General features: G+C 42.3%; 2 protein-coding genes across 5 annotated transcripts; one reads left to right on the forward strand and one right to left on the reverse strand.

The window, feature by feature from the left end:
• Nucleotides 1-49,107: 49,107 nt before the first annotated feature.
• LOC100196459 (adaptor-related protein complex 3, sigma 1 subunit) lies at nt 49,108-80,588 on the reverse strand. Of its 4 annotated transcripts, XM_014160060.3 has the most exons (8): nt 80,212-80,588; nt 60,641-60,732; nt 59,365-59,476; nt 59,148-59,219; nt 58,401-58,508; nt 56,938-56,979; nt 50,068-50,081; nt 49,108-49,688 (listed from the first exon to the last, which is right to left on the reverse strand). In XM_014160060.3, the coding sequence occupies exons 1-6, from the start codon at nt 80,278-80,280 to the stop codon at nt 56,944-56,946; spliced, it is 489 nt and encodes a 162-aa protein (XP_014015535.1). In that variant the 5' UTR covers nt 80,281-80,588; the 3' UTR covers nt 49,108-49,688; nt 50,068-50,081; nt 56,938-56,943.
• A 15,982-nt stretch (nt 80,589-96,570) lies between these two features.
• LOC106580183 (cysteine dioxygenase type 1) lies at nt 96,571-108,149 on the forward strand. Its single transcript, XM_014160955.3, has 5 exons — nt 96,571-96,848; nt 98,506-98,583; nt 99,187-99,341; nt 106,319-106,488; nt 107,815-108,149. The coding sequence occupies exons 1-5, from the start codon at nt 96,679-96,681 to the stop codon at nt 107,842-107,844; spliced, it is 603 nt and encodes a 200-aa protein (XP_014016430.1). The 5' UTR covers nt 96,571-96,678; the 3' UTR covers nt 107,845-108,149.
• Nucleotides 108,150-144,179: the final 36,030 nt, after the last annotated feature.

Here is a 144,179-nt window from a genome sequence, read left to right on the forward strand (position 1 = left end):
ATGTGTCTAACTGCTATGCTTTATCTTGGCCAGGTCGCAGTTGTAAATGAGAACTTGTTCTCAACTAGCCTACCTGGTTAAATAAAGGTGAAATAAATTTTTTTTTAAAAAACCTTCTTGCCCTTTGTGCTGTTGTCTGTGCCCAATAATGTTTGTATCATGTTTTGTGCTCTTACCATTTTGTGCTGCTGCATTGTTGTTACCATGTTGTGTTGCTACCATGCTGTGTTGTCATGTGTTGCTATGTTGTTGTCTTAATCTCTTTATGTAGTGTTGTCTCTTGTCGTGATATGTGTTTTGACCTATATTTTATTTTTAATTCCAGTCCTCGTCCCCGCAGGAGGCCTTTTGGTAGACCATCATTGTAAATAAGAATTTGTTCTTAACTGACTTTCCTAGTTAAATAAAAAAAAATTCAAAATGGTTGTAAAACATCTCACCCATCTAAACACAATACCCCATAATGACGAAGTGAAAACATGTTTAGAAATGTTAGCAAATTTATTGAAAATAAAATTCTGAAACATCTAATTTACATAAGTATTCACACCCCTAAGTCAATACTTTGTAGAAGCACCTTTGGCAGAGATTACAGCTTTGAGTCTTTCTGGGTAAGTCCAAGAGCTTTCCACACCTGGATTGTGCAACATTTATCCATTATTCTTTTCAAAATTCTTAAAGCTCTGTCAAATTGGTTGTTGATCATTGCCAGAGGTGTAAAGTACTTGAGTAAAAATACTTTAAAGTAGTTTTTGGGGGAATCTGTACTTACTACTTATATTTCTGACAACTTTTACTTGACTATAAGGGCACAAGGCGAGACCCAGATGCAGATGGTTTGAGTCTTTGATATTTATAAATAATCCAAAAGGGGTAGGCAAGAGAAGGGTCATGGACAGGAAAAAGGTCAAAACCAGTTCAGAGTCCAGAAGGTACTGAGTGGCAGGCAGGCTCGAGGTCAGGGCAGGCAGGCGGGTACAGAGTCCATAAAACAAGCAAGGGTCAAAACCGGGAGGACTATCAAAAGAGAATAGAAATGGCAGGAGCACGGGAATAACACGCTGGTTGACTTGGAACATACCAGATGAACTAGCACAGACAGACAGAAAACAGAGGTATAACCTGTTAGGGCTAGGGGGCAGCATTGACACGGCTGGATAAAAAACATACCCGATTTAATCTGGTTACCACTCCTACTCAGTAACTAGAATATGCATATACTTATTACATATGGATAGAAAACACCCTAAATTTTCTAAAACTGTTTGAATGGTGTCTGTGAGTATAACAGAACTCAAATGGCAGGTCAAAACCTGAGAGATTCCTTTACAGGAAGTGGCCTGTCTGACCATTTGTTGAACTTCTTTTCCATCTCTATCATTTACTAAGGATCTCTGCTCTAACGTGACACTTCCCACGTCGTCCATAGGCGCTCAGAGCCCGGGAAAAAACAGAATGTCGTCATTCCAGCCCCAGGCTGAAACACATTATCGCCTTTCTCAAGTGGCTGATCAAGAGACACTAGCTTATGCGCGTGACCCCGACCGCCCCCGCCTTTGGGATTTTTTCCTCTGTTTGCCGAAAAGGAGATTCCCTGTCGGAATATTATCGCTTTTCTACGAGAAAAATGACGTAAAAATTGATTTTAAACAGCGGTTGACATGCTTCGAAGTACGGTAATGGAATACTTAGAATTTTATTGTCACGAATTGCGCCAAGCGCGTGACACTTCTTTACTATTTCGGATAGTGTCTGGAACGCACGAACAAAACGCCGCTATTCGGATATAACGATGGATTATTTTGGACCAAACCAACATTTGTTATTGAAGTAGCTGTCCTGGGTGTGTATTCTGACGAAGACAACAAAAGGTAATGAAATTTTTATAATAGTAAATATGATTATGGTGAGTGCTAAACTTGCCGGGTGTCTAAATAGCGAGCCCGTGATGCCTGGGCTATGTACTTAGAATATTGCAAAATGTGCTTTCACCAAAAAGCTATTTTAAAATCGGACATATCGAGTGCATAGAGGAGGTCTGTATCTATAATTCTTAAAATAATTGTTATGCTTTTTGTGAACGTTTATCGTGAGTAATTTAGTAAAATGTTAGCGAATTCCCCGGAAGTTTGCGGGGGGTATGCTAGTTCTGAACGTCACATGCTAATGTAAAAAGCTGGTTTTTGATATAAATATGAACTTGATTGAACAAAACATGCATGTATTGTATAACATAATGTCCTAGGGTTGTCATCTGATGAAGATCATCAAAGGTGAGTGCTGCATTTAGCTGTCTTCTGTGTTTTGGTGACATTATATGCTGGCTTGAAAAATGGGTGTCTGATTATTTCTGGCTTGGTACTCTGCTGACATAATCTAATGTTTTGCTTTCGTTGTAAAGCCTTTTTGAAATCGGACAGTGTGGTTAGATTAACGAGAGTCTTATCTTTAAATGGCTGTAAAATAGTCATATGTTTGAGAAATTGAAGTAATAGGATTTTTAAGGTTTTGAAAATCGAGCCTCAGGATAGCAGTGGCTGTTACGTAGGTGGGACGAATTCGTCCCGCCTAGCCTAGAGAGGTTAACTACACAGGGGATAATGGGTGACACCTGGAAGGGGTGGAGACAAGCACAAGGACAGGTGAAACAGATAAGGGCGTGACAGTACCCCCCCAGAGGTGCCACCTGGCATCCTACCCAGGTGCATACCTGATTGACCGGGTGCCGGCGGTGGAAGTCGGCGATGAAGACTGGGTCCAGCATGTCTCTAGCAGGGACCCAGCACCTCTTTTCTGGGCCATAACCCTCCCAGTCAACCAGGTACTGGAAATCCCTGCCCCATGGTCGAACACTCAGGAGGCGTCTCACTGTGTACGCCGGATGGCCATCGATGACATGGGGCGGAGGGATGGGCCTGGAAAAAGAAGACAAAGGGCTGTGAGACACGGGCTTAATCCTAGACACATGGAATGTAGCGTGAATACGGAGAGTCTGGGGTAACAAAAGACGAACAGCAGAGGAACTAAGGACTCCAGAGATGGGGAAAGGGACAATAAAACAGGGGGAAAGTTTGCAGGACTCCACCCGAAGGGGCAGGTCCCGTGTGGATAGCCATACCCTCTGCCCAATGCGATAGCGAGGAGCTGGAGTCCGGCGGCGATCAGCTTGTCGACGATACCTGGAGTTGGTCTTGTAAAGCACCACCCGGGCTCTTCTCCGGGTACGCCGACAGCGGTGGAAGAACATCTGGGCCGATGGTATGTTGACTACCTGCTCTTGTTCATGGAAGAGCGGAGGCTGATACCCCATGGAGCACTCGAAAGGGGAGAGTCCCGTGGCCGAACAGGGAAGAGTGTTCTGGGCATTCTCCACCCAAACCCGTTGTCGGCTCCAGGTAGTGGGGTTCGTCGAGACGAGGCATCCTAAGGTTGTTTCCAGGTCTTGGTTTGTCTGCTCTGACTGGCCGTTGGATTGGGGATGGAATCCGGAGGACAGGCTGGCCGAAACGACCCAATAAGGGTGCAGAACGCCTTCCAGAACTGAGACGAGAACTGAGGACCCCAGTCGGAGACCATGTCCACCGGGAGTCAGTGGATCCTGAAGACCTGCTGCACCATGAGCTGGGCCGTCTCTTTGGCAGAGGGTAGTTTGTTGAGAGGAAAGAAATGGGCGGCCTTGGAAAACCGATCCATTACTGTCAGAATGACGGTGTTGCCATCAGATGGAGGGAGCCCAGTGACAAATTCCAGGGAGATATGGGACCAGGGACGATGAGGGACAGGTAGTGGCTGAAGGAGACCGGAAGGGGCTTGCCGTGGAGTCTTATTCTGAGCACAAACGGTGCATGCGGCGACGAAGGCAGATGCGTCAGGAACCATTGTGGGCCACCAGAAACGTTGTCGGAGGAAGTCCAGGGTTCGACGGGAACCCGGATGACAGGTAAGCCTGGAGGAATGAAGCCCATTCCAGGACCGGACTGAATTAGGGACAAACCGGTTAGCCGGGCCCCCTCCTGGGGCAGGCTGGGAGCATTGTGCCTTGCAGACCAGGGTCTCAATATCCCAGCACACAGCAGCCGCAAGGCATGAGGTAGGGAGGATGGTCTCGGAGTCAGAGGATGTGGCAGTGGGACTGTACAGGTGAGAGAGGGCGTCAGGTTTAACATTCTTGGACCCTGGGCGATAGGAAATGGTGAATAACAGAGCCCACAGGGCCTGCTTGGAGTTAAGGCACTTGGCTGTGCGGAGATATTACAAATTCTTGTGGTCGGTCCATACCAAAAATGGATGTCCTGCTCCCTCCAGCCAGTCTCTCCACTCCTCCAGTGCCATCTTGACCACCAGGAGTTCTCGGTTACCCACATCGTAGTTTAATTCTGAAGAGTTGAGACGATGGGACAGGAAGGCACAGGGATGGAGCTTTGGGTCCTGGATGGATCACTGGGACAGGATAGCCCCCACTCCAACGTCAGAAGCATTGACCTCAACCACAAACTGATGGGATGGGCCGGATGGACGAGGATGAGGGCCGTAGTGAACCGCCACTTCAGATCATGCTGGGTCTGTACATACTATAAGGGAACAAGGCGAGATCCAGATGCAGACACGGGAGGCCGATGGTTTGAGTCTTTGATATTTATTAATAATCCAAAAGGGGGAGCAGGCAAGAGAATGGTCGTGGACGGGAAAAAGGTCAAAACCAGTTCAGTGTCCAGGAGGTACTGTGTGGCAGGCAGGCTCGAGGTCAGGGCAGGCAGAATGGTCAAGCAGGCGGGTACAGAGTCCATAAAACAGGCAAGGGTCAAAACCGGGAGGACTATCAAAAGAGAATAGAAAAGGCAGGCGCACGGGAAAAGCACACTGGTTGACTTGTAACATTCGAGACGAACTGGCACAGACAGACAGAAAACACAGGTATAAATACCCAGGGGATAATGGGGAAGATGGGTGACACCTGGAGGGGGTGGAGACAAGCACAAGAACAGGTGAAACAGATCAGGGTGTGGCACTTGACTACATTTCTAAAGAAAATAATGTACTTTTTACTCCATACATTTTCCCTGACACCCAAAAGTACTTCAATGCTTAGCAGGACAGGAAAATGGTCTAATTCTCACAGTGTGTGAATTGAATCATTTTCCTGCCTCTGATCTGGCGGACTCACTAAACACACATGCTTTGTTTGTAAATTATGTCTGAGTGTTGGAGTGTGCCCCTGGCTATCCGTAAATAAATTTAAAAAACAAAGATAATTGGGCCATCTGGTTTGCTTATTATAAGGAATTTTCATTATTTATACTTTTACTTTTGATACTTAAGTATATTTCAGCAATAACATTTACTTTTGATACTTAAACCAAATACTTTCATACTTTTACTCAAGTAGTATTTTACTGGGTGACTTTCACTTTTACTTAAGTCATTTTCTACTAAGGTATCTTTCCTTTTAATCGTATGACACTTGGGTACTTTTTCAACCATTGATCATCGCTAGACAACCATTTTCAGGTCTTGCCATAGATTTTCAAGCAGATTTAAGTAAAAACTGTAATGCTGCCACTCAGGCCCATTCGCTGTCTTCTTGGTAAGTAACTCCAGTGTAGATTTGGACTTGTGATTTAGGTTATTGTCCTGCTGAAAGGTGAATTCATCTCCTGAAAGGTGAACACATCTATACATAAATTGTCATCAGGCAGTAATCATTGTGGTGCCTCTGACGCCTCTTAACTTCCATGACCAATCTTCTCTCTCTGGCTGCTGTGGCTGGGTGCTGTCTGTCTTAGTCTGAGCTCATTTTGAAAGGCTGACTTTGGTAACTCTCCACCGCATGAGAAATCAACTGGCCCTTGTGGTAATGACTGGGAGCTGCTTTTTATTTGTCTGGAAACAAGCGTGAGTGGCTGCCATGTGCTGTGGCCTTAAATGACCATGGGGAGATTCCAGGGTTTCAAAGCCTGCAGTGTTTGAGGGGAGAGCAGATGTCAGAGGAGAGTCTGAGGCCCTCCCTCTGTTTACTCAAGGAATGACACGGAGCTGCAGAGGCTGTAATAATACTCAACACTGATTCAAATCTGTGGTTGAAGAGGCCTGGCCAAAATCAGCATTTCATATGTGGTACATGAGCTGGCCTAGATACATGCAAATGAATCAAGTGGTATTCTTTGATAAAAGTCTGGGAATAAGGATTATACATCTGTTCCTGGTTTAAATCTGGTTAAAGTATTTCCCTAAATATAGCTATATATTATAATTATCGTCACCATATATTATGCACGGCAGGCTCTGACATGCTTAATAGAACATGCTAATTGGATGGAAAATGTTAATCCAAATTGATTCCTTTTTCAGCCAAGTAATTCAACATATACAGTGCCTTCAGAAAGAATTCATACCCTCGAATTTCCCACATTTTCTTGTGTTAAAGCCTGAATATAATTTTTTTTTTACTTTTTCTCTCACCCATCTACATAAGATGCCCCATGATGACAAAATGAAAACATGTTTTGGTGTTTTGGGGGAAAATTAAATACAGAAATATCTCATTTACATAATTATTTACACCCCAGAGTCAATACATTGTAGAAGCACCTTTGGCAGAGTTTACAGCTGTGAGTCTTTCTTGGGAAGTATGTAAGAGCTTTCCACACCTGGATGGGGCAACATTTGTCCATAATTCTTTTCAAAATTCTTCAAGCTCTGTCAAATTGGTTGTTGATTATTGCTAGACAACCATTTACAGGTAATGACATAGATTTTGAAGCAGATTTAATGTTAAGTCAAAACTTTCACTCAGGAACATTTATTGTCTTCTTGGTGAACAATTCCAGTGTAGATTTGGCCTTGTGTTTTAGGTTATTGTCCTGCTGAAAGGTGAATTCATGTCCCGGTGTCTGGTGGAAAGAAGACTGAAACAAGTTTTCCTCTAGGATTTTGCCTGAGCTTGGTCCCAAACATAACACTTTGTATTCAGAACAACTGCTTTGACACATTTTTTGCAGTATTACTTTAGTGGCTTGTTTTAAACAGCATGCATGTTTTGGAATATTTGTATTCTGTACAGGCTTCCTTCTTTTCACTCTGTCATTTAGGTTAGTATTGTGGAGTAACTACAATGTTGTTGATCCATCCTCAGTTCTCCTATCACAGCCATTACACTCTGTAACTGTTTAAAAAGTCACAATGGGCCTCACGGTGAAATCCTTCAACAGATTCCTTCCTTGGCAACTAAGTTAGGAAGCACACCTGTATCTTTGTAGTGACTAGGTGTATTGATACACCATCCAAAGTGTAATTAATAACTTTACCATGCTCAAATGGATATTTAATGTCTGCTTTTTAAAAAATGTACCCATCTACCAATAGGTGCCCTTCTTTGCGAGCCATTGGAAAATCTCCTGGGTCTTTGTGGTTGAATCTGTGTTTGAAATTCACTGCTTGACTGAGGGACCTTACAGATAATTGTATGTGTGAAGTACAGCGATACGGTAGTCATTAAAAATCATGTTAAACACTATTATTGCACAGAGTGAGTGAATGCAACTTATGTGACTTTTTTTTACTCCTGAACTTATTTATGCTTGCCATAACAAAGAGATTGAATACTTATTGACTCAAGACATTTTAGCTTTTCATTGTTGGCCAGGTCACAGTTGTAAATGAGAACTTGTTCTCAACTGGCCTACCTGGTTAAATAAAGGTGAAAAAAAAGATTATTCATTTGTAAACATTTTGAAAATCACAATTCCATTTTGACATTATGGTGTATTGTGTGTGGGCCAGTGACCAAACAATCAAGGGGTGTGAATACTTTCTCAAGGCACTGTATGTTCCACTGCATTAGGTGTAGAACAGGATATATATAGAACAGTGCCCACGTACACTAGTCATTTTAGAACAACAAGTCGAAGCACATCATGGATGGTGCTTGGATGCTTCTCTAACGGTGGCCTATTTACCACCATACTTTGTCTGAAGCATCAGACCTCACTTGTGAAGTCTTTCCAAGCAAGTCATTACCCAGCTAACACATTTGGTTCCTTGGAAGCTGTGGGAACGTATGTTTTTGGTGTCACATTGGTTGTGGGAACGATGCCATGCGTTTCCTGACCGGTAAAACGGATCGTTCTGAGAATAGAAATGAAAATGTATTTTTAAGTTACAGGGAGGTTCTGAGAACGATTTACTCTGATTCCTTGAAAGTTTTCGTGGGAGGTTTTATTAATGTTCTGAGAACAGAAATAATAGGGTATTAGGCGGTTTTTGAATAAATTCCTTAAATCTCTCACTGAATGTTTCAATACAATTTTTAATAACACTGATAGCTTAATTTGGGTTAACTTTTTTCTTACTCCAAGCACAGATAGGGCTCATGGAAATTCATTTCCTTTAGGCATTAATCATGCAAACACATATCTTTTTTACTGTGACACAGCATCAGTGAGATTCAAACCTATAGTCTTCTGTTCTCTACCCATGGAATTAGTCCACTGCGCCACCAGGATGGAGATAGCATTCCATGTTTTACGCATACAAAGTTGATAATTTTAGTCTATTCAAACAGACCCCATTTCAAAGGAAACAAGAAAGGTATAAACGCCGACGTTCTGTACATATCTTTTCCAACTGTCCCGTTATCTGGTTTTTATGTCCATTCTAGAATGCCCTTCTAGCCAATCAGAAACGAGTATTCAACAATGCTGTGGTATAAGCACTCATTAAAGGTGCACTATGCAGAAATCGATCCGCCATTTTCTGGTTGTTAAAATCAAAATAGTTAGCTTAATTTCAGTTTATGTGACAAAACTACCAAGTATAGTGTAGAGAATCATTGTACCATCTAAACCGCTGTGAAATATATTTTCCATTATATATATTGTATTTTCAGCTGTTTGAAGCTGGTGTACAAAACCGAAAGCCAAAGATGCAAAAAATAAACTTTGAAATAGTGCACATAGAACAGATTTCTATGTGAATTTGGTTGGGTCACCAAAAAGTTACACATTGCAGCTTTAAGATCAGGGGTGGCCAATTAGGGGGCATTGCCAACACGCCTGAATATACTTAACAAGATAGAGGATAGAGAGTTTTGTTGATGCTAAAAACAGAATGTATATGTTTTTAAATAACATTCTCAGAACGTTCTGTGAAAGTTACTAAAGATTTCTTGTGGTTTTTATGGAAAGTTTTCACAAAGTTCTCTGAACAATTTGAGAACGACTTTAAATAGAACCATGAGGAAACATTATGCTGAAGTACTGAAATTCCCACAGAAGAACGTTGTTTCTTAACGTTCTCTGAACTATTTGAGAACATTCTCAATGTCAAACCAGTTGGAGAATGTTCCTAGAACATTACCAAAATTCAAATTAAATGTAACCATGTCTGAACTTTTAGGAAATGTTCTATTGAAGTAATTAAAAACCAACAAAATAATGTTTTTTTTGTCAGATTCCTTAACCTTTCGAAGAGTACGTTCTAAATACTAATAACGGCCCTTACAGCATGAGTTGTTTTTGCACGTGATACCAGAATGCTATGCTGCTGTTCTAGAAATGTTGTAGCTATTCTCTGCACCCCTCACTGTATCAAGATCACATTGCCTGCTTCATATCGGGTTTTATAAAACAGTCATTTTTAACCACTCAATCTCTTATGATTTCTTCCTATAGGAGTAGTTGCGAGTATCTATTGTATTATTGATCATTATATCATTGTTATTATCATCTATATTCAATTTATTATTATCTGAAAGAGGCTTTGTTATTAGCCCATCTGAGGGGCTGCGAGTGTGAGACAGGGTGGGAAACCTGAGGTTCTAAGTCCATTATATTTCATACAATAGTGGCAATCAAACAAAGTGAGAATGGGGTATGAGCATATGGAGTGCATTCAGAAAGTATTCAGACCCCTTAATTTTGTCCACATTTTGATACGTTACAGTCCTATTCTAAAATGGATTAATTTTATTTTTTTCACTCAATACAAAAAAATTGAAATATCACATTTACATTCAGACCCTTTATTCAGTACTTTCTTTTTTTCTTTTTCTTTTTTTACCCCTTTTTTTCTCCCCAATTTCATGGTATTCAATTGGTAGTAGATACAGTCCTGTCTCATCGCTGCAACTCCCGTATGGACTCGGGAGAGGCAAAGGTCGAGAGCCATGCGTCCTCCGAAACACAACCCAACCTAGCCGCACTGCCTCTTGACACAACACATATCCAACCCGGAAGCCAGCCGCACCAATGTGTCGGAGGAAACACCATACACCTGGCGACATGGTCAGCGTGCACTGTGCCCAGCCCGCCACAGGAGTCGCTAGTGCGCGATGAGACAAGGATATCTCTGCCGGCCCTCCTTAACCCGGATGACGCTGGGCCAATTGTGCGTCGCCCCATGGACCTCCCGGTCGTGGCCGGCTGCGACAGAGCCTGGGCTCAAACCCAGAGGTTCTGGTGGCACAGCTAGCACAGCTACCTGCGATGCAGTGCCTTAGACCACTGCACCACCCGGGAGGCCCCTATTCAGTACTTTGTTGAAGCACCTTCGGCAGCGGTTACAGCCTCGAGTCTTCTTGGGTATGACGCTACAAGCTTTAAACACCTGTATTTGGGTAGTTTCTCCCAGTCTTCTCTGCAGATCCGGGTTGGATGAGGAGCGTCACTATTTTCAGGTCTCTCCAGAGATGTTCGATTGAGTTCAAATCCGGGCTCTGGCTGGGCCACTCAAGGACATTCAGAGACTCATCCCGAAGCCACTCCTGCGTTGTCTTGGCTGTGTGCTTAGGGTCAATGTCCTGTTGGAAGATGAACCTTCTTCCCAGTCTGAGGTCCTGATCGCTCTGGAGCAGGCTATCATCAAGGATCTCTCTGCACTTTCATCCGTTCATCTTTCCCTCGATCCTGACTAGTCTCCCAGTCCCTGCCGCTGAAAAACATCCCCACAGCATGATTCTGCCACCACTAGGACTGTGGTGGTCACAAAATTGTGTCTGCCGGTGATTGTCAAGCAAATAACTGTCTCACGTTAGTTCACACAAACACATTTAGCATCTCCTGGCTTCCACAAATAGCCTACAAGCCACTGATGCAGACCTTCGGAACATCTACATTTTAAAAAGTTGAATAAATCCATGTAAATCCTGCTTCTTGACACACTGCTCGCTTAACACGGAAGGTAGCCGCATCAATGTGTCGAAGGAAACACTGTCCAGCTAGTGACGGAGTCAGCTTGCAGGCGCCCTTCCCGCCACAAGGAGTCGCAAGAGCGCAATGGGACAAGGAAATCCCAGCTGACCGACCACTCCCCTAACCCGGATGATGCTGGGCCAATAGTGCGCCGCCTCATGGGTCTCCTGGCAAATACACTGCTCAAAAAAATAAAGGGAACACTTAAACAACACAATGTAACTCCAAGTCAATCACACTTCTGTGAAATTAAACTGTCCACTTAGGAAGCAACACTGATTGACAATAAATTTCACATGCTGTTGTGCAAATGGAATAGACAACAGGTGGAAATTATAGGCAATTAGCAAGACACCCCCAATAAAGGAGTGGTTCTGCAAGTGGTAACCACAGACCACTTCTCAGTTCCTATGCTTCCTGGCTGATGTTTTGGTCACTTTTGAATGCTGGCGGTGCTTTCACTCTAGTGGTAGCATGAGACGGAGTCTACAACCCACACAAGTGGCTCAGGTAGTGCAGCTCATCCAGGATGGCACATCAATGCGAGCTGTGACAAGAAGGTTTGCTGTGTTTGTCAGCGTAGTGTCCAGAGCATGGAGGCGCTACCAGGAGACAGGCCAGTACATCAGGAGACGTGGAGGAGGCCGTAGGAGGGCAACAACCCAGCAGCAGGACCGCTACCTCCGCCTTTGTGCAAGGAGGAGCAGGAGAAGCACTGTAAGAGCCCTGAAAAATGACCTCCAGCAGGCTACAAATGTGCATGTGTCTGCTCAAACGGTCAGAAACAGACTCCATGAGGGTGGTATGAGGGCCCGACTCCACAGGTGGGGGTTGTGCTTACAGCCCAACACCGTGCAGGACGTTTGGCATTTGCCAGAGAACACCAAGATTGGCAAATTCGCCACTGGCGCCCTGTGCTCTTCACAGATGAAAGCAGGTTCACACTGAGCACGTGACATACGTGACAGAGTCTGGAGACGCCGTGGAGAACGTTCTGCTGCCTGCAACATCCTCCAGCATGACCGGTTTGGCGGTGGGTCAGTCATGGTGTGGGGTGGCATTTCTTTGGGGGGGCGCACAGCCCACCATGTGCTCGCCAGAGGTAGCCTGACTGCCATTAGGTACCGAGATGAGATCCTCAGACCCCTTGTGAGACCATATGCTGGTGCGGTTGGCCCTGGGTTCCTCCTAATGCAAGACAATGCTAGACCTCATGTGGCTGGAGTGTGTCAGCAGTTCCTGCATTGATGCTATGGACTGGCCCGCCCATTCCCCAGACCTGAATCCAATTGAGCACATCTGGGACATCATGTCTCGCTCCATCCACCAACGCCACGTTGCACCACAGACTGTCCAGGAGTTGGCGGATGCTTTAGTCCAGGTCTGGGAGGAGATCCCTCAGGAGACCATCCGCCACCTCATCAGGAGCATGCCCAGGCGTTGTAGGGAGGTCATACAGGCACGTGGAGGCCACACACACTACTGAGCCTCATTTTGACTTGTTTTAGGGGCATTACATCAAAGTTGGATCAGCCTGTAGTGTGGTTTTCCACTTTAATTTTGAGTGTGACTCCAAATCCAGACCTCCATGGGTTGATACATTGGATTTCCATTGATTCTTTTTGTGTGATTTTGTTGTCAGCACATTCAACTATGTAAAGAAAAAAGTATTTAATAAGATTATTTATTTCATTCAGATCTAGGATGTGTTGTTTAAGTGTTCCCTTTATTTTTTTGAGCAGTATATATTTTCTCTATTTTCTCCAAACGATTTGAAGGAGTGCGGACATGCGGCTATTCTGTGTTGAGCGGTTAACAAAGAAATAGATACTCCTATATGCTTAATTTAGAGTTATTAATGTAACTTTAGTTGTTCTTCATACGTTGGGCTGAATGTTTAGATTTTTAATACATTGTAAGGCTGCATGATGCGACTCTAATGATGATTTGAAAAAGGTTACTTGAACGGCATGAGCTCTGCTTTGTTTTTTGCGCAGGCTGTACAGACTTCATCAGTCTCTCATTCACAATTTGACAAGCACTTGATAATGCCTCAAATTTCCCATCAGCATCCCCTTTGTGGCTGTAATTTACCCTAAAAGAATCCATGCCTTTTGCGGCCAGTGACCGTTGTGCCCTTGGCCCGGAGTGCTGCGTTGTGCACTTTTCCCTAAGTGCTGAGCGCTCCTAAGCACCTCTCACTCGCATGGCTCTCCATCACATGATTGGATCTTTCTCACATGCTACAATTGAAGGCAGACACATCGGGGACGTAACTGTGCGCGTCCTTATCCAATTCCGAGGAAGAAGATATTGGAAGAACTGTCCACGTTTACTTTTCATCAGCCAACAAGATAAGTGAGCCTATGAAGAACAAAAGCACTAGCCTATGTCAATCTCCTATCCCCGATCGTACAAAAGTCGACCTATTCTATTCTGTGTGAGAAATAAATATTCCAAACCTAGTCTGGGACAGTTGTGGGATGTAATAGATCCCTAATTAATACAACCACTAGCATTAAAAAAACTTTTTTATGCAATGTGGCTGACTCAACAGGTCAGAACATTTAGCTAAAAATGTTGAAAAACTATTAGGCTATTTCTTCACATTATAAGCGCAGCAATGCACACATGGCAGTAGGCTATAAACGTGAATGTTCCTTTAGTGGGAAAACACCGTTATCAAAAGTGACCGCAAATACGATAATGCATGTAATGCTGAACTGAAACAGTTTTGTGAAAAGGAATGGTCCAAAATTCCTCCTGACCGTTGTGCAGGTCTGATCTGCAACAACAGAAAACGTTTGGTTTAGGTTATTGCTGCCAAAGGAGTGTCAACCGGTTATTAAATCCAAGGGTTCACATACTTTTTCCACCCTGCACTGTGAATGTTTACACAGTGTGTTCAATAAAGACATGAAAATGTATAAGTTATTTAATTTATTTAATTAATTGCATTTATTCTCCCATGGAAAAACGAGGCTACAGCGGTGGCTACATTTCATCATCATGTCAATGTATTATCACCACTGGACATGTAGCCAGATACCTGCCTCGTCAGCAAGCGGGGAAGATATTTCGCAATGATCAAATGCGGTGAGTATTATGGCTTGGATAGGTTTTAGCCTGGTCGGGGCAGAGGAGAGTGACGGCAGGGTGGATCATGTCACGTAAGCAACAAGTGAGGTAGTTTGTGTGTGTGATCAGATTGAATGGTGTGTGTATGCAATAAGCTATATCAGTGGAGGCTGCTGAGGGGAGGACGGCTCATAATAATGGCTGGAACTGAGTAAATGGAATGGCATAAAACACATGGAAACCATGTGTTTGATGTATTTGATACCATTCCACTATTCTGCTCCAGTCATTGCCACGAGCCCGTCCTCCCCAATTAAGGTGCCACCAACCTCCTGTGAGCTATATTGTATGCAGAGACCATGGCAACTGTGGGGCGAGGTTGTAGATATAATGGGTTATGATTAGTTTATGATTAGATATAATCATAAACAAAGGAGCTAGACGGGATTATCTAGGTTTATGCTTTGGCGACATCAACGGGCTGAATGTTACGTGGACCAGTTATGGCTCTTCTTCCAAAATGTGGTTACATTTGTCTAAACTTCAAGTATTACGAACTATATTCCTAGAAAAAATCTTTGTAATGTAACAACTCAAATCATGCCTTTTAATCTACAGTAGTAGCCAGCTGATGAAACATGCTAGACTAAAGGTTGTTGGCTTTAGTATGAGGAAAATATGATTTTGAAAAGCTTTCTTGAAATTGCTAAATCATGATTGTGAGAATGCATTACAAATCAAGGAATATCAAATTAATTACATACTTTTCTTTTTCTATGTTTTATTTCAGCAATGGTGACCAGGAATTAAACAAAGTATTTCATTTGAGGTAAACAAACATATGTTAGATTTCAATTTTTTGTATTTTATTTGTTATTTACTTTTTACACTTCCCCAATCCCCCTCACCCAGCACGCATCAAACACCTCAAGTCATGTATTTCAATACATTTTACAATTACATTTTTTTAAAGATCAGCATAAAACATCAGTTGCCACCCCCCAGATGTAACTACTCCTTCTCCTATCAGTCATTATATACAGGTCATAGGTCAATCAGCTATTCTTGTCAGCCACTACAGGCCTACTTTTCACTCAGTGGTACTTGAGGGTGTGGTACTTGCCAAAGCAAGGGACTGCACACAGGGCTGTGTTACAAGTAATATGTTATTGTTGTACTGTATGTGTGTTTATAGCTTTGTTTAATGCTGTGTTAGTGTATGTAAGTTGTTTTGTCTGAAACTTTGTTCCCCCTGCTGCTATTGGACCAGGTCTCTCTGAAAAAGAGATGTTATCTCAATGAGAAAAACCTGTATAAAGGTAAAAAAACAACAACAAAAAAACAAGGCTCACACATGTACTTGTACTACACACATTTACTGGAAATGGGTAGGGCTGCTGTAGCAGTTGTTCACAAAGACAGTGTGCCCCATTTTGATGCTGGTCATGATCACTGATCCAGATATGCCAAGACCCTCAACATGCCTTATATACAGCATGTGATGGTACCGGTGTAGATGATCTGGTCCTGTCAGAGTAACATAAAACAAATAACTACAGTCCAAATCTTTGGCACTTTGATGGGATGCATTGGTGGAATGCAAGCCTCCCTTTCCAAGCCATGAGAGACTCCTCAATGCACAAGTACCTGTGAGGCAAAAACACACTTCCAAATGCCCTGGTCAAGCTGCCCAGGACATTCCACATTTTGTGAAGGGGGTCGGTGTGCTTGGCAGTGGCGTTGTTCAAAGTGGATCCCTCTCAGCAAGACAAGAAAGAGGTCCTGGGAGAAAAGGGTTGGAAAAATGGGGTCTGCAGCATTGGGTGTGGTCCAGTAGTCCCTCACAGAGCCCTTCTTCACTAGCCACATCATCAGCACCGTGATCAGGAAGGTATTCATTTCACTGATGGTAGTGTAGACCGATTTTGAGACTTTCCCTTTTACGCCAATGGCAGTCTTCTCTTTCAGTTTAAGAGCATACCTGCATATTTAAGTAGGCTAAAATCATTCTGAATTTTTATACATTTTAAAAGAGAGCCTTGCGTTTTTCTCTAATATGATAATGGGCATACCTGTTGTTTTTTTGCAGCGCACTCCACCAATTCCTCATCAAGGAAGAGTTTAAAACACTCTGCCTCTGAGGGGGTAGGCAGGGTGCTCTGTACGCCAGACAGGGTGTCATCGACATCTATCTCTGATGGTGTGAAGTGACAGGATCTCCAGCATCCTCCTCAACTTCAAACTCTTCTCCCTCACAGTCCACAAGATTGGCAGTGCACCAGCATCTTGGGAAGGTGAGGGATGCTCATTGCCTGCAGGGTCTGTCAAGAGTTACGTTTTTCTGTCAGGACTGAGCTCAGGCCCCACCAAGGGTTTTATTCTTATTCATTTGATAAACTTCTCCTGTTTTTCCCCCATTTATTGATAAATCCCGCATCATAGTAATATTTCCTCCTTCATATCCCCCAATGATACATTTCCCCACTTCTACCCCCCAAAGATTTGACCCCCCCCCCCCCCCACACACACACACACACACACACACACACACACACAAATGACCCCACCTAAAATTGTTTCACCCAATTCTGGCAACCCTGGTTAGCTTTCGTGACAAGTTGTTTACAGTTTTTGACAAATCACAAAGCAAATAAAAGGTTATCACCTTACATATTATCACCTGTCAAAAACTGTAAACGACTTGTTAAATCATGTGCTTCTGTCAGGGGTGCGTAACTGGTGGCATGGAAGTCAAACGCAGGAGAGCAGAACTTGGTAAATAGCCGGAGCCGTTTAATGTACATAACTACCGGCATACAAAAGTAGCAAAACACATGGAAAACAAAACCCGTATCGCACCAGTCACATAAAGCACACGTACTTACAATAAACAATTCCCGACAAGGACATGGGGGAAACAGAGGGAACATATACAACATGTAATTAGGTCATTGAAACCAGGTGAGTGTGACAACCAGACAAAACAAATGGAACATGAAAAATGGATCGGCGATGGCTAGAAGACCGGTGACGTCGCCCACCGAACACCACCCGAACAAGGAGAGGAACCGACTTCGGCAGAAGTTGTGACAGCTTCAGTTTTACGTTTGTACGTCCAATACCAGATGCGGAGGTCCTGGGCTGGCATGGTTATACAGTGGTCTGTGTTTGTGAGGCCGGTTGGACGTACTGCCAAATTCTCTAAAATGACATCGGAGGCAGTTTATGGTAGAGAAATTAACATTTAATTCTCTGGCAACAGCTCTGGTGAACATTCCTGCAGCCAGAATGCCAATTGTACGCTCCCTCAAAACTTGAGACATCTGTGGCATTGTGTTGTGTGACAAAACTGCACATTTTAAAGTGGCCTTCTATTGTCCCCAGCACAAGTTGCCCCTGTGTAATGATCATGCTGTTTAATCAGCTTCTTGATATGCCACACATATGCTCACTAACAGAGATGCTCACTAACAGGGATGTAAACAAATTTGTGCACAACATTTGAGAGAAATAAGCTTTTTGTGCGTACAGAAAAGTTATGGGATGTTTTATTTCAGCTCATGAAACAAGGGACCAATACAAAAATGAAGATTTGTAATATGCTGAAAAGTGCCCAAACTAAGTTGATCTTATTCGGGCAATGGCCTGTAACGGCTGTCTGAAGAGAGTAGACCAAGGTGCAGCGGAGTTAGTGTTCATCATGAATATTTAATTACGTAAGAACACGATACAAAAAACAAGAAAAAACCGACAGCCAAACAGTACTGACAGCTAACACATTGAACAGAAACAATTACCCACAAAACCCGAAGGAAAAACATGCTCCTTATGTGTGACTCGCAATCAGCAACAACGAGCTTCAGCTGTGCCTGATTGGAAGCCACACACGGCCCAAAACAAAGAAATACAAAAACATAGAGAAAGGAACATAGAATGCCCACCCAATGTAACACCCTGGCCTAACCAAAATAAAGGACAAAAACCCCTCTCTATGGCCAGGGTGTTACATGGCCGTAGCTATCTTTGACATTGTTTATTTGCATGTTATAGTGAATGGCATTCTGGGATTAGGGAGTGTTCGCTTGTCAAACATAAACAAACGGCTGCCATCATAAAGAATTTAGCCGCTGTTAGGTTAGCTGACACGTATCTGTTTTCTAAACAATATTACATTTCTCCCTTGTGCTCACCAGAGATGTGGTACATTGTAAACAAGTCTAGCTGTTAGGTTGCGCTGAAAGAAAACAAAACATAAGTTAGCGACCTGTTATTTAGACTGGCTTATAGTTTGGCTGTGGATTTGTTCCGTGTGATCAAATCAAATCAAAATGTATTTGCCACATGCGCCGAATACAACAAGTGTAGACTTTACCATGTAATGCTTACTTACAAGCCCTTAACCAACAGTGCCGTTCAAGAAGAAGAAAATATTTACCAAGCAGGCTAAAATAAAAAGTAATAATAAAAAGTAACACAATAAGAATAACAATAACGAGGCTATATACAGGGGGCACCGGTACCGAGTCAGTGTGCAGGGAGGGGTACAGGCTAGTTGAGGTAATCTGTACATGTAGGTGGGGGTGAAGTGACTATGCATAGGTAACAAACAAACAACTAGTAGCAGCAGTGTACCTGATGCTTGGATGATGAAGTTCAGTTTTATCTTTACAATAAAAGTTGTGAAGACCATTATTTTCCATCAGTACAAAACGTTGTTTAGATGCTTTTCATACAACAACGCTATTTAGACGCATTTGTTGCATCATATGTAGACGTTCTGTTGATACTGCTCCAATCACATATTTTTGCGATGGTACGCTGCAGGGACCACTCAACAATGATCACTATATGTGATCGTATGCGTCAAAAGGTTAAAGGTTAAAAGCCAAGCAACTACTCTGCACCATTCCCAGAAAGTTGTGGGAAGGGTGTTTGCAAAATAACCAGAGGACAACCACGCTCTCACCAAGCTCTAAGAAACATATGGTTCTCAGAACGTTATGTGCTAGCTGGGTACTGTGTTTTGTTTATCTTCACCTTGTGGCCTCAAAGGACAACATACCTTGTTAGGGAAGCATTAAAACTGGAAATAAGCCATACATTTCTGCTGTCCACAAAGCTAGTTATTTACATGGTGCAGCTCTCACAGAGGGCACATCACCCTCATTAAGACAATCGCTCAGGACCAGATTAGCACTGCATTAGCATACAGGAGGTTCCTACAATATAATTACTTTCCATTTCACTGTAAAGTGCAGAGATGGAAATAATTGTGAGAAAATTGATTAATTTCAGGGTGAAATAAAATCAATTCATATCCAGAGTTAGTGACTCACTACAATGGCACCCTGAAGCTTTTTCGTGAAGCGAAACGTCGGACAGACCTTCGTTAACCAACTCAAAGGAGCTCTGGCCTGGATATTGTTTTAATGACGCAGGCTACAGCAGACAGGAAAGAGAAACTTCCCCCCTTCTAATTAGTGAGAAGTGAAGGGAAACAGAGTTCCAGTAGGAGGAACGGTGGAACAATGAGTCTGTACAGAGAGAGTACCACGAGGCCAGGCACCTCCAGCAGCCTCCGTAATAGTCATGTGCTGCTCATGTCCCACTGCTCTCCATTGAAATTCCTCTCCAATTTGAGCTCCTGGGGCCAAGTGATGATTAGTTAAAGGTTGGCCAGTTCATTAGAAGCCAGTCCATGCTCATACCAGCCAGGTCCCACTCGGAGAGTGTGAAACCTAACTCCTAATGAGGTCTACCCCTCTACGTGCTCAACTCATGTAGTTATTCACCTTTAATCGGTTCTTAAAGTATATCTTTCAGATATTCTTTGAGATAAGAAATGATTGGTTGATTTGGATGAATTTGGAGATGCAGTGCTATATACAAGAATCACATTAGGTTTGATCGTTACTATGATAAAGAAATCAAGCGAACCGCACTGAGTTCACAAAAATGTCACTTTGCTGGAATTCATTTTCAAAATAATATATAATATATGCATCATGTACAGTGGATTTGGAAAGAATTCAGACCCCTTGACTTTTTTCACATTTTGGTATGTTACAGCCATATTCTAAAATGCATTAAATTAGATTTTCCCTCATCAATCTACACACAATACACCTATAATGACAAAGCAAAAACAGATTTTTAGAAATTTTAGCAAACTTAAATACCTTATTTACATAAGTATTCAGACCCTTTGCTATGAAACTCGAAACTGAGCTCAGTTGCATCCTGTTCCATTGAGGTCAAAGGAATTGTCTGTAGAGCACCGAGACAGGATAGTGTCGAGGCACAGATCTGGGGAAGGGCACCAAAAAAGATTCTGCAGCATTGAAGGTCCCCAAGAACACAGTGGACTCCATCATTCTTAAATGGAAGAAGTTTGGAACCACGAAGTCTCTTCCTAGAGCTGGCCGCCTGGCCAAACTGAGCAATCAGGGGACAAGGCCCTTGGTCAGGGAGGTGACCAAGATACCAATGGTCACTCTAACAGAGCTCCAGAGTTACTCTGTGGAACTCTGGAGAGGACAACCATCTCTGCAGCACTCCACCAATCAGGCCTTTATGGTAGAGTGGCCAGACGGAAGCCACTCCTCAGTAAAAGGCACATGACAGCCCGCTTGGAGTTTGCCAAAAGGCACCTAAATACTCTCAGACCATGAGAAACAAGATTCTCTGGTCTACTGAAACCAAGACTGAACTCTTTGGCCAGAATGCCAAGTCTGAAGGAAACCTGGCACCATCCCTACGGTGAAGCATGGTGGTGGCAGCATCATGCTGTGGGGGATGTTTTTCAGTGGCAGGGACATTAGTCAGGATCCTTGATGAAAACCTGCTCCAGATCACTCAGGACCTCAGACTGGGGCGAAGGTTCACCTTCCAACAGGACAACGTCCCTAGGCACATAGCTAAGACAATGCAGGACTGGCTTCAGAACAAGTCTCTGAATGTCCTTGAGTGGCCCAGGCAGACCCCTGACTTGAACCCGATCGAACATCTCTGGAGAGACCTGAAAATAGCCGTGCAGCAACGCTCCCCATCAAACCTGACAGAGCTTGAGAGGATCTGCAGAGAAGAATGGGAGAAACTCCCCAAATACAGGTGTGCCAAGCTTGTAGCATAATACCCAAGAAGACTCGAGGCTGTAATCGCTGCCAAAGCTGCCTCAACAAAAGGGTCTGAATACTTATGTAAATGTGGTATTTAGGTTTTACATTTTTAATACATTTGCAAAAATGTTTTGCTTTGTCATTGTGGTGTATTGTGTGTAGATTGATGATAAAAAAAATATTTATTCAATTTTAGAATAAGGCTGTAACGTACACTGTAACAAAATGTGGAAAAAGTCCAGGGGTATGAATACTTTCTGAATGCACTGTATAAACCTATTAATGAGATTACTAAAAGACTTAAAATGAAATAATAATAATAATACTGTCAGAAAGTTTAAAAAAAACTCAACTCTCAGCAATATTACAAAAGTACTCTTCAGCCTTTCATAACCAAATCAAAAAAGTTCAGTAGTTGACTTCTGAATGTAAAGCAGCACCCCTCTGGTCACCTTTGAGCTGCTCCGTCTTTCATACCTAAGTCGGGACAAAGACAGAGACGTGATCGAGGAGACCTGTGCCCTTGCCAAGATGTCAGAATTGCTTGAGTTGTTTTTCTACCCTATTTCTCCATCTCAGGCCAGGCACAGTCACATCAGACTTGTCATGCAAACTCTGTAAAGGTCTAAAAATGTTGAGGTCTGATGGTTTCTCTCAGAAATTGATGACTTCAGGTGACTGTTTTAAATAGAAATTCACAGTGCTACAGTGTATAGGTTACACTGCAGACTGGCATCTGACCATAAACAGAGCGAGGGATAAGGTAGACCCTAAAAGTGAAGGCGAAATTGTCTCCTTTTGAGTACTTCTTCCAGCACAGCTGTGACTAAAAGGATTCTGGGGCTTTTGACGTAATGGTGAGGAAACTGCCTTGTTGGAGTAATTGCCAAAGGCAGAGAGGGCTTTTTTACTCTCTTCCCCATCTTATCTCCTCATTCTGCTAGACACCAATGTGCCTTTTTAGGGGCTGCAGAGCTTGGCGTCTTATCAACGATTCCCAGGTCCCTGCAATGCAGAGTCGAATCCACTGTCAAAACCATCCCGTATCATTCCTTCACCAGTACAATTAAGCTGAAATACACATTTCTGGTTACAGATTTATCGCGCTCAACAAAAGTCTGACGTCTACTGGATTCCATTCCTACAGAATTCCAAGAGTATATGAAACCTGTCAAAGGAACTGACCCAAGAAAGTCACTAGGAGTGGGAACATCTCAATCTAGACAGGAGCCTTAATGAAATTAGATTTGAAACACATACTGGTCATTACCATACAGATAAATGATTCATACAGAGGCAATAATTGGGAGAGATGGAGTGTTAATTTATGAAGGTAAATGACACAACATGGCAGACCAGGGTTGAATATGCATCAAAAATATTTGAAACACCTGGTGGCATGCAGATTAAGCACCTGGTTCCATTGCGTCAGAAAACCTAAATCATATAAAATAATGCATATCGAATACTATTTGAATAACACACTAGATTGCATGGTCCAAAATATTACGCATCTTACATGTATAAAAACGCTCCTGTTTACTACAGTAGGTCTCACATCGTCATCTATTCACCATTGCTTATTTTCTTATTTCATACATTTCACATACTGTGAAGTGACCAAAAGAGGCAAGGTATTTTGAGCAGTGTAATCTAGTACGTGCAGTAGACAGAATTCGTCAGATACTGACAATGCAAAACAAAAGCAGGGAACTTCCTGTAAAAGTGCTGCTATTTGATGCATGACTGAGGCAGATCCATGACAAGAAAAGACAGGCAGGAGTGTTCGTCGTCCATTGTTCACAGGCTATCCAGATATGCATGCAATCAAAATACCCATATTGTGTTATCATCTCAACCTGCTCAAGTTTAGACAAAGTTGTAATCACAGTGTTGCCTAGAGAGACTTTTCCACTTCCTTGTAGCTCCCCATTGCCATGTTTTCCATCCTGTTGGGAAAGTGACAACCAAATGAGAAGGTGATAGTGTGGGGGGCCAGATGGGGGTGGGATTAGAGCCAGAGAGAGGGTGTATGCAGAGCCCAACTCTTGGCCAAAGACCCAGGATAGATGACCTGCAGGATGCATTACACCTAGAGAGGCATCCTGTCTAGGCCACAGCCTTGGAAATATCACACGCCTACAGAAAGAGCATGGTTTGACAGTTGTAATAAGCTACTGAGAAGAACAATAGATATGAGACCTCCTACAGCATGTTTTGTCTTGTAAAAAGCACAGTCTGTGTAGAATACAATAATAGCACACAAAAATGTACCTAAATCCGAGGAGCTTATGTAGAAGCCAAAGTCCTCATATAGAAACGAACAATTCAGATATAAAATATTTGGCTTGCCTGCTTACCAGTTGGAAGAATCAATGTTGAAATGAATTATCAACACATAGCCTATTTATAATACCAAATGTACTTTAAAAAAACATGTTTGCAGTGAACAAACAAGTAGCTAGGAGCTGCTTGGCGTGGTATGAAACTTTCATGAATCTACCATTCATAGCTGTAGGGATTTGAGGAGTACATCATTAGTGTGAGCAGAAAAAGGTCAGTGTGACACTAACATTAGCTCATAAATAATAATTAAGTGATACAGAAATTAGAATGTATAATTACACTTCTCAACAGTATTGTGTGACGAGCTGTAATGTAATTTTCTCATGGAGAATATATATTTTCAGAGTGGTTAAAGTCTAGGCAGAGGAGCGTAGTGCGTGCGTGCGTGCACGTCTGTTAGTCTTTCAGGTTAACTGCAGTTCACTTCGCTATCACCCATCTTCAGCAGCGCATGATATTTGGTTGCTGCTCCGATGACATTTAGGAAGGACCAAGAGGGACCATCACTCAGACCATTAAACAGATGCGGTATTACACATTAACTACAGTAGGTAGGAGCAGTTTTAAACAGCCTCCCTAAAATGTGGGGTGCATAATTAAAGAGGGCACAGCAGAGCACCTTGCGGAGCACCTTGATGAGGCAAACACATTTGCCTGAATGGTCAAAAACAAAAGTCAAAATGTGAAAAGTCATGCTATATCAGCACCTTGGGGCTTAACTCATCCTTTGTGAGTCTACTCCTTAACACACAACTCTAAAGGTTAGGGTTTCAGGGGCTACACACCTCAACATAGCTCAAGCAACGGCAAGCCTGTCCTGTATGTCCTATGGGAGGTAAAAAAAAGGGTCACTTACTCTGGCTTATGAAGACAATGGGTAGTATTCTAGTACTGTATAAACCCTTGAATGGTACTTCAGGACAATCAAAGAAGCAACATTATGTAATATAATCTTGGCTAGCCATTTGCGGTTCAGTCTGTAAAACCAGCTGTACTGACCACTGTGGAGGATAGTTTTCATGAAGCGCAGAATGAATGTACAGTATTTGACTTTGAGTGACAACTTTATTGGGACTTTAAAACGGGGAGGCGTGAATGTATAAGACGTGGTTCTTAGTCTACTGCTATTCTAACCGGATCTGTTTGAAAGGCAATGACACTGACAGACTATGGGAATGCAGTCTAGTTCCCCAGGCCCCTAACCTACAAATTGTTTTGGCATGATTAAAGTAGAATTCATCAAAGAACGGACTGTTTTACTGTTTTAACGTTCAGGTTAAATCCTATGCATAAAGCACACAATGTATTTAAAGTATGACAGGCCCCAGTCAGGCAGCAGCCCCTGAGAAAGCAAAGAGAAAACAAAACAAAACTACCTTAATTCATTCTTTCTGCGTTAAAGCTAAGGTCTATTGATTCAAATCCAGTATCAATGTCATTGCTTGAACAGCGTAATGTCCAAATAATCTTCCTCTTAAATACAGTAAATCATAAATAGTTGATCCGTCATGTTTATTTTACACTATTTTTAGAGTTTAAATGAGAGGTGTTTGATACAAACCTTAGTTGTTGAGTTCGAATCACTGGATATTAGCTGAGAGCTTCACACTCTCTACAATATGGGCCTCTTATGTTATGCCTCTCTCCACGTCATTAGCTAACTAGCGACGCCACAACAATAAACAAGGTTTCCCTCACATCTCAAACATCTTTCATTTAGCTTTGTTTGCGAGAGCCATATCTCAGCGCCACCTATCTGCACTACCTTCGCTATCTAGCTCGCCCAAGAATGCATTGGAATTTAGAATTGCTTTGATGAAGCATTGATGCAATAAAGCTATCTGGTCTCATCATGCAGAGCTTGCTTGCTTTTCTAAGCCCCGTCTCTGCCGAGCAGATCCTAGCGGATAAACTCCAACAAGGAGTGGGTTCCAAGTATTGTGTCCACACAGCCTTTGTGATCCAACAACCGATAAGAACCCCTGCTATTAATAGAACAATAATGGAGACCTTTGGCAGAGCGGGGAAAATGACAGGGAATGTAAGTAAATTGCTTACAAGTTAATTACAACCAATCCCATATATTCATTGAAAAGGTGCAGTGCAGCAGAAAATGAACGCTTAATGCTTTTAGAAGTTCAGTGCCACTGTAAGCAACATTGCCATTACTCAGATTTGATGATGTTAAGAGTAGATACACAGGGGCCAAGGACAAGAGAGCTGAGCAGGAAAGAGATCCGTTTATAGCTATGGATGGATGGAGTATTCCTAATCGGTAATACAGTACTGTACTGACGTAGGCATGCTTTCATTAACCCAATGTTGTACAAAAATATACAATTATCAAACTGATGAGAGCTGAAGAGAGACCTGAAAAGAGCTGCCACAGTATTCTTCAAAAACTCGCCTAAATTGTTTATGACAAGGGGGGAAAAAATACATTTAGCTTAACCAACCAACACACATTTCAGAGCTCGTTTTAACAAAGCTTTTCAAGCACATCTTATGTGCTGTCCCAAATTTAAACGATGAAGCTTTGATGTCGAAAACGCCTTGTTTGTGTTATGGTGGGGATTCAACACTGACGGCACACAGACATGAAACAAAAATGGCTTCTAGAGAGCGGGATGCTGTGGGCATCTCTTTAGGCACTCCAGTGAAGCCTGCCGAGCCATTTCCCATGGAGCAATCTAACGGGAAGAGCTGAGCATGAAAGTGACATATTGATGCTGCTTCCTGTGTCTATAATTCATCTGGATGCTCTAAACAAAGGTCTGAGTGTGGGGTTTGATCAGACATGCAATGGGGATTTGCCACTGAATAAAACAAAAACAACACCCCTTTTGCTCCTTTGGACATATATCGAACACAGTATATTAGAGCGAGAAGGTTATGCATACACCGCCCACTAGTGCCAGGTAAATAGTGAATCGTGATCAAAGAAAGGTAGGTACACAGGTAGGAATAAAGCAATCTATTGGTTGCTGTCACGCTCGTAGAAAAGGTCGGACCAAGGCGCAGCGTGATTTGAGTTCCACATTTTTTATTACTGTGAAACTTAAGCAAAACAATAAACAAACTACTACAAATGTGAAAACCGTAGTGCACAAAACACTAACAATATCCCACAAAACACAGGTGGGGAAAAAGGCTACCTAAATATGATCCCCAATTAGAGGCAAAGTTTACCAGCTACCTCTAATTGGGAACCATACAACTCACCAACATAGAAATACAATGACTAGAACACCCCCCTAGTCACGCTCTGACCTAAACACCATAGAGAACCAAGGGCTCTCTATGGTCAGGACGTGACAGTTGCATGTAACAAAACAACATATTTCTCAGATAAAACTGTCTTAACATCACTTCATCTTTCTGTATATAATATTAGGTTATTATTAGATATATAGATCTTCTCACGTGTTACATGCGGCTGATAATGTTAAGCTCAAACATTTTTAGCACTTGTGTGCGTCATAGGGCGATTAACAAGAAGTATATTGTTAATAATTCTCAGGCGAGCAAAGCAGATGCCTGTGATTGTGGAGATGGAGAGAGAGAGAGAGAGGCGCCTTTCTAGCCAATGCATGGATTCCCTGCATCTATTCATATGTCATGACTCATCTTCTGAATGCCCCAAAATAGCTTGGCACAAACATTATTCAACCCTTTCCACTCACTCCATTTCAGATCTCTCATTGAGCCCATTCGGAAGCCACGCTGTGGATAAAGGTCTGTCTGAGGATGTTTTCACATATAGTCCTTTTTAAAATATCCAATCTCAGTCCTCTTTAAAATTAACTTTGGGGTAAAAAAAAAAAGCTAAATAAGTCAGTTCTTTGTATTCACACTTCCCTTGCATTTGAATGAGGACTCAACTCTTTGCCAGTACACTTCAACTATTTTGTGCTCCGAGTCCCCTTTGCATTCACATTACTATGTTTGGAAAGGAACCAAGATCTTTTCCCGACATTCACTCAATGCACTGTACACCCAATGTAGGCTACTGCCCCTTTAAGAGAAAGAACTGATTTTGTACCCTATGTTGTGATTCTCACAAAATATGTTGTAATCTCACATTATTCAAACCCCACAATCGAATAAACAGTGTATGAAGATCTCTTAGCCTATAGAGCACATATTGCAAACAAATAATCTGAGCTAAAAACTCCACACATATATTGTGCAATTTCTGTGCATCCATGACAATCGCTAATTGATATCCAAAAAACAGCACCCATTTTTTCCCCCGAACCTGCACATAATCATATTCTCTCTTTTGTGGCACCATTGTGAGAGTTACGGCAGAAGAAACAGTGTTGCAGTAGTCTAGTGTGTGGTGCAGGAATAATGACAAGCAAACTTGGGGAGCTTTGTGTTCACATTGCCCTAAAAAAGGGAACAAGACCATGGAATACAAGCGAACCGAACTCAGACCACCTCTCGAGATGGTCTCAGTTCAGTTCGCTTCAGGGGCTCTTTTGAGGGGTCTGAGTTTCTTTGGAGTGTTCACGCTGCACACAAAAAATGTGAAAACACCCTGACACCGAATCCATTGTGGCTGTAGATCGTGAGTGATACATTAACTTTGGGATTTTTGGTAGTGAGGCACTTTATCTACTTCCTCAGAGTCAGATACCCATAGACTTCCAGTCATTAGCACTGGCTCGCAAAACCACCTCTAACTTCCTTCATACTGGACATTGAGACATAAAAATGGTATCCACGAGTTAATCTGACTCTGGGGAAGTAGATAAAGTGCCTCATTGCCAAAAAGTATCCTTTTAACAACAATAGCACACACTTGGTGTGCTGTTGATTAATATTCAAATACACTTTCATCAAATATTAATGTTCTACAATACATTTTTAGGATGTGAAAATTAGAGAATATTGCCTTACAATATTGCCTTGTGTCTTACAGCCTCGCTACAAGTGGTTCAGGATGGAAAGCATGGTAGAGACAATTTACACTGAACAAAAATATAAACATTGGTCCCATGTTTCGTGAACTGAAATAAAAAGATCCCAGAAAAGACCATACGCACAAAAATCTGGGCACAATAGAAGGTGACTCTAAAATGTGCAGTTTTGTCACACAACACAATGCCACAGATGTCTCAAGTTTTGAGGGAGTGTGCAATTGGCATGTTGACTGCAGGTATATCCACCAGAGCTTTTGACAGAGAATTTTATGTTAATTTCTCTACCATAAGCCGCCTCAAATGTCATTTTTGAGAATTTGGATGTATGTGCAACCTGCCTCCCAACCGCAGACCATGTGTAACAATGCCAGCCAAGGACCTCCACACCGGTTTCTTCACCTGCGGGATTGTCTGAGACCAGCCACCCTGTCAGCTGATGAAACTGTGGGTTTGCACAACTGAAGACTTTCTGCACAAACTGTCTGAAACCGTCTCAGGGAAGCTCCTCTGCTTGCTCAACAAGGCAGGTCCTACAGATTCTAGTTTAATCGCAACTGGACTACTGTTCAATTGGCTCAGAACAGGGCACGGAAAGCTAACATTAATAATATGCATGTAAATATCTCATGGCTCAAAGTGGAGGAAAGATTGACTTTGTTATTACTTATTTTTGTAATAAGTGTTGACAAGCTGAATGCACCGAGGTGTCTGTTTAAACTACTAGCACACAGCTCAGACACCCATGCAGACCCCACAAGACATGCCACCAAAGGTCTCTTCACAATCCCCAAGAGCACACTTTGGGAGGCTCACAGTACAATATAGAGCCATGGCCTATATGGAACTCGATTCCACATCAGGTAACTGATGCAAGCAGTAGAATCGGATTTAAAAAACAGATAAAATACATCTTATGGAACAGCGGGGACTGTGAAAAGACACACACAGGCACAGACACACATACACATGACACGCAATCTACACACACGTGCACATGGATGTTGTATTGTAAATATGTGGTGGTGTAGTGGTGGCAAGAGGGAACACACTGAATGTGTTAGGTGTTATGAAATGTAATGTCATGTAGTATTTTAAACTGTATGTAACTGTCTTATGTTGCTGGACCCCAGGAAAAGTAGCTGCTACCTTGGCAGCAGCTAATGGGGATCCATAATAAATACAAATACCAGGGTCTAGACCTGACTGCAGTTCAGCATCGGAACCGAATTCAGTGGGCAAATGCTCACCTTCGATGGCCTCTGGCACGCTAATGAAGTGTGCTCTTCACGGATGAATAATGGTTTCAACTGTATCAGGCAGAAGGACGAGCAGTTTGCTGATGTTAACGTTATGAACAGAGTGCCCCATGGTGGCAGTGGCTTTATGGTATGGGCAGAAACAAGCTACGGACAACGAACACAGTTACATTTTATCACTGGCAAGTTCAATGCACAGAAATACAGTACCGTGATGAGATCCTGAGGCCCATTGTCATGCCATTCAACCTCCTCCATCACCTAATGTTTCATCATGATAATGCACGGCCCCACGTCGCAAGGATCTGTACACAATTCCTGGAAGCTGAAAATGTCCCAGTTCTTTCATGGCCTGCATACTCACCAGACATTGAGCTTGTTTGGGATGCTCTGGATCAACATGTAACCACAGTGTGTTCCAGTTCCAGCCCATATCCAGCAACTTCGCACAGCCATTGAAGAGGAGTAGGACAACATTCCACAGGCCACAATCAACAGCCTGATCAGCTCTATGTGAAGAAGCTGTGCCGTGCTGCATGAGGCAAATGGTGGTCACACCAGATCCTGACTGGTTTTCTGATCCACGCCCCTACCTTTTTTTCAAGGTATCTGTGACCAACAGATGCATATCTGTATTCCCAGTCATGTGAAATCCATAGATTAGGGCCTAATGAATTTATATAAATTGAGTGATTTCCTTTTATGAACTGTAACTCAGTAAAATCTCAGTCAAAAATTGTTGCATGTTGCGTTTATATTTGTTGTGTAATTCTGCCAAGATAAAACAGTCAAAAACAGGACTAGTGTAAGTCATAACAAAATGATTATAGGGAGCTTTGCCTGATACGGACTAGGCACTATACACTTACACCGGTGCCAACAGCCAACCCCACAGCCCTTTCAAGAGCAGCTCACGCTGGAAACAATGCGCTCAAACGAAATGACAGAAACAGCAACATGCCAAGTGTCTGTATACACATGGACCCACCGCGGCCTCCATTTTGAAACAATATACATTTAGTAGCATGTATGCTTTGACCCAGGGAGGAGGGATAGGGGAGGCTGATGGCTGCTATTCATAACTGTAGAGTCTCTTCTGTGTGGCAAGCCTAGTGATTGCCTAGGCAGCCAGCTTGAGCCCTTTGGTATGCAGACACTGCGGCTGTGAGAGTTGGAGAGCCTTGTCCGTTTTTACAGTATGGTTGTTGGAAACAAGCATCTTCCAGGTCAAACATCTACAGCTGCCTCCCTCTCCAAATCCAAAAGGTTTAATCAACTTAATATAACCCATTGCTGGACATAAAGGTGTGCCGCCAACAAACGATATATTGTATCCAACTGCAGCACTGTTATCGTCGCATTTATTTAGCAAAAAATACAGAACAAAGAAAATAGGCTACATATAACAGTTCATGACATAATAAATCTTGGCTGACAGCCCTGAAAATGCATTTAATTTACATGCAGTTATAATATTATTCATTATATACCTGTGGCATGTCAATTTTAAGTAGTGAGGTAAATCGTGTGCATGGCAAAACGCCAAGATTTTATTCCCTAGATAACATGCAGAATCATTCAACAGTATCCTCTAAGACATTAAAATGTAGTAGGTCTATGCTATAAAAATATCACACAAAAAAAGATATGCATTGGCAAGAAAAAGTATTTGAACCCTTTGGAAATACCTGGATTTCTGCATAAATTGGTCATAAAATTTGATCTAATCTTCATCACAACAATAGACAAACAAAGTCTGCTTAATACTAATAACACACAAGCAACTAATGTTTTAATGTCTTTATTGAACACACCATGTAAACAATCACAGTGCAGGGTGGAAAAAGTATGTGAACTGCTTGACACTCCTTTGGCAGCAATAACATCAACCAAACATTTCTGTAGTTGTGGATCAGACCTGCACAATGGTCAGGAGGAATTTTGGACCATTCCTCTTTACAAAACTTTTTCAGTTCAGCAATACTCTTGGGATATCTGGTATGAACTGCTCTCTTGAGGTCATGCTACAGCATCTCAATTGGGTTGAGGTCAGGACTCTGACTGGGCCACTCCAGAAGGCGTATTTTCTTCTGTTGAAGCCATTCTATTGTTGATTTACTTCTGTGTTTTGGGTCGTTGTCCTGTTGCATCACCCAACTTCTGTTGAGCTTCAATTGGCGGACAGATAGCCTAACATTCTCTTGCAAAATGTCTTGATAAACTTGGGAATACATTTTTCTGTCGATGATAGCAAGCTGTCCAGGCCCTGAGACAGCAAAACAGCCCCAAACCATGATGCTCCCGCCACCATACTTTACAGTTGGGATAAGGTTTTGCAAACTTCAGACGTGCATCAATGTTTTTTTTGGACAGCAATGGCTTCTTCCGTGGTGTCCTCCCATGAACACCATTCTTGTTTAGTGTTTTACGTATCGTAGACTCGTCAACAGAGATGTTAGCAGGTTCCAGAGATTTCTGTAAGTCTTTAGCTGACACTCTAGGATTCTTCTTAACCTCATTGAACATTCTGGGCTGTGCTCATGCACTCATCTTTTGCGGCCACTTCTAGGGAGAGTAGCAACAGTGCTGAACTTTCTCCATTTATAGACAATTTGTCTTACTGTGGACTGATAAACATCAAGGCTTTTAGAGATACTTTTGTAACCCTTTCCAGCTTTATGTAAGTCAACAATTCTTAATCTTAGGTCTTCTGAGATCTCTTTTGTTCGAGGCATGGCTCCCATCAGGCAATGCTTCTTGTGAATAGCAAACTCACATTTTGTGAGTGTTTTTTATAGGGCAAGGCAGCTCTAACCAACATCTCCAATCTCGTCTCATTGATTGGACTCCAGGTTAGCCGACTCCTGATTCCAATGAGCTTTTGGAGAAGTCATTATCTTAGGGATTCACATAGTTTTTCCAACCTACACTGTGAATGTTTAAATGATGTATTCAATATAGACAAGAAAAATATAATAATTTGTGTGTTATTAGCTTAAGCACACTATGTTTGTCTATTGTTGGGACTTAGATGAAGATCAGATCAAATTTGATGACCAATTTATGCAGAAATCCAGGTAATTCCAAAGGGTTCACATACTTTTTCTTGCCACTGTATAAGGGAAAACTGTCATTACATGGCTGTTGACAGTACCAGGTCTGGCAAAGAAAACCATACCGTAATTATTATTAGAAGGAAAGAATGGTTAACTACCCTTTCACAACCATTATGTGTTACCCAAAATAATTCTACAAAAAAATAAATAAACGGTTATGGTATATCAATACAGAAATATGCCTTTGTTTAGATGAAAATTTCTGATTTTTCTTCCCATTCTGCAATTATCAGGGCTTGTTTGAGATGTCAGAAAGCACATAAATGTGTACTAACAGAGAGAGAGAGTCCTCCAGAATACCTAATACAACACCTCTAACAAAAACATTGGCTAACACCTGAAAATCACGCTTTGCTACTGCAGTAAGAAAAACTGTCATTTGGTAATTTACAATCGACTGAAAAAAACGTGTTGTATAGTGCAATAAAATGAGCTCAGATGTGAGAACCAAGATCTGACACCAAACAAGTCAAACAAATGGGAATTAAATGCCACCTTCCCCGCTCATGTCTGCATGTCAAACGTGTATCGTGGGTGTGCTAAACACCCACAAATCCCCAAGCTCTTTAAAAAGCACAGAATTGGGGGATAAAAAAAAAGAGGAAAAGGAGGAAAGAGGGGAAACAATGGTCCCCAGAGCAAGTAAAGCTGTGACATCATTGTATGGGTAAGAGGACTATTATGCCACTGGGCTGTACACATCACCAGAGGAATGGATAATCACGGAACAATGGACGCCCTGAATGGGATCCCAAAGGAGAAAAACAAGTCACCAAGGAGAAAGGAGCCCAAAAGATGGCTGCACAAAGCATCCTGGACCATGGAGAGGAAGACAAGCCTCAGACAGGGCTTTATTGTGCTATGTGACGGGAGGGAGTTTGAAGGGATTTCAGTCTGTCTGCCTACCACCATTTTGGTTTAAGCTATCCAATGTATTGCTCGCCTAACATATACCGTCAAATAACAGGAAGAGGTTTTATTTCTAAGACTGCTTGTTAGTTCTGCATGTTTGGGTCGGGAGGGACGGGGGAAGATGGAAACAGAGCTTTGTGCAACTTTCGGGGCTGTGTGTTTGAAACTTGTAGTGATCGTCTGTGGCAGAGACATGTGTGGATGTTTTGAATAGGGATGATCACAGCGCCTCTTCACAAGTCAAAATGTGATGTTTAATTGCATTATTTATCTCTAGGTGATAATAAATGAGGTCACAGCCTTCACTGGGAAAATTCCAACAAAGAGCTTCCGCTCCTCAGTGGCTGAACCCAGAAAAAATAAATTAGAATCAGCAGTCTTTCAAGTCAGACGCTTTGATACAAAACAAGTAGGTTCGATGAAATAGAATTAGTTAGCGCTCACTGGCTGGGAAAAGCATTACAAGGAAATGGAAACCAACAACACCTCTCATTAATAAGTCACAATGAAGTAATAGAAAAATACAAGTAGGCATCATCTATTTATGGAATCTATACCAAGTAAGATGCTAGAAAAGGTACACTGTAGAGGTAGGATGCAGGATTAGTAAGGTGGGCAGAGTTTTGAGGAGGCGACAAAACAGTTCCGAGGAAGAGATGACCACATGTTTGGCTAAAAGTCACCCAAATTCCATCGTAATCAACTTAATACACAATCAACCTAATATACTGTACCTTAGACCATCAGATCAAAGACCAGTAAAGGAATAGCCAATCGATGACTACTGAAGGTTACATTATATTATCACACTCACAGGTTTACAATAAATATTTAAATGAGCTATGTCTACAAACACATATGTATAATGAATGAACTAGTCCCCCAAGATAGTCCATTTAGAGCGGTGAGCCATTGAACACTCTAATGCTGAGGGACAGAGAGATGACAGCGAGACCACCAGAGTTCTGAAGGATTTTACTTTCTCAGAGTCCTCCAAGGTACATCTGAGAGACTGTTTGTGTGTGTGTGTGTGTGTGTGTTAGAGATAATGTATATTCAGCTGCTCACTGACTGGCTTACATTTACATTTTACATTTTAGTAATTTAGCAGACGCTCTTATCCAGAGCAACTTACAGTAGTGAATGCATACATTTCATTTCATACTTTTTTTTTTCTGTGCTGGCCCCCCGTGGGAATCAAACCCACAACCCTGGCGTTGCAAACACCATGCGTTGCAAACACCATGCTCTACCAACTGAGCTACAGGGAAGGCTGGCTTGGATGGAGAGGAGACGTTTCGTTCTGTACACTGGAGGTCTGCCTGCTTCACCTCGGGATTGGGCTGACAAAGCACGACACTGATCAGGTGGGAGTTCTCTAACTCTGCTGCTTGGCTTCCAAATCAATAATGTACAGCTGTCTTCATCCACCACCACCTCTCCTCCTCCTGTTTCTTCCCTCTCTACTGGAGACACTACTGGAAGATTATGAGGGTATTATCAAGCCTTCTCCTTTCAATCAACAATATCGCTACATTTATTTCTGAGATAGTCCTTATTTTGTTATAACGTGCATGCAGAATAACTTCAGAATTTAATTGCATGAAATATTTTTATTTGTTAATGATATTGTGATACTGTGGAGCCAAACAAGACATACAAGATCTACAACAGAGAGAAAAATTAAGTAACTCAACTTAGAAGAAAAACAATGTGTGTAGCCATACACTTGATCTCCAGGGTAAATTTGAACCAGTAAACCATTCCTCTCTGTAGACAGGAGAGAGCCTGGGAAAGCCAGTATATGTTGTGGGGCAACAGTGCCCCCTCTTGGGTGTTAGAGGAACCGCCTCTCAACAGATTGGTGAACTGTGGGCTGGCTGCTCCCATTAGCTTGGCTTGCCTCAGGCCTGTAGCAATCTATTCCCAACAGGGCCCATGTAAGTGGATTTAAATAAATTAATTCATGTTTTACTTGCTTGGGAGAAAAAAAATAATTGTATCGTATGCATGTCAGAGAGACAGAATACTAAACAATACATAATAAACAACAATTGATAAACCTGGTGTTACCATAACAACCAAGGGAACCATTAGGTTAATGTTTTTTGATGAAAAGCTGCAGATGCTGTCCATTTAGATGGACATGTACGGCCTGCTGATACTGTACAGATACAGACTCCCGTAAGACCAAAAGGAAAACTGGCCCTCGAGGCCATCGTTAACAAGCTACCTGCTCTCTGGTTTCAGGTCTACTTCAGTGTCAACAGGGACAAATGCAGAATTAGCATCCATTTGGAAGCCTGGATGGATCCCCTGAGTAATGCTAAGTAAACAGCCCCTCTGTTTTGAGCAGGTAACAAAGGACAGTATGTGTGTGTGTGTGTGTGTGTGTGTGTGTGTGTGTGTGTGTGTGTGTGTGTGTGTGTGTGTGTGTGTGTGTGTGTGTGTGTGTGTGTGTGTGTGTGTGTGTGTGTGTGTGTGTGTGTGTGTGTGTGTGTGTGTGTGTGTGTGTGTGTGTGTGTGTGTGTGTGTGTGTGTGTGTGTGACAGTGTGTGACAGTGTGTGACAGTGTCAAGTATTTACCTCAGAATCCTAATTTCTGACACCGAGCTCCAGCACTGCATCTGGATCCTTCAACGTGGCTTGAGTGGACTGGGCCATCTGAATGTTATGCTGCCATCCGGCATGCTCCAGCTATCAACCACACAGACGTGACAATAAACAATTAAACAAATAAACAAACACCAAACAAATGGATACAAACTATATGAATAACATCAGGTAATTCATTGTCATTGCATTGCCATCTTAAACAAAAAATCAAAAGAAACGTAAGAAACTATATTAAGAAACCATCTTGAGAAACAATTGTGATTAGTTGGATGGCACAAGACAGCACATTTAGAGCAGAGGCCTAAAAGGACCGCTAAGTGGCTGATTTTTAAATGGACCGTCCAGTCTGCATTAACAGTGGCATATAATAAGTGTACTGAGAGGAGGGAGAGCGCTAACAGTTGTATGATGCAGAGTGGGATTATAAACCAGGAGTTATCTCTGTGTGGTCCCAGGTCGTCACAGCACCAGGTGTGATGACACCAGCCCCAGCCTCCCATGGGGGACAACGCTATGTCCCAAATGGCACCCTATTCCCTACTTTTGACCCTGGCCGATAGGTATTGCACTATATAGGTAATAGGGTGCCATTTGGGACACCCCCAAAGACTGCTGTCGCTGAGGTTATCATGACAACATCACAGGCTATGGCTGCTTTTGAGTCTCTATTCTATGGTTTTAAAGCGGCAATCAGCAGTTGAAACAATAACAAAGTGTTCCCCTCGCCACTGTTTCACTAAAGAGCTGAGGGATGGAGAAATGCAACCAATCTCAAATTCATAGATAGAGCTAGGGACTGACAATCCATGATACCAAAATGATAGTTTTAACAATGTTTTGAGGCTATACAGTGTTTGTTTACATTACCTTTCTTTACAAATATTGGAGAAAACAAGCTTATATTTTTGATTCTGATGGGGGGTACCACAGTTGAACTAAGCTCATGAGGCATTTTTAAGTTATATTCTTCAAGAATCAATGGGTACATATGCATAATTTATAAGTCACAAAATGGATGTAGCAACTGCACATTTTTCCTTTAACCTACACAGGGATTTTTTTATCATCCTTTATGTTCAAATGATCAGTTGGATCTGGCAGTTTCCTATGCATGCCAGTGTTGATCGGGGATCCAGCTCAACTGGACTGGTTTAATGTCACAAAAAAGTGCAAACGTTGGCTGCTTTCATTGCAAGGCCACCAGAAATGTATACCTCACATATGTAAGTACACAACCCAAGAATGCAATTATGTACGCAAAATGCCTGTTCTGCCTTCTTGGGTCGCAAAAATACCCAAATGTGTATGGAGACATAATTTGCAACTCGATGCAACTATGCAGGATTGCCATTTTGCGTAGCTTGTTGCATTCATGCGTTTTGGACATTTTGAAGTTATAATTTAGGCTTTATCATCATTGCAGGAGCATACTTATTGCACCGCCCTTGCAATTTTTTTTGTAGGAGACTCGGGAAGTTTTCCTCACCATTTTGGGGGTGAAAATTCTCTGCCAGACCTTCTCCACGACATCTGGGCCGGCAGTGGTCCAGGCCTGGCAGAAGGCCTCCACCTTCCCTGGGGAGAGATGGATGTTCTCAAACTGCTGCTTCAGGGAGGCTGGCTTAACATTATGATAAACAGCCTGCAGAGGGATAGAGAGAGGATCTGCATAGGACTCAAGGTACTTTTTTTCTTGGCCTTAGCTAAATAATAGCCTGGGTACCACACCTGGTGGCAAGGAGTGGAATAATAGCTGAACAGACTGGTACCTAGTCTAGCTCAAAGCATGTTCTGCATCTTATCTGCATCTTATCTCATGCATGATAGTAGTCACTTGACAGTATTGTTCTGCAAAACACGTATTGTATTGTACTGAGCATTAACCTAAGCTTTACTTCGTTTTACGTGGCCATACCAATACATTGTTGTTTTGCCAATTCTACACATGATACCTCACTTCATATTGCACAATGGAGATACCTACCTTAAGGTAAAGTTTCTGCAGAATTTGTGGTCAATTTAATTGATGAAAGTCAGTTTGGCTGGCAGCTGCCGCTGATAAAACACACTTATCCCAATGATGCTTCTCAAAACATATTGTTACCTCTCTTTAGGCATGACTTCTTTTACATTGTAAAAACCATTATCACCAATAGCGTCATAATAAAGTTGCAGTGTGCATACTTTGGATACTTGTGCACAGTTTATACATAATTCTTTGAATTGCTCTGCATGTGACAACTAGAAATTCTCCCTCAGCTTCAGACTGGGAAACAGTACACTAAAGGCTGGAGTGGAAAGGTAGGTTAACGGAGCAACAATGAATTAAAGATTCTTTGTTCCAGCTACAGTTGAGGCGGACATCGAGGCCCACCTACCTGTTCAAGAATGAAGAACCAGGCAGAGGGCCTGCTTGTCCAATGACAGAGCACTCTGCAGTTTCTGTTCTTCCTCCTCACTGAACATGCGCTCTTCCTGAAGGAAACGACTAACTAGAAACTTCTTTAAAAACGTGCACTGGGCAAATAATGATTAAAGTAAGCTGAAGTAAAATTATTACAGAGCCTGATGTTTGATGGCACTAGAAAAATGGATGATAACTAGAATGCACCATTCTAGACAAGAGCATTTCCATCGAAAGTTCATAGGAGCATATCAAATTTGGTGTCAAATGAAAGCTAAGAGTCAATATTTTTGAAAAAGAAAAAGTCTTAAAAGGTATCAGAAACGCATCAAAACACAATCATGTTGACATAAAGATCCCTACCAACTAATATCAAGACTTTTGGAGAAATTGTTTACCTTTTGTACGTTTAAGAAATATTGCCTTGTGCCTTGTAACTCGTTACCTTAAACCCACATATCTTTAAGATATTTTCAAATTTCTCTCCCTCATGAGGAGGGAGGATAATGCAAGTTCACAGAAGTAATAAGTAATGGTAGACCGACTAATTAGTTAGTGATTTTACTGAAATTTGTTTATGAATTATTAAGTGATTAAACTCGTAATTCCATTACCAAATTGGTAATGGAATTACCAACAAATCAGTAACTAAAATGGGAAATAATAGTCACAAACCATAGTTGGGTCACCTGCTACTGTCCTCCCTTCCCCTGGCATACTGTTATGTTCAGCTGATAACTGCTTTTTTTCTCTTTCTGTTGTCTGGTGGTCAAATCTCTGGACAACCCCTCCCTCTCTACCTCCCTTTCTCACTCTCCAGTTAATGTCACCTCTCCCAGGTCTTACTTACTTATTTACTGCAACCAGCATCCTCACCCACTGAGCACGGACCCATACCGGACATCCATGGACATTGAAAAGTAGTTGAAATTTGGTCAGTCCACCCTGACCTTGATGTTAACGTCCTGCAGATGGACCGGCCTGGACCAAATCTGAAGCTATCATAGAGGTACAGTATGTTTCACAAGTTTGGATTAGTACAGTACAGTACAATGAGTAGAGCACAGTAGAGTACAGTACAATACAGTAGTGAGTAGAGCACAGTAAAGAAAAGTAGAGTATAGTACAGTAGAGTAGTGTACAGTATATTGTAATGTACTCTACTGTACTAAACTATAGTCTACTTTACTAACCTCTACTGCACTGAACTCTACCCTGCTGTATTGTACTGCACTGTACTCTACTGTGCTCTGCTGAGCTGTGAGGTCCAAACTTGTGAAACATGAGGAGATTCATATCCATAATTATGCATTTCTGTGTAGTACAGATCAGGTACCCATGATGTAATTCTGTTACTGTACTTCCGTTACAGGGTGTAAATCCAATTCACTTACTGTAATTCAATAACCAAATTCAAAAAAAATTTAACTCACGGTGCCATGTTATAGCTGCCACCCCATTCTTACTGCAGACATCTGTGAATCTTAATTAGGAACAGATATTTAATCGAGTTTTTGGAAAAAGTGGTCGCATAAAAACCTATGGGAAATGTTACTGCAATTACATTACCAAAGTTTGCATCTGCACAGTTCTTCCACTAAATTCATTTTAGTCAATGGTTTTTGTTTGGCATACATTTTAAAGTGAAAGAAACTGAGTCAAAATGTAATTCCGTTACCGTAGAATTGCCCACAACCCATATGAGGCTTATCATGCATGATGCAGTTTGTCTAGCCTGGGTGCGAGTCTAAAGCCGTTTACTACATACGTGATTTGAGGAGTTAGAGAGGTAACTTTGGTCAACTCGGAGTTCAACTCGGGCTAACCGGCACCACGAAAGTGGCTCACCTTTTACCCAGGTGCATTTCTATGGCAATGAATGGATTGATGTTTCAGCATTGTCTCAATGAAGAGTTTGGCTTTCGACATGCACCTACAGTTACAAGACTGCTAGCCCATACAAGTGCTTGGGAGTATGGCTGGGCGGTTCACTGTCCTTCCCTCAGCACATATCAAAGCTGCAGGCTAAGGTTAAATCTAGACTTGGTTTCCTCTATTGTAATCGCTCCTCTTTCACCCCAGCTGCCAAACTGTCAATTAGCCTATCAGAAGCTTCTAAAGCCATGACATCATTTTCTGGAATTTTCCAAGCTGTTTAAAGGCACAGTCAACTTACTGTATGTAAACTTCTGACCACTGGAATTGTGATACAGTGAATTATAAGTTAAATAATCTGTCTGTAAACAATTGTTAGAAAAATGACTTGTGTCATGCACAAAGTAGATGTCATAACCGACTTGCCAAAACTATAGTTTGTTAACAAGAAATGTGTGGAGTGGTTGAAAAACGAGTTTTAATGACTCCAACCTAAGAGTATGTAAACTTCTGACTTCAACTGTATCTTCATATCAGCGAGAAATAATTTTCAAAAAACAAATGTTTAAAATTACTACACGTTTTATAGGGTTAGGGTTAGTGTTCCCACAGCCAAATCTCCATGTTTTAGCACTTTACGGAAGATAAGAGGCGATCACCAGTGCTAATTAGCTATCTAGTGTGCTCAAACACCTGTGTGTAAGCGTAACTGGGTTTCGAAAAACATATCGCCAGCAATGGTTATTGACGTTTCTGAACATTAAAACAGAGAGTTGGGATTGTAGTTTACATGGTCCCACCGGTAATTGGTGCTTATAACTGAGAACCCTTGTGATAAGACAGAATGCCTTGTTAATGCCTTGGGTTCTCGAGAGCAACAAGCCTGCTAGAGTTAGCAGCAGGCAGGCGAGGAACTCAGTCGGGGTCTCAACTTAATGTTGCGAGTTAAAACAGTACGATACACAAGGTGCAATTTCAGCATCTGGTTGTGCATCAGCAGATTTTCTCTTATTTCAGTCACTGATAGTCGCTCAATTTGCCCATGTCAGCAAAACATTTTTTAGATTGGTATATTAGTCTAGAAGCCAGCTATCTAAACTTGTAGTAATCATGGTCGAATTACCAGCCAGGGGGCCCCCACACATTTTGTTAGTCAGTCCCATTCAGATATCATATTAAAAACGGCAAACATTTCTCTCCACCCTCCAGCAAAATGTGTAGAATTGCAGGAAATTAGCTGTAAAACAGAAAATGTTCCTCTTCACCTCCTTGGCAAAATGTGTAGAATTGTAGCAAACTTGGGGGTGGATGTGGGTACGCAGACTCCAGCGCAACTGCGGCCCCTCATGAGTTCAGATTTTTTGTGGCCCCACCCGCATCAAAGTTGCCTATCCCTGTGGTATGGGTTTGTGACCAACCAGAAACAAGTTACGGCAATTCTACACCATATGTGGAGACAGCTAGCTTCAGGTGAAGTTTCTGCAGAATTCGTGAAAGAAGTCTGGATAATCTATTTTGGTCAATTGTGTTGATGGGAGTGACCGCTTCATTTATGCTGTGGATTTAATAAACATGTCAGCTTGTGCACACTAAACTAGCTAACATAGATGAATGAAACTGCTCTCTGAACAGATGGACATGACTATATTTCTCTTGTAAATATTGCTATATACCCTCGTGCAATTTTGTAAAGATTCACTAGCAAGATTACATTTTTGCACTTCTCTTTAGCTACAATATGTATCTCTTAGACAGCTGGGCTAACAGGGCTAGCTAGACGTTTCTGATCAAACATCAATCAGTCATGTTACCATGTAGAAAAAGCGTGAACTAGCTGCCTACCTTTGTTTCTTTGATGATGGCAGCCATCACTGTCTTCTGTTTGTTTAACAAATGAATGATTCGTTTCAAAGCTGAAATCTGTCACTGCAACACACAGCCCTCTTCCTCTTTTCTCTTCTTGTTGTGATACGGTCGGTGCTATCCGGACTCCTTGGGACATCCCTACCCCATTGAAGTTCAAATTAAAAATGGTTAAAGAGGCATGGAAACACTTTAGGAAGTACATTTACATTTAACATTTAAGTCATTTAGCAGACGCTCTTATCCAGAGCGACTTACAAATTGGTGCATTCACCTTATAATATCCAGTGGAACAACCACTTTACAATAGTGCATCTAAATCTTTAAGGGGGGGGGGTTAGAAGGATTACTTTATCCTATCCCAGGTATTCCTTAAAGAGGTGGGGTTTCAGGTGTCTCCGGAAGGTGGTGATTGACTCCGCTGTCCTGGCGTCGTGAGGGAGCTTGTTCCACCATTGGGGTGCCAGAGCAGCGAACAGTTTTGACTGGGCTGAGCGGGAACTGTGCTTCCTCAGAGGTAGGGAGGCGAGCAGGCCAGAGGTGGATGAACGGAGTGCCCTTGTTTGGGTGTAGGGCCTGATCAGAGCCTGAAGGTACGGAGGTGCCGTTCCCCTCACAGCTCCGTAGGCAAGCACAATGGTCTTGTAGCGGATGCGAGCTTCGACTGGAAGCCAGTGGAGAGAGCGGAGGAGCGGGGTGACGTGAGAGAACTTGGGAAGGTTGAACACCAGACGGGCTGCGGCGTTCTGGATGAGTTGTAGGGGTTTAATGGCACAGGCAGGGAGCCCAGCCAACAGCGAGTTGCAATAATCCAGACGGGAGATGACAAGTGCCTGGATTAGGACCTGCGCCGCTTCCTGTGTGAGGCAGGGTCGTACTCTGCGAATGTTGTAGAGCATGAACCTACAGGATCGGGTCACCGCCTTGATGTTGGTGGAGAACGACAGGGTGTTGTCGAGGGTCACGCCAAGGCTCTTAGCACTCTGGGAGGAGGACACAAGGGAGTTGTCAACCGTGATGGCGAGATCATGGAACGGGCAGTCCTTCCCCGGGAGGAAGAGCAGCTCCGTCTTGCCGAGGTTCAGCTTGAGGTGGTGATCCGTCATCCACACTGATATGTCTGCCAGACATGCAGAGATGCGATTCGCCACCTGGTTCGCCAAGTAAAGCGAAGGAAAGAGATGTATTCCATCCACTAATATTGAACATGTGCATTTAACGTAGAAACATCTCAGTTTTCCATTCCCCTTTAAGGTAATGTTTAAGGTTAGGTTTAAATAAGGGCTATGGTTAGGGTAGGAGTTCGGATTAGGATTTACAGTAGGGACGTCCCAAGGATCTCGGATAGCACTGACCATCAGGGTTGACAGGTCAAGCTAACATTTCTATCACAATGACCACTTAAAACCCGCCCAAAAGGCCTGAAAACTAGCCCACATTTGTTTTCACAGCAAGAGGAGTTGCCATATTTATATAATAAACCTTTTTTCCATAACATTATTGAGCCAATTTAGAAGGAATATCAAATCTATATGTCACATGCGCGGAATACAACAGCTGTAGACCTTACCGTGAAATGCTTACTTACAAGCCCTTAACCAACATTGCAGTTAATTAAGAAAATAGAGTTAAGAAAATATTTACTAAATAAAGTAAAAAAACAAAAATTATAAAAAGTACCGAGTCAATGTGCGGGGGTACAGGTTAGTTGAGGTCATTTGTACATGTAGGTAGGGGTAAATTGATTATGCATAGATAATAAACACCTACTAGCAGCAGCGGGGGGGGGGGGGGGGGGGGTCAATGCAAATAGCCAGGTGTCCATTTCATTATTTGTTCAGCAGTCTTATGGCTTGGGGGTAGAAGCTGTTAAGGAGCCATTTGGACCTAGACTTGGCGCTCCGGTACAGTTTGCCGTGCAGTAGCAGAGAGAATAATTATTGCGAGCTATGACATGACGTAATAAAGAAATTTGAATGTCGCAAGATTAAATATAATTCGCCATCATCAAACTCAACAGATCATTGTCCATCAGTGGATGTCGATTTAACTCGTTTGACTGCTATGGTTAAGCAATAAACTACAAGGGGGCCTTGACGCAATGCGGAGTGACTGGATACATATACCAAAAACCCCTAGGGTGCCTTATTGCCATCATAAACTGTTTTTTTGGCATACCAATGGTATATGGTCTGATATACCACAGCTTTCAGCCAATCAACATTCAGGGCTCAAACCAGGTTTATAATTGAAAATAAATCCCTTTTGCACATGTGCATAACTATACATAAGTATTGGGAAGGAATACTCTTTGGGAAGGAATACTGTCACTTCCAGGTAGATGTTTGTCCCCCTGTGTGCTGACAGTGTCAGGTTCTTGTCCAGTTCTGGCATTTAGGACGCCACAGACTAGTACTATCCATGTCCCTGGGCCTGGAAATGGTTGATCTCCCCTCTAGGATGGAGAAGCGGTCTTCATTAAAGTATGGGGATTCTATTGGGGGGATATAGGTCGAACACAAGGACATTTTTCGTTGTTGAGATAATTTCCTTATTAATTTCTAGCCAGATGTAAAATGTTCCTGTTTTGACTAATTTAATAGAGTGGGTTAGGTCTGCTCTATACCAAATTAGCATAGCCCTGAGTCTCTTCCCTGTTTCACACCTGGTAGTTTGGTGGATGGGACTACCAGATCTCTGTAACCTAGAGGGCAACCAGTGGGTCAGTCTCCTCTATACCATGTTTCTTGTAGGATGACAATGTCTGTATTTCCAAACTCTTTGATGAAGTCTGGGTTCCTGTTCTTTAGGCCAAAGGCAGATGATCTCAGACCTTGTATATTCCAGGATGAGATAGTAAAAGCTTTGTGTTCCATAGTGTCTAGTGTTGTTTTCCTGTGGTTTAGGCCCGGACCATTACAGTAGGTGTAAGCAGAGCATGTTGAGCATCTGATACATACCTCTTAGGTCACAGTATGAGGCTTGGGCCTGTTACTCTGCTCACGGCCTGGGCACATGTGCGGCTATCATGTTGAGGTCTTTGCTGCAGGGGCGGGGGGCAGATGTGGCATAGGTCTGATCTGGGGGGCCTATAATGTGTGGCCAGGGTTTGTTTGGGGTGGTCTCAGCTGGTTGGGGTGTGGCTGGTGAAGCTGTGGTCTGGGTGTAGGTCCTCTTGGCGTGGGTTCTCTCGGTGCAGGTCCTTCGGGAGGGGGTCTTGAAGGACTGAGAGGGTGTCTCACTGGTCTGGGCAGGGTGTCCGTTGCTCCTGTGTGAGGTGCTGGGGCTGCGGTTGAGGTTTGACATCCTTCAGGGTCCTGGCAAAAGTTGGGATTGCTGCCTTGTAGAGGTGGACCTGGTCGTAAAAGCTGTTCCTAGTCAATGGTGGAGTGGTGAGCCAAGTAGACATCAGGTTTTGAGGCACAGTGTTTTCGTGGTAGCAGGGTGGAGATAACCATTTGCGCGTTGGAGAAAGTGGAAGAAGCTTTTTCAATCACTCCCTTGAGTGCTGTGGCCTCCCTTTTCTTGCTGGGCCCTCAGGTCGTTTGTGCGTGTGTGAATTATCATGTGGCTGGGGGACCCTAGTCTGTCCTCTGACAACCGCTCCAGGGCATGCCTAGTGTTTGAGCACCAGAGTTTAGCCACTTTTTATTTGGGAAAGTTCTCTCGTTTGAATATTTTTGCCATTTGAGTCAATGAGGAGCATAATTTCTGGCTTTTGTGTGTCCACAGTGGGTGTGTGGGGGTTGTCAGGAGGGCTATCAGGGGGACTGTTAGGAGGGTGGTGGGGTCTGTTGGGATGGTGGGTCCTGTGTTGTCTGTCCCATTGTGGTTTTGAGGTAGTGGTCCAGGTCTGAGTTGGGCTGTTCTGCTGGCTTCTCTGTGGGAGTGTCCTGCTCTCTGTCACACCTCAGCTTTCTCACCTTCTCCTTCTTAGGGATAGGCGTCCCGTCAACGGGACAGGTGTCAATCACGCAGCGCCTTGTGTCACGATCGCAGATTTTAAAGAAACAACAAATGTCGGTACATACAAGTGTCTTATATTGGCTGAAAGCTTAAATTCTTGTTAATATAACTGCCCAGTCCAATTTACAGTAGCTATTACTGTGGAAAAAAATGCCATGCTAATGTTTGAGGAGAGCTCCAAACAACAAAACACTTTTTTCCCCACGATAGGTTTGATAAATTCACCTCTGAAGGTGAAATGTGTACTTACATTCTGAAATCTTGCTCTGATTTATCATCCAAAAGGTCCCAGAGATTACATTTACATTTAAGTTATCCGTCTGAAACTTCGCACATACACTGCTGCCATCTTGTGGACACCATTGGAATTACAACCAGACTGATGGCTAGATTTGGGACCTTTCTGTTGCATTTCAAAGATGGTGGTAGAAAGAAAAGAAAACTGTTGTTTTTATCTTTGTTTTTCTTCCACCAGATCTATTGTGTTATATTCTCCCACATTTCCACAAACTTCAAAGTGTTTCCTTTCAAATGGTACCAAGAATATGCGTATCCTTGCTTCAGTGCCTGAGCTACAGGGAGTTAGATTTGGGTATGTCATTTTAGGCAAAAATTTTAAAAAAGGGGGCTATCCCTATTAATGCTGTTAGCTGTGCCACTCCCTCCTCCTCCACTGCATTTACCTGTGCCATGTGTTACTCTCCCTCCTCCTTCACTGCATTTACCTGTGCCATGTGTTCCTCTCTCACCTCATTCCGGAATGCAGCCAGCTGTCTCAGACAGGTGTCCATCTCTACCTTCAGCCCTCCGGGTCTTGTTGTGGGGGCTGTTGTGCTGGTCTGTTTTGTGGGGTCTGTTCTGTCTGGATTGTGTGGTCTAGCTCTCTGAGCTCCACCATGTCGCTCCAGCTCTGTGAATTGTTCAATGATGGAGAAGTGCAGTCCAGCTGACGACTATCCTCGTCTGCAGGACAGTTTGAGGAGGTGATCAGACTCACTCAGGATGGGGGAGTCATCACAGAGAGAGCTTTTCCTGCTGTGCTCGCTCTCTGATCCCGTATAAGTCCAGCTGGAACTGCTTGAGGATGCCCTGCACCATTAATGTCCCAGACTTGTTTCAATTTCCTCAATGTCTAGTATTTTGAGTTTCCACCCTGGGCCAATACCCTCTCTCTTGACATAGGGGTAGTGTGCTCCTCTAGCACTGTCCATGCCAGGGGATGGTTTGTGTGGAAAATTAAGTTTCTTACGTTCTCCTCTTTGTAGCAGTCAGCAAATAGTGTTTCTGGATTGTCCTTAAGTTTATTTTTGTAATTATTCCGTGCAGTATATTTAATATACTGTGATGACATCTGCACAGGGTTAAGCCATAGCGCAGGGGGGATTCAAAGACCTCTGCATTTGGTTAGGCTCAAGAGTTTTCATATCTCACTTCAGTGCTAATTTAAGTTGCAGCCAGGTCTGTTCCGTCCTAGCAGCTTGGTAGCCTTATTTACTAGGCTTTAAATAAACTAAATTACCTAGAGATTGTCTTTTACTTTTTCAGAAGTAGGTTCAGACTGAACATTACTCAGTTGTGTGTTGGATGGTATTTCCAGGTTTTGGTTTGTTAGAGTCTTTTTGATAGTCCTTGGTAGTCAGAATCTATTCAGGTCATTTTGTCCAAAATCAAGGTTTAGGTATGGAATTTTGATGTAGAGGGTATAGGTCCTGTATAAGTCCTTGTGGAAAAAAAATCCAAGTTTTTCTACATTATTCCAACAATAATTATATTTTTTTGCAAAGGAACTCATGACTTCTCTCTCTCAGCAACAGCCTGCCTCGCTTCCTGACAGACATCATGGCACAGTGAAATAGTGTTAGAAAGAGAAATGCCTTGGCAGCCACAGTGAAAAAAAGAAATTGCCCAAAATCCTGCAACCAACACATTTTCACACACGACTTCATTTTCAAAGTAGGCCCATTTATTAGGAAAACCAGACATGACAACCCTGCTGACCATTGTGAATTGCTGCATTCGCGACCAGCGTATTGCACATTTCATTGAATCACTTTATTATACAACAAATACGAAATCAACTGAATAGGACATTGTCATCTATGGTCCTATTACTTGTTTTCATAGAACCGGCTATGAAAGAAAGTACATTTTTACTAATTGTGTTGCGCAAGAGCAGAGAAAAGCAGTCACGTGCCATTATAAGCTGTGCTGTCACTGGGACAAGTGATGGCCAAACTGCACCTAATAAGTGTAAACCACAGTACATTGTGAATCAATTATTAATTGCATTGCAAAAAGTCTCAATCATAGGATATTTACTGTCCATAAGATGCAAGCTACTTGGATCAACAGCGGTCCAACTTGCTCTTCTTTCAGAAAACCTATCAGGCACTATTACACAATTGTATAGTATGAAACCAGGTTCACTGCAAACACATAGGCATAAAATGATTCAATACTTTATTGAGTTGCAAAAAGGAGAAAAACTTACATGCACTGATTAAAATCAAGAGAAAATAATTTGATAAGACAAGATCATTTAAAATGTTGTATACAGACAAGACAAAGAAATACAATTCCATCATATTGTATATAAGAATATTCTGTTCAGTTTGCTTTACAAACTACTAAGGTATGAATTTCCAATACTGTAGCAGCCAATACATAATGGAACACCTCCAGTGAGGGTAGAGGAATGTAATAAATAAATACTTAATTTTCTCAAACAAGCCACATCAATGACAGCCATTTAAAACAAGGAAACAAAAGAATGATTTAACACCAAAGGAATTCACACAGTACCTTCCTTCATGATCTTTGTTGATATTTGTTTTGATTTTGGTAAACAAATTGCATCGTAAACATTGGTCAACTTCTGCACAGTGGGTCATGCCGCTATTTGAAGGAGGGTAAGTTTGGCACTTTTATACTGATGTCTCCAATGTTGATGTTTCTGGGCATTTCGGGAAGGTTCATGTTCTTTACGGCAGATACAGCACGAGCAGGTGCACCTGCAATACCAGCCTACACACAAAACACAGTTAAGAGTCACCAGAAACGCTTACAAACATATTGCACATTACAACTTTCCCACCACCAGACCTAATCACAATGGACAGGGACACACAACTCCACAGTACTAAATATAAAAGCACTATACGGAGACAGTCACCAACAGACAAAATGCAAAGCATCAACTATTAACAGACGTGTGCAAATGTACATTCAAATGCCTAGCTTCATATGCACATGCATTATTTAATTCATTTATGATTTACATCACAACCAGAGCCAATTATGAATCAACTTTGAGAACATAGTGCTACATTCATAAATCTTGAAATATTCAATAATATTGACTTTTAAAAAGACGGAGGCAGCATTGCTTGAAAAGTGAACCCACCAAATTCTGGAGGACTGATGAGGATAAAATGCAAGGAGAGAATTGGGTAAAGAAAAAAATTGAATTTGATATGAGAAGGAAATGAAGCTATAGATATGTATAGAATCTTTATTGAATTCCGAAAAACAAATTTGAACATGACTGAAGTGAAATATCTTATTTATGCGTCTTAGGAAAGAGGAACAAACTAGAGCAATATCAGATGGCCTAAAGGAAATTATCACATTGCACTAAGATGTATTTTGCTACATATTTATATATACTGTATTTATGTGAAAAGTTCTCAGATTAAAATTGTTCTCTGTGAAATATAACACAATTATGACAATTCAGTATAGTTTCGTAGTCCTTTTTCTGGCCATTCCTAAAGTACAATAAACAGACTGTTTCACTGAAAGTGGATTTAAAAATTTGAGAACTTTTTCAAGGATATACAGTGCATTCGGAAAGTATTCAGACGCCTTCCCCTTTTCCACATTACAGCCTTATTCTAAAATGGATTAAATATTTGTTTTCCAATCTACACACAATACCCCATAATGACAAAGCAAAAACAGGTTAAGATATATATATATTTTTTTTTTTACAGAAATACCTTTACATAAGTATTCACACCCTTTGCTATGAGACTAGAAATTGAGCTCAGGTGCATCCTGTTTCCATTGATCATCCTTGAGATGTTTCTACAACTTGGGTGTCCACCTGTGGTAAATTCAATTGATTGGACATGATTTGAAAAGGTACACACAACCAGTCTATATTAGGGCTGTGGTGGTCACAACATTTTGTCAGCAGGTGATTGTCAAGCAAATAACTGCTGGTCTCACAGTAATTGACCTTTAACACAAACACACCATCTCCTGGCTTCCACACAGCCTACAAGCCACTGATGCAGACCTTAGGAACATCTACAGTTTAGTCAATCAATGTAATATAGCATACACCTTAACAATAAATCCATGTCTAAAGAAACATGATATGAAGAAAATGTAGTCTATTTCAGAAGAAAAGAATTCCAAACTCTGAGTTGTCCTTATGTTAGGTCCTGATCTGGCTATGCCATATGGCTGTGGGCTACACTAGTTCATTTAGCAGACAAGGTTTGCTTAGAATTCCGTGGCATTATTTTATATTATGAAGAATACAATTGAACAAAGCTGAATAAAATAGAAAGGATATTTTCTCCAAACGATGAGGGAGTGCACATATGCGGCTATTCTGTGTTGAGCGGTTAACAAAGAAATAGGTACCCCTTTATGCTTCATTTAAAGTTAGGTAACTAGTTCTACAAACGTTAGGGTATATGTTTTGATTTTTAATACATTGTAAGGCTGCTTGAAAGGCATGACCTCTGCTTTGTTTTTGGCGCAGGCTGTACACACTTCAGTCTCTCATTCACAATTTGACAAGCATTTGATAATGCCTCAAATTTCCCGGCAGCATCCCGTGTGTGGCCGAAACGCCCCCTAAAAAATATACATGCCTTTTGCAGGCTAGTGGCCATTGTGCCCTTGGGCTATATATAATAATTATAATTTCCTTCTCCCCGAGTGCTCCAAATCTGGGGAAGGGTACCAAAACATTTCTGCAGCATTGAAGGTCCCCAAGAACAAAGTGGCCTACATCATTCTTAAATGCAAGAAGTCTGTAACCACCAAGACTCTTACTAAAGCTGGCCACACAGCCAAACTGAGCAATCGGGGTAGAAGGGCCCTGATCAGGGAGGTGACCAAGAACCAGATGGTCGCTTCAGAGTTCCTCTGTGGAGATTGGAGAACTTTCCAGAAGGACAACCATCTCTGCAGCACTCCACAAATCAGGGCTTTATGGTAGAGTGGCCAGACGGAACCCACTCCTCAGTAAAGGCACATGACAGCCCACTTGGCGTTTGCAAAAAGGCAACTAAAGGACTCTCAGACCATGAGAAACAAGATCCTCTGGTCTGATGAAACCAAGATTGAACTTCTTGGCCTGAATGACAAACGTCACGTGTGGAGGAAACCTGGCAACATCCCTATGGTGAAGCATTGGGGTGGCAGCATCAAGCTGTGGGGATGTCTTTCAGCGGCGGGGACTGGGAGACTAGTCAGGATCGAGGGAAAGATGGACAGAGCAAAGTACAGAGAGATTGTTGATGAAAACCTGCTCCAGAGCACTCAGGACCTCAGACTGGGGCGAAGGGACAAGTCTCTGAATGTCCTTGAGCCCGGACTTGAACCCGATCAAACATCTATGGAGAGACCTGAAAATAGCTGTGCAACGACGCTCCCCATCCAACTTGACAGAGCTTGAGTAGATCTGCAGAGAAGAATGGGAGAAACCCCCTAAATACAGGTGTGCCAAGACAAGGCTGTAATCACTGCCAAAAGTGCTTCAACAAACTAGAGTCTGAATACTTAATGTTGGGGCTAGGGGGCAGTATTGAGAATTGAAAAAAATATGTGCCCATTTTTAACTGCCTCCTACACCAACTCAGAAGCTAGGATATACATATTATTAACATATTTGGATAGAAAACACTCTGAATTTTCTAAAACTGTTTGAATGGTGTCTGTAAGTATAACATAACTCATATGGCAGTCAAAACCCTGAGACAAATTCTGACAGGAAGTGGATACCTGATGTGTTGAATTACTTTTAAGCCTATGCCATTGAAACACACAGGGACTTAATCATTGAGCACTTCCTACGCCATCCACTAGATGTCACCAGTCTTTACAAAGTGGTTTGAGTCTTCTACTGTGAAAACTGACCGAACAAGAGACTTGGAACGTTGGTCATAAGCGGATGGCCAATACTACTCTGGCGCACGAGTGCATGTTTGGGTACTCTCGTTCCAATACGTTTTAAAAGAGAATGCAATCGTCCGCCTTGAATATTATTGAAGTTCTGATTGAAAAAGGCCCTAATGATTTATGCTACACAACGTTTGACATGTTTGAACGAACATAAATATTTTTTTTTCCCTCTTTGATGAAGACAAGTCCGGCGGGCGTCGTTCATGTTTTTGAATAGCCTACAGGACGCGCTAACAACACAGAGCTTTTTGGACATAAATTATTAGCTTTTTCGAACAAAACTACATTTGTTATGGACCTGGGATCCCTGGAAGTGCCTTCTGATGGAGATAATCAAAGGGATTATTTACATTGTATTTTTGATCTCTCCAACATGGCGCCTAGTCTGTATCGCAAAGCCTATTTTTCTGGGCGCAGTACTCAGATTATTGCAAAGTGTGATTTCCCAGTAAAGTTATTTTTAAATCTGGCAATGCGGTCGCGTTCACAAGATGTTAATCTATAATTCTTTGAATGACAATATAATATTTTACCAATGTTTTCGAATTGTAATTATTTAATTTGTTGTGCTGATTGACTGGCGGTATTGGAGGGAAAATATTTCCTCAACATCAACGCCATAGTAAAACGCTGTTCTTGGATATAAATATGAACTTGATAGAACAAAAAATGCATGTATTGTCTAACATAATGTCCTAGGAGTGTCATCTGATAAAGATTGTCAAAGGTTAGTGCATAATTTTAGCTGGTTTTCTGCTTTTGGTGATGCCTGTCTTTGCATTGACAAAACATTACACACAGCTATTTTCAATGTACAGTCCTAACATAATCTAACTTTATGCTTTCGCCGTAAAGCCTTTTTGAAATCGGACAACGTGGTTAGATTAAGGAGATGTTTATCTTTCAAAGGGTGTAAGATAGTTGTATGTTTGAGAAATTTGAATTATGACATTTAATTGTTTTCAAATTTGGTGCCCTTGATATTTCACCTGCTGTTGATAGGGTGTACCAGGGGTGGGACGCTTGCGTCCCACTAGCCCATAGAGGTTAACTGAAATATTAACTTCTCTAGGGCCAGTGGGACGATTTCGTCCCACCTACGTAACAGCCAGTGGAATCCCGTGGCGCGTTATTCAAATACCTTAGAAATGCTATTACTTCAATTTCTAAAACATATGACTATTTTACACCATTTTAAAGACAAGACTCTCGTTAATCTAACCACACTGTCCGATTTCAAAAAGGCTTTACAACGAAAGCAAAACATTAGATTATGTCAGCAGAGTACCCAGCCAGAAATAATCAGACACCCATTTTTCAAGCTAGCATATAATGTCACATAAACCCAAATCACAGCTAAATGCAGCACTAACCTTTGATGATCTTCATCAGATGACAATCTTAGGACATTGTTATACAATACATGCATGTTTTGTTCAATCAAGTTCATATTTATATCAAAAACCAGCTTTTTACATTAGCATGTGACGTTCAGAACTAGCATACCCCCCGCAAACTTCCGGTGAATTTACTAAATTATTCACAAAAAAACAATTATTTTAAGAATTATAGATACAGAACTCCTCTATGCACTCGCTATGTCCGATTTTAAAATAGCTTTTTTTGGTGAAAGCACATTTTGCAATATTCTAAGTAGATAGCCCAGCATCACAGGGCTAGCTATTTAGACACCCAACAAGTTTAGCCCTCACCAAAGTCAGATTTACTATAAGAAAAATGTTATTACCTTTGCTGTTCTTCGTCAGAATGCACTCCCAGGACTTCTACTTCAATAACAAATGTTGGTTTGGTTCAAAATAATCCATAGTTATATCCAAATAGCGGCGTTTTGTTCGTGCGTTCAAGACACTATCCGAAAGGGTAAATAAGGGTTACGTGCCCGACGCGTTTCGTGACAAAAAAAAAATCTAAATATTCCATTACCGTACTTCGAAGCATGTCAACCGCTGTTTAAAATCAATTTTCATGCCATTTTTCTCGTAAAAAAGCGATAATATTCCGACCGGGAATCTGTGTTTTAGTTCAAAGAGAGAGAAAGTAAAAACATGAGGTCGCCCCGTGCACGCGCCTCAGTCTGATGGTCCTCTGATAGACCACTTACCAAAGGCGCTAAAGTTTTTCAGCCAGCAGCTGGAATTACATCATTCAGCTTTTTCCCGGGTTCTGAGAGCCTATGGGAGCCGTAGGAAGTGTCACGTTACAGCAAAGATCCTACATTTTCAATAAACAGAGCCAAGAAGCCCAAGGAATGGTCAGAGAGGGTACTTCCTGTACAGAATCTTCTCAGGTTTTTGCCTGCCATATGAGTTCTGTTATACTCACAGACACCATTCAAACAGTTTTAGAAACGTTAGGGTGTTTTCTATCCAAAGCCAATAATTATATGCATATTCTAGTTTCTGGGCAGTAGTAATAACCAGATTAAATCGGGTACGTTTTTTATCCGGCCGTGTAAATACTGCCCCTAGCCCTAACAGGTTAAATGTACTTTAAAAAAAAAAAATGTAATACATTTGCTAAATTTTCTAAAACACCTGTATTTGCCCCATCATTGTGTGGTATTGTGTGTAGATTGAGGATATAAAAAAATGATGTTTTAGAAAAAGGCTATAATGTAGCAAAAAGGAGTTTGAATACTTCCCGAATGCATTGCACTGTAATATATTAGAATTGTAACAACTCAGTGGAAACACGCTGAGGTAAGGACTTACTAGTTGTATCGGGGGTGACAAGGTTAACAGGACTTACTTGTTGGTAATGGGGGGTGACAAGGTTCAGTGCATGTCATATTTTACAATGTTCAATCTAATGTTTGATTAAAATGTACAGGAAAGTGTATAGCGACATACTATTTCCATTGTATTACCTAATGACATCATCCATTTGGGGAATTGCTGTAATACTGCATCACAGGACCATCTCAATTTAACCAGCATGGCTACCACAGCATTCTGCAGTGATACACCATCCCATCTGGTTTGTGCTTAGTGGGACTATCATGTTTTTCAACAGGACAATGACCCAACACACCTCCAGGCTATGTAAAGGCTATTTTTCCATGAAGGAAAGTGATGGAGTGCTGCATCAGATGACCTGGCCTCCACAATCCCCCGACCTCAACCAAACTTGATGGGTTTGGGATGAGTCGGACCACAGAGTGAAGGAAAAACAGCCAACAAGTGCTCTGCATATGTTGAACTCCTTCAAGACTGTTGGAAAAGCATTCCAGGTGAAGCTGGTTGAGAGAATGCCAAGAGTGTGCAAAGCTGTCACCAAGGCAAAGGGTGGCTACTTTGAAGAACCTCAAATATATTTGGATTTATTTAACACTTTTTTGGTTACTACATGATTCCATATGTGTCATTTCATAGTTTTTGTCTTCACTATTATTCTGCAATGTAGAAAATAGTACAAATAAAGAAAAACCCTTGAATGAGTAGGTGTTCTAAAACCTTTGACCGGTAGTGTATCTTTCCACACTATGAAGTTAGAATAATTCTGTGAAATGGTGAAAATTATGATAATGCCCTTTTAGTGTAATTGCGGTTTGGCCTGGATGGTGAAATCACCAGGTGGTAAATTAGTTGATAGACCAATAAGAAAAAGCGCCAAACCTCTGCCAATAACGGTTATTTTTCAGGTTTTCCACTCCCCACAAAATTCTTGAGAAATTGCTCTTTACTATGAACCCATTTATTTTTTGACCATTTTAATATATACAAAAATATTATTTTTCTTAAATCACAGTGAGGTACTTATGTTACCCAGAAATGGTTTAATATTGGAGATAAAAACAGCTGCATTGGGCATTTAATTAAAAACATCGCAATGAAATACATGGAAGTTTCAAATGATAATTGAAACATGTTAACCAATTTCCGAAATAGCCAAGTCATTTGTGGTTTCAATGCTCCTTTTAAGTACCATTGATACATTTTAGGGTATGCTGTTAGTGATGACATTTTGTTATTAAGTGGTCAGTCTATGGAGAACTACGGATAGTGTAAATAAATTTGGGAAGTTACAGTACTTGTTGGAAATTTAGCAGTACCTGTGTCTACCTGTCCTGTCTGGGAGACTGAAAGATAAATGTCTGTAAAGAGAGAAGAATGGAAAGAACTAGAAAGGGTCAGGGGAAAAGAGGAATGAGGAATGTTGTTAAAGCAGATCAAAGAAATTACAGTTTATATAAATAGAAAGTGATAAGACCTATCGTAGACCGCATTCATAGACTGCACTGAGAGAGGCCTCAACACCTCCAAAGGCATAGCAACACTTCTGATGTTTCATATTGATGAGCATGTGAAAGTGAACTAAATACAGCCGATCATTCTTCACCAATTTGTATTGACTTTAAAAAAAAGTTTTACACACTACTAGGAATTTATTTTGTTTACGTCATTATTTATGGCTCTGAATTAGCGTTGAAGTTTGAATGATCATGACTATACTAACACTGCGGTCTAGGGTAGGTCCAAGAAGGAAAAGACGGAGCACATCTGATGTTTGTTGAGCAGTCAAAGACTTGGCGTACAATACAATAATGATTCCATTTAAAATCAACCACACAATACGGACAAAAGTTGTTACCAAAGCATGGTTTCCATTGTTAGATACAGCCCCATTGCTACAGTGAGGTAATATCTGTAAATGTTAGCCAATGGTGCAGCACCAATTTGATATAAAGATAAGTTAACAGCAACTTACACATCCGTAGGACTTTTGAGTCACACCATGTAACCTTACATTGTGCAGTAAGCAAACAAAACCTAAAATAACTCCTCAAAAGAACTGATAAACATTTGGGGCATTCAAATATTTGGCTTCATATCCATTTATTTAACTGGAATATTTTGTGTGTGTCAATTAAAAAATACACAGGGTCTTGTATTTAGATGGATCAGAATACACCTAGTCAGTCATAATGGCATTGTTCTGCCATTGTTAAATGGCAATGATTCCATAAAATTCTCTGGCTGTAACAATCGGGTTTTCATGAATGATGACATTTAGAAATTGTATTCAAAGAGATCTGAGAACAAAAATGTCTAGGCCTTAATATCTAGACTTGAACATCGAATGTTGTTAATTCAACATCGCTCTCTGACCACAACTAACCATTCAACAGCCATAGAAACACTACCAACATCTCCCCATTTAAGCAAATACGTCAACACGAGATGTCCAGTCTGTAGAGTGGGATGAGCAATGCATCTCATGAGTGTGTGATTGTTGAGGATCAAGATTCCGCAGATGCATTGGACAGTGTGTAAATTTAGATTCCAGAGAAGAGACAATCGGTATCTGTAATGATGATTATAACTTAGGGGTAGGAAGGAAGATAAATGTAATTCTGTGTGGTTCAGCAGTGCAGTAGCGGAGGGCCAGAGAGCACAAACACTCAGAGTCAGGAGCATCACAAGGGCACTGGAGGGGCATGCAGGTTCCAGCATACACACATGCCTACACATACCTGGAGTATGAGAAATCAGAACGAATTACTACTACTCTTACCTCCGATTTCTCCATTTTGTTTTGGGCGTCCACCTGTGTGATGATCTCATTCATGTTGGTCTCCAGCACCATTCCTCCCATCACCATCTCTGCCAGTATATTGTGTACCTACAGGTTCAGTCCAAAATGTTCTATTTATAGGCTCTTCTCAGACTGAGAAAACATCCTACTGCTTTCACCCAAAAGAGATGTTTTAGGGGAGATTATTTTCTGTGCCTTTCATATACTTGGAACCTGCTGTAGAAAAAAGGTTCACACAAACTCGGTCCTCTGTACACATTAATATCAATGGCATCTGTGTGTGAAATGTTGCAACCTGTGCAGAAAGTACTGTAATATCATGCTTCGCTGCCACAGACTTGGCTAGACATTCACAATAGATTTTCTTGTGACAAAAGCCAGCAGGGCCGAAGCATTGTCACAGGGATATCATTAAGATGACGCTGATAGACACAACCACCCTGTTTCTACAAGGATTTTGCTGCATACATGCATTTCGCTGCACCCGCTATAACATCTGCTAAACTGTGTACACGACCAACTTTGATTTGACGGGAGATGAATTCAGACAGCCTTATTAGTAAACAAATGACACTATAACACAGTGAGTTTCTATGGGAAGTCAGACATTCATTGTGAGCATTTAATGCCGCTGTTTGGGGCAAGGTTGACTTACATCCTTGGTATAGTAAATATAAAAATGAAGGATGAAATAATAGGATATAGTTGATAAAATAATTCCTCTACCTTGTCCACGTGGAAAATTAAGTCAAGTTCGCAAACATTCTCAAAGCATTTGTCCAGAGTTTCCACAAACACCTGTGGAGAGACGATCACACTCACTGAACAGTGTAATAATTTACCATCCACCGAAAACTATCTAAAATTGTGGTACCAAATGGTCGTAGTTGAACAATATATATATTTTTTAAATACAATTCCCCTAAGACTTTGGAAACATTACCTGGATAAGGTCAAGGATGCCAAGCTCACTCTCCGAGGAATCGACGCAGAATACGAAGTAGAGCGTAGCATAGTGTCTGTAGATGAGCTTGTTCTCTGACCCACCGATCAACCTAACGACACAAAAACAAAATGAAGGGACAATCAATACTCTGAACAGGGGTGTACTCATTAGTGCAAACCATAACAAAACCTTGAATGAAAAAGTGTTTCTAATTGGGCAAATTCAGGTAGGTCCTGTCCAGCCCGTATGCATGAGTTTGGAGTCTAGTAAATAAACCCCAGTTGGTGTGCGTTTGCCTGGGATCTGTGAAGACTGGCATGCATGTGGAAGTGAGCCAAGGTTGGTTAACAGAGATCAATGCAACAAGACATCTGTCCTGTGTGCTTACGCTACAAACTGACACATCAGCAGCACTGTCTCCTAGTACTTCACCTCTACATCGGAACAACAGTCCACACGACAAGGGGCACACACTCACGCGGCACCAATCAATGCATGGGATAGCCCAGTGTCATGTTAATTACTCAACACTCATTCCATGATGTGAAACACAGCCAAGCATGCTGGTATGATGAACAAGTAAAAGGGTCACGTGTCTAGCGCAAGTACAGAAGCCTTGAACAATCTTTGTAAGGCCTGGTAAAAACATGACCTGGATCTGCTTGAGCAACATCATACTTGCTGATGAGCCTAAACAGTAGCAACAATCATATACCAGGGATCTATTTACTAAGAACCAAAAAAAAAAAAAGCAAACAGGCCAAAACAGAGGGAGACTAAACTGAACTTGTCCAATAAGAAAGGCTCATTCTCGATGCAAAACATTTTGCTACGGTGTGCACCAATGATCACACCCCAATTGTATTATTCTGTTGTGTGAGAGGAGGTTCCATAATGCAATAGCCTGCTTCATGAATAATTAAATATTTAACTATTCATGATGATCCAATTTCTCTCCCCCCCAAGCTGGCCACCATCTGATACCACTCTCCCTCTGTCCCTTAGCTCTCCCATGCAGTGCAATGCGTCATGGGGATGTTGCATCATGAAAAGCTGATTGAACTCGTGGAGCGTTTTGTTGAGCAGCCCACATCATAAGATCAAATCGTTGGTTTGTATCAGTTGTACATGACATTGAAAAGGTGATGCATTTCATTGTTACATGAGCAGGAAATGTTAAGACAAAGCCTTCTATATCAATAGGGTCCAATATGTGGGGGTTATTGTTTTCAGTACTTGTGGACAGTTTATGACGTCTTAAAAGAAATCTTACATTCCACCTTCTAGGAAATTGCACACGTTCTCATCCCTTTTGGATACCAGATGAAATGTTTCTCTGATGATTTGTTGTTCTGTGTCTTCACTCTGTGGAACATAAAGGACAAACAGTCAGTGTGGATGAGAAAACAAAAATGTAAAGCTTTTGGTATAGGTCTGCAGAACATTTGTTTAAAACTATCCATTCTTTTGTTCTGATAATTTACTGATGGCTGAGACTACCATATTTCACACGAATAACCTGGAAAAGTAGCAGTACATCCAAATGGTCACATAACCATGCATTTTTTGTGAAATTGAAAGCAGTAACTTCCCTCAATGTACAACCCTCAATGAGCTTTACTGACTAAGCCCAAGAAAAAAAATGTATTAAAAAAAGTTAAGATACACTACATAACCAACACTACATAACCAACACTACATAACCAACAGTATGAGGACACCTGCTCATGAAACATCTCATTCCAAAAATCATGGGCAATAATATGGAGTTGGTCCCCCCCTTTGCTATTATAAACAGCCTCCACTCTTCTGGGAAGGCATTTCACTAGATGTTGGAACATTGCTGCAGGGACTTGCTTCCATTCAGCCACAAGAGCATTAGTGAGGTTGGGCACTAATGCTGGGCGATTAGGCTTTGCTCGCAGTCAGCATTCCAATTCATCTCAAAGGTGTTCGAAGAGGTGGAGGTCAGGGCTCAGAAGCCAGTCAAGTTCTTCCACACGATCTCGACAAACCATTTCTGTATGGACCTCGCTTTGTCTATGGGGGCATTGTCATGTTGAAACAGGAAAAAGGGCCTTCCCCAAACTGTTGCCACAAAGTTGGAAGCACAGAATTGTCTAGAATGTCATTGTATGCTACAGCGTTAAGACTTCCCTTCACTGGAACTAATGAGCCTAGCCCGAACAATGAAAAACAGCCCCAGACCATTATTCCTCCTCCACCAAACTTTACAGTTGGCACTATGCATTCGGGCACGTAGCGTTCTCCTGGCATCCGCCGAACCCAACTTCATCCGTTAGACATCCAGATAGTGAAGCATGATTCATCACTCCAGAGAACGCGTTTCCACTGGTCCAGAGTCCAAAGGCGGAGAGCTTTACACCACTCCAGCCGATGCTTGGCATTGAGCACGGTGATTTAGGCTTGTGTGCGGCTGCTCGGCCATGGAAACCCATTTCATGAAGCTCCCGACGAACAGTTATTGTGCTGACGTTGCTTCCAGATGCAGTATGGAACTCGGTAGTGAGTGCTGCACCCGAGGACAGATGATTTTTACGCACTTCACGCTTCAGCACTCGGCGGTCCCGTTCTGTGATCTTGTGTAACCTACCACTTCATGGCTGAGCCATTGTTGCTCTTAGACGTTTCCACTTCACAATAACAGCACTTACAGTTGACCGGGGCAGCTCTGAACTCTTTAGTAAGGCCATGCTACTTCCAATGTTTGTCTAAGGAGATTGCATGGCTGTGTGCTCGACTTTATACACCTTTCAGCAATGGGTGTTGCTGAAATAGCCGAATCCACTAATCTGAAGGGGTGTCCACATACACGTATATATTTTACTTTGACCTAGCTAGCTTGCTACTCAAAACACCCAGCTCAAGCAAAGAGAGACGCTATGGCTATCCAACCCTGGAATTCTTCCAAGTCAAGGTAATCTTTTGGTTTAATTAAATGTATTGCCACTGGGGCCCGCTGGTGTAACTGCTAAAGTGCTTGATTGTGGAGAGTTTACTAATGCGTTACTTCTATTAGCTATATCTACTACGACGTTAGATATGGTGACAACGATGTAGTTTGTGTGTAGCGGTTATGATATGAAGGTTTGGCAAAAAAAAATCTCCTGGTTACAGACAGCTGATGTGTTGTGCACTGAAGTCCACAAGCAAAGGGAAAAAGTGAGATGAGGAGAGCGCGTAGATGCGGGACAGAATTACAATGAGTATAGTGATCATGCTGTTAGTATGTGGCTGCTATGAAAGCGAACTGTGTTTGCGGGTGATAAGGGGTGTATTCATTCCACCGATTCTGTTGAAAACGTTTATTAAACTGAAGCAAACAGAACGAAAAACAGGAATATACATACCCAAATTTGTCTAATAGAAACTTTCGTTTGCAACTTTTGGAGTAATGATTACGCCCTAGATCAGCTAGATGCAGGCAAGAGTGTGCAGGGAGATATTAAATGTGTCACCATCTGTCACCTTGATTACAATATTATTTTTTTTAAATGTTAAACTCTCCACCTATGTTGTAAACGTTCATTCGTAGGCTAGGTTGTAGCAACCTCATGTTGAGTATAGGGAAATTTGAGTATCATATAGTAGCCTAAATCTATTAACATTACATTGAGCTGGGTGAATAGAACATGAATGACAGTCATCTAATATGCTGTAATAGAAATAAGTTCATGCTCAAATAAAAGTATCATCCTCCCTCATCTTAAATGGCACCGAAGGGCAAGTAGGTGGCGGGCGGGTTGAATAACGAGAAAACAACGCACTAAAAATCCAGAAATGAGCCTCTCAAGTAGCACAGCAGTCAAAGGCTTTGGCCGGGGGCATTCCTTGGCTCATTGCGCTCTAGCAACTTGTGGCAGGCTGGGCACCTGCAAGCTGACTTCGGTCGTTGGGTTAAGCAAGCAGTGTGTTAAGAAGCAGTGCGGCTTGGGGGGGGGGGGGTAAAAATTACACAAAAAAAATATATTCCATCGATGTAGAATTCATGTGCAATTCAAATCTAAAGTGCATACGGAAAGTATTCAGACCTCTAGCCTTTCTCCACATTTTGTTACAGCCTTATCTTCCCCACACACACACACACACACACACACAAAGCAAAACCTTTAATTTTGGCAAATGTATTACAAATATAAAAAACAGAAAATAAACTTTGTATGAACATAAGATTCAGACATAAACTGAACAAGTTTCACAGACATGTGACTAACAGAAATTGAATGTGTCCCTGAACAAAAAGTGTGTGGGGGGGGGGGGGGTGAAAATCAAAAGCAACAGTCAGTATCTGGTGCATTAAGTACTGCAGTGCATCTCCTCCTCATGGACTGCACCAGATTTGCCAGTTCTTGCTGTGAGATGTTACCCCACTCTTCCACCAAGGCACCTGCAAGTTCCCGGACATTTCTGTGGGGGGGGGAAATGGCCGTAGCCCTCACCCTTCGATCCAACAGGTCCCAGACGTGCTCAACGGGATTGAGATGCGCGCTCTTCGGTGGCCATGGCAGAAAACTGAAATTCCTGTCTTGCAGGAAATCACGCAAAGAACGAGCAGTATGGCTGGTGGCATTGTCATGCTGGATGTCTTCACTGTAACGCACAGCGTTGAGATTGCCTGCAATGACAACAAGCTCAGTCCAATGGTGCCGTGACACACCGCCCCAGACCATGATGGACCCTCCACCTCCAAATCGATCCCGCTCCAGAGTACAGGCCTCGGTGTAACGCGTATTCCTTCGACGATAAACGCGAATCCGACCATCACCCCTGGTGAGACAAATCCGTGACTCGTCAGTGAAGAGCACTTTTTGCCAGTCCTGTGTGGTCCAGCAATGGTGGGTGTGCCCATAGGCGACGTTGTTGCTGGTGATGTCTGGTGAGGACCTGCCTTACAACAGGCCTACAAGCCCGCAGTACAGCCTCTCTCAACCTATTGCGGACACTCTGAGCACTGATGGAGGGATTGTGCGTTCCTGGTGTAACTCAGGCAGTTGTTGTTGCCATCCTGTACCTGTCCCGCAGGTGTAATGTTCGGATGTACCGATCCTGTGCAGGTGTTGTTACACATGGTCCGTCACTGCAAGGACGATCAGCGTCTCACTGTACGGACATCGCAATTTATTGCCCTGGTCACATCTGCAGTCCTCATGCCACCTTGCAGCATGCCTAAGGCACGTTCATGCAGATGAGCAAAGACCCTGGGCATCTTTCTTTTGGTGTTTTTTCAGAGTCAGCAGAAAGGCCTCTTTAGTGTTTTAAGTTTTCATAACTGTGACCTTAATTGCCTACCGTCTGCAAGCTGTTAGTGTCTTAACCGTTCCACAGGTGCATGTTAATTGTTTATGGTTCATTGAACAAGCATGGGAAACAGTGTAAACCCTTTACAATGAAGATCTGTGAAGCTATTTGGATTTTTGCAAATTATCTTTGAAAGACAGGGTCCTGAAAAAGGGACGTTTCTTTTTTTGCTGAGTTTAAATAATTTACATAAGTAATCAGATCCTTTACTCAGTACTTTGTTGAAACACCTTTGGCAGCGATTACCACCTCAAGCCTTCTTGGGTATGACGCTACAAGTTTGGCACACTTGTATTTGGGGAGTTTCTCCTATTCTTCTCTGCAGATCTTCTCAAGCTCTGTCAGGTTGGGTGGGGAGCATTGCTGCACAGCTATTTTCAGGTCTCTCCAGAGATGTTCGATCGGGTATTTGTCCCGAAACCACTCCTGCATTGTCTAACATGGAACCCAAACCGCGTGCGCCATCGTGCGGTCTCGTGCATACATTTATTTTGTCCCCCTACACCAAACGTGATCACGACACGCAGGTTAAAATATTTAAAAAAACTCTGAACCAATGACATTAATTTAGGGACAAGTCAAAAAGCATTAAACATTTATGGCAATTTAGCTAGTTAGCTTGCACTTGCTAGCTAATTTGTCCTATTTAGCTAGCTTGCTTTTGCTAGCTAATTTGTCTTGGGATATAAACATTGAGTTGTTATTTTACCTGAAATGCACAAGGTCCTCTACTCCGACAATTAATCCACACATAACACGGCCAACCGAATTGTTTCTAGTCATCTCTCCTCCTTCCAGGCTTTTTCATATTTGAACTTATATGGTGAGCGCATCTACACTTTCATAGTTTTACCACGACAACCGGCAAAACAATTCGTCTTTCAATCACCCACGTGGGTATAACCAATGAGGAGATGGCACGTGGGTACCTGCTTCTATAAACCAATGAGGAGATGGGAGAGGCAGGACTAGTCTACCAGTCCCTGCCGCTGAAAAACATCCCCACAGCATGACGCTGCCACCACCATGCTTCACCGTAGGGATCGAGCCAGGTTTCCTTCAGACGTGATGCTTGGCATTCAGGCCAAAGAGTTCAATCTTGGTTTCATCAGACCAGAAAATCTTGTTTCTCATGGTCTGAGAGTCCTTTAGGTGCCTTTTGGCAAACTCCAAGCAGGTTGTCATGTGCGTTTTACTGAGGAGCTGGTTCTGTCTGGCCGCTCTACCATAAAAGGCCTGATTGGTGGAGTGCTGCAGAGATGGTTGTCCTTCTGGAAGGTTCTCCCATCTGCACAGAGGAACTCTGTAGCTCTGTCAGAGTGACCTCTGTCAGGGACCTTCAATGCTGCAGTATTTTTTTGCCTCGACACTGTCGTGTCTCGGAGCTCTACAGTCAATTCCTTCAACCTCATGGCTTGGTTTTTTCCTCTGACAGGCACTGTCAACTGTGGGACCTTATATAAACAGGTGTGCCTTGTTTAATCAAGTTGTAAAAACATCTCAAGGAGGATCAATGGGGTGTGAATTAGAGGTCGACCTATTAATCGGAATGGTCGATAGATTAGGGCCGATTTCAAGTTTTCATAACAAAAAAAAATAAAAAAATCCACCGATTTCTTTTTCTTTTTACACCTTTATTTAACTAGGCAAGTCAGATTAAGAACACATTCTTATTTACAATGACGGCCTAGAAACGGGGGTTAACTGCCTTGTTCAGGTGGGATTCGTTTTTGCAACCTTCAGTTATCAGTCCAACGCTCTAACCACCTGCCTTACATTGCACTCCACAAGGATTAACAGGCTGACTACTTGTTACGCGAGGGCAGCAAGAAGCAAAGGTAAGTTGCTAGCTAGCATTAGACTTATAAAAAACTATCAATCTTAACATAATCACTAGTTAACTACACATGGTTGATGATATTGATGATATTACTAGTTTATCTAACGTGTCCTGCGTTGCATATAATCGATGCGGTGCCTGTTAATTTTCATTGAATCACAGCCTACTTCGACAAACGGGTGTTGATTTAACAAACGCATTTGCGAAAAAAGTACTGTCGTTGCACCAATGTACCTAACCATAAACATCAATGCCTAACAGGAATATTTAGACTTAGTCACCCGTTAGATAAAATACGGAACGGTTCCGTATGTCACAAAGAAAAAAACTTTTGTTTTCGAGATGATAGTTTCCCGGATTCAACCATATTAATGACCTAAGGCTCGTATTTGTGTGTTTATTATATTATAATTAAGTCTATGATTTGATAGAGCAGTCTGAGTGAGCGGTGGTAGGCAGCAGCAGGCTCGTAAGCATTCATTCAAACAGCCCTTCGCTGTGCTTCAAGCATTGCGCTGTTTATGACTTCAACCTGGGTGGGTATAATTTGTGGAATGTTCCAACAGGAATCTATTCCAAAAACTTCGTAAACAAGGTTTCCAAAAAACAACACATACAAAGTTGTATAGCGGCAGAATAAGATACCAGGTAGGGAGTGGTCCATTTCATTGCGTTTTTCACTCATCACGTTTATTCCAAAAAATGTCTCTCCTCACATGTCTGTTTGCCTATGGACAAACATTAAGAATAAGCTACGTGGTGAGTTGATGCCTATTCGGCAGCTAGTTAGCTAGGTTTGTATGCGTTGCTACTTTGTATGCGTTGTTGGTTGGCAACCTTTTACTTTACGTTTTTTGGAACAGATTCCTGTTGGAATGTTCCACAAATTATACCCACCCCTTCAAGCCTGTCAACTCCCAAGATTAGGCTGGTGTAACCGATGTGAAATGGCTAGCTAGTTAGCCGGGTGCACGCTAATAGCGTTTCAAACGTCACTCGCTCTGAGACTTGGAGTAGTTGTTTCCCTTCCTCTGCATGGGTAACGCTGCTTCGAGGGTGGCTGTTGTCGATGTGTTCCTGGTTTGAGCGAGGAGAGGGACGGAAGCTATACTGTTACACTGGCAATACTAAAGTGCCTATAAGAACATCCAATAGTCAAAAGGTATATGAAATACAAATCGTATAGTCCTATAATAACTACAACCTAAAACTTCTTACCTGGGAATATTGAAAACTCATGTTAAAAAGGAACCACCAGCTTTCATATGTTCCCATGTTCTGAGCAAGGCACTTAAACATTAGCTTTCTTACATGGCACATATTGCACTTTTACTTTCTTCTCCAACACTTTGTTTTGCATTGTTTAAACCAAATTGAACATGTTTCATTATTTATTTGAGGCTAAATAGATTTTATTGATGCATTATATTAAGTTAAAATAAGTGTTCATTTAGTATTGTTGTAATTGTCACTATTACAAAAAATAAAATTAAAATTAGCCGATTAATCGGTAGCGGCTTTTTTTGGCCCTCCAATAATCGGTATCGGCGTCGAAAAATCATAATCGGTCGACCTCTAGTCTGAATACTCTCTGAATGCACTGTATAGGCTACATTGAGTTTTTTTCCATTATCTTTATCTGCCGTTACTGCATAGCCTAAACTTTAGCGCGCCAAATACACACTGATTTTTTTACCTTTATTTAACTAGGCAAGTCCGTTAAGAACAAATTTTTATTTTCAATGACGGCCTAGGAACAGTGGGTTAACTGCCTTGTTCAGGGGCAGAACGACAGATTTGTACCTTGTCAGCTCGGGGATTCGATCTTGCAACCTTTCGGTTACTAGTCCAACGCTCTAACCACTAGGCTACGCCGCCGCCCCTCCAAATGCTTTTGGGAGAAGTTAACGTTGATCCACTGAAGCAAAAAGGACAATGTTGGACAAAAGATGCTAAATGGAAATGTTGACTATAAATAGAAGTGAGGGCCAGAACACTAGTCTAATGTTTGGGAAAGATTTGTGGTAAAAGAGAATGATTGCAGTGCCACTATGTTGTGTGTGATGATTGTGAGGCACTATACAAATTCAACAGTCTCTAGATAGGGACTTCAAAATGGCACGTCAAGGGAACTGTCCTGTTCAGATGGGTTAAATCTAATAGTAGCCTAATTGAAATATGGATACTGACTGTAGGTCTATAACCTCTCACATAGCCTAAGTTAAATGTTAACTCCTGCAGAATTCAGCATTTTTTGCAGTAAAATTATGCACAAAATGTACATTGAGTCGGTAACAGGAGTGGAGAATCGGGATTTATTTTCTTTCAGCATCTTGAAAGAATGAATGCGCGGTTAGGGACCGTCAGCAGAGTTGGCAGTGCTATCTTTATCAGCATCATAAAAGCTAATAGTATTTCAACTACATAAAATATGCACCCAAGCTGAATTGAAATCTTATTAAAATTGTTTTAACAGCTTTTATTTTCCTTAAAACCAGTCAAACTGATGTAATTTGGACATTTTGCACAGAAAGTTGTTCCTGTTTTTTTTTTTTTTTATTATTGCATTTTCTCCTCCTATCCCTAAACATCTATGCTGAGCGAGAGAAGCAGAGATTAACTTCTTTGGGATAGGGAGCGGTATTTTGACGTCTGGATGAAAAGCTTGCCCAAAGTAAACTGCCTGCTACTCAGGCCCAGAAGCTAGGATATGCAAATAATTGCTAGATTTGGATAGAAAACACTAAAGTTTCTAAAACTTAAAATAATGTCTGAGTATAACAGAACTGAAATTGCAGGCAAAACCCTGAGGACAAACCATTAAAAAAAAAAAATTCAGCATACCACTGATTTCAATGCCTGCCACTTTTATAATGGAGCGAAATCGTCCCCGATTGCAGTTCCTAGGGCTTCCACTAGATGTCAGTCTTTAGAAAGAGTTGCAGGATGTTTTTTGGAAAAATGAGTTGTAGTTTTTCTAAGTGGCTCCCATTTTGGCTGTAGTGTTTCCAAGCGCATGGCCGAGAGAGCGCGTTCTTTTTGTTTATCTCCAGTAAAGAAAATAACGATTCTCCGTCTTAAATTTGATTGCATATTAGGGTACCTAAGGATTGATTATAAACGTTGGATTGACTTGTTTGGATAAGTTTATTGGTAACGTTTGGGATTCATTTTGTATGCATTTTGAAGGAGGGAAACCGAGTGGATTATTGACTGAAGCGCGCCAGCTAAACTGAGTTTTTATGGATATAAAGAAGGAATTTATCAAACAAAAAGGACCATTTGTAATGTAGCTGGGACATTTTGGAGTGCCAACAGAAGAAGATCTTCAAAGGTAAGGCATACATTATATCGCTATTTCTGACTTTCGTGTCGCAACTCCCTGATTGAAAATGATTTATTATGCATGTGTGTGCTGGACGCTGTCCTCAGATAATCGCATGGTTTGCTTTCGCCGTAAAGCCTTTTTGAAATCTGACACCTTGGCTGGATTAACAAGTTAAGCTTTATTTTGATGTATTGCACTTGTGATTTCATGAAAGTTTAATATTTATAGTAATTTAATTTGAATTTGGCGTTCTGCCTTTTCACCGGATGTTGGCCAGGTGGGACGCTACCGTCCCACGTATCCATAAGAAGTTAACTGCCTTGTTCAGGGGCAGAACGAAAGATTTGTACCTTGTCAGCTCGGGGATTCGATCCAGCAATCTTACGGTTACTGGCCCAACGCTCTAACCACTAGGCTTACTTCCTCCCCGGAGTTACCTCAGGATCCGATCTTGAATAGGAAGCCCCAAAGCAAGGAGGAGCTGGAACCTCTGGATCCAGGGCAGCAAAGCTGTTTCTGGTCTGTGTCAGGTCCAGGCTCAACATCTCCAAGGATACCCCTGTTGCCAGAGGACGCTGTCTTCAACTTCCATGGCGAGTGATGTATCTCCATGGCTGGTTGGTTGTGTCGAGAACAGCTCCGTTCTCCAGGGAAGGGAAAGACCCTGTCGGGGATGGAACCCTGCTGGGCACCGGCCAGTCGCCTGTGGAGAATCGGCACGGCGGCGACACTTCCACCAGACCAGAGCGGTGTTCGGCTACTGGGGTGCAAGAAAATGTAGGCGGGCGTGGATTCCCCAGTAGCTTGTGTAGGTTTGCTACTTGCTTGCTAAGAGTAGCCACTTCGCCCCTGTAGTCCGCCGCAAGTAAGCAGTTGCTACATTGAAAGTCAGCGCGGTCCACATTGTCCCGGAACAAAGAAAAGTAAACACAGCTCCTGCAGTGCTGGAAAAGTTCAATAGCGACCTCCATTTGAGCCCGCCGAGCCAGCTAGGCTAGCTGGGCTTCCGTGTCTCTCCCCATCTGCGGAATCTGGAGGGATACCGGGACAGACAGCAGCGCTCACAGCAACTAAGTCCAACAGAGCCGCAGGATCCAAAATAAAAAGTATATAAAAACAATAAACCAATGTTTCTCGTTCAGCTTTCGACATTCAAACATATGTCGCGCTCAGAAGTGTTGTCATTCAACTAGAGAACTTGTTTTCATGCAAATATTTTGGCGTGAGAAATACTGCACCAAAACATCTTATTTACATATATACAGTTGAAGTCGGAAGTTTAGCCAAATACATTTAAAAACTCGGTTTTTCACAATTCCTGACATTTAATCCTAGTAAATATTCCCTGTTTTAGGTCATTTAGGCTCACCACTGTACTTTATGAATGTGAAATGTCAGAATAATAGTAGAGAGAATTATTTATTTCAGCTTTTATTTCTTTCATCACACATTCCCAGTGGGTCAGAAGTTTACATACACTCAATTAGTATTTGGAAGCATTGCCTTTAAATTGTTTAACTTGGGTCAAATGTTTCAGGTAGCCTTCCACAAGCTTCCCACAATAAATTGGGTGAATTTTGGCCCATTCCTCCTGACAGAGCTGGTGTAACTGAGTCAGGTTTGTAGGCCTCCTTGCTCACACACACTTTTTCAGTTCTGCCCACAAATTTTCTATGGGGTTGAGGTCAGGGCTTTGTGATGGCCATTCCAATACCTTGACTTTGTTGTCCTTAAGCCACATTCCAGCCCACTTCCTCCACATACAACACCCGCTCTGCCAGTCACATTCTGTTAACGGTCCCCAAAGCGCACACATCCCTGGGTCACTCATCTTTTCAGTTCTTTGCAGCTAGCGACTGGAACGAGCTGCAATAAAGTTTTACAATTTTATCTCCATCTCTTCATTCAAAGAATCAATCATGGACACTCTTACTGACAGTTGTGGCTGCTTTGTGTGATGTATTGTTGTCTCTACCTTCTTGCCCTTTGTGCTGTTGTCTGTGCCCAATAATGTTTGTACCATGTTTTGTGCTGCTGCCATGTTGTTGCTACCATGCTATACTGTTGTCTTAGGTCTCTCTTTATGTAGTGTTTCTCTTGTCGTGATGCGTTTTGTCCTATATTTGTATTTTATAAAACATTTCATTTTTAATCCCAGCCCTCATCCTTTTGGGAGGCCGACTTTCCTAGTTAAATAAAAGTTGAAATAAATCAAAAATAAAATAAATAGATGTTAGAACATTGCTGCAGGGACTTGCTTCCATTCAGCCCCAAGTATTAGTGAGGTCGGGCACTGATGTTGGGAGGTTAGGCCTGGCTCGCAGTCAGGGCCCTGTGCAGGCCAGTCAAGTTCTTCCACACGGATCTCAACAAAAATGTCTGTATGGACCTCGCTTTGTGCAGGAGCATTGTCAAGCTGAAACAGGGTCTTCCCCAAACTGTTGCCACAAAGTTGGAATCACCGAATTCTCAAGAATGTCATTGTTTGCTGTACTGTTAAGATTTCCTTTCACTGGAACTAAGGGGCCTAGGCCGAACCATGAAAAACAACCCCAGACCATTATTCCACCGCCAACAAACTTTACAGTTGGCACTGTGCGTTCGGGCAGGTAGTGTTCTCCTGACATCCGCCAAACCCAGATTTGTCCGTCGGACAGCTAGATAGTGAAGTGTGATTCATCACTCCAGAAAACACGTTTCCACTGCTCCAGAGTCCAATGGCCGCGAGCTTTACACCACTTCAGCCGATGCTTGGAATTGCTTACAGTGAGCTCCCGACAAAGTTATTGTGCTGACGTTGCTTCCAGAGGCCGTTTGGAACTCTTGTGAGTGTTGCAACCGAGGACAGGTGATATTTACAAGGTTCAGCACTCGGCGGTCCCGTTCTGTGAGCTTGTGTGGTGGCCTACCACTTCGTGGCTGAGCCGTTGTTGCGCCTAGACGTTTCCACTTCACAACAACAGCACTTACAGTCGACTGGGGCAGCTCTAGCAGGGCAGAAATTTGATGAACTGACTTGTCGGAAAGGTGGCATCCTAAGACGGTGTCATGTTCAAAGTCACTGCTCTTCAGTACGGGCCATTCTACTGCCAATGTTTGTCTGTGGAGAATGCATGGCTGTGCTCAATTTTGTACACCTGTCAGCCATGGGTGAGGCTGAAATAGCCGAATCCACTAATTTCAAGGGTGGGGGGGATGTGTGTTGGAGGTCGACCGATTATGATTTTTAAACACCGATACTGATTATTGGTGGACCAAAAAACCAAGCCGATACCGATTAATCGGCCAATTTATATATTTAAAAAAAGGGCGGGCTGACTACCTGTTATGCGAGTGCAGCAAGGAGCCAAGGTAAGGTGCTAGCTAGCATTAAACTTATATCTTAACATAATCACTAGTTAGCCACACATGGTTGATGATATTACTAGTTTATCTAGCGTGTCCTGCGTTGCATACAAATTAACAGGCACCGCATCGATTATCATTGAACCACAGCCTACTTCGCCAAACGGGTGATTTAATAACAAGCGCATTCGTGAAAAAAAGCACTGTTGTTGCACCAATGTGTACCTAACATTAACATCAACGCATTACTTAAAATCAATATACAAGTATATCTTTTTAAACCTGCATATTTAGTTAATATTGCCTGCGAACATGTATTTATTTTAACTAGGGAAATTGTGTCACTTCTCTTGCATTCTGTGTAACACAGTCAGGGAATATGCAGCAGTTTGGGCCGCCTGGCTCGTTGCTTACTGTGTGAAAACCATTTCTTCCTAACAAAGACAGTCAAGTTCGCCAAACGGGATGATTTAACAAAAGCGCATTTTCAAAAAAAGCACAATCGTTGCACGAATGTACCTAACCATAAACATCAACGCCCTTCTTACAATCAATACACAGAAGTATATATTTTTAAACCTGCATATTTAGTTAAAATAAATTTATGTTAGCAGGTAATATTAACTAGGCAAATTGTGTCACTTCTCTTGCATTCATTGTACGCAGAGTCAGGGTATATGCAAATTTGGGCTGCCTGGTTCGTTGCGAACTAATTTGCCCAAATTTTACATAATTATGACATAACATTGAAGGTTGTGCAATGTAACAGCAATATTTAGACTTATGGTTGCCACCCGTTAGATAAAATACGGAACGGTTCCGTATTTCACTGAAAAAAATAAACGTTTTGTTTTCGAAATTATAGTTTCCGGATTTTACCATATTAATGACCTAAGGCTCGTATTTCTGTGTGTTATTATAGTATAATTAAGTCTATGATTTGATTGAGCGGTGGTATGCAGCAGCAGGCTCGTAAGCATTCATTCAAACAGCACTTTCGTGCATTTGCCAGCAGCTCTTCGCAATGCTTCAAGCATTGCGCTGTTTATGACTTCAAGCTTATCAACTTCCGAGATTAGGCTGGCAATACTAAAGTACCTATTATAACATCCAACAGTCAAAGGTATATGAAATACAAAATGGTATTGAAAGAAATAGTCCTATAAGAACTACAACTTCTTACCTGGGAATATTGAAGACTCATGTTGAATGGAACCACCAGCTTACTTTCATATGTTCTCATGTTCTGAGCAAGGAACTTAAACGTTAGCTTTTTTACATGGCACATATTGCATTTTTACTTTCTTCTCCAACACTGTGTTTTTGCATTATATAAACCAAATTGAGCAAGTTTCATTTTTTATTTGAGACTAAATAGATGTTATTTATGTATTATATTAAGTTAAAATAAAAATGTTCATTCAGTATTGTAATTATTACAAATACACACACACACACACACACACACACACATATATTGTGGCAAACCTCTTCAAAGTTAGGAGCGTTTGTCACAAATTAAGTGGGAAACTGTCACCAAAGTCAGCCAAGAATGAAAGTTATTTCGAACATGACAGTACCTGTGTGTTTGTTTCGCTGTCCTGGTCCACCCAGGCCGCAGGTAAGGTCAAGGATAGCAGGGTTCGGTACACAAATCTGGTTCTCGGTAGGTCCAGGTCTAAACGCCAACAGGTAAGTCCAAAACAGTCCAGCTCTTACACGGTAAATCCAGCCAATGTAGATTGTCTCTTTCTCTATGGTTCATAGATCCTTCCCGCCCTCTCTCTCTCTCTCTCTTCCTGGTTTTTCTTGACCTTTTATCTGTGGGTCGGCTCCACCTTCTGAGGGTTCCCCTTGCTTCTGGGAATTGTAGTTTTGGCAGTCGGCCATTTTGTGATCTGTAGTTCTGATCGGGGTGGCCATTTTAGTGATCGGGCAGAGCCCGTTTATTAGTTCTGCCCTCACATATCTGCCATTTATCACTTGACCCCCTTCTTTGCCACAATATACACACATACACACATACATATATACACACACATATACATATACACATACATATATACACACACATATACACAGACATATACATATATAGCTCAAAAAAAGGGAACACTTAAACAACACATCCTAGATCTGAATGAAAGAAATAATCTTATTAAATACTTTTTTCTTTACATAGTTGAATGTGCTGACAACAAAAATCACACAAAAATAATCAATGGATATCCAATTTATCAACCCATGGAGGTCTGGATTTGGAGTCACACTCAAAATTAAAGTGGAAAACCACACTACAGGCTGATCCAACTTTGATGTAATGTCCTTAAAACAAGTCAAAATGAGGCTCAGTAGTGTGTGTGGCCTCCACGTGCCTGTATGACCTCCCTACAACGGTTGGGCATGCTTCTGATGAGGTGGTGGATGATCTCCTGAGGGATCTCCTCCCAGACCTGGACTAAAGCATCCGCCAACTCCTGGACAGTCTGTGGTGCAACGTGGCGTTGGTGGATGGAGCGAGACATGATGTCCCAGATGTGCTCAATTGGATTCAGGTCTGGGGAACGGGCGGGCCAGTCCATAGCATCAATGCCTTCCTCTTGCAGGAACTGCTGACACACTCCAGCCACATGAGGTCTAGCATTGTCTTGCATTAGGAGGAACCCAGGGCCAACCGCACCAGCATATGGTCTCACAAGGGCTCTGAGGATCTCATCTCGGTACCTAATAGCAGTCAGGCTACCTCTGGTGAGCACATGGAGGGCTGTGCGGCCCCCCAAAGAAATGCCACCCCACACCATGACTGACCCACCGCCAAACCGGTCATGCTGGAGGATGTTGCAGGCAGCAGAACGTTCTCCACGGCGTCTCCAGACTGTCACGTCTGTCACATGTGCTCAGTGTGAACCTGCTTTCATCTGTGAAGAGCCAGTGGCGAATTTGCCAATCTTGGTGTTCTCTGGCAAATGCCAAACGTCCTGCACGGTGTTGGGCTGTGGATGTCGGGCCCTCATACCACCCTCATGGAGTCTGTTTCTGACCATTTGAGCAGACACATGCACATTTGTGGCCTGCTGGAGGTCATTTTGCAAGGCTCTGGCAGTGCTCCTCCTGCTCCTCCTTGCACAACGGCGGAGGTAGCGGTCCTGCTGCTGGGTTGTTGCCCTCCTACGGCCTCCTCCACGTCTCCTGATGTACTGGCCTGTCTCCTGGTAGTGCCCCCATGCTCTGGACACTACGCTGACAGACACAGCAAACCTTCATGCCACAGCTCGCATTGATGTGCCATCCTGGATGAGCTGCACTACCTGAGCCACTTGTGTGGGTTGTAGACTCCGTCTCATGCTACCACTAGAGTGAAAGCACCGCCAGCATTCAAAAGTGACCAAAACATCAGCCAGGAAGCATAGGAACTGAGAAGTGGTCTATGGTCACCACCTGCAGAACCACTCCTTTATTGGGGGTGTCTTGCTAATTGCCTATAATTTCCACCTGTTGTCTATTCCATTTGCACAACAGAATGTGACATTTATTGTCAATCAGTGTTGCTTCCTAAGTGGACAGTTTGATTTCACAGAAGTGTGATTGACTTGGAGTTACATTGTGTTGTTTAAGTGTTCCCTTTATTTTTTTGAGCAGTGTATATTATATACACACACACACACACACACACACACACAAAAAAAATATTTAAAAAAATAAAATAAAAAAATAATAATAATCGGCATCTGCTTTTTTTTGGTCCTCCAATAATCAGTATCAGCGTTGAAAAATCATAATCGGTCGACCTCTACTTTAAACCCCTTATTCCCCTTTGAGACCACTCTTTCAAAGTCACAGATCTCTTCTTCTAGCCACAGTAGCCAAAATAATGGGCAACTGGGCATTTTTATACATGACCCTAAGCATGATGAGATGTAAATTGCTTAATTAACTCAAGAACCATACCTGTGTGGAAGCACCTGCTTTCAGTATACTTTATAGCCCTCATTTACTCAAGCATTTCCTTTATTTTGGCAGTTACCTGTATGTCCAGTGTCATGATGCCTGGCCACAACTGTTCATCAAGAAATGTTATTTTAATGTTGCCAACACGTCTTACAAAACATAAAAACTATTGGAAGATATTAGTTGTTCCATATATTTTGACTACAGTACCAGTAAAAAGTTGACACCTACTCATTCAAGGTTTTTTCTTTATTTTGTACTATTTTCTACATTGTATGAAATAACATATGGAATCATGTAGTAAAAATTTTATATTTTTTTTAAAAAGGGTTTAACAAATCAGAATATATTTTATATATGAGATTCTTCAAAAGTAGCCACCCTTTGCCTTGACAGCTTTCCACACTCTTGGCATTCTCTCAACCAGCTACATGCATTTCAATTAACAGGTGTGCCTTGTTAAAAGTTAATTTGTGGAATTTCTTTCCTTCTTAATGCGTTTGAGCCAATCAGTTGTGTTGTGACAAGGTAGGGTTGGTATACAGAAGATGGCCCTATTTGGTAAAAGACCAAGTCCATATTATGGCAAGAACAGCTCAAATAAGCAAAGAGAAATGACAGTCCATAATTTCTTTAAGAAATGAACTCTGATGCATTTATTTGGGCTGCAATCTGAGGTGCAGTTAACTCTAATGAATGTATCCTCTGCAGCAGACGTAACTCTGGGTCTTCCTTTCCTGTGGCAGTCCTCATGAGAGCCAGTTTCATCATAGCGCTTGATGGTTGTTCCGACTGCACTTGAAGAAGTTCTTGACATTTTCCGGATTGACTGACCTTCCAAGTAGCAGACATCTCAACATCAACTCTTCTGAGGAGACTGCGTGAATCAGGCCTTCATGGTCGAATTGCTGCAAAGAAACCACTACTAAAGGACACCAATAATAAAAAGAGACTTGCTTGGGCCAAGAAACACGAGCAATGGACATTAGACCGGTGGAAATCGGTCCAAATTTGAGATTTTTGGTACCAACCGCCGTGTCTTTGTGAGACGCAGAGTAGGTGAACGGATGATTTCCGCATGTGTGGATCCCAACGTGAAGCATGGAGGAGTAATGTGTTATTTCATAGTTTTGATGTCTTCACTATTATTCTACAATGTAGATAATAGTAAAATAAAGAAAAACCCTTGAATGAGTAGGTCTGTCCAAACTTTTGACTGGTACTGTATGTCCTTTGACCTATGTATGTACGGCAGGCCAGTGGTCGAAAATAGGTCATTGATGAAAGACGAAATTGTCGTACCTTGACATGAATGGTGTATGACAGCTGACGACCTTAGAATTCCACTTCATTCAGCAAGAAACAAACTACGGTTGCGGTGGGCTAAGGAAAACACTGAACACTGGAGAATTGGAAAAACATTGCGCGTCTGATGAATCCAGTTTGCAGCTGATGGGAGGACTAGACTGTTGGGAAAGTATTCCAGGTGAAGCTGGTTGAGAGAATGCCAAGAGTGTGCAAAGCTGTCATCAAGGCAAAGGGTGGCTACTTTGAAGAAACTCAAATATAAAACATATTTTGATTTGTTTAACACTTTTTTGGTTACTACATGATTCCATGTGTTATTTCATACTTTTGATGTCTTCACTATTATTCTACAATGTAGAAAATAGTAAAAATCAAGAAAAACTCTTGAATGAATAGGTGTCCAAACTTTTGACTGGTACTGTAAACTGAACAAAAATATATGTCAAAGTGTTGGTCTCATGTTTCATGAGGTGAAATAAAATACCCCAGAAAGGTTCCATACGCACAAAAAGCTTATTTCTCTCAAATGTTTCACAGAAATTTGTGTACATCCCTTTTAGTGAGCATTTCTCCTTTGCCAGGATAAGCCATCCACCTAACAGGTGTGGCATATCAAGAAGCTGATTAAACAGCATGATCATTACACAGGTGCACCTTGTGCTGGGGGCAATAGAAGGCCACTAAAATGTGCAGTTGTGTCACACAACAATGCCACAGATGGCTCAAGTTGAGGGAGCATGCGATTGGCATGCTGATTACAGGAATGTCCACCAGAGCTGTTGCCAGAGAATTGAATGTTAATTTCTCAACGATAAACTGCCTCCAACATTGTTTTAGAAATTTGGCCAACCGGCCTCAACCGCAGACCATGTGTAACCAGGCCAGCCCAGGACCTCTACATCTGGCTTCTTTACCTGCAAGAATATCTTAAACCAGACACCCGGACAGCTTATGAAACTGAGGGGTATTTCTGTCTGTAATAAAGCCCTTTTGTGGAGAAAAACTCATTCTGATTGGCTGGGCCTGGCTCCCCAGTGGGTGGGCCTATGCCATCCCAGGCCCACCCATGGCTTCGCCCCTGCCCAGTCATGTGGAATTCATAGAGTAGGGCCTATAGTTAAATTGACATTTCCTTATATGAACTAACTCAATAAAATCGTTCACTGTTGCATGTAGTGTTTATATTGTTCAGTATAATATGAGTTGGTTTGGAGTGATATAACATGATTAGACACATTCATAATCCATTGTAGTCTATGTCAAGTGATGACTAAAGAAACAAAATATTTAAAAAAGCAGTTTGGTGGGGGATCAACTACAATCACATGTAATAAGGCAAAATGGGTGAACTTTCCCTTAAATTGGTTTTGGGAAACCGGCCCTGGTCTCAAATTACACCGTTTCAGAATATGACTAGCACCGTTAGCTAATGTTTGTTTTCAATAATGATACAGTTAATTAGCACAACGAAGTTTTAGCTAACAACATTGCCATAGTTAACTCGTTAACGTTAGCTAGTTGTCAGCCCAAAATGAAATAGCTAATGTTAGTTAGCTATGTCACATTAAACAAAGCTTTTGTATAAGTAACGTTACACGAGAATCCCAGTGTAGTTAGCTAGCTTGTTACTCTTAACTTTACTTAATTCCTAACGTACAGTAAGTAACGTTATCTAGCTAAATCATTTTAACGTTAGCTGTGTGACAGATTTGCTTGCTACTAACTGTTAGTAGATTAGAAACAATCGCATACTCACGTAATGCTCGTAGAATTTAGAAAGCCGAGGTTTTCCATGGTTGTTGAATATTAGTATGGCTTTAATCATGTTGTTCTGTTTTATGAGGGGCGAACAAAAATTGTATACCTGGGACCCTAAAATCCGTTTCAATCTAGCTAGCTAAAACGGCTAACAGGCTAAATTACATGTCGCTTCTAAATCCAGTTTTTGCGGAAATAGTCCACGTTAAAAAACATGAATCTTCTTCTAACTACAGCAGCCGTGGTGGGTCAAACTGCGATGGTAAACGTTTCATTTGACCAGTCAAACCTCAACCACCTTTTTGAAGACACTTGAGACAGCTGGAGATGTCCCATTTTACTAGATCTGAAACCACTGGATAGTGTTACCAAAATGGCGGAAAAGTCTGAGCGATCTTCTTCTTCGTGTAGTTTTCCGGCAGACTAGTCGCTTTATTATTGCATGTTGCTGACTTTCACAGAGTGTGAATAGCACATTTTCTTTACAACCCCTGTAGTTCTTCTGCACTAAAATTTCAGTCACCCCAAAACGTATCTGCTGTTAACCCACCAAATCAATCTTCTGGGATTTCCATTTAATCTGTGCTGTACAATTAATGACCATAGCAATAAATCCGACCTTATTAAAACTCATCCTCTCTGGTTCTTTCTTTTCATGCCTAGGCCTACGCACTGGGGGCTTGCAGTCAAATAACTCACCCTTATGATATCCTTTATTCTTTTCACTTCTTCTGCATAGGAAACATTCTGCCCCACTCGAAACTCTGGCAGTCTCAACCTGCCTCTCTCTTATAGTGCACTTCGGATCACCAGCTGCATGGTCACCCCTACAGTTGACACACAGTGCTTTCTCTATCACAACTTTACACTCCATCTGACTATGCCCTCCTGCACATTTCTCACATCGTGGGATCTCTCTTCTACACACTGCTGCAACATGTCTGAATCCTTAGCACCTGAAGTTCAGAACAGTCCCTCACATAATAGCAAATATAAACAAACCTGACCTTATCAGGTAGAAAATATGTGTCAAAGCTCAGTGAGACAGACAGGTTATTCTCAGTTACGCCATTGGGTCTAAGTCTCACCAAACGGTGGGCGTCACAAAACACCAGGAATATTATTTTTCATTTGATCCACCTCTACCCCACTAATCACTCAGGTTGAACCCTTTGACGCATGACTCGAAGCGGCAGCTTCCTCTGGGTGGAGCATGCACAAAACATTCCAAACAATTCCAATTCTCGAAACATTCACAGATGTAACCATTCCCAGTTTGTCCTTAACCAAGCTTGACACAACGTATGGGTTAGCCAAAAAGCAAGAATACACTCTTTCCAAAAATGTCACTCCTACCAGTCCAAACTGCCAACTGACTCTATTTCAAGATCCTCAAGAGAGCAAGTAGACTTATAGGTAAGTTTACTTGGTTTGTATCCAGGAGACGAAGGTATGTACTCAGGAGACGAAGGTCTGAACTTAGCGCCATTCTTGCGCCCTCGCGTCATAGCACTTCTTCTTAGCCAATCAGAAGAACACAATCTTTTTGCTTACACCTAACATACGGGGTATCTTGAGGGGCCATCAAGAAGTGTGCAGGATTTGAGGCAAGGGGTTGATTTTGGATAAAAGGGGCCTTGCAGAAGGTTTTTTCATAAACTGAAACATGCTTGAGTAATTTTGTGGGAGAATGGAAGTATAAAGAAAAATGTATGGAGGGTCTTGCCATCTCTGGCAGACTGCAGACCATTTTATGTGTTTTCCTCTTAGGGATGACTTTTATGATATTAACAAAATAAGATATTTGAAGAATGATTCATGAACAAGTGGAGTTGCAGCCATGGTCCATGTCATAGGCCTGAAAATAACGTCATGCACACTACCCCCTAACTCAGGTCGCTCTCCCCTGCTCAGGAGTTCCATGCATCAACCAATGGTTGTGTGCCACGTCATTGACTGTGTCATCGACTGACAGATAGCTATATCATATGATGTGGTTAGCTGATACGTAAAAAAATATATATCGAGGCGTAAAATCTGGCAGGTGTCAACAATGTCTGAGCAGAGGAACGCGCCCTCAGTATTTGCAAATAATGACAAAAAAAACTTGTATAGGTTTGTCCCTGTGTGTTACACTGATTCTTTAAACCCCATTCTCTCTCTCTCGCTCTGTTTTCCCCCAAGATGAACCAGTCCATCAGATGTCAATGTTGAGTCTGAAGTTCAGTGCCGGGGGAGTCATTGCCTTCGGGCAGACTGTCTTAACCATAGGGGGCTGGGCTGCTGGCTCCTATGGCCAGACCCTTTCAGATTGCGAGAAAATGTGCCTGTTTTTAAGATTTCAAATAAATCAGAACAGAAGGGAGCTACCATTCCCACTGACAGGTGACTTCTAAGCTGTGACTCAGCACAGCTTTCAAAGATCTGCCATTTCGGGTGTTTGAGGCAAACACTTGCAGCCCACAGATTGATATTAATCCAAAATGTAATCAGCTGTTAAGAATGATGTAACTGTCATCCACTTACATTTTTAAAAGTTATCTGGGCTGATTACAATTTGTTCATTTTTGTCATCTGAATTACGTAATACATTACAAGTAATCCGTTACTACCCAGCTCCTCCAACACTTCACTGAACTGATGCCCATATTCCAACCATGACCACTCTCCAACGTCAAACTCCTCTCTCTCTTTCTTTCTTTCTCTCTCTCTTCTATGAGTGAATTTGTGTGAGTCATCAGGTTTCCAATAAATGTTGTTGTACAATAGGAAAAACTACAGGCTAAAGCCTACAGCTACAATAACATTTTTATTTTTTAAATGGGCCTATCCATATCATGTCAGCATTTCCTATTTGGTCCAGTCTTTTCATTTAGTAAAGTAGTGAAATAGCTGTGTGGGAGAATGACATCCCCATTATTCCCATTTACCTGATGAATTGGAAACAGCAATCTTCTGGTTAGGCCTACACCCATACTTCCCACAAGTGCCATTGTTTTCATTTTTGGACATGTTTCACCTAGGTTAAGCCTCTAGGTGGAGCAAGAGCCCGATTGATTTAGATTAATAAGCAAACAAATATACACTGTACAAAACATTAAGGACACCTGCTCTTTCCATGACATAGACTGACCAGGTGAATCCAGGTGAAAGCTATGATCCCTTATTGATGTCACTTGTAGAATCCACTTCAATCAATGTAGATGAAGGGGAGGAGACAGGTTAAAGAAGGATTTTTAAGTCTTGAGACAATTCAGACATGGATTGTGTATGTGTGCCATTCAGAATGGGCAAGACAAAAGATTTAGGTGCCTTTGAACGAGGTATAGTAATAGATGCCAGGTGCACCGGTTTGAGTGTGTTAAGAACTGCAACGCTGCTGGGTTTTTCATACTCCTGTGTGTATCAAGAATGCTCTACCACCCAAAGGACATCCATGCAACTTAACACAACTGTGGGAAGCATTCAAGTCAACATGGGCCAGCATCCCTGTGGAACGCTTTCGACACCTAGGGATACCTAGTCAGTTGCACAACTGAATGCATTCAACCAAATTGTATCTTCCGCATTTAACCCAACTCTGAATCAGAGATGTGCATCCACGTCACCCACGCCCGGGGAGCAGTTGTTGTTAGGGGTTAACTGCCTTGCTCAAGAGCAAAGTATCTTAACTGGGCTTTGGGCCACCACGAGTTGCCAGAACAGCTTCAATGCTCCTTGGCATAGATTTTACTAGTGTCTGGAACTCTATTGGAGGGATTCTACACAATTCTCCCATGATAAATTCCATCATTTGGTGTTTTGATGGTGGTGGAAAACGCTGTCTCAGGCGTCGTTCCAGAATGAGTCTGCCATAAGTGTTCAATTCGGTTGATATGGTGACTGAGACAGACAAACACACACACACTTTAAATCCCCTTTTCTCCTTTGCGACCCCTCTTTCAAAGTCACTGAGATCTTTTCTAGCCATGGTAGCCAAAATAATGGGCAACTGGGCATTTTTAAACATGACCCTAAGCATGATGTGATGTTAATTGCTTAATTAACTCAAGAACCATACCTGTGTGGACGCACCTGCTTTCAGTATACTTTATATCCCTAATTTACTCAAATGTTTCCTTGTTTTTGGCAGTTACTTGTATGTCCAAAGTGTCATGATGCCTGGCCATAACTGTTCATCATGAAATTCAATCTTAATATTGCCAATATTTCTTACAAAAGTGAAAACTATTGGACAAAATGATTAGTTCCGTATATTTTGACTATGTCCTTCTGACCTATATATGTATGTATACATCTATATGCCTATACTGTACACAGTTAATTTCTTCCCAGTTAATTTCCAGTAGCTGGGAACAAATGGCACCATGTCTGGATAACCTACAGGCTGTTTTTGTGGTGGGAATTAACATCCATGATTAAACGTTACATGGTGATTTCAATTTAGTCACCGTGTAGTTTGGGGAGGATCCATGGAAGGTGTGCAGAAAGTATAGCAGTGGGTGAAAAAGGATATACAATGGTAATAATAACTAAAGACAAATGTTGACAATAAGCAAAACTATATGACCAAAAGTATGTGGACACCTGCTCGTCAAACATCTCATTCCAAAATAATGGGCATTAATATGGAGTTGGTCCCCTTTTCTGCTATTACAGCCTCCTCTCTTCTGGGAAGACTTTCCACTAAATGTTGGAACATTGCTGTGGGGACTTAATTCCATTCAGCAACAAGAGCAAGGTTGGGCACTGATGTTGGGTAATTAGGCCTGGCTCACAGTCGGCGTTCCAATTCATCCCAAAGTTGTTTGATGGGGTTGAAGTCAGGGCTATGTGCAGGCCAGTCAAGTTCTTCGAACACCAATCTCTACAAACTATTTCTGTATGGACCTCGATTTGTGTGTGGGGGCATTGTCAAGCTGAAACAGGAAAAGGCCTTCACCAAACTGTTGCCACAAATTTGGAAGCACAGAATCGTCTAGAATGTCATGGTATGCTGTAGTGTTAAGAATATCTCTTCACTGAAACAAAGTGGCCTAGCCTGAACCATGAAAAACAGCTCCAGATCATTATTCCTCCTCCACCAAACTTTACAGTTGGCACTATGCATTCTGGCAGGAAGCGTTCTCCTGGCATCCACCAAACCCAGATTCGTCCATCGAACTGCCAGATGGTGACACGTGATTCATCAGTCCAGAGAAGTCATTTCCACTGCTCCAGAGTCCAATGTAGGCGAGCTTTACACCACTCTTAGGCTTGTGTGCGGCTGCTCGACAATGGAAACCCATTTCATGAAGCTCACAACAAACAGTTCTTGTGCTGACATTTCTTCTAGAGGCAGTTTGGAACTCGATAGTGTGTGTTGCTACGGCGGTCCTGTTTTGTGAGCTTATGTGGCCTACCACTTCGCGGCTGAGCCGCTGTTGGTCCTAGACATTTCCACTTCACAATAACAGCACTCTAGCAGGGCAGAAATTTGATGAACTGACTTGTTGGAAAGGTGGCATCCTATGATGGTGCCACATGGAAAGTTACTGAGCTCTTCAGTGAGGCCATTCTACTACAAATGTTTGTCTATGGAGATTGCATGGTTGTGTGCTCAATTTCATATACCTGTCAGCAACGGGTGTGGCTGAAATATCCGAACACTAATTTGAATGGGTGTCCACATACTTTTGTATATACAGTGTATAACCAAATTATATCCTTCAACCGTAATAATGCCTGAGCAATAAAATGTCTCAGTTTAAACCCTTTCTCTGGCAATGACTGGCATTGAACCCAGATCATCATGTGCTGCAAATGTTGCAAGACGCTGAGCTAAGCATTGGCAATAGATCAGGGAACTGACCCAAGTCTGACCCAAGTCTCAGACCTGTTACTCATTGCATGTGCATGGTTCAATTCCAGTCACCACACCCTCACGTCACAGTTCACCCCCCTTTGACCTCCTCGCCCTCTCCACACAGACCCCAGCAGCTGATAAACTGACTGAAGGTGGAAGGTGGAGGTGGAAAAAGTACTAAATTGTCAAACTTGAGTAAAAGTAAATATACCCTCATGGAAAATGACTCAAGTAAAAGTGAAAGTCACCCAGTAAAACACTCCTTGAGAAAAAGTCAAAAAATATTTGGTTTTAAATATACTTAAATATCGAAAGTAAAATTAAACTGCTGAAATATAATTAAGTATTAAAAGTGTAAATAATTTTAAATGTCTCATATTAAGCAAACCAGACTGCACCATTTTCATATATATATTTTTTTTACAGATAGCCAGGGGCACACGCCAACACCCAGACATAATTTACAAACAAGCATGTGTGTTTAGGGAGTCCACCAGATCAGAGGCAGTATGGAGGACCAGGGATGTTTTCTTGATAAGTGAGAGAATTGGAACATTTTCCTGTCCTGCTAAGCATTCAAAATGTATTTTTGGGTGTCAGGGAAAATGTATGGAGTAAAAAGTATATTATTTTCTTTTGGAATGTAGTGACGTAAAAGTAAAATTTGTAAAAAAAAATATAAATAGTAAAGTACAAATCAAATTTTATTTGTCACATGTCTCGAATACAACAGATAAGCTTTACCGTGAAATTGCCACGTCCTGACCAGTATAAGGGGTTATTGGTTATTGTAGTTTGGTCAGGACGTGGCAGGGGGTATTTGTTTTATATGGTTCGGGGTGTGTGTATACTTAGAGGGGTGTTGTATTGATGTGTTCCGGGGTTTTTGGTTTATGTTCTTGTTTTGTATTCTAGGTTGTCTATGTTGTGTATTTCTTTGTTTGCCTGGTGTGGCTCTCAATCAGGAACAGCTGTACATCGTTGTTTCTGATTGAGAGTCATACTTAAGGAGCTCGTTTTTCACCTGTCCCTTTGTGAGTAGTTGTCTTTGCACTGCTGTTAGTTTAGCCTGCGAAACTGTCATTCTGTCGCTTCTTTGTTTTCTTGTTTTTTTCCGTGTTCCCGTTTAAATAAAATAATGATGAGCACGCAACCCGCTGCGCCTTGGTCTCTACATTACGACATTCGTGACAGAAATGCCTACATACAAGCCCTTAACCAACAATGCAGTTTTAAGAAAATAGAGTTAAGAAAATATTATAGTAAATAAACTAAACATAATATTTTTTTAATAAAAGTAACACAAGAAAATAATAATAATATGACTACAGTATATACAGCGGGAACCGTACCGAGTCAATGTGCGGGGGTACAGGTTAGTCGAGGTAATTTGTACATGTAGGTAGGGATAAAGTGATAATGCATAGATAATAAACAGCAAGTAGCAGCAGTGTAAAAACAAAGCGGGCGTGGTCAATGCAAAGAGTGGCCATTAATTGTTCAGCAGTCTTCTGGCTTGGGGGTAAAAGCTGTTAAGGAGCCTTTTAGACCTAGACTTGGCACTCCGGTACCTCTTGCCATGCGGTAGCAAAGAGAACAGTCTATCACTTGGGTGACTGGAGTCTTTGACCATTTCTGGGGACTTCCTCTGACACCGCCTATTATATAGGTCCTGGATGGCAGGAAGCTTGGCCCCAGTGATGTACTGGGCTGTACGCACTACCCTCTGTAGTGCCTTATGGTCGGATGCCAAGCAGTTGCCATACCAGGCGGTGATGCAACCGGTCAGGATGCTCTCGATGGTACAGCTGTATAACCTTTTGAGGATCTGGGGACCCATGCCAAATCTTTTCAATCTCCTGAGGGGGAAAAGGCGTTGTCGTGCCCTCTTCATGGCTTTCTTGGTGTGTTTGGACCATGATAGTTTGTTGGTGATGTGGACACCAAGGAACTTAACTCTCAACCCTCTACACTACAGCCCCTTCGATGTGAATGGGGGTATGTTCGGCCCTCCTTTTCCTGTTGTTCACGATCATCTCCTTTGTCTTGCTCACATTGAGGTAGCGGTCTCTGACCTCCTCCCTATAGGCTGTCTCATCGTTGTCGGCCTACCACCGTTGTGTCGTCAGCAAAACTTAATGATGTTGTTGGAGTCGTGCTTGGCCACTCAGTCATTGGCGAGTACAGTAGGGGACTAAGCACCCACCCCTGAGGGGCCCCGTGTTGAGGATCAGCGTGGCAAATGTGTTGTTGCCTAGCCTTACCACCTGGGGGGGCGGTCCGCCAGGAAGTCCGGGATCCAGTTGCAGAGGGAGGTGTTTAGTCCCAGGGTCCTTAGCTTAGTGATGAGCTTCGTGGGCACTATGGTGTTGAACGCTGAGCTGCAGTCAATGAACAGCATTCTCACATAGGTGTTCCTTTTGTCCAGGTGGGAAAGGGCAGTGTGGAGTGCTATTGAGATTGCGTCATCTGTGGATCTGTTGGGGCGGTATGTGAATTGGAGTGAGTCTAGGTTTTTCAGGATGATGATGATGTTGATGTGAGCCATGATCAGCCTTTCAAATCACTTACTGGCTACCGACGTGAGTGTTACGGAGCGGTAGACTTTTAGGCAGGTTACCTTCACTTTCGGGGGCACATACTAATATAGCCTGCTTGAAACATGTAGGCATTACAGACTCGGTCAGGGAGAGGTTGAAAAATGTCAGTGAAGATACTTGCCAGTTGGTCCATGCATGCTCTGCGTAAACGTCCTGGTAATCCGTCTGGCCCCACGGCCTTCTGAATGTTGACCTCTTTAAAGATCTTGCTCTCATCGGCTACGGAGAGCATGATCACACAGTCGTCTGGAACACCTGGTGCTCTCATGTATGCCTCAGTGTTGCTTGCCTCGAAGCAAGCATTAACGGCATTTAGCCCATCTGGTAGAACTGTCTGGGTTTCCCTTTGTAGTCCGTAATAGTTTCCAAGCCCTGCCACGTCCGACGAGCGTCAGAGCCGGTGTAGTTGGATTAATTCTTAGTCCTGTATTGCCGCTTTGCCTGTTTGATGGTTCGTCTGAGGGCATAGCGGAATTTCTTATAAGCGTCCAGATTAATGTACTGCTGCTTGAAAGTGGCAGCTCTAGCCTTAAACTCGGTGCGGATGTTGCCTGTAATCCATGGCTTCTGATTAGTATATGTACGTACAGTCACTGTGGGGACGATGTCGTTGATGCACTTATTGATGAAGCCGGTGACTGAGGTGGTATTTAAAAAAATAATAAAGTCAGTTAAGAATAAATTCTTATTTACAATGATGGCCTAGGAACAGTTGGGGGCAGAACTACAGCTTTTTACCTTGTCAGCTCGGGGACTCGATCTAGCAACCTTTTGGTTACTGGCCCAACGCTCTAACCACTAGGCTACCTACCACCCCTGTATACCTATATACTCCTCAATGGAATTGGATGAATCCCGAAACATATTCCAGTCTGTGCTAGCAAAACAGTCCTGTAGCGTCATCTGACCACCTCCGTATTGAGCCAGTCACTGGTACTTCCTGCATTCGTTTTGCTTGTAAACAGGATTGAGAAGGATAGAATTATGGTTAGATTTTCCAAATGGAGGGCGAGGGAGAGCTTTGTACGCATCTCTGTGTATAGAGTAAAGGTGGTGTAGAGTTTTTTCCTCTGGTTGCACATGTGACGGATTTAAGTTTGCCTGCATTAAAGTCCCCGGCCAATAGGATCGCCACTTCTGGAGGAGCATTTTCTTGTTTGCTTATGGCCTTATACAGCTTGTTGAGTGCGGTCTTAGTGCCAGTGTTGGTTTGTGGTGGTAAATAGACGGCTACGAAAAATATAGATGAAAACTCTCTTGGTAGATACTGTGGTCTACAGCTGTCACGCCCTGACCTTAGAGATGTCACGTCCTGGCCAGTATATAAGGTTAATTGTTTTGTAGTTTGGTCAGGGCGTGGCAGGGGGTATTTGTTTTATGTGGTTCGGGGTGGTGTGTTTGTGTAAAGGGTGTTTGATTTAGTATTTCCGGGTTTTGGTTTATGTTTAGTTAATTCTATGGTTAGTCTAGGTTGTGTGTTTCTATGTTTGGTTGATTGGGGTTGGGACTCTCAGTTGAAGGCAGGTGTTGTCTATCTGCCTTTGATTGAGAGTCCCATATATTAGGGTGTGTTTGTATGTGTGATTTGTGGGTGATTATTCTGTGTATAGCCTTGTGCCTTACCAGACTGTTTATTTGTCGAGTGTTCGTTTTTTGTGTTTTGTTATTTTGTATGTTCATTTTTGAGATTAATTAAAAATCAAGATGAGCATTCACGTACCTGCTGCGTCTTGGTCCATTTTTACAGAAGACAATTGTGACAGAATCACCCACCACCAAAGGACCAAGCAGCAGAGGAAGGAGCAGACGGAGTTCGAGTTGGACTGGCGGGAGAAGTGGACTTGGGAGGAAGTTCTGGACGGGGCCGGACCCTGGCATCAGGCTGGGGATTATCGACGCCCGCAGGGGGAAATTGAGGCAGCCAAGGCAGAGAGGCGGTGGTACGAGGCCAAGTACGCGCTGAAGGAGAAGCACGAGAGGCACCCCCAAGAAAATTTTGGGGGGGGGCACACGGGTAGTTTGGCTAGGCGTAAGAAGAGCCGGAAGCCAGCTACTCGTGGTTATATGGAGGAGCGTATGGGGTGGAGAGCGCTATGTTTCGCTGAGGAGCGCACGATCTCACCCATACGCACGCACAGTCCGGTGCGCATTATTCCAGCCCCTCGCAGGTGCCGTGCTAGAGCGGGCATCCAGCCTGGTAGGAGGATGCCTGCGCAGCGCATCTGGTCGCCGGTACGCCTCTGAGGACCAGGCTACCCAACTCCCGCTCTACGCACGGCTACCATCAGGCCCCTGCACAGCCCAGTCTGCCCTGTACGAGCACCCCGCTCGTACAGGGCTACTAGTTCCATCCAGCCAAGGCGGGTTGTGCAGGAGGTAAGATCTAGACCGGCTGTGCGCCTCCATAGCCCTGGGTTTCCAGCTCCTGTCTCTCGTGCGGACCCGGAAGTGCGTCAACCCAGTCCGACTCGTCCTGTTCCCGCTCCCCGCACTAGCCTGGAGGTGCGTGTACATAATCTGGTAAGCCCAGTACCAGCACCACGCACCAGGCTACAAGTGCGTCAACCCAGCCTCGCCAGTCAACAGTCTTCATCAGAGCTGCCCGCCAGTCAACAGTCATCGTCAGAGCTGCCCGCCAGTCAACAGTCATCGTCAGAGCTGCCCGCCAGTCAACAGTCATCGACAGAGCTGCCCGCCAGTCAACAGTCATCGACAGAGCTGCCCGCCAGTCAACAGTCATCGTCAGAGCTGCCCGCCAGTCAACAGTCATCGTCAGAGCTGCCCGCCAGTCAACAGTCATCGTCAGAGCTGCCCGCCAGTCAACAGTCATCGTCAGAGCTGCCCGCCAGTCAACAGTCATCGTCAGAGCTGCCCGCCAGTCAACAGTCATCGTCAGAGCTGCCCGCCAGTCAACAGTCATCGTCAGAGCTGCCCGCCAGTCAACAGTCATCGTCAGAGCTGCCCGCCAGTCAACAGTCGTCAGAGCTGCCCGCCAGTCAACAGTCGCCAGAGTGGCCAGACTGCGCTGAACTGCCGGAGTGGCCAGACTGCGCTGAACTGCCGGAGTGGCCAGACTGCCCTGAACTGCCGGAGTGGCCAGACTGCCCTGAACTGCCGGAGTGGCCAGACTGCCCTGAACTGCCGGAGTGGCCAGACTGCCCTGAACTGCCGGAGTGGCCAGACTGCCCAGACTGTCCCGAATTGCCAGACTGCCCAGACTGTCCCGAATTGCCAGACTGCCCAGACTGTCCCGAATTGCCAGACTGCCCAGACTGTCCCGAATTGCCAGACTGCCCAGACTGTCCCGAATTGCCAGACTGCCCAGACTGTCCCGAATTGCCAGACTGCCCAGACTGTCCCGAATTGCCAGACTGCCCAGACTGTCCCGAATTGCCAGACTGCCCAGACTGTCCCGAATTGCCAGACTGCCCCGACTGCCCCCCGGCGATGCCAGACTGGCCCGACTGCCCCTCGGCGATGCCAGAGTGGCCCGACAGCCTGGAACGGCCGGAACCAGAGCCACCTCCAGAAATAGGTGGGTTGGGGAGGGGGGGGTGTCGCACAGTGCCGTCGTTGACGGCAGCCACCCTCCCTTCCCTCCCTTTAGAAAAGGGGACTTTTTGTTGGTGTTGCTTGGGGTTATTTTTTAAGGTGCTTCTGGGGTAGCACCTTTAAGGGGGGGGTACTGTCACGTCCTGGCCAGTATATAAGGTTAATTGTTTTGTAGTTTGGTCAGGGCGTGGCAGGGGGTATTTGTTTTATGTGGTTCGGGGTGGTGTGTTTGTGTAAAGGGTGTTTGATTTAGTATTTCCGGGTTTTGGTTTATGTTTAGTTAATTCTATGGTTAGTCTAGGTTGTGTGTTTCTATATTTGGTTGATTGGGGTTGGGACTCTCAGTTGAAGGCAGGTGTTGTCTATCTGCCTTTGATTGAGAGTCCCATATATTAGGGTGTGTTTGTATGTGTGATTTGTGGGTGATTATTCTGTGTATAGCCTTGTGCCTTACCAGACTGTTTATTTGTCGAGTGTTCGTTTTTTGTGTTTTGTTATTTTGTATGTTCATTTTTGAGATTAATTAAAAATCAAGATGAGCATTCACGTACCTGCTGCGTCTTGGTCCATTTTTACAGAAGACAATTGTGACAAGAGAGAGGTTTTATTCCTCTATTTGTTAGGTCAGGGTGTGATGTGGGGTGGGCATTCTATGTTGTATATTTCTTTGTTTTGACCGAGTAGGGTTCCCAATCAGAGGCAGCTGTCTATCGTTGTCTCTGATTGGGAATCATACTTAGGCAGCCTTTTCCCACCTGTGTTTTGTGGGTAGTTATTTTCTGTTTAGCAATCTGTGCCTGACGGAACTGTTCGCTTTCGTTTAATTATTTTTTTTTATTATTATTTCTTGTTTGAGTGTTTCTTGGTAATAAATATCATGAACACTTACCACGCTGCGTTTTGGTCCACTTCTTCTTCAACTACAAACGACGGCCGTTACAGAACTACTCACCACCAAAGGACCAAGCAGTGTGGTCAGGATGAATGGACCTGGGAGGAAATCCTAGACGGGAAAGGACCCTGGAGACAGGACGGGGAGTATCGGCGTCCAAAGGAGGAAATAGAGGCAGCAGAACGGTGACGCTATGAGGAACTAGCACGGCAACAACGGAAGCCCAAGAGGCAGCTCCAAAAAAAACAATTGGGGGGGGGGGGCACACGGGGAGATTGGCGGAGTCAGGGTTGAGACCTGAGCAAACTCCCCATGCTTACCGTGGGGAGCATGTGACCAGTCAGGCACCGTGTTATGCTGTGATGCGTACTATATCTCCAGTGCGCATTCATAGCCTGGTGCGCTCTGTGCCTGCACTCCGCATTTGCCGTGCTAGAGTGGGCATTCAGCCAGGACGGATTGTGCTGGCTCAGAGCTCCTGGTCTCCAGTACGCCTCTTCGGTCCAGGATATTCTGCGCCAGCTCTACGCACTGCGTCGCCAGTACGCCTTCACAGCCCAGTTCATCCTGTGCCAGCGCCCCGCACTTGCCGGGCTAAAGTGAGCATCCAGCCAGGACGGGTTGTGCCAGCCATATGCTCCAGACCTCCAGTGCGCCTCCACGGCCCAGTATATCCTGCACCAGCTCTATGCACTGTGTCGCCAGTGTGCCTTCACAGCCCAGTTCGTCCTGTGCCAGCGCCCCGCACTTGCCGGGCTAAAGTAAGCATCCAGCCAGGGCGGGTGGTGCCAGCCCTACGCTCCAGGACTCCAGTGCGCCTCCGCGGCCCAGTATATCCTGTGCTAGCTCCACGCACCCGGTCTCCAGTGCGTCTCCCGAGTCCGGTGAGACCTGTTCCGGCTCCATGTACGAAGCCTCCAGTGATGATCCATGGTACGAAGCCTCCAGTGATAATCCATGGCCCGGAGCCTGTAGTGATGATCCATGGCACGAAGCCTCCAATGATGATCCATGGCCCAGAGCCTGTAGTGATGATCCATGGCCCGAAGCCTCCAGTGATGATCCATGGCACGAAGCCTCCAGTGATGAACCATGCCGCGGAGCCTGTAGTGATGATCCATGGCACGGAGCCTGCGGCGACGGTCCCCGGTCCGGAGCCTGCAGCAACGGTTCCCAGTCAAGAGCCTGCAGCGACGGTTCCCAGTCAAGAGCCTGCAGCGACGGTTCCCAGTCAAGAGCCTGCAGCGACGGTTCCCAGTCAAGAGCCTGCAGCGACGGTTCCCAGTCAGGAGCCTCCAGCGACGGTCCCCAGTCCAGAGTCTCCTGCGACGGTCCCCTGTCCAGAGTCTCCAGCGGCGGTCTGCGGTCCAGAGTCTCCAGCGGCGGTCTGCGGTCCGGAGTCTCCAGCGGCGATCTGCGGTCCGGAGTCTCTAGCGGCGGTCGGCGGTCCAGAACCTCCAGTGGGGGTTCCCAGTTCAGAGCCTCCGGCGATGATCCACGGTCCTGTTCCTCCGGCGACGATCCATGGTCTGGTTACACAAAAGCGGAGGGATCAGCAAGCGGAGCGGGGGCTACGCCCCGAACCGGAGCCACCACCAAGGGTAGATGCCCACCCGGACCCTCCCCTGTAGGTTCAGGTTTGCGGCCGGGAGTTCGCACCTTTGGGGGGGGGGGGGTACTGTCACGCCCTGACCTTAGAGAGACGTTTTATTCCTCTATTTGTTAGGTCAGGGTGTGATGTGGGGTGGGCATACTATGTTGTATATTTCTTTGTTTTGACCGAGTAGGGTTCCCAATCAGAGGCAGCTGTCTATCATTGTCTCTGATTGGGAATCATACTTAGGCAGCCTTTTCCCACCTGTGTTTTGTGAGTAGTTATTTTCTGTTTAGCATTCTGTGCCTGACGGAACTGTTCGCTTTCATTTTGTTGTTTTTTTGGTTATTTCTTGTTTGAGTGTTTCTTGGTAATAAATATCATGAACACTTACCACGCTGCGTTTTGGTCCACTTCTTCTTCAACTACAATCGACGGCCGTTACAACAGCTTATCATGAGGTACTCCACCTCAGGGGAGCAATACCTTGAGACTACCTTAATCGCGCACCTGCCGTTATTGACAAATAGACACACACCCCCGCCCCTCATCTTACCAGACGTGGCTGTTCTGTCCTACCGATGCACGGAAAACCCAGCCAACTGTATATTATCCGTGTCGTCGTTCAGCCACGACTCAGTGAAACATAAGATATTACAGTTTTAATGTCCTATTGTCAATTTGTAAGTCGCTCTGGATAAGAGCGTCTGCTAAATGACTTAAATGTAAATGTAAATTGTTGGGATAGTCTCACCCTGTTCTTCGCCCTCTGTATTTCCTTTTCTTCATGCGAATGACAGGGATTTTGGCCTTCTCTGGGAGCAACATTATATCCTTTGCGTCCGACTCATTAAAGAAAAAATCTTTGTCCAGTTCGCGGTAAGTAATTGCTGTTTTGATATGCAGGAGCTCTTTTCGGTCATAAGAGATGGTAGCATCAACAATATGTACAAAAAACGTTACAAACAATGCGAAACACACAAAAACAATTGGTTAGGAGCCGTAAAACAGCAGCCATCTGCTCTGGCACCATTCTATATACCCCCAAAAAATATTTAAGTAGTACTTCAAAGTGTTTTTACTTAAGTAATTTACACCACTGTGAATCTGTGACATTGTACCAATGTGATCAAGTTGTTTGTAACTTTGCTCCACGAGATTGTGTTAGCCCACTGAGCTAAAGCCTTTACTCGAGGCACCAACGCATCTTTTCAGGTCTCAGTGTAGTTCACTGCCCAACCGCCATTACACTTAAATGACTGGGTGTGAGCTCCAAATTGGTAGTTTGCACAGATGTATGAAAAGCTTAGGTGTTGTTATGATCTGATAGACTTTAAATAGGCCTATTTTCCATATTTAACCAACAATGATAACAAAATATTATCTTGAGTTTTCTTAATGCTGTTATTAGCATAAAATAATAACTAATAGTTATTATTACAAATCAATATCACTGTCTGAAACAGAGAAATATAATTGTTTTAAATGTATTTAATTTTCTCACAAGTGATATGTTGTTTTGTTATTAGGCTACTAAAACTCTGCTCTCTCTCTCTGACTCGTTGACTCAATTCCTAAGACCTGCCTCATTAAGAGGGCAAGGGGGCTATTGTAGACAGTCAAATACAAATAAAAGAATGATGAAAAGAAAGGAACGATTTTGTTAACAGCTGCGGCCAAGGCAAGGATTGGTCCAAGTTCTTGATGTGGGGGTAAATAATTAATAATATTTTAACACCAATAATTTAAGTGTATCTTGTAAATAAAATACCTTGTATTATTTACAATGTTAATGTTGATTTTAATATTGATGTTATTCCCATAAAGGGTTTTCATATTTTAACTAATATGTTCACCCTTTTTCATAATGGTACAGTCCAACAACAGTTGGCCCCAAAAAGAGTAGGCGACGCTATAAAGACTAGGCGATGCTCAAAAGTTAGTTAGAAAGCAAGCTTGCCGGGATAAATACGCACTTAAACATGGAGCAAACCGAAGTGATGAAACCAGAAACTCTTGATGAGCTGATCAAAGTTTTGCATAAAATCTTTGAAAGTGACAATATCAATGTGGAGGAGGTGCAAAATATAATGGAAGCATATGACAGCAATCCACAGGAATGGATGAAATTTGCAAAATTCGACCAGTTCAGGTAAAAAAATAAACGAATAAATAGGCCTATGTTTATTATTTTGAAAAGTATATTTATGGCTCCTGTATTGTCGAGATTGAGTAGGCCTGTTTAATTTAAAAGTTATCCTATGGCCTGATGATAAAAGTACTATTTTTTTTTTTTTAATCGGTACAAAAAACATCACTAATTAGGCTATATGCAGTTACCACCTTATCGTGAAATCCTGCAACTAATAGTATTACAATGAATTGCAAAAACTCCAGTTATTACCTTGAAATTGGTGGGGTGCTGGTGCAAACTTTAACTTCAAAGGTGTAGCACAAGTGATCAGCAGGCAAAATCCCTAAACATATTCAACGCATGACAAAGGCTTCTTCTCAGGGGATTTAACGGGAATTATATTTACATTTTATTTAACCTTTTATTTAGCTTAATGTGATGTCTCATAATATATTTGCAATTATTGATTGTGTTATATATTGTTAATATAGCCTACATGTTGCATTTTATCTGCAAAACTCATTTGAATAGGCTACTAAAAAGCATAATTATATTAAACTTTTGCCATGTAAAAAGGTGTAAGCAATAGATTTAATATTTGTTAATTATAGCCTAGCATCCGTGCTCTCACTTTAAAACGTTCAAAAAATTACATTCGAAGATGTTTAGAATTGAAGGAGACTTTCAAAATGAGTTTCATTGTGTGCTTCAACAAAAGAAAACGCTCTATCCACAGTTTTCCCGGCTTGCACCATAAACTGGGGGTTGTTTTGGTTCTTGTAGGAGTAAATCGAGGGTGGGAACCCCTCCGCCAATCAGAATTTAGAGACAGATTCCTTTTGCGTTTGCGGTATGGTCACACAATCAGGGTTGCAGCTGCCACAAAAACACGATTTTCTATGCGCTCAAAAACGTGACTGGTGTACCCATCGACTTTCGTGCAAACGAGGGAACAACATGTCTGTAATGGTTCGAATTACTTTATAGACGTAATGCACGTGTTACTTACAGCATATGCGCTATTAAATATAATTTATGATTAGAGACATGAACTGGGCCATATGAGGTTCTATATCATCTGATATTAATACTCCTTTTTCAGTACTCCTAATACATGTTTATAGGTCAGTCACTTATTAAGAATTTGAGAGTAGCATTTGTAGGTCTTTGGACAGAACTGTGGAAATTATTGGATAAAACAGTGTGGAGCTAAAACATAATTTTTAAGTTTTCTGAATGAGTCACACCACTGAGAACAAAATACATTGCAATCCATCTTCTTGCACTAACTGTAACTGTAATGACTGTAGACTCAAGATAATTATGCCCCAACTGACTGTGCAAACTAATGAGCTTTGCATTCAAGAATGTGAATGTCACTACTTGGCATTAGCATTTGTGCCAGATGTTTTTCATGTACAGTATTGGGGTAATCAGAAATCAGTTTGTGGCTATAGCATATGATTCAGTTTCCTAAATTTCAGTGAACAAAGGCAGTGGATGTCCTACCTTTGTTCTAGTCAAAATCATGAGTTGACACACACCCAAAAATGTTGGAGTGGTAGTCATTTAAAAGACAGTCGCACACCCTATATATGCCCCCAATAATTTAATGGGTAAGCACTACCTTTGTTCTAACCCACACTTCTGTTTGTGTTTTATATTTGTGTTCCAGGTACACAAGGAACCTGGTGGATGAAGGGAATGGAAAGTTCAACCTCATGATACTCTGTTGGGGAGAGGGTCACGGCAGGTAAGACATTTTTTTGAAAACAATGATGCAAGTTATTTGATCTGAGGCAATGAAATCCCTCTACTTCAGAATTAATGTGGTAATTAAGGTGCTATGTCTGTAACAGTGTATATATTGGCATTGTCATAAATATTGACAGAACCAGTGTTATTACAATATGACTTGTCAGATAGAACAGCAGTATAGGTCTAGTGAAATGAAGAAACAGGCTCCAGGTAGAAAGTGTATGGAGATAACAAAGTCCAATGTTCTTGTGAAAGTCAACGTTATGCAAGTTTCATAAAGATAAATACATTTTTGGTAACCATATAATAAATTGCCCTTTTGAAACTTAACAGATATGAACAATTGGTCACGTTGCTTTAGGCACAGAGAAAGGAACACTATATTGGATTGTAGCTAATATAGTTTGAGGAGTTAAGTTATACTTTTTGTCAGTAGATGTGTAATATCCAACACAAAAGGCAGAGTTTCCCTTTAAACAGGACTTGTATTTTAGAACTAATGGTGGTGTACATGCATGTAACCACATGTTTGATTGCTGAGCCCCACATAACACTGTTCTGGCACATTCTAAGACTGTCTGTTTTCCACCACTTGCAGCAGTATCCATGACCACACAGACTCCCACTGTTTCATGAAGTTGCTGCAAGGCCAGCTGAAGGAGACGCTTTTTGAATGGCCCGATAAAAAAACATGCAACATGGTTCAGAAATCTCAGAGAATCCTGCAAACAAACCAGTGTGCCTACATCAATGGTAAGACAGTTTAGTATTTCTTCAACATTGTGTGTCAGACAACATGAGGAGGCATTTGTTCATATGATTTACATACATAATATCGTCACGGTCTGATGAAAATGTCGTAATGCAATTTCTCATTCTTTTTTTATTTATTGAACGCAGCAACTTCCCTCAATGTACTCTGAACATATCATGATTCTAGGACCAAGAACATTTATAAAAATAGCTTCTAAAGTTTCATAATTGTATGTTCGTTAATAGGAAAATATGGTAAAGTTTTCATCAGACAGCGACGATATGCATGTATATCTTTATATACATTCACTTACTGAATATCTTCACTTTCATTTATTTGATTGACTGAAATCTGGTTGTATATGTTAAAAAAGGATGGTACGTATTATACAAATTCTTAATGTATACTCTGGGACTCTGTGCTTTGTTTGGGTCTATGTGCTGTGCTTGGTGTGAAATTACCATAAGCGGAACTTACAGCTATGTGATACATGAATGTAGAGGTCGACCGATTATGATTCTCTACCACCGATACCAATACCGATTAATCAGCCAATTTTTATGTATATATATATATATATATATTTTGTAATAATGACAATTACAACAATACTGAAAGAACAATGATGTCAGGTGTGTGCGTACTGGTAGCGAAGTCAGGTACAGAAGAGCAGCGATTTGTAAACAGGCGCACACGTTATTGAGGCAAAAGTGCAAAACGCGCAAAACAGTCACAAGAATTATGTTTAACAATAAACATCTTCCTGAAATGCCATGGAAGAAACAAACCAGTCTGGCGCGTCAACAACAAGCACGTAACACAAACAATCCTACACAAAGATATGATGGGGAACAGAGGAATAAATACATGTATATTGATTGGGGAATGAAAACCAGGTGTGCAGGGAACAAGACAAAACAAATGGATACATGATAAATGGAGCGGCGATGGCTAGAAAGCCGGTGACGTCGACCGCCGAACGCCGCCCGAACAAGGAGAGGAGCCGAATTCGGCGGAAGTCGTAACGGTACCCCCCCTCCCTGACGCGCGGCTCAAGCGGTGCGTCGACAGACCGAGGCCCCTGAGGCTCCGGCCTCGGGGACGACCCGAGGGCGAGGCGCAGGGCTATCCGGCCGGCGATTGTGGAACTCACGCAGCAGTTCAGGGTCCAATACATCAGCCACCGGAACCCAGCACCTCTCCTCCGGACCATACCCCTCCCACTCCACGAGGTACTGAAGGCCCCTCGCCCGACGCCTCGAGTCCAGGATGGAACAGACAGAGTACGCTGGGGCCCCCTCGATGTCCAGAGGGGGCGGAGGAACCTCCCATACCTCAGACTCCTGGAGCGGACCAGCCACCACCGGCCTGAGGAGAGACACATGGAATGAGGGGTTAATATGGTAATCGGGGGGAAGCTATAACCTGTAACATACCTTGTTCACTCTTCTCAGGACTTTGAATGGCCCCACAAACTGCGGACCCAGCTTCCCGGCAGGCGGAGGGGCAGGTTTCGGGTCGAGAGCCAGGTGCGAACACCGGGGACTCACTGCGGTGACGGTCCGCGCTGGTCTTTTGGCACAGCGCGGCCTGCTGGAGGTGACCATGGGTGGCCTCCCAGGTCTCCTCCGCGCGTCTGAACCAATCGTCCACCGCAGGAGCCTCGGTCTGACTCTGATGCCATGATGCCAGAACCGGCTGGTACCCCAATACACACTGAAAGGGGGAGAGGTTAGTGGAGGAGTGGCGGAGCGAGTTTTGCGCCATCTCTGCCCAGGGCACGAACGCCGCCCACTCCCACGGCCGTTCCTGGCAATAGGACCGCAGTAACCTGCCCACATCCTGGTTCACTCTCTCCACCTGCCCGTTACTCTTGGGGTGGAAACCCGAGGTGAGGCTGATCGAGACCCCCAAACGTTCCATGAACGCCCTCCAGACTCTCGAAGTGAACTGGGGACCTCGATGAGACACTATATCCTCAGGCACCCCGTAGTGCCGGAAGACGTGTGTAAACAGGGCTTCCGCAGTTTGTAGGGCCGTAGGGAGACCGGGCAGAGGGAGGAGACGACAGGACTTAGAGAAACGATCCGCAACGACCAGGATTGTGGTGTTTCCCTGTGAGGGAGGAAGATCCATTAGAAAATCCACCGAGAGGTGTGACCAAGGCCGTTGTGGAACGGGTAAGGGATGTAGCTTTCCTCTGGGCAGATGTCTAGGAGCCTTACACTGGGCACACACCGAGCAGAAGGAAACATAAACCCTCACGTCCCGAGCCAAGGTGGGCCACCAGTACTTCCCAGACAGACAGCGACCGACCCCCGGATGACCCGAGGAGGGTGATGTGTGGGCCCAATAGATCAACTGGTCATGGACAGCAGACGAAACGTACTGACGCCTGACGGGACACTGGAGTGGAGCGGGCTCTGTACGCAATGCCTGCTTAATGTCCGCGTCCAGCTCCCACACAACCAGCGCTACCAGGCAGGAGGCCGGGAGAATGGGAGTCTGATCCATGGGCCGCTCCTCTGTGTCATACAGCCGAGAGAGTGTGTCTGCCTTCACATTCTGGGAACCTGGTCTGTAGGACAGGGTAAACACAAAATGGGTAAAGAACATGGCCCACCTTGCCTGACGAGGATTCAGTCTCCTAGATGCCCGGATGTACTCCAGGTTGCGGTGGTCAGTCCAGATGAGGAAAGGGTGTTTAGCCCCCTCAAGCCAATGTCTCCATGCCTTCAAAGCCTAAACCATAGCCAGCAGCTCCCAGTCCCCCACATCATAGTTCTGCACTGCCAGGCTGAGCTTCTTCGAGAAGAAAGCACAGGGGCGGAGCTTCGGTGGCGTGCCCGGGCGCTGAGAGAGAGCACGGCTCCCATCCCAGCCTCGGACGCGTCCACCTCCACTATGAATGCCAAAGAGGGATCCAGATGGGCCAGCACGGGACCGGAGGTAAACAGAGCTCTTAGGTGCCCAAAAGCCCTGTCCGCCTCAACCGACCACTGCAGACGTACAGGACCCCCCTTCAGCAGTGAGGTAATGGGAGCAGCCACCTGGCCAAAACCCCGGATAAATCTCTGGTTGTAATTGGCAAACCCTAAAAATCGCTGCACCTCCTTTACCGTGGTGGGAGTCGGCCAATTACGCACGGCTGCTATGTGGTCACTCTCCATCTCCACCCCTGATGTAGAAATGTGATACCCTAGGAAGGAGACTGCCTGCTGAAAGAACAGGCATTTCTCAGCCTTCACGTACAGGTCATGCTCCAACAGTCGTCCAAGTACCTTGCGCACCAAGGACACATGCTCGGCGCATGTAGCGGAGTATATCAGAATGTCATCGATATACACCACTACACCCTGCCCATGCAGGTCCCTGAAAATCTTGTCTACGAAGGATTGGAAGACTGATGGAGCATTCATCAACCCGTACGGCATGACGAGGTACTCATAATGCCCTGAGGTGGTACTAAACACCGTCTTCCACTCGTCTCCCTCCCGGATTCGCACCAGATTGTACGCACTCCTGAGATCCAGTTTAGTGAAGAACTGTACCCCGTGCATTGACTCAATCGCCGTGGCAATAAGAGGTAGCGGGTAACTGTACCTCACCGTGATTTGATTGAGACCTCTATAGTCAATGCATGGGCGCAGACCTCCATCCTTCTTCTTCACAAAAAAGAAACTCGAGGAGGCGGGTGAAGTGGAGGACCGAATGTACCCCTGACGCAGGGATTTGGAGACATATGTCTCCATAGCCACTGTCTCCGCTTGTGACAGGGGATACTCGTGACTCCTGGGAAGTGCAGCATCTATCAGGAGATTTATCGCACAATCCCCCCGTCGATGGGGTGATAATTGAGTCGCCTTCTTTTTACAGAAGGCGAGAGCCAAATCGGCATATTCTGGGGGAATGCGCACGGTGGAGACCTGGTCTGGACTTTCCACCGTGGTAGCACCAACGGAAACCCCTACACACCTCCCCGAGCACTCTCACGACTACCCCGTGAGAGCCCTCTGTTGCCAGGAAATGGTGGGGTTATGACGAGCTAACCAGGGAAGGCCTAGTACCACGGGAAACGCAGGAGAGTCAATGAGAAAGAGACTGATTCTCTCCTCGTGACCCCCCTGCGTCTCCATGGCCAGGGAGATGGTGGCTTCCCTGGTTAGCCCGGAGCCTAATGGTCGACTATCCAGAGCGTGAACCGGGAACGGTCTATCCACAGGAATAATGGGGATCCCTAAACTAAGAGCTAACACTCTGTCGATAAAATTCCAAGCTGCGCCTGAATCGACAAGCGCCTTATACTGGGAATGCGGGGAGAACTCAGGGAAACAAACAGGTACAAACAGGTGGACAACAGAGGATTCTGGATGAGAGTGGTGCAGACTCACCTGGGGTGACGCCAGAGTGCCCTGCCTGCTGCCTCGACTCCCAGAGGGACCAACCCGGCACCGACCGGCAGTGTGCCCTCTGCGGCCACAGATGGTGCACGTGAAGGCCCCTCCTCCAGCCTCCCTACGCGCAGCCCCTCCCAACTCCATGGGCATGGGAGCGGGAGTGCTGGGAGATGGAACCGACAGAGCCCCCTCAGGACGTCCACGGATGACCAGCAGGTTATCCAACCGGATGGACAGATCCACCAGTTGGTCAAAGGTGATGGTGGCATCCCTGCAGGCCAACTCCCGTTGGATGTCCTCACGTAGGCTGCATCGATAGTGGTCAATGAGGGCCCTGTCGTTCCATCCTGCTCCGGCGGCCAAGGTCTGGAACTCCAGCGCGAAATCCTGTGCGCTCCCCTGCCTCAAATGGAAGAGTCGTTCCCCCGTCGCTCTACCTTCGGGCGGATGGTCAAAGACGGCCCGGAAGCGGCGGGTGAACTCCTCGAAGTGGTCCAATGCCGCGTCTTCTTCTCCCAACACGGCATTTGCCCACTCCAGAGCTCTCCCTGAGAGGCATGAGACGAGGGCGGATACTCTCTCCCTTCCTGAGGGAGCTGGGTGAACAGTGGCCAGGTATAGGTCCAGTTGTAAAAGGAACCCCTGGCACTGTGCGGCCGTCCCATCCTACTCCCTGGGAAGGGAGAGATGCATCCCACTGGAGCTGGATCCGGATGGGACGGGTAGAGGTAACCCCGGTTGCGCTGGTCGAGGCGCTGGAGAGACTTCCTGTCTCTCCCAGCGGTCCATAGACTGGACAACGCGATCCATCATGGCACCGAGATGATGTAGCATTGCCGCGTGTTCCTGGACGCGTTCCTCGACTCCTCTGACCGGGGTACCTGCTCCTGCTGACTCCATGGTGGTTGTAGGCTTCTGTCAGGGGTGTGCGTACTGGTAGCGAAGTCAGGTACAGGAGAGCAGAGATTTGTGAACAGGCGCACACGTTATTGAGACAAAAGTGCAAAATGCGCAAAACAGTCACAAGAATTATGTTTAACAATAAACATCTTCGTGAAATACCATGGAAGAAAACAAACCAGTCTGGCCTCGTCACATAACACAAACAATCCTACACAAAGACATGATGGGGAACAGAGGAATAAATACATGTATATTGATTGGGGAATGAAAACCAGGTGTGCAGGGAACAAGACAAAACAAATGGATAAATGAGAAATGGAGCGGTGATGGCTAGACAGCCGGTGACGTCGAACGCCGCCCGAACAAGGAGAGGAGACAACTTCGGCGGAAATCGTGACAAATGAACATTTGTATTTTTATTTAATATAATACATAAATAACATCTATTTAGTCTCAAATGAAACATGCTCAATTTGGTTTAAATAATGCAAAAACACAGTGTTGAAGAAGAAAGTAAATGTGAAATATGTGCCATGTAAAAAAGCTAATTTTTAAGTTCCTTGCTGGTGGTTCAATATTCCCAGTTCTTCAATATTCCCAGATAAGAAGTTTTAGGTTGTAGTTATTATAGGAATTATGACGCGTCGACTATTTCTCTCTATGCCATTTGTATTTCATATAACGTTGACTATTGGATGTTCTAATAGGCACTTTAGTATTGCCAGCCTAATCTCAGGAGTTGATAGGCTTGAAGTCATAAACAGCGCTGTGCTTCAAGCATTGCTAAGAGCTGCTGGCAAACGTTGAATGAATGCTTATGAGCCTGCTGCTGCCTACCACCGCTCAGACAGACTGCTCTATCAGGATAAGAGCGTCTGCTAAATGACTTAAATGTACATGTAAATCAGACTTAATTATAATATAATAAACACAGAAATATGAGCCTTTGGTCATTAAATTAGTCTAAATATTGCTGTTACATTGCACAACCTTCAGTGTTATGTCATAATTATGTCAAATTCTGGCAAATTAGTTCGCAACGTGCCAGGCGGCCCAAACTGTTGCATATACCCTGACTCTGCGTGCAATGATCGCAAGAGAAGTGACACAATTTGCCTAGTTAATACTGCCTGCTAATATTAATTAATTTTAACTAAATATGCAGGTTTAAAAAAATATACTTCTGTGTATTGATTTTAATAAAGGCATTGATCGTGCAACGATTGTGCTTTTTTCGCGAATGCGCTTTTGTTAGATCGTCACCGGTTTGGCGAAGTAGGCTGTGATTCGATGATAAATTAACAGGCACCGCATTGATTATATGCAATGCAGGACAAGCTAGTTAAGCTAGTAATATCATCAACCATATGTAGTTAACTAGTGACTATTTGAAGATTGATTGTTTTTTATAAGATAAGTTTAATGCTAGCTAGCAACTTACCTTGGCTCCTTGCTGCACTCTCGTAACAGGTGGTCAGCCTGCCACACAGTTTTCTCGTGGAATGCAATGTAATCGGCCATAATTGGCATCCAAAAATGCTGATTACCGATTGTTATGAAAACTTCAAAATCGGCCCTAATTAATCATCCCACGCCGATTAATCGGTCGACCTCTACGTGAATGTTTCACATTCTGGTTCCATATCGTGTAAATGTTTGATGTTTATCTCTTTTAGATTCCTTTGGGCTGCACAGAGTAGAGAACGCCAGTCACACAGAATGTTCGGCCAGTTTGCACCTGTACAGTCCCCCCTTCAATACCTGCCAGACCTTTGACCAGCGGACTGGACACAAGAACACTGTCAAGATGACGTTCTGGAGCAAATTTGGAGAGAGGACTCCATTTGTAAGACTTCTTTCAGAAATTGACCAAACACAGAACCATAGATGTATAGCTTATCATAGCCATATCATTACCTGCTCTTCTAACTGCAAAATTATCTTATTAAGTGTTAACACCCTAGATATTATCTCCAATCACTGAGGTAAAGTTGTACAACTTTCTTTTACCTAAGCGGATAAGTGCATCACCCAAGCCACAGGAGAGTGATGCAATTTGTGAACATATTGGTGAAAGGTGCCATAAATTTGTTTATATTATTCAAGTGGCTTGCTGTTGAAAGTTTACAGAGTACCGTCAGGCATTATATTTCATTCGATTGTCCCAGAACTTTATTGAAACAATGGGACACCTGTTGTTGTCCCATGAATGACGCATGGATGTCTGAAAAAAAGTCCTTTAAATGGCTGGCAGCTTATCTTAGGTAGTTAAGATGGAATTACAAAAACAACATACTTTGAAAGCTGTAAAAACCTGATGGTGTGTGGACCTTCATTAACTAACAGCATTGTTGTAAAAAGTATTGTTCAACTTGTTGTAAAAGTTAATGTTTGGTGACTATAGGATAATGAGATGATATGTGTTTTGGTATCTAAACATCATGACAACACACCTGGTTTGTGAGCTCTTCACACTATTCTGTAAAGCTTATCTATTCCGTTGCTTGCAGACACATCCGTACTGTTAAGGCTACATTTACTTTTTCTTCCAAATGTTTACAGATGTTTAATTACACAGGAAGTCTAAGTCGTTTCCTCCCATTTAAATAACAGTACAATCAACAATTCAGTGACACTCCCCTAGTATTTTAAAATACATTTACTGCATTTTCTGTGCGTTTAAGTTTATATTTCAAAGTTAGTTTAAGAATTTCAGGACTCTGTTTCCACAGGCCGCCAGATGTGTAACAGAAAGACTATTCCACACGGTAATAGCTTTTAATCTATAGAGCAGGTTGGAGTCTGCTTTTAATGTTCAGGCTAGCTGTGTGCTGTTATGCTAGAACAGAACCAGACTAGTTCTGCTTGGGGTTTGCCAACAGCAGAGAGCTTATCTAAAATCCACAAATTGCACAAGTTTACCTTGACCAAACCACTGTCTGGCCAGCACTATTACAACATTGCTTGCATATAGGATAAGATAAGAGTATGGGCACACAATGATCTACTACCACTTACCTTACCACCTCTCCCCTCAATGAATTGACAAAATAAATGCTTATTCAGGTTTCAAATATTGGTTTAGTGCTGGATTCCTCTCATATTTCTCCTTTGATGCATATTATGATGCTTCGGGCTATTGTCTAACTTACTGCTCATTTGTCTTTTACAGGAAACCACAGTCTCACAAGAAAATAACTAAGAAGCTGAAGACATTTGCGTTTGGAATGACAATGTTGTAAATTCAGTCAACATGACACTGCAAAGAAGCAAAATGCGGACCTACAACTAAACAACCGTTTATATTGGAGCGGACAGTTCAAAAGGACATGTGGGTAGTTAGAATGGCTTTATCACTGCCCAGTGTGAGCTTGGCAAAAACTGATGAGCACAGGATGAATGCATGAATAGGCTCAGCCATGGATTGAATCTGCTCTTTGTTTGGTAGGCCTGAGGAGACCCCTTCCCAATAACAGCATTCCTATGTGTCTATGACCTCTGTAACCACACTTTTGGACTGTTACGGCGGACAGTTGAAGTGTATAATGTATGAGTGGAAATAGGTTGTCTATTCAATCACATAAAGTGATGATCTAAAGCATTCTGTGATCAACAGTTTTACACTCAATGGAGCACTTTTATTGCGGTATAGATTTTTACACAAAATTATCTTAACACTTGTCAAAATAGTGATGTAACATGAAATAGTTTGTAAAGTCAAATTAGAGCATTTGGCAAAGGTAAAGCTTTATAAATGTATTGGAAAATACGATGCCTGTAATTTATATTTGCTGTGTTTAGTTTTTGGGGATGAGAAGGGGTGTTAATTGGTATTAGCTATTTCAGTGTCATTCTTGAATGTGTTTCATTGGTTTCAACCTATGTATTAGGAGACCAGTCAAGGAGAGTCTGGACTTTAGGGGCAGGGTTGTATTATAATAAAGACAATGCTCTCACTTTTTCTCAGGATTTTGCCTGTTGTTTTAATTGTAGATGTATTTATATAGTTGATAGTTTACAACATAGTGCCACAATAGCATTGTCAGTTAAAGAGATTCTACAGTACTTTTGTATACTTTTTAGCCAATAGTTCTGAAAGTAGCGCTAACGAGACAAAAGTGGTCCCCGGAAATTGTGTACTACGTCACATGTGCAGATATGTGCACCACATCATTGCTCTCGCTCTGCTGTGTGTGCAACTTGTTAGCTGTCACTCAAATGGCGAGGGGCTGAAGCTCATTGGCAATAACTCGAATTGCTAGGGGGCTGGCCCATGGGGAACATTTTGGGATTTCATAGCTAATTGAGGTAAGACAGTAATTCTGATCATAGATTATGCATGTATGAACTAAACATTGACATATCCATCCCAAATCTGGAGGCTTAAATAATTAGTAGTTGCAAAAATTACGCAACATGACTTTAAAATGCATGATAAGATATTGTGAATGATAAGCCTTGCTTTGACTGTTGACCATTAAACATTACATATGTCATGAGAAATTGTGTGTGTGTTTATTTTATCAATCTGTACTCTCCAACAAACAAAATGTTTTTGACATTACTGATATAAAACCACTTACTTTATATATATTTATATAAGTTCTCACTTAACAAATGTTTGCATGTACAGTACATTTGTTCTTGAAACTATCTTTTATGAATGTGTTAAAATCTGATTTTGTCCCAGTATTGAATGTGGTAAAGTCTTGTCCTGGTATATGCTACACTGGATAAAAGTGTTTGATAAGAGTCCAGTTTTAATGAGGTGAATTAATAAGGCAATTGTAACTGAGATAGGAAGAACACTTTAAATGTACCGTAGTTTGTGTTCATTGTGTGCCTAATGACATTTGAATGAAACTTCAGAAAATAACTTGATAATGGAAGTATAGTTCCTCTACCAACATTATCCTAATGCCAGTAATTCAGCTAACACGCATGTCCTCAAACATAGCAATATATCAACTCATTGATGGTGAAATGGACTGCACACACAACATACTTTAAGCAAATGTTTTTCACAGGGTAATAGTTGGTTATTTGGTGTGTGTAGGTACATACGTGCGTATATCAAACTGTTTTTATAATCTCAGCATGATACAGTAATCATCGACTGACAATGGATTAATAGCAGTTTAAGGATATCAAATCAAATGTTGTTCCTTCTACTGTGCCAGTGACTGTAACAATCTTGCTGGCTTGGAAATATCAGATGGGCGGGGTTTTGGTCTAGCACCAAAGTACATCATGTACACAAGCAACAGCTAAAATTAGTGGAGTTAACTTCATATGGTGTCAGAATGAGTATAAATGTGTAATATAGGTTTCAATATGAGTTTGAGTTAAAAGACAAAGTTCATTATATTTCATAACCATAGTCTGTTCCTTTCTTAACGTAACCTTGCCTATGACCACAAACAGAAAAGAGTTTCAAGCTGTGCCAGAGCACTGTAGTTTTACAGCCCCGTCAGTAATGTAGCTAGGGGTCAGACAAATGCCATAATTTGCCACGTTGCTCATTTAACTCTTCATGGTTCAGAGGAGGCTCATTAGTATCCTATTAATAACTAAGAATTTCTAACAGACAGTGAGAATGAGTTGTGTAAAACTAAGGATGTGTCCAGTAGAAACTTTGTGACCATAATGCGACCAGAACTGAACATATAAGGAGTTTGTCACAGATAAAAATTGTTACTGCATTGTGGTGGACTAAAGCCAAAGTTGCATAACCTGGAGAGTACAGCATGAATTGTGCCAGTGTGCACCTTTTATTGGAGGGCATATTAACCTACCACACATATTAATGGAACCTATTCCTAGGAACCTTGATCTGAAATCTGATACTTGTACTGGAAACTCAAATTAAACTTGATGAACACATGAGTTTGAAAACTGAGTAAGCAAAAATTGACACAGTCATTTTCTAATTGGTATAACCATAGAAAAATAAAGAAGCTATTAATATGAGGAAAGATACATATAAATGGCGGTGACTATCTTATATGTACTTTGAAAACTAAAGTGAAATGTTCACTTATGTGATAAGGTATACAGTGCAAGAAACTGACTACCCACTGGACATAATAGTTGCAAATCATTTTGACTGCTTATCATTTTGTTCAGGAAAAACATTCATGTAAAATGCCCTCTCATTCATACCACTGACATAACGTTTCTAAATGCTGCTCATGCATGGATGCAGTTCGATACAACTAGTCCCTTTGCAAGATTCTTACAAATTAGAATGAAAAATGTAATCACAAACTTGAATGATTTTCGCTGTTGCACCAAAAATAATCAGCAGCACAAGCATGCAGATCTCAGTAGGTTATGAAAATATATTTCATAACATTTGACCTTAATGAAATGTTTCCTCTTCATAGGACATCTACTGTGCACATTGTTCTCAGTGGACCACAGTATCATATCTTTAGACCAGTTGTGACAGTCCATAAAACATAATTGCCATGTTTATTTTCCAAACCATACCTCTGTTCTGCTCTGACAATTTATTGTTATTGACTGGGAAAGCACACAGCAAAGTCTGCAATCTGTCCACAAATGAAAATGCAGTGTTCTATGATTTATAACCAAGAGAATTGTTATTACCACTCCTGCCAATTCAGAAAACAGACAGGGAATCAATTTTATGAAATAAAGATCAACTAGGCCATCATTCTAAATTATGATTATGATAAATTATGATTGCTTCTCAATTATAATTTCACCATTTTCTGATCATTGTAATTTCATCATTTCCAAATGATTTATCATTTCTATATATTTTTATATCAGCACTTGGATGGTAAAAATATGGTACAACTTCCCGGAAACATAACGTTTTTCTTTGCCTGAAACCTCATACAGGAACATGCGGTCTTAACCCCAAATCTTTACTGGCAAAATGATATGTCAATTTCCAAAAAACCTCTGAGTGGGGTGGGGTGAGTGTGCATTGCATAACCACCAGTATTAGTCACTGTCTCTGGAGATTTATATCCTCCAGCGGCTCAGATGGGTCAGATCAAGCAGCAGCAGGCTTCACTGGTGACCGTAGTTTCAGGAAGGAGCAAGATTCCACAAGGCAGACAAGTGCCTAACGAGGCCGATATTCTGTATGGAATTGTGCAGTTGAGTTACCCAATAATACAAACATGTTTGTGAAATAGGCCCTTTTATATGCCATTAAATATGCACTAGTGCTGTAAAAAGAAGCACAGTGTAGTGAAATGAAGGCAAACACATTTAACTGGTCACTAGAGAAACATGTAGAGAAACTTTTTTCTTGGCCAGTCTTCCTTAAGGAGAATACAAAGAATCGAAAACATGCCTATTCCAAAAGAACATTTTGTTCAAGGTCTGGCAATCCACTTGCTGAAACAACTCCATTACCTTATGTCACCCTGCATAACTGAAAGGAAGACATGGTAAATAGTAACACATTTCAAAAACACAGTGCACAGATGCACAGTGCTTGCCAGGTGATCAACAGGAGCCTGGCATTCATCCTACTATGTCTCAATGAAGTGAGAATGGGGATATATTGGAGTGAACAAACTTAAGCGATAAGGCAATAACCACGTCCGAAAACATATTTGTTGAAAGAGGTCATTGTGGATACAAATACATCAGTCCAGGACACAATGTGTTCTCTTTCCAATGATTGCTCCATCCTTTCAACTCCCCTTTACTTCCAATTTGTAAGTCGCTCTGGATAAGAGCGTCTGCTAAATGACTTAAATGTAAATGTACTTTATTATGTCACCAGCTAAGTATTCCACTAACTTGTCCAGTTTGGACACACCTACTCATTCAAACTATGGAACAACACATATGGAATCATGTAGTAACCAGAAAAGTGTTAAACAAATCAAAATATATTTTAGATTTTAGACTGTTCAAAGTAGCCACCCTTTGCCTTGATGACAGCTTTGCACACTCTTGGCATTCTCAACCAGCTTCATGAGTTAGTCACCTGGAATGCTTTCCCAACAGTCTTGAAGGAGTTCCCACATATGCTGAGCAATTGTTGGCTGCTTTCCTTCACTCAGCGGTCCAACTCATCCCAAACCATCTCAATTGGGTTGAGGTCGGGTGATTGTGGAGGCCAGGTCATCTGATGCAGCACTCCATCACTCTCCTTCTTGGTCAAATAGTCCATACACAGCCTGGAGGTGTGTTTTGGGTCATTGTCCTGTTGAAAAACAAATGATAGTCCCACTAAGCGCAAACCAGATGGGATGGTGTATTGCTGCACAATGCTGGTTAAGTGTGCCTTGAATTCTAAATAAATCAACAACAATGTCATCAGCAAAGCATCACCACACCATCACACCTCCTCCTCCATGCTTCATGGTGGGAACCACGCATGCAGAGATCATCCGTTCACCTCCTCTGCGTCTCACAAAGACACGGCGGTTGGAACCAAAAATCTCACATTTGGACTCATCAGACCAAAGGACAGATTTCCACCAGTCTAATGTCCACCGCTCGTGTTTCTTTGCCCAAGCAAGTCTCTTCTTCTTATTGGTGTCCTTTAGTTGTGGTTTCTTTGCAGCAATTCGACCAAGAAGGCCTGATTCATTCAATCGCCTCTGAACAGTTGATGTTGAGATGTGTCTGTTACTTGAACTCTGTGAAGCATTTATTTGGGCTGCAATCTGAGGTGCAGTTAATTGCCGATTTCTGAGGCTGGTAACTCTAATGAATTTATTATCTGCTGCAGAGGTAACTCTGGGTCGTCCCGTTCAGCCTGTGGCGGTCCTCATGAGAGCCAGTTTCATCATAGCGCCTGATGGGTTTTGCGACTGCACTTGAAGAAACTTTCAAAGTTCTTGACATTTTCCGGATTGACTGACCTTTATGTCTTAAAGTAATGATGGACTGTCGTTTCCCTTTGCTTATTTGAGCTGTTCTTACCATAATACAGACTTGGTCTTTTACCAAATAGTGCTATCTTCTGTATACCACCCCTACCTTGTCACAACACAACTGATTGGCTCAAACGCATTAAGAAGGAAATAAATTCCACAAATTAACTTTTAACAAGGCACACCTGTTAATTGAAATGGATTCCAGGTGACTACCTCATGAAGCTGATTGAGAGAATGCCAAGAGTGTGCAATGCTATCATCAAGGCAAAGGGTGGTTACTTTGATACATCTCAAATATAAAACATATTTTGAGTTGTTTAACACTTTTTTGCTTACTACAGTCGTGGCCAAAAGTTTTGAGAATGACACAAATATTAATTTCACAGTCTGCTGCCTCAGTTTGTATGATGTCAATTTGCATATACTCCAGAATGTTATGAAGAGTGATCAGATGAATTGCAATTAATTGCAAAGTCCCTCTTTGCCATGCAAATTAACTGAATCGCCCAAAAACATTTCCAATGCATTTCAGCCCTGCCACAAAAGGACCAGCTGACATCATGTCAGTGATTCTCTCGTTAACACAGGTGTGAGTGTTGACGAGGACAATGCTGGAGATCACTCTGTCATGCCGATTGAGTTCGAATTACAGACTGGAAGCTTCAAAAGAGGATGGTGCTTGGAATCATTGTTCTTCCTCTGTCATCCATGGTTACCTGCAAGGAAACACGTGCCGTCATCATTGCTTTGCACAAAAAGGGCTTCACAGGCAAGGATATTGCTGCCAGTAAGATTGCACCTAAATCAGCCATTTATCGGATCATCAAGAACTTCAAGGAGAGCGGTTCAATTGTTGTGAAGAAGGCTTCAGGGCGCCCAAGAAAGTCCAGCAAGCTCCAGGACCGTTTCCTAAAGTTAATTCAGCTGCGGGATCGGGGCACCACCAGTACAGAGCTTGCTCGGGAATGGCAGCAGGCAGGTGTGAGTGCATACCCCAGTCCTCATCGCACAGTGAGGCGAAGACTTTTGGAGGATGGCCTGGTGTCAAGAAGGGCAGCAAAGAAGCCACTTCTCTCCAGGAAAAACAGGGACAGACTGATATTCTGCAAAAGGTACAGGGATTGGACTGCTGAGGACCGGGGTAAAGTCATTTTCTCTGATGAATCCGCTTTCCGATTGTTTGGGGCATCCGGAAAAAAAGCTTGTCTGGAGAAGACAAGGTGAGCGCTACCATCAGTCCTGTGTCATGCCAACAGTAAAGCATCCTGAGACCATTCATGTGTGGGGTTGCTTCTCAGCCAAGGGAGTGGGCTCACTCACAATTTTGCCTAAGAGCACAGCCATGAATAAAGAATGGTACCAACACATCCTCCGAGAGCAACTTCTCCCAACCATCCAGGAACAGTTTGGTGATGAACAATGCCTTTTCCAGAATGATGGAGCACCTTGCCATAAGGCAAAAGTGATAACTAAGTGGCTCGGGGAACAAAACATCAATATATTGGGTCCATGGCCAGGAAACTCCCCAGATCTTAATCCCATTGAGAACTTGTGGTCAATCCTCAAGAGGCGGGTGGACAAACAAAAACCCACAAATTCGGACAAACTCCAAGCATTGATAATGCAAGAATGGGCTGCCATCAGTCAGGATGTGGCCCAGAAGTTAATTGACAGCATGCCAGGGCGGATTGCAGAGGTCTTGAAAAAGAAGGGTCAACACTGCAAATATTGACTCTTTGCATCAACTTCATGTGTTGTCAATAAAAGCCTTTGACACTTATGAAATGCTTGTAATTATACTTCAGTATTCCATAGTAACATCTGACAAAAATATCTAAAGACACTGAGGCAGCAGACTTTGTGAAAATTAATATTTGTGTAATTCTCAAAAGTTTTGTCCATGACTGTACATGATTCCATTTGTTATTTCATAGTTTTGATGTCTTCACTATTATTCTACAATGTATAAAATTGTAAAAATAAAGAACAACCCTTGAATGAGTAGGTGTGTCCAAACGTTTGACTGGTACTGAATATAAATGCATTTAAACCAGTCAAGGATATTCGTATTGTCGTGGAAATTATTCTAATCAAAGGAGATACTTTTAGATTTCTTCAAAACAATCAAACTTTATTAATTACTGCAGTAATGGAGTTGGTCGGTAACCACCCTGGAGGTGATCACTGAGAACTCAGAAGAGCAGAACTGAGTTACAGCTCTTTATAGCAAAGACATATCCTTCTGATCACATGTCAAACAGCAGATGTGTGGAATGGGTCAAAAGGTTAGGATTTGCATGAAATAAATTAATAATTCACAGCAGTATCTGCTGTGAAGACTGTTCTCATTGTAAGGATACCAGGGTTTGGCCCCCAAAACGAGGTTCCTCTCAACCCGAGCCATCTCTTCCTGGTACTTTCCATTACACAAACACCAATTCAGTCTATGAACTGCAGGCTCAGTCAGACCGGAGCCATCTCCCTCACATGAATGGAATGTGGCTTGTTAGGTTTATCACCTAAGGCTACTGTCAGCGTTAACACAGACACATGAGAGTTATAAGAACCTATGCTACGAAAACGTCACTTCCAGTCGTAGCTGTATCGAAGTGCCGCTTTTTTAGGGAATTGCGTATCGCCACGGTCCATGCCATGATGAAACTTGTACTCCTGTCGATCTGAATTAATTGGATGGTGAAGCTTGCATCCAGCCAACCAGAAAAGCAAGGGGAAGTAATTTGGGTCAGGCGACGTGCACTGAACACTCCTATGAAATCCTGAAATAAATAAATGGAGGTCACTTTCGAAGTGGGCAATTTTGCCAGATACAGTGCACGCTTCTTCTGTTGTTCATTAACAAAAAAAACAAGTCCGCTTCTAGTCAACTTGATTGAATCCACCTTTCCCACTACTCTCTTCACAGTCCTTGATAGTAAAAATGGATCTCTCATATGAACGTCCTTATCCAAAAATCGCAGTCCAACAAGAAATACATTATTGGACCGATTCTTGTCTTCCACTACAACTTTTGCTAATTTTGTTCCATTTTTTGATTTCACCATTTTCCATTCATGGTCACAAACTTCAGTTGCCATACTTTCAGATTCAAACAACATTTTCACTTCTGCCAGCTCCAACCTTCTCTCTATTGACCCTTGGAGCCTTCTTCAAGTTTTGGTTCTACAAAGCTGTGGTCCATCATAACATTCTATAACCAATCATCAATTAATTAATTATTTCACCATATGCGATCAATTATCAGTTTTAAACATGTATTTTTCTTCTCTATGCTGCCTGCAGCATTATCTATTTTGCCTGCGCGCTGTGGCAGACCAGGGGGTTGGGTCAAAATGTTTACACAGATCAGACACGGACAGAGTAGGATTAGCTCAGTTTCAAAGGTGTTTATTAAAATAACAGTTCAAAAGAAAAGAATATGTCTCCCCCATGAGACCCTCTCCGGGATACCTTCTTACTGTATCCTGTGGGGATCAAAAACTGAACTCACTCCTGTTAGCTCTGCAACCATCCCCCAACTACACAGGAGTCCTTTCTTCCCCCCCCCACTCTCTTCCCTGTGTGCTGCTCTTCTGGCAGCTTTATGGGACTTGTACAGCTGGTGAGCAATCAGCTCTTGATTACTCAACAACTCCCAATCAGCACCAATTAGTCCTGTCCGGAGAGCCCGTCGAGACCTGACACGTCCAGCAGATGGAGGCATCGCCTCATGATGTATACTCCGTCTGTCACCAGGCCTCGACGAGTCTCCCCCTGGTGGCTGCTGTACGCCACAGCGCATATATGACAGTTGTTGGTCGGAGTCACCAGAGGAGCCACTATTAATCCTGCTGTAGAATTCATTGCAGCCAGCAGGTCAAACTAACTACTAATGAAAACAACTGTTGCTCACTAAATCCGGCGAGAACTAGGACAATGAAAAACAGCTAGCTGGAGCTCTTTTGAGCAGTTGACTGGATATGTCCTCACCCCGCTATAAGCTAAATGCTGATTGGTTTTGGTTCTGCCCACTATTGTGCTGTCCGGTCAGAACATGATGAGGCCCATACTGAACACTTGGTCACCACCAGACACAAACACAGACACAACTGACAGTTCTGTATATTGTTGTTTGGTTATTTTCAATGGACGCACAACACTTCAAGATAGTAAAAGAGCATGTGGGAGTTCGTCATTATACAGTACTTGCTTCTTCTCGAGATGGCAGGTGAACACACTCTAACCTGATGTGTGGGGGGTGGAGCCCTGAGTGCATCCAAGCACCCTGATTGGTTGGATGGGGTGAAGGGTGATTGACAGTATTGAAGGCCAGTCAGGTTAAGAGGGCCTTTTTTTAGTGTCCTTTTTTAAAGCCACCCCTGGATTTTCCTGCTGGAAATCCACACATTTTAAAAGGCCTCGATGGGGGGCTATTCCTGAAAGTGCCTAGTCCTATCTGGCAGGTGCCTAGTCCTATCTGGCAGGAGCCAAGCGGGACGGGAGACCAAGGGCCTAGAACTAGGGCAGGAGGTTTGGCATGTAGCACTGTGGGAGCTGACTGCTTGCCGACTCAGGCTGGGGGCTGTGGACCAACTGAGGGCAGAGACTGCAGACCTAGTGGGGTAGAGAACCTATTGCCTGGTGGAGCAGTGGACTGAGCGCTGGAGACAGCAAAACTAAAACAGCTGAAGGCTGGGAGCCTAGTGCTGATAACGTTGGGCCTGCCAGGGACACCGATTCTGGACCTGCCAGGGACACCGGCTCTGGGCCTGCTAGTGACACTGACTCTGGGCCTACCATTGACACCTGGTCTGGGCCTGCCAGGTAAACTGACTGAGAGCGATAGAGCTCTGGGCCTACTAGAAGAACTGGTAACACTGAACCTAGCCGGGCAGGAACCTAATGACCCACCTGGGCTAGGGACTGAGGGGCAACAAGTGCTTGAGACAGCAGATTTTATACACTTAAAAAAAAGAAAGTTAACATTCCTCCTTGGGGCTAACTCCCCAATTTGTTTTATGCATGCCAGCAAAGCCACTACACAACACTAAACAATACATAAATTGCACAAACTGTTAGGGCCTACATAAAGCTGTCCCAACAGCAGAGCTTTCATTTCAGAAGCATGGACTGATGCTGTATTGCTGGATTGACAGCATGGCCAATGTATTCAACCTTTTCTGGGCCATAGTGTTGCATGTGAATTTTTGTCCTTTTAAGCTTGGAAAAGAGACCCTTAAACCCAGACTTGGACCACACACCCTCTCCATTGAATAGCAGGCTAGTGATTGCTTTGCAACGCTTGCAGTTAGCCACTGAGTCCTTCCAAATCACTCATTGTTGAATTTGCGATTTCCAAATTGTTGTGTATGTTTATGTCCAATGGCCGATGAGCACCGATACATTTTATCTATAATTTCACTTCAAATGACAAGGTTTGAAAACGATTTGCCAGTAGATTGTCGACTTGATTCATGATGATGACTGCTTGTCTAGCTTACTAGCTAAGATTAGGAAAGTATGATGTTGACATGATCAGTCCAATCATAGCTATGGTAGATATAACGTGAATTGAAATGATTATATGTGTGGCCAATGACCTTGAGCCTTCTTGGATGGGCACTTCTAATGTAAATCTACGGCAGCACCCAAGAGGCTTTAATTTTCGAGCTCTCCCTGTAGATTTTGAGGTGACGTAGTGTCCCAATGAGTGACAGAACACTGAGCATATCACAGCGCAACTGGAGAACATTACCAACCCCTAAGCTCTGTATTTTCCGCTCGCTGCCCCACCACCACAGAAAGCACTGAGCAAGGCTGAAAACACCTGCATTTTGGAGCTGTCTTACTCAAGAAAGCAAAAAAGAGACCATGCTTTTTTTAACATTATTTGCAAACTGATATGTGGCACGTATTAATGCCAAAATAACATGCAAAACAGGCCAACAAAACAGGTGGGGCTCAAAACACCCTGAATGACTGGGTACAACTATGGTACTGGGTACAACTATGGTACTTTCACTTATACCATGGTATAGTCTGTATCATGGAAATGTACCATAGTTTTAGATTTGAAGAATTATGACACTGCCAAGCACCTGTCACGTCCTGACCAGTGAAAAGGGTCATTTGCCATAGTAGAATGGTCAGGGCGTGGCAGGGGGGTTGTTTTGTGTGTTTTGGGGTTTGTTTGTTTCTAGGGGAATTTGTTTTAGTTTTCATTTTCTATGTTTCGTTTTCCATGTTTGGCCGAGTATGGTTTCCAATCAGAGGCAAGTGTCTTTCGTTGTCTCAGATTGGAAGCCATACTTAGGCAGCCTGTTTTCCTTTGGGTTTTGTGGGTGGTTGTTTTCCGTATAGTCTGAGTACCTTACGGAACTGTTGGCTGTCGTTTGGTTGTTTTTTGTTGAAGTGTTATCATTTAATAAAGCAAGAATGAGCACTCTACACGCTGCGCCTTGGTCCCCTTTCATCGACCGCTGTGACAGCACCTAAATAATACCACGGTATTGCCTAATTTTTACTATGGTATACAGTGCATTCGGAAAGTATTCAGACCCCTTGGCCTTTTCCTAATTTTGTTACGTTACAGCCTTGTTCTAACATGGTTTAAATTATCAATCTACACACAATGCAACATAATGACAAGGCGAAAACAGGTTTTAGAATTTTTGCTCCATGAATTGATGAGTAATTGAAAAACGGTATGGTTGAAAGAGATGGGGCAAAAGGAGTCGCTAATAAGTCTGGCTGCACATCTGACTGGCTGACTTACTGCAAATTGAGAAATGATGTGACTAAACTCAACAAAAAGAAGAAGAAACTTTATTATGAAGCCAAGATCAATGGTATAAAAAACTTGAGTACTTTAAATGACATTATGGGCAGAAAGCCAAATTCACTCCATCTTTCATCGAATCAGATGGCTTATTCATCACAAAACCATTTGATGTTGCCAATCATTTTATTGATTACTTCATTTTGAACTCTGCCCTGGACTACCGACCCCTGCCTGCCCTTGACCTTTCGTTTGCCTGCCCCATGTTTATATAATAAACGGCTGTTATTCGAACTGTCTGCATCTGGGTCTTTTCCTGAGCCGTAATACATTCACAAAGTGGGCAAACTTAGGCAAGAAATGCCAACAACGAACAGTGAGCCATTGTATTCATGCACAAAAAACAAATAATGAAAGAAAAGCATTGGAAGTTCAAATTTTGTAAAGTTAGTGTGGGAGAGGTGGAAATATTATTGTTATCGATCAATAATGACAAACCTCCTGGAATTAATAACTTAGACGGAAAGCTACTGAGGATGGTAGCTGACTCTATAGCCACTCCTATCTGTCATGTCTTTAATCTGAGCCTAGAGAAAAGATTTTGGCCTCAGGCCTGGAGGGAAGCCAAAGTAATTCCGCTACCCAAGAGTGGTAAAGCGGCCTTTACTGGTTCTAACAGCAGACCTATCAGCTTGCTGTCACCTCTTAGCAAACTTTTGGAAAAAAATGTTGTTTGACAAAATACAAAAATGTTGTTTGACGAAGAAATGTGTCCTATTTCTCTGTAAACAAATTAACAACAGACTTTCAGCATGCTTATAGAGAAGGGCACTCAACATGTACTGCACTGACACAAATGACTGATGATTGGTTGAAATAAATTGATAATAATAAAATTGTGGGAGCTGTACTGATACATTTCAGTGCAGCCTTTGATATTATTGAACATAACCTGTTCAAAAAATGTATGTCATGGCTTTTCAACCTCTGCCATATCGTGGATTCAGAGCCATCTATCTAATAGAACTCAAAGGTTTTTCTTTAATGGAAGCTTCTCTAATTGTCAAACATGTAAAATGTGGTGTACCGCAGGGTAGCTCTCTAGGCCATATACTCTTTTCTATTTTTACCAATGACCTGCCACTGGCATTAAACAAAGCATGTGTTCATGTATGCTGATGATTCAACCATATACGTATCAGCAACCATAGCTAATGAAGTCATTAAAACCCTTAACAAAGAGTGGGTGGCCAGTATTAAACTGGTCCTGAACATCTCTAAAACTAAGAGCATTGTATTTGGTACGAATCATTCCATAAGTTCTAGACCTACGCTGAATCTGGTAAAGAATGGCGTAGCTGTTAAATAAATTGAGGAGACTAAATGAAGGACTAAACTGTCATGGTCAAAACATATAGGGTGGGTTGCACCAACATGGATTAACTCTTAAACTGGATTAAATCAAGGTTTATGTATTCATCTTGTTGCACCAAATGTTAAGCCTAGTTTTAAATTAATCATAGTTAAATTAAATCCTTCCTCTAATGTAAGTTTAGTTTTCACTTTAAACCTAGATTAATTTTAAGCCTGTTGCTCAATGAATAAAAAATATATATAGACTTAGATTGGAGATTAATTCTAAACTGCCACTTGAGGTGGTTTAACTGATAAAATGGTAGCATATCTACTGTGAATTATATCCAAAATGAATTCCTCAGAGAATAATTAGAGACAGGTTGAATCCTTTTGAGTTATATGATAATTAACTCATTATTAGTAGGCTATTTACGTGCATATTTTGTACAACAATTGAATTGGGGCTTATGATATGCCCAGCCTTGGTACGAATGATGATGTTATGCAAAATGCTGTAACGTGCCTGATAACGGTAACTTTGTAGTGAAGTAGCATTGACGTTAGTTTTAACGTGCATTATAGGCATTGATATTTACCAGTTATTTATGCTTACTAAATATCGGTGGGTCAAATTGTCCGTCATCGTCACAGGGGTTATGGAGAGGGGTAGACTGCTGGGGAATCATCTTGCATATTTTCTGGGTGATAGGACCAATTCCCTTGGACGGAGACCCCCCTCCGGCTACAGTCTGAAATAGCCCCTGCCTTTCCTCTGCCGCATCCTTTTTGGCTTTCGCTTTTACGTTTTTTCCAGCACATTTTCATCCGATTTGGCTCCCTCTTCTCTTTAATCTGTGTCGATCCTAAACATTTGTCACATAAAATGGCCCAGGTGTCTTTCTTCTTTTTGACAGTCATGTTGTCTGTCTTTTTATCCTTTACTAAATTACTCCATCAGCTCCGACAAGAGTTCTTTTCATAAGCGAAGAAATTTGAACTTCTTTGACATGCTATGATCAGGTGGCTAGCGGACAAATAATATATGGCTAAATAACATTAAGTAATGGCAATAATAAATAATACTGTATGCTAGCTAGCTTGGTTTATAAACTAGCTAGCTACAGTAGCTAACATTAGCTAACAAATTCGTTTTCTGTCTAGTACTGGCAAATAACAGATTTTATTTTAAATCAGCCAACCCATGAGAACCTTTCACGATGGAGTTGCAGTAGTTCTGTAAGGTTCTGTATTTATTTTCTTAGTCAACCTTGTGTTCTGTTTCGTTATGTTCTTGAACATAGCCTTGTTTCTTTCTGTTCTTTAAAGTAGCCCTGTCTTTCATTTTTGTTCATTGATTTCCCCTGTGTTAGTTACTCAACTGTCTCATCAGCTTCTTATTTAGTTCAGTTCATTCTGTTTGTGCCTTTGTGAGGTATTGTTCGTTTGACCCTACTAAAGCCTTTTCCTAGCTCGTTTTGTGAGAACCAGTCCTTCAGTCCTAGTTTTGATTCACCTACCTGTTTGCCTACCTGTGTATGACCATTGCCTGCCTGTGACCACGATTCCTGCCTTCTGCGAAGGCTAAATAAACACCTGCGGGTGAATCTACACCTTTTTCTCCCTGAGTATTCATTGCAAGTTCTAATGTTACATTGTTATTATTTTATCAAGGAACAGCAACTTTGTGGCCTCATTTGTCAAGTAGGTTAGCTACTTCATTTCAACTCACAAAATACCTCATATATTGGTGTAACATGTCACTAATGAAAGTTTAAAACCGTTAACCACAGATTTACTGATCCAGATTTAAAATTAAGTGGTGCAACACATGTCGGATTAATTATAAACCTAGATTTACAAAACCAGAATTACCTCTCATTCTAGATTAATTTAAACCATGTTGGTGCAACCCACCCATAGATGCAATGGTTGTAAAGATGGGGAGAGGTCTGTCTGTAGTAAAAAGAGATGCTCTGCTTTTTAGACATCACACTCCAAAAAGCAAGTTCTGCAGGCTCTAGTTTTGTCTTATCTTAATTATTGTCCAGTTGTGTGGTCGAGTGCTGCAAGGAAAGACCTAGTTAAGCTGCAGCTGGCCCAGAACAGAGCGGCACGTTCTGCTCTTCATTGTAATCAATCAGAGGGCTGATATAAATACTATGCATGCCAGTCTCTCTTGGCTACGAGTTTAGGAGGGACTGACTGCATCACTTCTTCTTTTTATAAGAAACATTAATGTGTTGAAAATCCCTAATTGTTTGCATAGTCGATTTACACACAGCTCTTACACACACACTTACCCTACCAGACAGGCCACCATGGGTCTTTTTACAGTCCCCAAATCCAGAACAAATTCAAGAAAGCGTACCGTATTATATAGAGCCCTTATTTCATGGAACTCCGTTCCATCTCATATTGCTCAAATGAACTGCAAACCTGGTTTAATAAAAACAGATAAACTAACACCTCATGGCACAACGTCTCTCCCCTATTTGACCTAGATAGTTTGTATGTATTGATATCTAGGCTGTGTGTGCCTTTTTTAAATGTTTTATTATGTAGTTTTGTCCTTGAGCTGTTCTTGTCTATTGGTTAGACTGGTTAGACTGTAAACTCTCCTTCCAGACTCACATTAAGCATCTCCAATCCAAAATTAAATCTAGAATCAGCTTCCTATTTCGCAACAAAGCATCCTTCATTCATGCTGCCAAACATACCCTCGTAAAACTGACTATCCTACCGATCCTCGACTTCGGCGATGTCATTTACAATAAATGAACATAATTAGTCAGTGTATTGGTAAAACAGTTGGTTATGATTGGGAAACCAGCTATACATTTATACCCAACATGAAAATGTGCATAGGAGGAACCACCATGTGGGTCCAATATTGAAAATTACATAGAGTAATTAGAAAATATTTTGATGGAGAAGAAATGACTGTTTTCAAATTATAAGAAAGAAAGAAGTTCCTAACCAAATACTGTTGTTTGTGTGTTTGTGTCTGAGTGTGTGTTTGTATAAAACGGAGAATGATAAGAAAAGAAGGAGAAACAGGGATGATGATGATAATGACTGTCCACCACCTAACTTTGCTTGTTACAACTGTGTAAAAGAGGGACATTTCACTAGAAAGTGTCCAAACCCAAGAAAACAGTCGGCAGCGGGGGAAGGTTGGAAAACCGGACCTTCAACGAAAACAAACCTTTACAACCCACATATGGACTGATGCGAGTTAGAGACTGTTGACGCCCTTGGACAGCATTTAAAGATTTCTTTTCAAACCCCCGCAAGAAGCCGATGGTTTGTCTCTTCATCAACAGTGAGACAATAGATTTTCTAGTAGATATTCTAGTAGATTTTCTAGTAGATACTGTGTTGTTTTAACCCCCACATTGCTTAGTCTCCCAGATGCAAGGATGATTTAGAAACAATTAGAGATTACGTTCTACTCTTCCAGGCTATCCCTATCTCGGTTACACCCACCACATCTTGTCTATGGAATGCAGTCTTTAACTCGTTTGTCAGCTCAAGCCATCTCTAGTGACCATATGCCCAGAGCCTAAAGACACAGCCTTATTAGAACAGAAATATCTTACTATTAGTTCAATATGAATTGTTAAACATTAATATCAAATAAATCAGATAAATACATAATTTTTCTCCCACACCATATGAACTATTTTACACTTTCAAGGTGTCATTCTTCTCACATGCTGTCCAAGGGCGTCAACTGTCTCTAACTGGCGCTGCAATGTCTGTCATAAATTCACATGTCCAAACCTCCCATGTTAAATGAATCAATCAGCAATGTGGAGTGACTATGAAAGAGTTGCTCACAATGCCCCTACCGGTTAGAATTGATAGCACATGCATAAAACATCAATTCATTGCATGTTGTTCTGTAAATTTGTCAGGAAGAGATCTTCTCTGTAAATTGGGGATTACATGTGACTGGTACTATGCATAGGACGTACAAGATATCTTCTCAACTGCTCGCAGTTGTTGGAAACAGAAAGACAGTTGTGTGTCACAGACTGGCTTACATTGCAATGCAAATGTCTCACCATTGACAAGACATTTATGTTATGGACAGATGATGGACCCTAACTTTGATGAATTAATGTGTTGTCAAGAACAGTGATATTTGAAGCGTGAGACTGGTATAAGACATTACTTCTCCCATATTCTCCAGTAGTAAATTGGCAGACGTTCCAGTATTGGTTCTAATACAAGGTATCAAAACCGTTACCAATTAAAAGGCACAAATACCATAACTACTCTCCAGGGAAGTGGGTATCACTACCTTCGAAAATAGTTAAATTGACATATATTAGAGGGGTGAGTGTGTAAATCTAAACACTTTGGACACGGTCAAGAAGAGGTAAACTATAGCAAAATCATAGAGACTCTAAAAGAAGCGCAAGGGTATTCTAACAACTCGGCTTAAATATGAAAATATCCATGGATAAAATTGGGAAGCATTTCCCTGCTGACGGGAAATATGCGAGAGTGGATACAAATTCATTGCTTTACCTAATTATGACAACCAGATAGCATAACATTACAGCAGTACAGTATGTACCAGTAATATATGTTAGCTAGCTACCTAATGTTAGTTGGCTACTAAAATATCAAACTTGTCAGTATATTAACTATGCTATCCAATGTTTATTGATTGATTATTCACGTCATTCTTAGCTTAGCTAAATGGTACAGACATTGTGCGTTCTCAATGGATATTGTTAAATGGTGTCACGTCCTGACCAGCAGAGGGTGTTGTTGTGTAGTTTTTGGTCAGGACGTGGCAGAGTATGCTGTGTATGTGTGTTCTGGGTGTTGTGTTTCTATGTGGGTCTGTGTGGCTCCCGATCAGGGACAGCTGGTTATCGTTGTTCCTGATTGAGAGTCACATAATTAGGAGTATGTTTGTCACTTGGGTTTGTGGGTGGTTGAGTTAACACTGCTGTTCGTTTGTAAGTAGTAGCATGTCACTTTATTTCATTCGTGTTTATTTTGTTTTTCCGTGTTCATCACATTTAATAAATATGATGTGGAGCACGCAACCCGCTGCGTATTGGTCGTACAGTGATTTTGAAATATCTTCAGACGAAGGAGAATTATGACAAATTATGAACTATGACAAATGGGGTGCTATGACAAACTATGACAAATGGGGTGCTTTGTAAATTCACTCTGACTATTTGTTTGGATTTCAGAGCACTCTCGTATGAATGTACCAGAGCGCAGAATAACTGATGAATTTACGAAGGCTCAACACCTGGTGAATTAAAAAAAAACGTTATTTCACCTTTATTTAACCAGGTATGCCAGTTGAGAACAAGTTCTCATTTATTACTGCAACCTGGCCAAGATAAAGCAAAACAGTTCGACACATACAACAACACAGAGTTACACATGGAATAAACAAACATACAGTCAATAATACAGTAGAAAAACAAGTGTATATATACAGTGTGTGCAAATGAGGTAAGATAAGGGAGGTAAGGCAATAAAATAGGCCATAGTGGCGAGGTAATTACGATATAGCAATTAAACACTGGAGTGATAGATGTGCAAGTAGAGATACTGGGGTGCAAAGGAGCAAAAAATAAATAAATACAGTATGGGGATGAGGTAGTTGGATGGGCTATTTACAGATGGGCTATGTACAGATGCAATGATCTGTGAGCTGCTCTGACAGGTGGTGCTTCAAGTTAGTGAGGGAGATAAGAGTCTCCAGCTTCAGCGATTTTTGGCAGTTCGTTCCAGTCATTGGCCGCAGAGAACTAGAAGGAAAGGCGGCCAAAGGAGGAATTGGCTTTGGGGGTGACCAGTGAAATATACCTGCTGGAGTGCGTGCTACGGCTGGGTGCTGCTATGGTGACCAGTGAACTGAGAAAAGGCGGGGCTTTACCTAGCAAAGACTTGTAGATGACCTGGAGCCAGTGGGTTTGGCGATGAGTATGAAGCGAGGGCCAGCCAACGAGAGTGTACAGGTCGTAGTGGTGGGTAGTATATGGGGCTTTGTTGACAAAACGGATGGCAATGTTATAGACTGCATCCAGTTTGTTGAGTAGAGTGTTGGAGGCTATTTTGTAAATGACATCGCCGAAGTCAAGGATTGGTAGGATAGTCAGTTTTACGAGGGTATGTTTGGCAGCATGAGTGAAGGATGCTTTGTTGCGAAATAGGAAGTCGATTCTAGATTTAATTTTGGATTGGAGATGCTTAATGTGGGTCTGGAAGGAGAGTTTACAGGCTAACCAGACACCTAGGTATTTGTAGTTGTCCACATATTCTAGGTCAGAACCGTCCAGAGTAGTGATGCTGGACGGGCGGGCAGGTGCGGGCAGCGATTAGTTGAAGAGCATTCATTTAGTTTTACTTGCATTTAAGAGCAGTTGGAGGCCACGGAAGGAGAGTTGTATGGCATTGAAGCTCGTTTGGAGGTTAGTTAGCACAGTGTCCAAAGAAGGGCCAGAAGTATACAGAATGGTGTCGTCTGCGTAGAGGTGGATCAGTGAATCACCAGCAGCAAGAGCAACATCATTGATGTATACAGAGAAGAGAGTCGGCCCAGAATTGAACCCTGTGGCACCCACATAGAGACTGCCAGAGGTCCAGACAACAGGCCTTCCGATTTGACACACTGAACTCTATCACAGAAGTAGTTGGTGAACCAGGCGAGGCAGAATATGGCCGGTGTCAGTAAACGTCAGGGAAAGAACGTAATTAAATTGTTGCCAGCAGCACAGTTAGTCACCAATGCTTTGGATAAACATGGAAAAAGCCTAACCAGCTCTGCTAGGGTGAGGAGAACGGTCAGAGTGAGGATGTGTTCTCTTATTTGTGTCTGGAAGTAGCAAGCAAGCCAGCCAACTTTAGCCAGTTAGCTTGGGTGCTTGACTGCCTTTGTGAGGTCAGAGAGCTTGGATCAACCATGCTCCTTGGACAGAGCGGGCAGTGTGCGCTCTGAACAGTCTGAATTTCCAAAACACACGAAGAAGTAAAATGTTTAACTAGTAATTTGTTATGCTCACAAGCTAGCAAGAGGCTGCATAGCAACAGCATCAACTTCCGGGAGGCATGCAAAGCTCAACTGAAAGGTTATCGTTTGTTTACAGTATACTAAAATGAACTAATAGTATATTGTATGAAGTATATACTCATTAAGCATGTAGTATATATTAGTATGGTATTTGAACACAGCTTGGGTATGTGAGTATATTGATAAAATGTGTACGTACGTTTTGATGGCAGGTTTGAAACCTGTTATCAAGATGGATAATGCAGGGGTAGCGAAACAATACCGAAGCGTAGTGTGTGGGGCCATTGGTCATTCGAAAAGTGAGTGTAGATGCAATATTGGCTAAATTTATGACAGGAAAGTATGGGGAATTCCCTTACCCGAACCAATGAAACTATAAATGCTAAAGGGATTTCTATGTCCGGGTAATACAGTTAAATAAAATAGCCCATATGGCTTGAAAAAATAAAATAAAATCCGCAGTAAGAGTTAGGGAGAATTAACACGGAATGTAGACATAACTTGTAACGACGTAAAAAAAATAAGTAATGAGGGTTTCCTTGAAATCAAAAATCATTGTGGAGCAAATGTGATGTAATGAAGGAATATCATTGTGTCACAAGGGAAAATATATTCTGCTTTTATTGACCTCGCCAGATCTGTTTCTAAATCATTGACTATCGATTCAACTCGTTGACTGCTAAATCCCCTTTGCGCATGTAAAATCTTTGCAATGAAACACTTGGACGAACTTTAAGGCTATTTCTGGTAATTATGTCGTCATTATGTGCCAGATGTTAAGACTACAAACCATTATAATTGGGTTATTTGCGGGATTTACTGGTCATTTCAATATCATTGGGTCTATGTTACTGACTGAATTGAAGTTGTGGGCAGAAAGAGGCTCAAGTATTGTGAACTACTTTAACTCCCATCGAAATGTATCTTTTCACTTAAGAATTGGCTGATGTATTTTGTGGATTTGGCGCATTACATGTTCATCTTATAATAATATATGTTTAATAAGTGTGAAGCAGGAAGGGAATGTCCTATAGAGGTTGGTATTAAAAATATAGAGTTATATTGTTTGGGTAGACTGAAATTAAAACAATGCCTTCTAATAAGGTGAATGGAAATATGTTATTAGTTATTAGTGGTTTTTGGATAGCCTCTAATAATGCCATGTTATAGTATGCGGGTGAAAGTGAGTCGTGCTCTCTGGGCTATATCAGGCTGTAAGGGACGCAGTGGGACATTTGAAGCAGAGGTCTGAATAGTTGAATTGGAAACGTTCTTTGACCGTTTCTGATTGTTGTTGCTCGGTTTTGTAGTTTAGGTAACACCAGTGAATTTGAGCAGAATGTAATGTAATTTAACCCTCCTGCTGTGTTCCGGTCGAATTGGATCGATTTACACGTTTTCTCTCTGAAAAATGTAGTTCATTTAATCTGATTGTCATAAGGTTCCATGACTTTGTCCACACAGGGCATCTAAACACACAAAATAAATGTTGATGATTTTCATAACATTTTGGGTGTTTTATTTAACCGGTCATTAGAAATGAATGGGTGAGACTACAATTATTGTATAAAATTGAGGTCACGCACAAGCCCATTCATCAGATGGACACACTTCCTCTCCCAGACCCCCACATGCATGTGTATTTGACACACACACACACACACACACACCTCACTCTCCTTCTTGGCTTCCATGGCAACCCCCACAGGAACCTTTCCCGAGTAGAATCTTCCCCCACGGGAAACACACCTGTTGGCATTCTCAAACAATCACAACATTGTTTAATTAATATAGATAACTTTTCTTGCAGCTCTGGTATATAAAGCTTTTTTTGAGGCCTTGCTCACAATTCATTCTTTGGCAGCACAATGACCAAACGATATACTGTATGTGAGGCTCTTGATCATATCTTTGATCATGACACTGGTGAGGAGGAGAGAGTCCTTGTTAAACTTTGACACAAAGTAGTCTGTGATAAATAGCACAATATGTTTCATCTGAGTATTTGTTATAGTCGAAATAATCCATACATTATGCTTTTTTTTACTCAAAAACGAGTTGTATGAGCTCAGGTCAATGAGGCCTACAGGCCATAAATAGCAAATAGAAGTTCAAAACTTGTAATGTTCACAAGAACTTAAGTTCCTAAAAAGATCTAACACAACATTAAATGATAATATATGTATTATTATGGACTTCTAACCAGCTATAATGGGGCGGTCATTTTGGACAGGGATTCTAAGTAGGATTCTTTCTTCGAAGTCCACTACAGTATGTATTTTAAGGGAGATCCCAAATTAAATAAGGCCTGGCAAATTCTGTTTGTTTTTACCCTACATTGACATATTTGTTAAGAGTTTTTAATATCATGTCGGATTTGTGGTCTATTTCATTTGGTTTTAGTGGGTTTTTCATGGGTTAGAGAATGTATTACAATAATTTTTTTCTGAGTTTTAATTATTTTGATAAGAAATGTACTGAAGAAACTTACTGTAACCTGGGATACAAAATGTATGAAATGTTTGACTGTTTTTACATAATTAATCTAATAGAAAAATAAACACTTATTTGAAGGGTTTGAATGACCTCTGACCTGACTTTCTAGTGTGGTTTGATCACCCTCACTGGAAAGCTGAGAGACATTGGACGATGATTTAACGGTCATATGTAATACTGAATTGAAGGTTATTTGTAATACTGATCATTACGGAGAAGTTTAAAATGAATAGTTATATGTGTGATTCGGACCACAAGAAGGATAGACCAGAGTCAATCTTTCTATTCCTTGAAATAAGTTATGAGTACAATTTTTTCTTCATTGAGTTAAGGGTAGTAATTATTATTTTATTTGCTGTGTTGTTTTTTTACACATTAATCACGTTGTGAGTCATGTGCCAAAATGTGGCAATTACCATCATTTGAAGTTTTGGGATTGAAGTTTACACACCTCGAGTGATATATTGAAGTGTGTCGAGTGATATATGAACGAGTGTATTGTTGCGTGGTTTGCTTTGTTTTGATACAAATCTCACCAGATTGGGTCTGCTGGATGATCGAGATTACTCTAAGGATTAGTCCTCTAACTTCCTGACCCTGCGAATCTGCGATGAGGTCGACAATGTGATAAGGGGAGTATAAGCCAATTTGAACAATTGTTTCAACAGAATGTGTTGTTTTCTTTTTGACATTTGTCTTACAAAAGAGTTTTGTATGAATAGTAATTGGTAAAAGTAATTTGTCATACAGTCAATGCTTGTCTGGATTTCCTGAAACAGAAATGAACTGAACTAAACTGTTGTTCTGATCTGTCCTCTTTTGAGATTATGGTGAAGGTGACTACAGATGGTATCTAGATGCATGGAAAAGGATCATTTGACCAAACAGTGTGGACCTAAACCCCCCTAACCGGCTGAAGAAATGGCATTTACTATGACCTTGTCCTTCACCACTCCTACCGTGAGACCTGAGTCCGAGCCAGCAACCTGCACACAGCATCCAGTCGAAGCTATCAACTGCCTTTTCTCTCATGCCTTTTCTCTCAGGAGTGTGACAGTCCACGTGGAATGAGCATGGAGAGAAATCCTGTCAACTTCTTTCATGCTGCTGGTGTACTGGTAGGAAAAATGGACAAGACATAATAGACTGTAAAGGACAGGTGAGAGGCATTATCAAGGGCCATCCACTTTGAACATGTGAAGAAGAATATGAAGGCATGCCAGAAGGAGGAGCGCCGGGAGAGGGGGTGGTCAACCGTGCCCGCAATTATTTATTTGGGGTATCAGGTTGATTGTGGAGGTCTGCACACTGTGAAATGTATAGTAATTTAGACTAAGAATGCATTGAGATACCTATCTGTCATTAACATGCCACTCACGACAACGTGAGACAGGGATAAACGGGGGCTGTAATGAGAATAATTAATGCTGGTAATAAGTAGTTCAAACTGTCCATTTTTTAATTTAACCTTTATTTAACTAGGCAAGTCAGTTAAGAACAAATTCTTATTTACAATGACGGCCTACCCCAGCCAAACCTGGACGACGCTGGGCCAATTGTGCGCCGCCCTATGGGACTCCTAATCACGGCTGGATGTGATACAGCCTGGATTCGAACAAGGGACTGTAGATATGGTCCCCTGTTGTATATACACATTCTAACTGTGTTGGTATGTGCTAAGTTGAATTTGAGTGATAGACTCAACGTGGAGCATTGAAGACTGTCATTGATAGCAGGGGTTTTATTTTACCATATTATCAGAATTCAAATTTTAAAGCGCATCAATACATATGGCTTTCTGGATGATACAGTACAATTGACTTGAGCATGTTTTAGTATGTTTATCACTATGTTATGGGTTAGATAGAATGATTAATTGTGCAAAATGCATTTGTAGCCAGAGGCTAAGTACATACGGGGACAGAATGTTTGCATTAGAGTGTGCCAAATGATAGGTGACCATTGCTGTGCATTCATACCCCAGGGTGAGGGTAACTTTACTATTGTAGTGAAACATCTGAAAGAGCTCAGTGGTGATTGGAATCCATTTGGATGGGTTCAGTCATTATTTGGTGTTATGGGAGCTACAATATTTCATTGGTTAATTTATGGCTTAGTTACCTTTTTTACAATTATAACAATTAATACATTATAACTTGTGTTAAGAAATTGTACAGCAAAGCCGTTGAAACTATTCTTGCCATGCCATTACTGGCCCCTGAAAGAGACGCTTCAGAACCCTATTTACATAATTTATTTCCTATGCCTGATTACATGTCTGATGAAGACTGTGATAACCCATAACAGAGGTAAAAACATTGAGTTAAAGGTGCAGCATGTCCATAGGCCATGCTCACAGCGAGGGTTATGTGAATGGTTCTCCCAAGGTAGCGTTACCGTCATGAAGACCCTGTGGCAATATCAACGAAGCTATTGCCTTGTGTGTGGTGATAAAGTATGTACAGATGTTTAAATTCATGTGTTCCTTTCCCCCTTCTGAGAATGAATTGCACTATGTGAAGGGTTGAAATGCAATGACAACGAAGGTCATTTACAATGTAATGTACTAAGTGTAAGAAGGTTTTCCCTTTTCCCTCTTTTTCCTCATGTTAATGCTTGTTTAATGGAAATGCTTGTAAGTCATTTTATATTAGGTTGAGGGTTAGTCTCAAAATGGAGGACATATCATGGAAAATTACATAAGTCATGCCATCCCATGTTTTACTGTTTAACGAATTGTCTCTTGTTATTTGCTAGTGTTTTTTATAACCTGATACAAACTTGTCTTTGTGGGACTTAGTCATAAGACTGGGCCTATAGCTAAGGTCTACTTGGGTGCGGCCGCAGTATGTGACATCCCATGGGTTTACTATCTACAGAAAGTCACATGAATAGAAACTTGCAGAAAGGAGTACAATATAGTGTTGCTGTTGTGAATGCAGTTAGACGGTTGAGCCCTCGGGCTATCAATCTTGTGCTATCTTAAGTCTGCACAGACAACTAATTACCTTTTACACACTATCTGCTGACTGCCACGTCTACAGAAAGGGGTTCTAGCAGAGACCCGGCTATGTTTGTTAAGCTTTCAACTCTGAGCCATTCTCGGTGATGGTTGATTTGCTTCATTTTTGCAAATCTTATAATAAATTGGTCTCTCTTCCCTTTGATTAGATATTCCACAAGAGTGTTTTTCCCCTATGAGCTAACTGGGTTTAAGAGTGTACTAGGCCTACGCTTTGCCATTGCAGAGCGAGTTGTCAATTTTGCATTATGTGAGTACCATAAATTACTACGTTTTTGGTCACTTTACCCGAAAAACGGTGGGACACTGAACATCATAATACATTGTAAACAACTACCATGCTTTCATGTTTCACTACATACTGCTAGTACATTTTTGTACCATGTTAGCTAGTACAAGGAAATACATGTTTTTTGGGTCACTACCATGGCAGGAAAATACCATGGTATTTGCACCAGTACCATGCTATTTTCCTGCCATGGTAGTGACCAAAAAACATGATAGTATCATGGTATTTTTTTCATTGTACTACCATGGTACATTTTTGTAAGGGGTCAATGACCTACTTGTGTCATCAGTCTTTCATTCATATCATCCACTGTGTTGTAGTCCGGCAACTGATTGAGCCTGGCCACTTGATTTGATTTTATTTATTTGGATCCCCATTAGCCGACACCAATGGCGACAACCAGTCTTACTGGGGTCCGACATAAGACAAAATACTTTACAATTTACATACATTTAAAGACATTAACATGTAGTGTGTGTGTAGATCTATCAGTTAAGCATACATGTCAGTCCATACACACAACTAGTAGGTCACATGGGGGGAGGCATTATGCCGTGAAGTGTTGCTTTATTTGTTTTTTGAAACCAGGTTTGCTGTTCACTTGTGCTATATAAGATGGAAAGGAGTTCCATTCCCTCATGGCTCTGTATAATACTGAACATTTCCTTGAATTTGTTCTGGACCTGGGGACTGTGAAAAGACCCCTGGTGGCATGTCTTGTGAGGTAAGTGTGTGTGTGTTAGTGCTGTGTGTAAGTTGACAATGCAAACATTATGGAATTTCCAACACATTACTGTTTTTATAAAACAAGAAGGGACTCAGTCAGTCTTTTTTATTTACGGATAGCCAGGGGCACACCTCAACACTGTGACATAATTTACAAACAAAGCATATGTTTAGTGAGTCCACTAGATCAGAGGCAGGGATGTTCTCTTGATAAGTGTGTGAATTAGATCATCGTCCTGTCCTGCTAAGTATTCAAAATGTAACGAGTACGTTCGGGTGTCAGGGAAAATGTATAGGAGTAAAAAGTACATACTTTTCTTTAGGAAAGTAGTGAAGTAAAAGTTGTCAAAAATATAAATAGGAAAGTACAGATAGACCAAAAAAACTACTAAGTAGTACTTTCAAGTACACTGCTCAAAAAAATAAAGGGAACACTTAAACAACACAATGTAACTCCAAGTCAATCACACTTCTGTGAAATCAAACTGTCCACTTAGGAAGCAACACTGATTGACAGTTAAATGCACATGCTGTTGTGCAAATGGAATAGACAACAGGTGGAAATTATAGGCAATTAGCAAGACACCCCCAATAAAGGAGTGGTTCTGCAGGTGGGGACCACAGACCACTTCTCAGTTCCTATGCAAAATTACTTCCAGCAGGCCACAAATGTGCATGCGTCTGCTCAAACGGTCAGAAACAGATTCCATGAGGGTGGTATGAGGGCCCGACGTCCACAGGTGGGGGTTGTGCTTACAGCCCAACACCGTGCAGGACGTTTGGCATTTGCCAGAGAACACCAAGATTGGCAAATTCGCCACTGGCGCCCTGTGCTCTTCACAGATGAAAGCAGGTTCACACTGAGCACGTGACAGAGTCTGGAGACGCTGTGGAGAACGTTCTGCTGCCTGCAACATCCTCCAGCATGACCGGTTTGGCGGTGGGTCAGTCATGGTGTGGGGTGGCATTTCTTTGGGGGGGCCGCACAGCCCTCCATGTGCTCGCCAGAGGTAGCCTGACTGCCATTAGGTACCGAGATGAGATCCTCAGACCCCTTGTGAGACCATATGCGGGTGCGGTTGGCCCTGGGTTCCTCCTAATGCAAGACAATGCTAGACCTCATGTGGCTGGAGTGTGTCAGCAGTTCCTGCAAGAGGAAGGCATTGATGCTATGGACTGGCCCGCCCGTTCCCCAGACCTGAATCCAATTGAGCACATCTGGGACATCATGTCTCGCTCCATCCACCAACGCCACGTTGCACCACAGACTGTCCAGGAGTTGGCGGATGCTTTAGTCCAGGTCTGGGAAGAGATCCCTCAGGAGACCATCCACCACCTCATCAGGAGCATGCCCAGGTGTTGTAGGGAGGTCATACAGGCACGTGGAGGCCACACACACACACACACACTACTGAGCCTCATTTTGACTTGTTTTAAGGACATTACATCAAAGTTGGATCAGCCTGTAGTGTGGTTTTCCACTTTAATTTTGAGTGTGACTCCAAAGCCAGACCTCCATGGGTTGATGAATTGGATTTCCATTGATTATTTTTGTGTGATTTTGTTGTCAGCGCATTCAACTATGCAAAGAAAAAAGTATTTAATAAGATGATTTCATTCATTCAGATCTAGGATGTGTTATTTTAGTGTTCCCTTTATTTTTTTTAGCAGTATATTTTTACTTAAGTACTTTATACCACTGATCCACAATATGGCAGAAGTTAAAAAACCATAACACATACGTTTTCTGAAATCTGACAGTACAGCTCCCAAAATCTTATTATTATCAATTTCTTTCAACCAATCATCAGTCATTTGTGTCTGTGCAGTACATGTTGAGTGCCCTTCTCTATAAGCATGCTGAAAGTCTGTTAATTTGTTTACAGAGAAATAGCAGTGTATTTGGTCAAACACCATTTTTTCCAACAGTTTGCTAAGAGCTGGCAGCAAGCTGATAGGTCTGCTGTTAGAACCAGTAAAGGCCGATTTACCACTCTTGGGTAGCGGAATAACTTTGGTTTCTCTCCAGCCCTGAGGACAAATACTTTCCTCTAGGCTCAGAATGAATATATGACAGATAGGAGTGGCTAGAGTCAGCTACCATCCTCAGTAGCTCCCCATCTAAATTGTGAATGCCAGGAGGTTTGTCATTATTGATCGAAAGCAGTCATTTTTCCACCTCTCCCACACTAACTTTACAAAATTCAAACTTGCAATGCTTTTCTTTCATTATTAGTTTTTTTTTTTTTTTACATCAGTATGATGGCTCACTCTTTGTTGTTGACAAATGAAGTAATCATAAAAATAATTGGCAACATCAACTTGTTTTGTGATGAATAAGCCATCTGAGTCGATGAAAGATGGAGTTGAATTTGTCTTTCTGCCCATAATTTCATTTAAAGTACTCAAAAGTTTTTTTCCATCATTCTTTATATCATTGATCTTGGCTTCATAATACAGCTTCTTCTTTTTGTTGAGTTTAGTCACAATTTCTCAATTTGCAGTAAGTCAGTAAAAAAAATTTTTTTTTAAATTTTTTAAAAAAATATGAAAAAAAAAAAATGGGGCAAAAGGAGTCGCTAATAAGTCTGGCGCACATCTGACTACCTTAATTCTGTACAAATCAGATAATTCCCCTGTAAACCAGGGATTGTCTCTACCTCTTACTCTGTATTTTTTGAGAGGGGCGTGTTTATCACAGATAGTAGAAAACATGGAATGAAAAATAGGACAATGCATCTTCCATGTCTGGAATAAGCACAATCCTTTCCCAGTTGTTTACATAAAGTTCATGCCTGCTCACAGAAGTGCGTAAAACTTTGTTTGACTATAACCGGAGTGGGCACTTTGGGGATTTTAATGTCTGTAATTCAAGCAACTGCACAATGATCACTTAAATTATTAGGGAAAATACCAAAGGCTGAGTATTTATGCGGATTGTTAGTTAGAATAACATCAATAAGTGTTGACTTAGATGACTTTTGGATTGAGTCTTGTGACTGCATTTATAATTTGAGGAAAATTCAGTGTAATGTACAATCCTCTTCTGGCCTCAGAGTTTGGAGATAACCAGTCCCAGTTGAAATCGCCCATGAGCACCATTTCATTTCCCCCCCCCCCAACCATGCATCAGTTCAGCCAGAGCATCCAGGGATTCTACTTTTGCAGATGGAGGTCTATAACATACTATTAAATCTAAGTTCACAGCCTTCGATAACTGCAGTTTCAATGCTAAAAACTCTTTTGGTTTAGATAAAGACCTTAGTTAAGTAACCACATATCTGTCTTTAATATAGATGGCTATACCTCCCCCTTACTTCGTCGGTCACATCGATAAACATTATAACCATCCAAGCCTATAGACTTATTTAGAACAGATTTCTTAAGACAGGTCTCGGACAGAACTAAGACATCTGGGTCTGCAGACTTTTATCATGTCCATTTTGGCATCAGACTCCTCACATTAATATGCATCAGTCCCAACCCTGATCTAGTTAAATAATTTGGAGTTGGAAGTTCATCCATAGCCAATGGGCCTGGGTGAATGTTTCCTGACACCAAAAGCAGAAGAATAATAAAACACCTTGATTAGTTGCTTCCTAAAATCTCTCTGCACTTAGATGATTTAAAATAATCCAAACTACAGTCATCTGATACAACAAACACAGTTTTTAGCCAGACCAAACCTGTAGATGAGAAGTTATGAGGATGTCACAGTAGGAGTCAAATGGTAACACAATCAGATCCCTCTGAAAGATTAAAGCTGCTATAACATCAGTCAATGGTAACACAATCAGATCCCTCTGAAAGATTAAAGCTGCTATACCATCAGTCATCAGACTGATGGTATAGCAGCTTTAATCTTTCAGAGGGATCTGATTGTGTTACCATTGACTGATGTTATAGCAGCTTTAATCTTTCAGAGGGATCTGATTGTGTTACCATTTGACTCCTACTGTGACATCCTCATAAAAACTTCTCATCTACAGGTTTGGTCTGGCTAAAAACTGTGTTTATTGTATCAGATGACTGTAGTTTGGATTATTTTAAATAGCGTTTAGCGGTATCTCTGGGGTAAGGAGATGAGATTGTTTTTAGATAAGTGAGACTATGCAATGAGCCATAACCCATGTAGGCAGCAATTCAAACCATTTGAACAAAAATACCAATTTTAACCACTGAATCCAACAATTTACTAAAACAAAAAGAAAACAAATTAAAATAGTATTTTGAAACCTTAAATGCCCTAAATGATCAGCTGTACCCTGCAGGTCTAGTAGAGTCAGTAACCAAGTGTGTGCCCGAGCATTGCTGCCTTATTTAGAATGCCATCGCATTCAACAGCCGCTGCAGGAATGTGCTGACAGGGACTTCGCCCAGTGTGTGGATCTGGTCAGTGCGTCCAGACTTATTAGCCACTCCTTTTGCCCCATTTCTTTCAACCATACAGTTTTTTAATTCCTCATCAATTTCAATGGATCCTTAACAGTTCAAACAGTCAGTTTCTTAACTTCATTAGCATACTGGTTATTGTCCGGAATTTCGGATGACTGACCTTCCCAAAGTAAACTGCCTGTTACTCAGGCCCAGAAGGTAGGATATGCATATACTTGGTAGCATTGGATAGAAAACACTCTGAAGTTTCTAAAACTGTTAAAATAATGTCTGTTTGTTATCACCACCTGGTACGACCGCAAGGCCCTCCAGAGGGTGGTGCAGTCTGCACAACGCATCACCGGGGGCAAACTACCTGCCCTCCAGGACACCGACAGCACCCGATGTCACAGGAAGGCCAAAAATATAATCAAGGACAACAACCACCCGAGCCACTGCCTGTTCACCCCGTAGCATTGGATAGAAAACACTGAAGTATATAAAACTTAAAATAATGTCTGAGTATAACAGAACTGATATGGCAGGCAAAAACCCGAGGAAAATCCATCCAGAAATTATTTATTTTAGGTCACAGGCCATTTCAATGCTTGCCTATGGGATATACAAATAGATAGGACCCAGATTGCAGTTCCTATGGCTTCCACTAGATGCCAACAGTCTTTAGAAAGGGTTTCAGGCTTGTTTTTTGAAAAATTAGCAAGTAGTTGGAAGAACTCCAAGGTGTCTCATTAGAAATGTAGTCTTGTTGGCGCTTGAATGAGGTGCGCGCTCTTCGTTATTTATCTTCCCTATTGAACATACTATTCTCCATCTTAAATATTATAATTTATTTAGATGTTAGAATACCTGAGGATGAATTAGAAACATCGTTTGACTTGTTTGGACGAACTTTACTGGTAACTTTTTGGATTTGTTTCTATGCATGTTGAACGAGTGGATTACTGAATCAAGCGAGCCAACTAAACTGACATTTTTGGAATATAAAGAAGGACTTTATCAAACAACCATTCATTGTGTAGCTGTGACGCTTGGGATTGCAAACAGAGGAAGATCTTCAAAGGTAAGTGATTTATTTAATCGCTGTTTGTGATTTTGTGACGCCTGTGCTGGTTGAAAAAGTATTTTGGTGTGGGGCGCTGCCCTCAGATAATTGCATGGTATGCTTTCGCCGTAAAGACTTTTTGAAATCTGACAATGCGGTTGGATTAACAAGAAGTTAAGCTTTTAAATGATGTATGACACTTGTATTTTCATGAATGTTTAATATTACGATTTCTGTATTTCACGCTCTGCAATTTCACCTGATGTTGTCGTAGGTGTCCCGCTAGCGGTTCATGCGCCAAAAGAGGTTTTAACAAGTCAAATCAAATACAATTTTATTGGTTACATACACACGGTTAGCAGATGTTATTGCGAGTGTAGCAAAATGCTTATGCTTCTAGATCCGACAGTGCAGCAGTATCTAACAGGTAATATCTAACAATTCCACAACAAAACCTAATACACACAATCTAGTAAAGGAATGGGAGAATATATAAGTATAAAATATATGGATGAGCAGTGACAGAGCGGAAAGATGCAATAGATAGTAAAGAATAGTGGCCATTTATTAAAGTGGCCAATGATATCAAGTCTGTAGGTAGGCAGCCACCTCTCTGAGCTAGTGGTGGCTGTTTAACAATCTGATGACCTTGAGATTGAAAAACAGCTTCTATCTCTCTGTCCCAGCTTTGATGCACCTGTACTGACCTCGCATTCTGGATGGAAGCGGGGTGAACAGGCAGTGGCTCGGGTGGTTGTTGTCCTTGATGATCTTTTTGCCTTCCTGTGACATCGGGTGTTGTAGGTGTCCTGGAGGGCAGGTAGTTTGCCCCTGGTGATGCGTTGTGCCGACCACACCACCCTCTGGAGAGCCCTGTGGTTGTGGGCGGTGCAGTTGCTGTACCAGGCGGTGATACAGCCCAAAAGGATGCTCTCAACTGTAAAAGTTAGTGAGGGTTTTCGGTGACAAGCCACATTTGTTCAGCCTCCTGAGGTTGAAGAGGCATTGTTGCGCCTTCTTCACCACACTGTCTGTGTGCGTGGATCATTTCAGTTTGTCGGTGACATGTACTCAGAGGAACTTAAAACTTTCACCCTTCTCCACTGTTGTCCCGTCGATGTGGATAGGGGGGTGCTCCTTCTGCTGTTTCCTGAATTCCATGATCATCTCTTTTGTTTTGCTGACATTGAGTGAGAGGTTATTGTCCTGACACCACACTCCAAGGGCCCCCACCTCCTCCCTGTAGCCTGTCTCATCATTGTTGGTAATCAAGCCTACCGCTGTAGTGTCATCTGCAAACTTGATGATTGAGTTGGAGGCGTGCATGGCCATGCAGTCGTGGGTGAACAGAGAGTACAGGAGAGGGCTGAGAACGCACCCTTGTGGGGCCCCAGTGTTGAGGATCAGCGGAGTGTAAATGTTGTTTCCTACCTTCGCCACTTGGGTTCGGCCTGTCATGAAGTTCAGGACCCAGTTGCACAGGGCGGGGTTGAGACCCAGGGTCACAGTCCCCAAGTCCAGAACAGACTATGGGAGGCACACAGTACTACATAGAGCGATGACTACATGGAACTCTATTCCACATCAAGTAACTGTAGCAGTAAAATTAGATTTAAAAATAGATTAAAAAACACCTTATGGAACAGCGGGGACTGTGAAGCAACAAACATTGGCACAGACACATGCACACACACTATATATACACACGGATTTAGAACTGTAGATATGTGGTAGTGGTGGAGTAGGGGCCTGAGGGCACACAGTGTGTTGTGAAATCTGCGAATGTATTGTTGTATTGAATGTTTTAACCCTTTCACACGTACCATCACACGGGTGTGATCGTTCTACAGCGGTCCCTGAAGCGTACGATCACACCCGTGTGATTAGAACACTCATTTAGAACGGCCAGTTTTGAATGACGCAACAATCAGCATTTGAGCTGGCCACACTTTTTTCAGAAACTATTTACACAAATACAGTCCCTACAAAGTTATATCCAGAATGTGAGCAGTTTATTTTTGGATGCAATGTTCAGATATTCACAGAAGTATCTATAGCATAACACAATCATCCTAACCGGAAAAATGTTGGCTACATTTGTCCTAGCGCTAACTGAGGAAAGATTGACGCAACACAAGTGGTCATATTTTCTAACTCTCGGCTGACATAAACTGCAATATGAATTTGCTAATAGCCATTACTATGTATAATTAATCACATCACGGGTGAGCTCACCATTGATCAAAATAATTCAGTAAAACACTTTCTAGAAATCGAAAGTAATCCGACGATTCGTTTCAGCGCGCAGCCAGGCTTTTTTCCACCTCACAGAAACCAAAGATAATAAGAGAAGACAAGATGAGTTTGGTCTGTTTATAGTATGCATGTTGAAGGGGTGTGTCGTTTACCATCGTTCACATCCCACATTCACTTCCTGAAGTTCTCAAAACATTTGTGAACCCTTACTCACCTCATTTTGTTATAGCATCTTTGGTCCGACAGACGATGGAGATGCTTTGGAGATGCTGGTGGTGATGGAGGCAGACCGATAGTGGATGAAGTACAGGAGTTCTGTGGTAGCTGGAAGGCTGCCAGCCATTTCACCCCTCCTGGCCGTGCTGTTTGTGTTGATGAGTCCCAGTCTGGAGTGCAACGCCCCTTGCCATTTCCATCTGAGGCAGAGTGCTTCAAGTTGTTTCTGACAGAGGAGCTGGTGGGAGACATAGAGACCAATCGCTATGTCTTGGAGCTAATGGAGAAGAGAGCCGGGAATGGGGGGGGGGGACAACCACAATTAGTGAAATGTATACCTTCCTGGTGACAGTCCTTCTCATGGGGATAGTAAAGAAGAACTCCCTAAAAGAATACTAGAGCAGCGATCCTATGTTTGCAACTCCCTTCTTTGCCACCCTCTTTTCTAGTTCTGCTGCTATGACTGCATTTCATCAACAACGCTACTGCCATCCTAAATGACCCGTTATACAAAATAAGAAATATCAATAGCTGGCAGTAAAATGCCATGACAAACGAGACGTCCATGTCCTCTCCACTGTCCATACAGCAACCATGTCTGCCACAGGGAAGGTGGACCACCTGACGGGAGAGTGAAACTTACCAGACTGAGAAACATCAAACCAGACTGCGTGCTTGACTCTAACCTCAAAATGGAGGCAGTTGGATAAGGCTGACATGATAAACAGCTTCGTGGAATGCACTCAGAAAATGACCAAGTGGTATAAGATATTTTTTTATTTTTCCAGGGTAGCTTCAAAATACAACATGCCAATACTTTTGACGCAATTAGCATTGTTTTACAGAGCTAATAGAATAATGTAACTAGCTACATAAGCACGATTGAACATAACACCATAAAAGGTTATGACATGAGTAACGTTACCTCGCGTGTCTGCGGTTATAAGGAATATACACAAATATATTATGCTCCATACACACAGAGCTACAGTAGAAACGGTATAACACAACACACAGAAACTATTATAACGTAATAA

Source organism: Salmo salar, chromosome 20 (genome assembly GCF_965601325.2).
Source record: "Salmo salar chromosome 20, fSalSal1, whole genome shotgun sequence".
NCBI lineage: Eukaryota > Metazoa > Chordata > Actinopteri > Salmoniformes > Salmonidae > Salmo > Salmo salar.

Excerpts from the sequence above, each read along its gene's own strand:
- LOC100196459 (XM_082966061.1), bottom strand. The coding sequence starts at position 74,403 with ATGAGTCTTCAATATTCCCAG. Across the intron at positions 59,477-60,640 it reads AATTTCCTAGAAGGTGGAAT|GTTGATCGGTGGGTCAGAGA; the intron begins GTAAGATTTCTT and ends TTGTGTCGTTAG. Across the intron at positions 59,220-59,364 it reads GCATCCTTGACCTTATCCAG|GTGTTTGTGGAAACTCTGGA; the intron begins GTAATGTTTCCA and ends GTCTCTCCACAG.
- LOC106580183 (XM_014160955.3), top strand. The coding sequence starts at position 96,679 with ATGGAGCAAACCGAAGTGATGAAACCAGAAACTCTTGATGAGCTGATC. Across the intron at positions 98,584-99,186 it reads TGGGGAGAGGGTCACGGCAG|CAGTATCCATGACCACACAG; the intron begins GTAAGACATTTT and ends CACCACTTGCAG. Across the intron at positions 106,489-107,814 it reads TTGGAGAGAGGACTCCATTT|GAAACCACAGTCTCACAAGA; the intron begins GTAAGACTTCTT and ends TGTCTTTTACAG.